General features: G+C 44.4%; 1 protein-coding gene across 1 annotated transcript; it reads left to right on the plus strand.

The window, feature by feature from the left end:
* Positions 1–2780: 2780 nt before the first annotated feature.
* On the plus strand, positions 2781–120226 carry Hmga2 (high mobility group AT-hook 2). Its single transcript, XM_057758122.1, has 5 exons — positions 2781–3215; positions 5735–5821; positions 17695–17745; positions 107597–107629; positions 120084–120226. Exons 1-5 carry the CDS (start codon positions 3105–3107, stop codon positions 120129–120131), a joined length of 330 nt encoding a protein of 109 aa, XP_057614105.1. The 5' UTR covers positions 2781–3104; the 3' UTR covers positions 120132–120226.
* The last annotated feature ends 23953 nt before the right edge of the window (positions 120227–144179 follow it).

A 144179-nucleotide genomic window follows, 5' to 3' on the forward strand; every position in this document is an offset into this window, starting at 1 on the left:
TAATTAAAAGACCAGATAAAGACAATATTTCAATAATAAAAGTATAGATAATTTTAAAAACAAAATTTCATGTTCTGCCTGCAAATAAACAAAAACAAACCAAAAAACAACCCAGCGACTTGAAAGGATTATAGACACCAAAGGATGACAATGTGTAAGGGTAACTTAGATAAAACCTAAGACAAAACTTCTTTCTATCCTTGTCTCTATGAATGCAAAAGGGTTCAAGTCTGAGAACAAAATGGAAGGAAAACAATTGGCTGGATTTCTCAGTGTTTATGGGTTTCTCTTAGATTCTAGGGTAAAGAAAAAAAAGTTCCACACACCTACAACACCCCCCCCCACAAGTTGAAATTTCTCCTATGCATTAAACAAACAAACACACAAAAATATAGGGACATAATGGGATTCCCAGTATAAAATTAGTTGACTGAAATCATGGGTGACTTCTGCCTAAATCTATCCCCAGAACTTTATCTGTCTGTCCTTCTGGCAAAACACAACCAAACAAGAACAAAACCAGAAGCCCATTTTATTCACGAATGTAAAATGCACGCACCAAAGTGTAAGAATGCCACCACACACACACACACACACACACACACACACACACACAAAACTTGGCAGTTAGGAAATGTCAGTGCACTTGTTAGAAGGTGAAATTTCAGTCCCTTTGATGAAGATACCTAATCTTTCAGCCAAGCCCTAACAAAACCTTTGGTGCCTGTTAGACCCCCTCCCTCGCTTTTCAGTGACTGGGCTCCATCTGGAGGGAGGGGGCTTTTCCTCTCCTCCAGAGCTAAGCGTTCCCAGACCCACCAGCAACCCTGGGTTTCTGCAGAGCACTCAACGTACAGAGAAGTGTTCCAACTCTGAAAAGGGCAGCTAGAAATGGATTTAAAACGGCAACCCCGACCAATCAGCTCTGTCGCACCCGGGCAGACATTTACACGGGGGCCTCAAGTACAGCGGAACGTGGCAGAGTCTAGCTCCTCGCTTAAGGCTGCAGAATAGGCGTTTTTATTCCACGGTGGTCTGTATCTTTGCAAGAAAAACAATTCTTCACTGGGTGATCATTTTTATTTTGGAGTCGATCCAAGACAATTTTGGGCGTGATGTGTGAAAATCTGAACCTAAGATTTTTTTTTCCTTTCAGTTTTGTGTTATTCAAGGATGAAAAAGAGATACATTTGAGAACATTCTCCACCTTTTAAAAACTGACTGTGGTCATGATGGTGTTCACATAACCCAGAAACAGCCCAGGCTATAAAATTAGGAATTCTGAAGGAGAAGGTTAAATGAAGGTAAACTGAAGGAAGAGTTAGGCGATTGGTACAGTTGTGGGGGAAAGAATCACCAAGGACCCTATACACTGTGGACGTCCGAAGACGGGTGTACAGCGCCAGTCCCAGCAGTCATTCCTGGAGGAATGAAAAGCCCGATGAAGAAGTTGGCGCGCTCCGTGTTCCTGTGTGCAGTGTGCAAGTGTATTTGTTGCAAATGTGCTTGCTGGGCCGGCCCTCCGTGTGCCTGGAAGTGTGCGTAAGCACGCGTTTGTTAGCGTGAGAGTTTACCAGTGGAATGTGTATGTGTGCACGTGCATCTGTGTGCAAATGTGCATGCGATCATACGCGTGGGTGCATGTATCTTTGTGCATGCTGTGTTTGTGCACCGGCCCGCATGCTCTGGGGTGAGGGCACCTTTCAACCGAGCGAGGGTCTGGGGAGGCGCGTTCCGACTCCTTGGCTACCCTTTCTCGGGGCTAAAATAGAAGGCAGCGGCGGTTGGCCCTGAATGCTTCCGGCCACCTTCCGGCTCCACTTAGTGCAAGCGCAGGTAGTGGTCATGTGTTCTGAGATGGCTTTGAGACCGTCTTTTTCTCTCAACTTCCTAGGACACAGGGGTGACCTAGGACGGCAAGAAGGACTAGACCGGCGGCGAGCCGGGCTGGAGAGCCTAGGCCCTGCCTCTTTAACCCCACCGCCGGCGGGAGCACGTGAGCCGGGGCTCCGAGTGGCACTCGGGCGCCACCGCCGCCAAGGCAGTTGTGTTTCGAACGCTGCCTCTGGCGGGCGGCCAGGCGCCTCGGCTCGGCGGTCCGCCAGGCCTCCCCCCCCACCCTCTTCTTGCTTTTCCTGCATCCCCCCTCCCCTTTATCCGCCCACGATCAGAGGTGGGCAGTCCCCCCCCCCAGCACCCCCTCCGCAAGCACAAGCGCGCGCGCGCACACACACACACACACACACTACATACATACACTCATGCACTCACACGCATCCCCCTTGAATCCCGTTCAGTAACTCAGCAAACTTTCAGCTCCAGCCGCGGCCAGCAGCTTGTTTCTCCACGACACTGCAGTGCTGCTGCCTGCCCCGCCACCCGAGGAGGCGCGGTGCCACCCACTGCTCTGTTTCTTGCTAGAGTTGAGCTGTGCACCCTACCCGTCCCGGCAGAACCTTCCCATTCTCTCCCTGCTTTCCGACGGCACAAGAGTCAGTCTGTCTCTCTGTCTCTGTCTCTCTGCTTTCTGTCTCCCCCAGTCTCTTTCTCTCTCTCTCTCTCTCTCTCTCTCTCTCTCTCTCTCTCTCTCTCTCTCTCCCCCCCCCTCTCTCTCTGGAGAGAGGAGGAGGAATTCTTTCCCCGCCTAACATTGCAAGAGACACAATTCACTACAAGTCTCCCTTTCCAAGTTGCTGCAAGCGTCCTCAGTGCCCGTAACTCCCGATCCTTAGAGGAGAGAGGAGCCCTCTCCACCTTCAACTCTCCCTCTCCCTCGTTTCCCGCCTCCTCTCACTACCTCCACCTCCACCTCCGCCACCCACCGCCCGCAGCGCCTCCTCCTCCTCTCCTCCTCCTCCTCCCCTCTCTCTCTTTTTTGGCAGCTGCTGGACGTCCGGTGTTGATGGTGGCAGCAGCGGCAGCCTAAGCAGCAGCCCTCGGCGCGCGCCAGCTCTGCCAGCTCCGCCAGCTCTCGTCGCCCCTACCTTCTCCAGCCCTCTCCATCCCGTCTCCCGAAAGGTGCTGGGCGGATCCGGGGCGGCGGAGGGCGAGCGGCTGCAGAGGCGGTAGCGGCGGAGGCAGCGGTAGCGGCGGCGGGAGGCAGGATGAGCGCACGCGGTGAAGGCGCCGGGCAGCCGTCCACTTCAGCCCAGGGACAACCTGCCGCCCCGGCGCCACAGAAGCGAGGACGCGGCCGACCCAGGAAGCAGCAGCAAGTCAGTACGCCGGCGCGGAGGGAACACTCAGCCCACCCGCGACGCCTCTGCCCCGGGGCCCCGCGACAAGCCGGGTGATCAGAGCGCGGGAGCGCAGCGACCAGGGCGGTGCAAGGTTGCCCACCAGCCCCGGGGTGTAGGTGGGCGGGAGACCGATTTCCCCACCGGCGAGTGCGCAGTGCATGCTCTCGGGTGCCCGCGCCCCATGGCTGCAGGAGGCGGGGGTCCTCTGGCCTCCGTAGTCACCCGGCGGGAGGTGGGGTCGCGCGAGGCGCGTACCGGGACTTTCGCTATTGTGCGCAGTCCTGGAGCGGCGCGGCGGGGCTAGGGGACAGTGAGTTTCTGGGGTCCTACAAACTAAAAAGCATTGCTTTGTCAGCCGCTTTTGCAACCGTTCAGCGAGAGGGCTTGCCGGGAACTGGGGCGTTCAGGAGGGTCAGGACTCGGTGGGTCGGAGGATCCGCGGCTTTCTGCAGATTCTCGGGGCGGCTCGACCGCAGGAGGCTGGCGCGCTGCGGCCGCCCCCTCCGTGCCCTCCCCACACTTCGTGGCCCAAGGCTCGCGCCCTCCCGACAAAGAACGTGAGCCGACTGCCTACTTGGGGTCTTTAAATGCTTGCCGAGCTGCAGCCGCGGGAGCAGGCCGGGAAGGGTGCCCGGGAATCTCAGATCCTCGCGCCACCGAGAAACGCGCTTCTCCCAAGGAGCTTTGGAAGGAGAGTCCTAGAGAGTGCACGGTAGCTACGGTTGCTTCCCCGCCTAGAGCCAAGTCCTGGCTCCTGGCTCCGGCGCTTCAGAGCAGCTGAAGTTTAGTGTTCTCCTGGGTGAATGGCTGGGGGCTGGGAGGGGACGGTTGAGGGGCACCCAGGACCCCGCGGAGTGGAGGGTTTTGTCTGCGGATGCAACCAATTAAGCGTGCAGCCGGCTATTGCAGAGCTGTGCGCAGCGCGCAGTTAAACTCCGCTTCCTGGCCTTTTAAACTTCTCTTTTCTTCTTTTACCTTAAATCTCTTCTCTCAGGCAAAAAGAAGGGTTAGAAAATAATCCTAAAGTCCCAAATTGCCCCCGGGCGCTAGGTAGGAAATCGAAGAATGATTGCCAGGGTGTTTTAGAAAAAACGAGGGGTGTACCTTTTTGAAATCATCAAAGGAAATAAGCCAATCTAGAGGCCTCCGAGTTTTCCCGCTCTGCCCTTAGCGACACTTTAGTGTGCTTTTGGAGCCTGTTTACACCTCCAAGGAAGTCTCCGCTCTACCCTCCTGCTTCCCACCAGTCACCCAGCTTTAACGAATTCTGCTAATCGCACCCCCCCCCCAATTAAAAAAAAAGTCTAAAAGAAAACGCAAGGGGATCCGGAGGTGACTGGGAGCTTTTACCTTAAGTAAAGGCCGAGCTCACAAAGAAAAATGTGTTTCCGATGTGATTGCTCTAAGTGCCCACTGGCGCGAGTATCTAATGGACGTTTCCAAGAAACTTTCCCCCACGCGAACTTCCATTGGGAGCTTACAGGAGTTGTAATTAGTTTCGTTTAGGCACCCAATCTGAATGAAATGAGAGGAGATGATTCACCCCGGAGAGACGTTCTGCGTCCCCGGAGTATCAATCATCACGTTTTCCTAACTGCTTGAGTATTGGCTACTTATCCTGGCACCCAATAAAGGAAAGCGTTGATATACCTGGTGACCTGGCTGGTTCAGTTGCTCCTTCCCAGACACTTACATTCCTCTCTCGTCTCCCCCCACTTTTCTTTCCAGCCCACCCCACAAAGACTTTCTTTTTAAAAAATTTGGGAAACAACATGTTTATTTTTGTAAAAAGATATTTAAATTTCGACGGGAGACTATGCCTGTCTCTCCAAAAGGAAGTGGAGAATTGAAGCAATTATCTAGATAATTCAAGCAAAACCTCCCACCTCAGATTTGCCATAATTATTTGGAAATTTTTAGGAGGTATGGAATTATTCTGATCTGAACAGTTTGGATAATCGCTCCAATATTGCACTCAGAATGTGTGGGTTCAGTCCTAAACCACAAGAAACACAGGTCTATAGAAGTGACCTCTCCGTCTGTCCATCTATCTTTCCAGCTAGCTGTGATGCTGGGTTCTATTTCTGTTGTTTGAAATCCCGGTAGAATGGGTAGTGGTAGTCCTATAAAATGTTTATTATTTCTGTGAGTTGCCAAGTGCATGGCCGTGTAAACTTTGTACCTTAAAAACACGTGACTTTCCAGAACATACAACTTTTTCGGGCTTTGCTATCATTTTGATTTTGAAATATTGTCCAGTTTTTTTCACATGTAAAGCAGTTTCCTCTTTGAACATTGGGTTTCGAACTATGGTTATACCGCCACCGCCCCTCACCCCCCTTTGCAATGGCTATGCCACCATCATCCAACTATGCATGAACTGAATGACTTCCAGCAGGCTGGTTAAGCCACACATGCAGAAAGCAGAGTCAGAGCCAGGGTCAGTCTCTTTCAGCCGGTCTTAGCCACAACTTTTCTTTCCTCCCTACCCTTAGGAGCCGACCTGTGAGCCCTCTCCTAAGAGACCCAGGGGAAGACCCAAAGGCAGCAAAAACAAGAGTCCTTCTAAAGCAGCGCAGAAGGTGAGAAATTCGAGCTGAAGCTTTTCCAGTGTTGCCGATGACCTCCCTGTAATTTTCCCAATCTAAATCCACACACCAGGATTGGTTCTGGCTGAACAACCCACGACGTCATTTCTAGATTTGCTAGATTGGGTCTTAACCCCTTTTCTTTTCTTTCTTTCTTTCTTTCTTTCTTTCTTTCTTTCTTTCTTTCTTTCTTTCTTTCTTTCTTTTTTCCCCGTGTTGGTGCTTATTTTAAAAGTTTCCTGGAGATACAATGATTTTAGGCAAACAAAAAGAGCCATCAAATCATACATCTCAAGGGCTGGGAAGCACAGGATGGTAGGGGTGGAGTGGGGGAAGGGGCTGGGTAGGTTGGGGTGGAAATGATACCCTTAATATTTACACCAATGGCAACCGAGTTCATAATAAATCAAAGCTAGAATTTTGACTGGTGATGATGTTCCCGTAATTTCCTAAGGAAAAAAACAGAACTGAGATTAATTTATTCAGGGCTTATTTACATGATAACTGGAAACCAAGTCTCCCTATTAAAGCTAAGTACTTTGCCAAATAGATGTTAATTAAAGAGAAAATCCAATTATGGGTTACTGGAAAAAAAGTTTCATGAATTTTACAGCTTTAAATGTGATCAAGTATACTGTTTGGGACAAACATGCAAGATAATATTGTCAAGAAAGTTTCTCCCAAAGTGTTATTCTCTCAAACCACAAGAGGTTTAAAAACCAATATTTGCCTTATTTAATATTTTAGGGTGTGTGATAGAACACAATTAAAGTTGACATTTGTTTTTGTCTTTTTTAAACAGATTTTAAGTTGAACCTTTAAAATAATTTCATGTTGGTTGTGTGTGCTACCAAAGAGGAAGTGCCCACAGTAAGGCCTGTGTGGGGGAGTGATGGAGACTGTCTGTCACTCTTGGTCTTGAACTGGAAAGAGTTTGCATCTTATTTGTGAGTGTGTGCTGTAGGTGAAACTAATGATGCAAAAATCAGAAATAAATCCCCACATATTCTTTCAATAGATGCAAATATACAGCATTTGTTTAAGGTGACTCTGCTCGTCTTTGGGGAATTAATATTCTGTGTGTGAGTGCAGCCACTAACCACGTTGTATGTGATGATTCTCAGTGAGGAAGAAATTATGACTTCTGGTTGTTTAACACTTTTGAAGAGAGTTGAAAGAGCAGGTTTCTCCAATACTTGAATTAACTGTGTTTTAAAGTTCAGATTTGTAGTCAGTATTTAACCAATTAACCCTCAGGTATCTCTAAATAACCTTGCTATTTAAGTAATGATTCACACTCAGGTGGAAAGGTGCCTTCTCTGCCTTCTATTCATAAATGAAGTAAAACAGGCTTCAAAACAAACAAAACCAAGTGATTCTGTGTTGTGTTTCTGTGGTGCTTCTGCTTTCAGGGGCAGCCCAGGAGTGTCTTGGTAGGCATCAGCAGATACTTAAAATACGATGTAATCACTCCTAAGATGCCTCATCATAATGTCATTCAAGAAGTCTTTGAAGTTCACCATAAATCAATGCTCTGCCGATATTATAAAAAGGAAGGTGGGCTATCATCTTCATGTGACACTGTGTAACACTTTCACTTGAGTGACAAGGTGGAAATGGTCCCATCATGCTCTCCTACTCTGCAAAGTTCATTGTACAAAGTTTATTTTGGACTAAGAGTATCTGTATGGACAAACGGAAAGTTAAGACTTGTGCCTGATTTAATGTGTAAAACAAAACAACAACAGAAAGCTTATCCATTTCCAAGCATGTTTGGTTATTCAATGGCTTTAGTCATAACATCTGCAGATGGTTCACTAGGCTGTCCTCTTTCCGTAATTCTCCTTGTGTGACACATACTTGTATAATCACTAAAATACAAACAGCCCCCCCCCCAGAAGACATTTTCTGAGCTCTTTTATTCTTCAAGGTATAATTATTTCCTATAATTCTATTACAAATGTTCCTCTTTTAATAAAAGTGAATAAATGCATTAGCTTAGAACACGACTATTTCTTCAATTTTATAAATTATACTTTATTTGAGTGAGGGCATTGATAAGTCATTCCTGGAATGGATAAAAGTGAAAGGGTTTCACTTTTAAATCAGTTTTTATGGAGGGTGTTCCTATGCCTCTACACACATGGTTAGCTTATTAACTGTATTTTATTGTATTCTAACAAGACTTATGCTCATTATGATTTTAAACTGAAAACCTTTTTAGAAAGAGTTATGCAGTTCAAAACATGCTAGATGAAAATACCCTGTTAGACTGAGTTGAGCACATGTGAAAGCCTTCAATATCATTAATTAAGTGAATATTTTTTCTGCACTCTGGGAATCAATCTCTCTCTCTCTCTCTCTCTCTCTCTCTCTCTCTCTCACACACACACACACACACACACACACACACACCCGGCAGATACTTGAGGAGATGTGATGCACACTAGAGTCCTCACAATGCTGTTTAAATTTTTCTTGCTGCTTTGAACTTTTTCTTTTCTTTTAAGTTTATGCTTAGGCTGAGCAACTGGCCTTGGGGCACTTGAAAACAAAACTTCTCATTAGGAAATTAGCAGTGAGAAACTTGACAATACATGCAGAATGCTGCAAGAGCAGGTGGATGAGCGACTGTTAATATGACTATCCTTTAAATTTCAATAGAAAGTTGATTTGTGTAATATGTACAAGAAACAAATCTATAAAGAAGCAATTTGTCATGTTTAGAATTTATGGAAGAGAAGATAATTATTCTTCCATCAGAACTAATTTCATGGATAACCCTTGTGTGTCCATAATAGTCTTTCCTGGGAACTCTTCCAGTCTGAGTGCAGCCTTAATAAAAAGAAATCAGAAGTTGCCACCTTCTAGAGTAAGTGGTTTATCTGAGTATGCAAGTGTGTGCCTTTACCTTCACATTCTTGTTTTTAGGTCGAGGTACACCTCTGATTGGCTACCTTCTGATCTTTGTGCTGTGCTTTGGTTTCCTCTACTGGCTGGGCTTACTCTAGATACTCTGTATTTTCCCATTTTGCTTGCTTGGGGACAGGAAGGCATCATCTCCCTTATATTTAGGGTTTTGTTGATTCTTTCTAATCAGGAGAGAAAACTGGAGGGGCTGACACTAAAGTCCTCTGCTTCAGGTCACAAGCAGATAGATCTTCAAGTTTCAAAGTGGGTCTTGTTCAGGTGCTTGTAGGGGTGAGTGTGTTTCTGAGGTTGGGTTAAATTTTAATAGGAAGATTTCAAGCAGGAGGTACCCCCATTTCATAACGTTAGAATTTTGCTTAGCCCCTGCCTTTCGCTGGAGGTATAATGGCCAGACTAGGGGACAGAGCATAGAATGACAGTTGTAGCTGGGTAAAGTATGAACGCTTTGACTAATGCATTCAGAATAAACATGCCTTTTCGTCTTCATATACACTGTAAATAAACCCTGAAGTTACCTGGGTACTCTGTAGACCAGGTCATTTTCCACATCATTGGCATTTCTGGAACTGATTAGGATTTTTTCCTCATAAAATTTTACTAATATTAATCACAGACATTTTAGGAATAAAGAAAAGAGGTGGGTCTTAATTACCATTTCATATTAACTGCAGAGTCTGGTTGCTGTGTGAGGAAAGGATTTTCTTTTGAGCCTGGAAGGCCCAAAGGCACCCTTCTTTGACTCTGTCAAAGATGACATTGGGGGTGATCATAAAGTTCCAGCCTGTAGTTTCTACAGTGCTAATATGATTTAATTAGCACCCCTCTGTGTGTTAATGAGCGGGAAGCTCTTGTGTGAGATTCAGGGCTCTAGAGAGTACCCCTAAGACTGTGTCATGGAGGAAGGGTGCGGGGCTCTAGAGAGTACCCCTAAGACTGTGTCGTGGAGGAAGGGTGCGGGGCTCTAGAGAGTACCCCTAAGACTGTCAGGAGGAAGGGTGCGGGGCTCTAGAGAGTACCCCTAAGACTGTCATGGAGGAAGGGTGTGGGGCTCTAGAGAGTACCCCTAAGACTGGTGCCATGAAGGAAAAGTACAGGGCTCTAGAGAGTACCCCTAAGACTGTGTCATGGTCATGGAGGAAGGGTTCAGGGCTCTAGAGAGTACCCTAAGACTGTGTCATAGAGGAAGGTGCAACTGCTGCCTCCACTGTCTTGGTATTAGAAGTTGGTATTTTGTTTTGAAGTTGGTATTTTTTGAACTTCACTTTGCCTGGGATGGAAAAGCCTGAATGCAGCTGTTAATACCATATGACAGTGTCATCAAGTCAACCGAGATCATGATGCAAAGAGGGGAGATTCAGATCCATCAGGATTGGTTTTTTTGTTTTTTTTTTTTTGTTTTTTTTTTCAAGTCAGGGTTTCTCTGTAGTTTTGGAGCCTGTCCTGGAACTAGCTCTTGTAGACCATGCTGGCCACGAACTCAAAGAGATCCGCCTGCCTCTGCCTCCCGAGTGCTGAGATGAAAGACATGTGCCCACCAGCCCTCTGAACTCTTGACTCTTTCCTCCTGAGTTTCCCTTACTTTAGTTGACCTATATCCTTGGCTCATTCCTATCTCAGGGTCTTAACAGGTCTGAATGTTCCTGACTGGGATCCTATTGCATTTCAGTTCATTGTGGAGAGGAGGTGGTTGAGGAAGAGCGTGTGCTGGTTAAGTCATTCCAACCTGTCTTGTCTTGTGAGTCGACTTTTATTTATTTATTTCTTTTACAGTTTCTAGAGTTCCCCTGAGAACCACACAGCTTACACGAGGGTGGAAACTGAAATTCAGAACCCCTAACAGGGCAGGAGAGATGGCTCAGAGGTTAAGAGCATTGCCTGCTCTTCCAAAGGTGCTGAGTTCAATTCCCAGCAACCACATGGTGGCTCACAACCATCTGTAATGGGGTCTGGTGCCCTCTTCTGGCCTGCAGGCATACACACAGACAGACTATTGTATACATAATAAATAAATAAATAAATACGGGCAGTGGTGGCGCACACCTTTGATCCCAGCACTCTGGAGGCAGAGGCAGGCGGATCTCTGTGAGTTCGAGACCAGCCTGGTCTATAAGAGTTAGTTCCAGGACAGGCTCCAAAACCACAGAGAAACCCTGTCTCGAAAAACCAAAATAAATAAATAAATAAATAAATATTTAAAAAAAAAAAAAAAGAACCCCTAACACTAAGTCTCTCAGCTGAGCATCTGCTCAGTTAGAGAAAGGGGAACAGAGAGGCAGTGATATATATACATATATATATATATATATATATATATATTTTTTTTTTTTTTTTTTTTTTCCGAGACAAGGTTTCTCCGTAGTTTTTGGTTCCTGTCCTGGAACTAGCTCTTGTAGACCAGGCTGGCCTCGAACTCCCAGAGATCCGCCTGCCTCTGCCTCCCGAACGCTGGGATTAAAGGCGTGCACCACCACTGCCCGGCAGGCAGCCATATTTTTAAACTGGTTTATATTTATTTTTATGGCTCTAACACACAGAACAACTTTGAATGGCATATTCTATTATTTCTTTGTTTGTCTTTAGTCCTGGAAATGAAGTCCAGGACCCTGCACATCCTAGGACAGTGTCTTCCTACTGAGTCACACTCCCAGCCTTTGCTGTGGACCCTCTATACTACATCACTGCTATTTTATTTGATTGCAGAAGAGGTAGGGAAACAATTTAGAGTAGGAACGTCTCCAACCCTGAACACAAGAACTCTTCCAAAATGTTGTGCTTGGTTTTAACTTACTGCATATGTATGTAGAAGCAGACATACGCAAAAATATTGACAGGAGAACTCACGTAAGGGTTTCTTTGGATAACTGAGTGTGAGCTGCAACCGATGAGGACATGTTCTTCTAATTCTCAAGACTAAAAATGATCGCGCATAACCTTGGGAAATCCAGAACTGGATTATCAAAATGGTGAAATGAGAATTTACTTGATGTTTATTCCAAATGATTGGTCCAGTTGAATTCAGTTCCAATGACTATTGGCTTACACTGCTTATGGTTTTTGTTTTTGATTTTTTGTGTTTGTTTGTTTTTTGTTTTGAGAGAAGCTGGGTGAAATTACTTATGTTTGTAGATTTTGATTGGATGTCCTTAGGTTTCATATATTCTTGTATTTCTGCAAACTATAGGATTCAAACAGGGGTCAGTCTTTTAAACAATTCAAAATACAGATATATGAAACCAACCCATGCGGTTGGTTTTTTGGAAAATCCCTAGTTCTTGTTCTGTGTTCACATACCTCCTGGTTTGAAGTTGGGATATCTGGCTTGTAGGTAACACCCACTACAACACAAAAATAAGATGAGAGCATTTATAATTGTAAAAATTGAATACCTATCTAACTGTCTAAGCTTGACCTGAAGTTAGCCTTGAATTAGTTTCTTAGGTCCCAGCCAGTGCTCCCGTTCATGTCTTAATAGGAATACTAAAAATATTTTGCTCTTACTCAGTATCCTAAGGAGCCTTCTTCTTTTCAAAACTTTATTTTCTTTTTTTTTGTTTTTTTGTTTTTTTTTTTTTTTTGGTTTTTCGAGACAGGGTTTCTCTGTGGTTTTGGAGCCTATCCTGGAACTAGCTCTTGTAGACCAGGGTGGTCTCGAACTCACAGAGATCCGCCTGCCTCTGCCTCCCGAGTGCTGGGATTAAAGGCGTGCGCCACCACCGCCCGGCAAAACTTTATTTTCTTGGTCTTAAAAAAAAAAAATTCTTTCTTCTTCTCACACCTTGCCTATGGCCTTTCTGTTTTATATCTGAGACTATTCCAGCAAAGAAAATGTCTTTTTTTGTTGTTGTTTTGTTTTTGTTTTTCGAGACAGGGTTTCTCTGTGGTTTTGGAGCCTATCCTGGAACTAGCTCTTGTAGACCAGGCTGGTCTCGAACTCACAGAGATCCGCCTGCCTCTGCCTCCCGAGTGCTGGGATTAAAGGCGTGCGCCACCACCGCCCGGCAAAACTTTATTTTCTTGGTCTTAAAAAAAAAAAATTCTTTCTTCTTCTCACACCTTGCCTATGGCCTTTCTGTTTTATATCTGAGACTATCCCAGCAAAGAAAATGTCTTTTTTTGTTGTTGTTTTGTTTTTGTTTTTCGAGACAGGGTTTCTCTGTGGTTTTGGAGCCTATCCTGGAACTAGCTCTTGTAGACCAGGCTGGTCTCGAACTCCCAGAGATCTGCCTGCCTCTGCCTCCCAAGTGCTGGGATTAAAGGCGCGCGCCACCATCGCCCGGCTAAGAAAATGTCTTGACATTAGGCTGAGTCTAGGGTCTGCTCCCTGGGAAGGTGGGCACAGAATCTCCCACAAAGTGGAAAGGAGAAGTTGCCACCGTGAGAGCTGCAGACAGGCGGGGACTCTTGGTGAGGGCGGTGTTCGGCATAGTGGAGTGGTAGTACATCTGTCTGTGCCACACTGCAGTCTTGCCCGGTCCTTTGCGAATAGATTCCTTCTTTAATTCTCGCTGTGGTCTGCACAAGTGATAACACTGATTCACAATTGCAGACCGACACATGCCCAGTGTTGAACTCTTCCAACCCTCATCCTTCTCACTCTGGGGGCTGACCAGGGTGTCCTATACTACCAACCACAAAGTTGGTTTCTGTCATCTTCCTCAATGACTTGAGATACAGACTGGGTTAAAAGTAGGGGTAACTTGAAGTGCAGCTCTCTCTAAGACAGGAGAGCAGAAAAATGTGTGTCTTCTGCCAGGAATACGCAGAGACTTTGGGCCCCCCAGTAATCCACCAAGTTTGGGGACTGTAATAATCCAAATATATTCTTATTTGTCAAATGAAAGGGCTACTAGAGATGGTTTTGAAGTTCTACCAAACTTCTGATGGTAACGGAGAAACAAAACACCAGTGCTTTTCAGATCCCAGGCTCCTCACTTCCCACAGTCTCTCTTCTTCCTCTCCCCTTCCTCCCTTCTCTTATCCCTTTTTTTCTTCCTTTCACAAACTGGTAGTGAATACCACCTCTAATATATCTGTGCTAACCATAATTCCCCTTTCCAAATTCAAGGGAGATGGTTACAGGCTAAATTTCTTTTTTAAGTGTTTTAAAATATGGAATATACTCACGAGCTTCGACTACCCAGCACTTTTTTTTTAATTTTTAAAAAAGATTTTATTGTTTATTTATTTATTTATTAAAGATTTCTGCCTCCTCCCCACCACCACCTCCCATTTCCCTCCCCCAATCAAGTCCCCCTCCCTCGTCAGCCCTAACAATGGCAATGGGTTTTTGATCCTACTGCACGTACTGGCTTTGTGGGAGCCTAGGCAGTTTGGATGCTCACCTTACTAGACCGGGATGGAGGTGGATGGTCTTTGGACTTCCCACAGGGCAGGGTACCCAGCACTTTTTAAAGGAAGAAGTGTATCTTTTCTGTAGCATCCCCCTCCCCCATTTTCATGAAGCTGCTTCTAAACATCTGAAGTCTAGGGCACAATTCTGAATGAGGCGCCTTACAAAGGCAGGCAGAATCTAATGGGGAGCGCAGAGGATGAAAGCTGGAGTCAGCTGTGGCGTGAGGGGTGTGGACACGTGTCATGGTGCTGGCAAAGGTCTGAAATTTCAGTTTTCACAAAGGCAGAAAACCTACTGGTTCTCCCTGCAGCCCTCTATAAAAGCCAAAAACACTTAGAACTAGGTAGGTCTCAATTATACATGTATGGAATACAGAACCAAAGCTCATCCCAGCAAAGACAAGGCAAACATTTGCTTTTACCGTTTTGTGTATGTTGATGTCTTAAAAAATACTCTCCATGATTTGTTTTCCTTCTCTGAAAGACAGTGCTCCAAAGAGCATTGAACACACACACACACACACACAGAGAGAGAGAGAGAGACTGTTAAAACTACAGTTTTCCAGTATCTGAACATCCTGAAGCAAACCTCGTTTACACACAAAAACCCCAGCTTGTTTTGCAGACTTTGTGAAGTTTGATCAGAGCAGTTCAGTAATGTGGGTTTTAGAGAACAATCAAGCCTCCCAGATAGGGACCACACAGTGCAGCCAGCTTGTTGCTTCTAGATGTCATCTCAGAAGAGGGTTTCAGTTTACATGGGACACCAGCCTCCATGACCAAAGAGCAAGTTTACTTTTGACAAGTTGAAGTGATAATCGCGGTCTTGTGCCCTTTTGTTAATGGTATGAATTTTATTTCTCAATGGGCTTTTTGTAAACGGGATAGTCATTTAAAAGTTATCGGTTTGCAAGGCTTCCTCTCCCCTCTCTCTTTGAGAGATCTGTTTTCTCTGTCTTGAAAATGCAGAGAAGCCCTTTTTAGAGAACTCCTTGTCTTCGGGAGATTTCAGATACACTCAGGTCATATCATAGCTCCCAGGATGTGAGAATTATACAGAAATCCCTGGTAGAGCACTGTTACCTTCAAGGTTAATAGCAGCCTCCCTGCCAGCCCAAGGACCACCCAGTTCCCATTAGAAAGGACTTCTGTTTCATGTTCCTGTAATTCATTACTGGGTAAACTCAGTACAATTATCTTATAGTTACTTCCAAAGATCCACTCCAGAGCGCTGGGCCTGTGAGCCCTCCTAACTCACTGTATACCAGCCAGACACTCCTTCAGAGCTGCCTTCTAAAGGAGACGCTTGAGCATACTTGTCTGTGGGATTGGAATAACCTGAAGGGAAACTACCTTTTAAGCCTTCTATCTTGTTAGGTATGAAAAGACGTTCTGGAGGATCTTGTTTAGGATGGGCAGTCCCAAAGGCCTTGATGTCCCCTCAAAGCTCGTCTCCACTTTGCAGAGGAAATAAAAATCAAGGCTTCCAGGGACCTATCCCCAGTCATAGAGCTAGACTATCTGAGAAAGGTCTTCCGACCTAAGCTTTCCAAAGCATGACACCTTCATGTCCCTCCAGGGGACAATTGAGAAAGATTGTGTGTTTTTCTGGTCATCCCCAGCTTGCACATACCTTAAAATCCATGCTCTCGTGACTAAAGGTGAGGCAGGGCACTAACTTTGACCATAAAGAAATCCCTGGTTGACCTCCAACAAAGCTGGGAACATCGACAGCCAATCCTGACAGTGAAAGATGCTATGAGCTACTGAATTTCTTTTCATTCTCAAAAACAAGCCAAGTCAATGGCTCTGTTACCAGGGCCTTCTCCAGTACTGGGAAGAGGTTTAAAAGTCAGACAGAGCTGGGTTCAAATCTCATTCCCATCACTTACAGGCATGATGTATGACCTAACACATCTAGGATTTAGTCACTCATCTGCAAAGTAAATGAAATCATCATGCTCCTATTACAAGCCTGCTATAAGGAATAAAGTGACATATGTACCCAACTTAGACCAGAGTGTTTTTAATGCTTAATAAATTTGAGGTAACATTATAATCATATAGAGCTTCTGACAATTGTGATAGCAATGCAGGTATCATCAGATTGCCTGTCAATTATCTATCAAACTGCCATCTATCTATCTATCTATCTATCTATCTATCTATCTATCTATCTATCTATCTATATCTATCTATCCATTCATTCAACCATCCATCTTTTTATCTGTCTGTCTGTCTGTCTGTCTGTCTATTCGGCCATCCAGCTATTTCTCTATCAATCATCTATTTATCTTGTCATTTATGTTTATCTGCTTTTATTAGATAAGTTGAAGAAAGGAAGGTTGTGTTTGTCAACGTAGGCTTTAAATGTCTCATTTTAGCATCACTGCGCCAAGACCCACTGGCTGTAGGCTCAGGTAAAACCACATTGCCAAACAAGTTGTCCTGATTCAGTCTGCCTAGATTCTTGCATGAGAGGTCTTGAATATAATTTTTGTGTATAATTCTTATGCACAAACAATAAGTACTCAGATTCCCTTATTCAGAAAAGTATAAACGTGCGCTTTTTTATAAAAGAGAGATGTCTGTGTGTGCATTGACACACTTAGGGAATGGAGTAAGGGGTGACTAAGACTAATTGCTTTACGAATGTGAAATTGGAACTAGAATAGAAATAAATAGCTGGTATCAGAAAATTCTATGCAATATAGCAATGAAACAATCTCTAAAAATAACAGCAAGTAGAGTCAGGTCAGACTCATGTTGAGTGAAGAGTTATTGTTAATAATGCCCACTTTGATAACCTTTGTGTCGCTATGGTTTAGATCTCTGGGACAACTATTGTTGATTTTTGCTGTTTTTAAAAATTCTTTATTTATCATCTATCTACCTACCTACCTACCTACCTACCTATCATCTATCCATCTTTCTATCATCTATCTACCTACCTACCTACCTACCTACCTATCTATAGATCAGGCAACTGATAAGCAGGTGATCGTTTTGGACAGAGAACAGGAAATTAGCCATGCAGAAGTTGGTAGATGTTCACTGTTTCTTATTAAAGTGTTTATGTGGTATTTCTTATGTACAGACTTGCTTTCCATACCAGTCTAGAGAGAACTGCTTTATTATTTAAAATCAATGTGTGTATATTAACTTTTGTAGCTAGTTGTAATTGGAGAGTCTTGACCATTGAAAGAATGTTTGTGCTGTAAAATATTAATTTGCATAAATTATGGGATGCGGGAATATTTCTTTTGTCTGATCAGAAACAAAGGCGAGGGGGATTTCCCAAGAGCGAAGTCAGGCATCTCAGAGGAGGTCACTCCATGGGAGTCCTTTGTGGTGAGGGGGTTTCATAGATACCTCTTTATCATTCAGCCAACAGTGAGCAAGAAGCAGCCACTGAATCACACCGAAGAGGAAGTGTACAAGAGGAAGAGGTTGTTCAGACAGTCTTGATACTTCATCTGCAGTCCAGAACATTCTACCTGGAAGCAGAGCTGTTGGCCCAGCACTTGTAAATAATGTCAGGCAGGAGACTACATGACTTCCTTTTCGATTTTTTTTTTTTTCAGAAAGCAGAGGCCATTGGAGAGAAGCGGCCAAGAGGCAGACCTAGAAAATGGGTGAGTACTGAGATACACTTTTCCCTTTTCTTAAAAGGAAAAGAATGTTTTGTTTTGTTTTTTTAAAAAAAATAATAATAAAATGAAAAAGAAAGTTGTGTTTCATGAATGACGCGAATTGGTAACTTCTGGCATGCTAGAATCTTTGGAAGATCTTTGAGGCACAGGACCTATGATGTTTCTTACTGTTTGGTTCCAGAGCTCCCTGCCTCTGCTCCCTGGAGGTGACTCCTTCCTCTCTCTTCCCACTTCAAAGGAGTCTCCACTCTTCCTGCCAGGGGCCACAGGGATGATTTGTTTACAGGTTGAGTAACTGGAGTTAAACTCACTAGGAGTCCTCAGAAGCTGATTACGATGGTGATAAAATTCAGATGAAACATGAATGAGATAAAGTGTTTTTATCTTTGCGGTTTCCTCTCTGGCTTTTGCTTTGGCCTCGTCTCATTTTCTGATGCTTTGCATGCCCTTTATCACATTGGTTTCTTCAGGAAAGAGGTGTGATCTCCAGCAGCCCCAGCCTTAATTGTCATTCTACATAGGGACTACAGAGGCCTCGGTGCCAGGCACGTGACCCACGTTCCCTGGAAAGTCTTTTCACGGACAGGGTAAAGGAAGCTGTTTCTCAAGAAGGTGGCAGGTGTTGCCTGGCCCCAGCCTATCTACTTCTTTGCCTCTCCTCCCCCAAAGCGCTGCTCCGGTTGGCTCCGCCTCCCTCCACCTTTTACCGTTTCTTTCCTGCCCTGCTGGGTTGCATTTCCCGCCTTAGTTTGCTGCTTTCTGCTTCATTTTCTATTTATACCTCGGTGTTGCCTTTCATTTAATTTATTCATCTTGTGTTTTTTTTTCCTCCTCCGCGCCGCATGTGTTGGGATTAGATTTCTTAGCACAAGGAGCCAGAGATGATCTTTAGATTAAAAACATCTTACGCATTGCAGTGGAACCTTAAAAGTAAAGGCATTTTATGGAGTCTGTTTTCCAGTGAGGGAATTCTCCCCCAGGCTTATCTCCCAGGCCATCCTCCACTCTATGCCCCATTGCCTTAAACAAAGGAATCACACTGCCCCCAGGCCACCTCTTCCTCACACAAATGCTCAGGACTTAAGAACCACCCCCTGTCTCTCCGGAAATACGTACCCCCGCCCCCACTTCATTCACAGTAAGCCTCCAAATGTTTGTGGACAATTAACTGTCTCCAATCCTTCCACCCCCACCTCATCCTGCTGCGCAGAGAAACATTCTTGTTACTTGTTTCCGAGTACATTTGTTTTGTTTGTTTGCTTGCTTTTTAATATTGTGAAATGTGTTCCCCTGAGCTATGGATCACATTGCAGGTGTGGGTTCTATAAACAGTGGGGTGTGTTACCTGTGTTGTACATATCGTTATCTGTTGCTGCTACATCTGTGTTCTGGGAGCACAGTAGTATGAATCATCAACTGTTTCATTGTGCTCACTGTTCTTCAGGCCATGAGTATGGACAGGGCAGAGCAGAGCGTGTCTGCTAAGAGGACCTCAGCATTTAGCCACACCTCTAAAATTCACGGCCTAGAATTGGAAGGCTTCTTAACTTCAGGTCCTTTCATTGGTTGGAAGTCTGGTCCTGTCTGAGTGTCCTCGGACAGCTCACACTGTAACCGGATGGTGTCGGTCTTCTTAGCTGTACTCATGGGTCAGTAACCTGGAAAGAACCACAAACTTACCACGGTTCCACTCTAGAGAGCACAGTGCGAGCTAGGCTGCTAGTGCACATAGGCTTGCTATTTCCTAAGCATCTGAGCTCCGAAAGGGCACCCCATCCTCTGGATGAATCAACAAGAGAGACCTGCATACTTTTGCTAGTAGGCAACAGAATAGTCAATAGATGAGACCTTTGAAGTCTTAGGATTAGCAGGACTACAAGGAAATAAGTTGTACGCTGTTTAAGAGAAAGTCAACCAGTTGTTGTAAGGCTCTGCTTTCCATTCCTAATGCCTTTGGGGTACCCTCTGATGCGGTGATTCTCAGCTTTCGAACGCTGTGACCCTTCAGTACCATCCCTCATGTGGGGACCGCAACCATACAATTATTTCGTTGCTACTTCATAACTGTAATTTTGCTGCTGTTATGAATCGTAATGCAGATCTGATATGTGACCCTCTCAGGGGTCCTGATCAGCCACTCCTCTAATATCCTCGGAGTTTAACCTTCGTGGACCTTAGTCACGTCTGTTCTCCTCAGAAACTTTCCACAGCCCTGGCACCGGTCGGTGAGTGGGTTGCAGCCCACTGCTGTGCTCCAGAGCCCTCCAGTTTATACCCACTTCCTTGGTGGCACACACAGCTGTTCCTCTTTTTTTTTTTTTTTTTTTTTCTTTTGGTTTTTCGAGACAGGGTTTCTCTGTGGCTTTGGAGCCTGTCCCAGAACTAGCTCTGTAGACCAGGCTGGTCTCGAACTCACAGAGATCCGCCTGCCTTTGCCTCCCGAGTGCTGGGATTAAAGGCGTGCGCCACCATCGCCCAGCACAGCTGTTCCTCTTAAATCCAGAGCATGTCAAGGGTGTGTGCAGTGCTTTTCTAAAGGGGTTCTTTTTTCTTGGAGGGTACCTGGATTCTAGACATATGATCTTCATGCCGGGTGATAGTGTCTGGGAAGTATCAACCATGGAGATCCTGGCTTCCTGGGAACAGCTGTGGGACCCTTTCTGACTCGCCTGGCTTCTAACTTTTATTGGCTGTGCGACTGGAAGGTTTTTGTGCGGCGCATTGCAGCAAGCCCCCAGTTTCTTCTCAGAAGAAGAATCGCTCTGCTTCGGAGGGGAATTAAAAGGAAATAGTCTATTTTTTCTAGACAACGTGTTTCCTCTTTGCTTGCACAGCTCCTGAAGGTGACTGTGCAGTCAGCCCCAGCAAGGCATCATTTGCTGGGAACGTTTGTATGGAGGAATAAGTCACTGTGTTTCCCACAGGAAGTGGCCTTGGGCTTTATGCTAAGTATGAATCTTTCCAACAGTTGCATCCACTGTTTCCTTGAGTTGTAGATATCTTTTTTTTTTTGTTTGTTTGTTTTTTTGTTTTGTTTTGTTTTGTTTTGTTTTTCGAGACAGGGTTTCTCTGTGGTTTTTGGAGCCTGTCCTGGAACTAGCTCTTGTAGACCAGGCTGGTCTCGAACTCACAGAGATCCGCCTGCCTCTGCCTCCCAAGTGCTGGGATTAAAGGCGTGCGCCACCACCGCCCGGCTCCTGTAGATATCTTTTTGAACTGACTGGAATGACTTGGTATTTGGTTTAGAGGCCAAATTGTTCCCTTTATTGTTGTAGATTTTGCTTTAAAGTTCTTTTGCTAATATATATATATATATTATATATATATAATATATTTATATATCATATAAATCTTTTTAAAAATAAGTTTATTTAAACAAGAAGATACTTGACTTAAAGGGATTCAAGGATTCATTCTTGTCCAGTATAATTTACCCCTACTTAAGACAGGTTGCCCTACATGTAACAGCTACTTACAAAAAAGTTACAAATTTGTCTTTGATTCCATGACGATAATTGAAAAACATTGAAAGTCTCCAAGTGAGCAGAGTATGCAGGCAGTGTATGTCATTGAGCTTTTTAATTCAATCACTGAGAGCAAAATCCCTTACTTGATTTTTAAGAGGAGAGCAGAACAAGCATGCCACTAACGGAGGAAGAGGCATGTTCACAGAGCTGGTGCCTTCTCCCACACCAGCTCCATCTGATGTTGAACAAAATAGAGCACTGGTTATTTAGTTCGAAAAAGGAAGGAAGGAAGGAAGGAAGGAAGGAAGGAAGGAAGGAAGGAAGGAAGGAAGGAAGGAAGGATACACAATATGCTTGTGTCTAATAAAAGAGGGTGAAGGAGAAATGAAAAAAAAGAGAAACCTGAGCTGTTTAGGAGCAAACGGAGGCTCTCTAGTTGAGAATGTACTCAACACAGTCCTGGAGTAAAGCAGCAGATTCTCTTGGTTTTTCGAGACAGGGTTTCTCTGTGGCTTTGGAGCCTGTCCTGGAACTAGCTCTTGTAGACCAGGCTGGTCTCGAACTCACAGAGATTCACCTGCCTCTGCCTCCCAAGTGCTGGGATTAAAGGCGTGCGCCACCACCGCCCGGCAGCAGATTCTCTTTTTAGCAGACACTCCTGTCTGCTGCTGGACACAACCATCGTCTTCATCTGCGTTCCCAGCTGTGCAGGTGTGGCTGTGTCATCGATGTTGCTCCTAGACTAGAATCTCACCCACCTCCTTAACAAATAGCTAACATTCACATAGGCTTTCCTTAGTTTACTAGTGGTGTTTGATTCTTCATCCTAACTTGTCCCACAGAGCCACCATGCCCACCACCTTGAAATTCATGTTATTGTTCCCAGTCTTGACTCCTTCCTTGGGTTTCTCATCAGCTATGGCAAGCGTAGGCATCTCCTCAGCTGCCACTTCACAGAAGGAGGCACCAGGCACACACCCTGATATATTAATCTTATAGACTCACGTCGCTGGCCTGGAAAAGAGTGTTTATTGTAACTGCAGTCAGTAGTTGGGTTGGTTCACCAAAAATACGTAGATCTGAGGAGAACCTGGCATCAGTCCTGACCCTTGGAAAGGGTGGGGAACCAGTGGGCCCAGTGACTCCATGAGCATGCTCATTAGAGATGGTTAGGAACACGTCTACTGTCCACTGCCTCCTTTGGTCTATTCTCCCCTCTGGTTTGATTAGATTTCAGATCTATTATAAGATGTGGGTTTCTGGATTTTCATTCTCTGTCTGAACATGTCAGAGGTGAGCGGCAAAGAAAGGAGAATGAATGAGGCCTCCATTTCCTTCACAGTTCGAGTCAAGGATCAGGGTTTAGGTGGTTTGGGTTCAAGTTTTGACCCATCCCCAACCCAATGTGTCATCTTGAACAAATGCCGTGATTGGCCCAAGGCTGCATATCTCCTCTGGAAAGGGAAGAAGAATTCTTGCATGTATTAAATGAGAAAATGTGTGCAAAGGCTCAAAAAAAACAAAAAAAAAAACAAAAACAATACCCTCAAGGCAAGGTGCTTGGTAGTTGTCAGCGATTACACCTCACAACAGAGCGAAGCACATGCTTACCCCAATGTCAACCATAGCTGCCCGTTATCTATCCACCACAGCCACCAGGAGTTATGCGGAGTAAGACTCCCACACCGCACCAACCACATTCTATTAGGGGTACCACATCTTCAGTGTGTGTCTTAGTTAGGGTTTCTATTGCTGTAAAGAGACACCATGGCCACCGCCACCCTTATAAAGGAAAAGCATTAAATTGGGGTGACTGGTTTACAGTTCAGAGGCTCAGTCCTTTATCGTCATGGCACGGAGGCAGACATGGTGCTGGAGAAGGAGCTGAGAGTCCTATATCTTGCAGGCAACAGGAAGCCGGCTGAAGCACTGAGTTAGGCATCCGTCCAGTGCCTAGGAAATCTTAAAGCCCACCCCCACCGCGACACACTTCCTCCAACAAAGCGGTAACCACTCCAACAAAGCTACACCTCTTAGAGTGCCACTCCTGAGATTGTGGGCTCCAATTGCATTCTAACCACCACAATGTGTCTCTGTTTGATATTATCAAGTTTAAGGATTGTTTCTTAGTGATATTAAAGTGAGTTTTATGTCTGTTCACATGAGGGGAAAATTTGACATTGTTTTTCCTTATAGTAGAAGTCTGATGTTGTGTCTTGTTGAATTTGAAAAGTATTTTTTATGCTGTTTACCTTAATAGGTTCTTATAGAAACTTAATTATTCTCAGAACCGCTATATCAGTCCTACCCCTGTGTTCAGGTAATACCTGCATTTCTCCCTTTTGCCCCAAAGAGCAGCTTATCACATAACTGGTATAGGGACAGAAAATGTTTGTCAAACATCTGAAGAGTGTGGCGTTCAGGTTCTACTACCACAATGAGATAGTAGAGACGTTCACTTCACTCATGAAACATGTCATCCAGATGTTTCTTAGGAGGACCACGAGGGCTGCTAGGGGAAAAGAAGCGAGGGCCAGAACAAGGAAGATGCGGGTAAGGACGAGAGGCCCCCACGGGTTTTGTTTCCAGACCATTTCGGCAAAGGAAAATACACCTTACTACAAATGAATGCTTTTTGTCTTTTTTTTTTTCAAAAGGAAATAATTACTCTGCAGATCCTGAAATTGACCCAGAAACTGACCCAAGGACCAGACGCTGAGTTCAGATGGTCATTAGAAAGCTGCTAACAGTCCCAGCTGTTTCCTTGGCTGTGGAAACTCTTTATTTGGCAATGGGGTGTGTACAGGATGTTAAGTTAAAAATACACGTTTCCATTTAACCTCCTTCCAGGGGCACTTGCTTCTGTTAAAGAGCCTGTACACAGGAAAGGGATGTAATTTCATTGATTGGTCGCCTAGATAGGCAAGGCCTTTCCTGGTTTGCAGCAACCTAGAAACGTAAGAGAAGATTTGATGACCGAGCAGGGGACACTAACTCTGAATAAATCTGGCTCTCACTGGACTGATTGGGACCGCTTTCTCCTAAGGCTTTCAAGCGTCCATGTGCTGGAGAACCTGGAAATCTACCTGAAAGTAAAGCACTGGCTTTCCATTTCCGTTCTCTCCTCTCCAGATGTTTGTCCCCTTTTGAAAAACTTGTACCCATTGTAACCTAACACTTGCCTTCTTCAATGAGAAGAGCTAGCCAATAATGCAGAGTACAGATAATTTTAAGTTTGTACTTGGGGTCAGAGAGGAAGAGATGACCTTGGTATCACATCAAAAATGCCAGCTAAATGCCGGGCGATGGTGGCGCACGCCTTTAATCCCAGCACTAGGGAGGCAGAGGCAGTCGGATCTCTGTGAGTTCGAGACCAGCCTGGTCTACAGAGCTAGTTCCGGGACAGGAACCAAAAGCCACAGAGAAACCCTGTCTCGAAAACCCCCATAAAAAAGCCGGGCGGTGGTGGCGCACGCCTTTAATCCCAGCACTCGGGAGGCAGAGGCAGGCGGATCTCTGTGAGTTCGAGACCAGCCTGGTCTACAAGAGCTAGTTCCAGGACAGGCTCCAAAGCCACAGAGAAACCCTGTCTCGAAAAACAAAAAACAAAAACAAACAAAAAAAAAATACCAGCTAAATGAAATTTGTAAAAAACAAGACCATTTTTTCCTTAAGAACTTGCAGCATTAATATGCTTTAAAAACCAGCAGAATGTCCATACCGCCCAGCTACTGCACGAGGACATTCCATATCACCACAGAGATATTTACACGTCCACATTTATTGTCTCTCTATTTGTGATAGCAAGGGGATGAGACGAGCCTAGATGACTGTCATCTGATGAGTGGATAATGAAAATGTGCTCCATACTCACAATGCAGTAAGAAAAATGAAATCGTAGTATTTTCGGGAATATGGATGGGTTTGTAAAGCGTTAAGTGTTAGGTGAGGTGACCCAAAGTCAGAAAGAAAGTCACGTTCTCCTTCATGCGATCCTAGCCTGTAATGTATTTATGTCTATGTAAGCAGGTGTGAGTGTGTGTGTAGTGCGGTCTACAGTTTAGAAAGGGAGGCCAGCGAGGGATTCCATTAGTGGCTGAAGAGGGGCAGAATGCAGGCTGAAGAGCACATGAGTTGTGAAAAGAGAATCGAAAGTGAATATTTTATTTATATTTATTTATTTATTTATTTATTTATTTATTTATTTATTTATTTGATTTTTCGAAACAGGGTTTCTCTGAAGTTTTTGGAGCCTGTCCTGGAACAAGCTCTTGTAGACCAGGCTGACCTCGAACTCACAGAGATCCGCCTGCCTCTGCCTCCCTAGTGCTGGGATTAAAGGCGTGCGCCACCACCGCCCGGCGAAAGTGAATATTTTAGTATAGTTTCAGTGTCAGATACCTGGGTAAATGCTGAAAGAGCAGAAAGGTAAAGGAGCCAGCCACCCGGGAGACTTCTTACCTCTACCGAATACTCAGGCGGAAGGGGCAAGCTCCTGTGCCTAGGAATCTGCAGGCTGAATGGGACCTGGATCCTGTCTCCACCTCCCTAGTGCCAGGATCCAAGGTGTGAGATCCCAAGTGCTGAGATCAAAGGTGTGTGCCACTGTCTGGCCTCTGTGCTTAACTAGTGGCTAACTCCTCCTTCTGAAGAGGCAAGCTTTATTTGTTAGAGCCCAAACAAAATTTCATGCATCATCTTTTCTTTTGTGGTAGAGAAATGAATACAAATACAATTGGTAAATAGGTGCAAAACCACGATGATGTTCTGTGGCTTCGGAATGGCTGTTCTAAAGATGGATGCTCCCTGAGATGGACAGTGTTTGGGAGGGGGCGAGGGTTTGAGGGCCACTTAATCTAGCTGATTCATATTTTATGTCTGAGTTCACTACAGTAAAGAGCCATCACGGTAGCAAATAGCTTTCTCTTTATTCTTAGTAATTAAAATGCCAATTTCCTGATGCACATAGTGCATTAAAAATCAATATGCAGTATTGACTTTAGAAAAACACCTCTTTGTTATGTTTTCTGATAAAGTTAGAGAACCGTCCAAACCCTAACTTGGTGAAGGGAAAGTTTTCCTTTAGTGTATATAAGCTTTATGTTATAAAGCAAGCTCTTTGAATAATTGTTTCCCAGTTGGGAATGTAGATTGAAATTTCATTCTTTAACTTTTCATTTTATTTTCAAACCGATACTTTGTGCTTTTAAAGAAATTATACTAGGTTTAAGCACATAACCTGTAATCATTAAAACATGGCCTCCAAATAATTTCTTTTTTTTTTTAAATATTTATTTATTTATTATGTATACATACAATATTCTGTCTGTGTGTATGCCTGCAGGCCAGAAGAGGGCACCAGACCCCATTACGGATGGTTGTCAGCCACCATGTGGTTGCTGGGAATTGAACTCAGGACCTTTGGAAGAGCAGGCATTGCTCTTAACCTCTGAGCCATCTCTCCAGCCCCCTCCAAATAATTTCAAATGCTCATTCGTGCCTTGCCACTTAACAAGTCGGTAGTACCTCTCTTTCACAGGCCTCCGTAGGATTTCGGCCGCTTTGTCTCCTCTTACTGCCTCCATCTCTTCACTTCTGAGAATGGTGCTCTGACTTCTGAAATAGATTTCAGCACAGTCCCTTGAAAGGACTTTTTGACCCAATTTTGGGTCATCCCCCAAATAGAAAAGCTCCGTGTTGGTTAAACCTCACAGAAAGGTTTCTATGGTAGTTCCTTGTCTTGTTGGCAGGAACTGATCGAGTGCCCTGTTTGGGTTCCATTCCCTTGCCCTTACAGTTTACAGCCAGCATGAGAGTAAAGGGGGAAATCAGTTAATTCTGCCCTTTTGTTTGCCTTTCATGAGTGTCTTGCAGTATTTACAATGACATAGGGAGACAGTGGGCGTACTACTAGTGGGTAGGCAGTCGAATCTAGAGAGCATTTTTTACTTCCTAATACCCTCCCAGTGCTAGCGTGTCTCTCTCTCTCTGTCTCTGTCTCTGTCTCTCTCTCTCTCTCTCTCACTCTGTCTGTCTCTCTGTCTCTCTCTCTGTGTATGTGTGTGTGTACTTGAAAACATGATAGGCATTATATGTTGCAATCTGTGTAGATAATGGGTGAACTGCACAAAACCATTTAAAATTCCAAGTTTCATAAATAACAAAATGGTAACTTTGTCTACTAATGTGCTTAATTGTTGAAAGGTTAATTTGGATAGAGATCAGCTGGGACCATTCTTAAAAAGCTAACAGCTCCGGGAATAATAGGTAATTATGGCTAGCATCCTTTTGTACTGTAGGAAGTCCTTAGGGGTCTTTGGTGTTTAGAGAATTAATTCATGCTCTGCTCATTTGTCTCGCACCATCTTCTGGTACCAATGCGAAAGCTCGTTTGTGCATTGCTGGGTAATAGTAGGCTCAAGGGTCACAGGTTGTACAGGCTGAAGGGCCATGCATCCATAGTCACAGTGTGAAGAATTCTTTTGTGACTACCTTAGTTATGGTTTCTATTGCTGTGATAAAAACATCATGACCAAAATCAACTTGGGAAGGAGAGGGTTTTCTTTCATCATACAGATGGTATCTGTCTCTCAGAAGTCAGGCCAGGGACCTGGAGGCAGGGATGGAAGCAGAGACGTTTGAGAGTACTGCTTACTGGCTTGCTCCTCATGACTTGCTCAGCCTGTTCTCTTATACTGTCCAGGACCACCTGCCCAGGTGGCACCATTCACGGTGGTTAAGGCTCTCCCACATCAGTCACTAAGAAGACACTGCACAGACTTCTACACTGGCTAATCTAGTAGGAGCATTTTCTTGGTAGAGGTTCCGTCTGAGATAACCCTAGCTTCTGTCAAGTTGACGATGGAAGGAAGGAAGGAAGGAAGGAAGGAAGGAAGGAAGGAAGGAAGGAAGGAAGGAAGGAAGGAAGGAAGGAAGGAAGGAAGGAAAGGAAGGAAGGAAGGAAGGAAGGAAGGAAGGAAGGAAGGAAGGAAAGCTAGATCAGGATAGCAGCTAAAACTGACTTTTAAACCAGGACTGATTATGTCATATGTTCAAAACGATAATTCACTATCTCAGCAAGTAAATATATTATAGTAAACATTGAGACCCTCTTTTGAGACGCTGACATTTAAAAATATCCACGAAGCAAAAACCAATTTTCAACATTTAGGAAATTTTAGAAGTTTTGTGGCTTTAAAAAAATAATTGAATCAGCTATCTGATTCAAGCTTAAGAAAACGTTTATATTCCTTTTAGCTGCAAAATTATCATAGAAACAGCCATCTATGCCTGAAAAATGCATAAGACATAAGATTTCGTGAATGTCCCAACACAAGGTGTACAGGTCTATCTTTCCATAAAGCTAATCTAAATTCTCCTTATGTGCGTTTTAGCCCATCTCCGTCAGTTTCATTTGTAATGTTCTTTTTTCAGAATAAATCATCCTGTTGAGAGTAGGGCAAAGTGTATATGCTTGGGGTGTGTGTGTACATGTGTGTGCATGCGTGTGAGTGCAAGCATTTGTGCCATGGCACATGTGATCGGCAGATAACTTTGTGGAGTCGGTCACATCATTATGTAGGTTCCAGGGATCACACTCAGGTTACCAGGCATGCGCGTCAAGCATCACCATCCATTGAGTCATATTGCTGACCCCCAACACAATGTACATTCCCTTTATAAATCTTAACCAATCTGCAGTGGAGTCTGGGCTCTTTCATTTGCTAACCTTGGGCTACGGTCACATTTCCGAACCTAAGATCCTTTTGGGACATGAAATTGTTGATATTTTTGTAATTTTCGCTAACCTGCCTACTCCCTGAGGAATGTTCTAAACGGTTCTGCGTGTACCAATATTATTAAAATCAAGTCAGTTTCCCCTTTTCCATAACAGTCCAGACATTTCTATGTCTTGTTTGTCTAATTTACTGATACAGCCCTCAAGTAAGCTAGATGGAACACTATTTGAAATGAAGATGTTATCTGTCTGGCTTCTGACTTAATGACTTTCTAGCTTTATGATTTGGATAGGTTACTTAACATTACCTGTTCACATCTTACCTTCTGTGCCATTCTGTGTGGGCTGTAAACGAGAAAAGGTAAGAAGAAGATTTATAATTCACAGAGTACATATTATCATAAAGAAACAGCAGTAAGTCTCAACAATGAAAGCAATATTTCACATGAGCGTGAACTTGGTCTTGTCACAACATATATAAGTTGTAAAATTTTGCTTAGCATTTTCAGCCTCACCTTTGTCTTCCACAGAAAATATCTGTCTTATGTATATAGGTTTGTTTCCTCTATGTATGTTTGTACAGCATTTGTGAGCCTGGTACCCACTGAGGCCAGAAAAGGGCATCCCTTGGAACCGGAATTGTGAGCCACTATGTGGGTGCTAGGGCTCAAACCCAGGTCCTCTGCAAGAGCAGCCAGTGCTCTGCTCTGCTGAGCCATCTCTCCAGCCCCTTCCATTGAAGCTATGAGACATCTTTCCATTCCAGTCTTCTTTTGTTGTTGCAAGGTTAAAGTTCCAACACTGAATGTGTTATCTGCGGGGCTGGGTAATGTTTAGAAAGAACCAATGATGCGAAAGGCACAGAGATGAGAGGCGGGCATGCAAAGGAAGATGTGTAGAACTTTACCTCCCAAGACAGTAACTGTTAAGTCAACAGAACATGTGGTCAAAGCATAGCCAAAGGAAGAGGGAACTTTGCTTGGTCCACTAAAGAAGTTTTAGGGTAAAAATTGTAGGGACCCCAGACAGGAGAGGGTATGGGCTACATCTACAGAGAGAGACTTTAAGTGGGAAGGGTGGGATGGAAGGCGGATCAGTGATAAAGATGAAGCCTTCAATTGAACCATATGGATTAAAATTGGGGAGAAAAGAAATTTGAGTAAATACTCCAATGCTGAAGGAAAATTTATATGTGCTGTTGCTTTCATATTTTAAATCTATTAAATAAACATACATACATATTGGTTTTGTTGTTCAACTCAGTTTTGTTTCACATTTACTATGAGCCTGAGCATATAGACATTTGGGTGGTTTCTACATAGAATTTGCCTCCTGGTCCCTGCAAACCACTTTCCAGCTCCAGGATTCTAGCAGAACCAGCTATTGTGGGCCAAGCTGTCCTGAAGAGAATCACAGAGGGTGCTTTCCCAAGGCCTTTTCCTCCAAGGTTGCCCATGACCTTAGCCATTGAATCATTTAATTGTTTCTGGCCTCCCAAGCCAGTGATTGGGAACAGGCAGGGTGGTAGGGTGATGTTATGTCTGGGGCTCGAGCCTGTAGCCTCACCACACATGAGGCCCACCCTTCCTGGTCTGAGAGGCTCAATGCACAGTGCTTGGCACATAGTGAACACTCAATAAATTGAGTTGTTTTTCTGTCTCTTTGAGGATCTAAAGTAGAGACATTCAAACCCGAGAATGCCCCCAGAGCCGTAGGTTCCCTGACTGAAACTCATGGAGAGCCCTGGGGCAGACGTGTGTGGATGCAGCTCCAGCCAGTCAGCCAGGGAGAGGTCATTGTTCTGACTTCATAGCAGGTCTAGCCGAGCTTCCTGGGCTTGTGGATCCTAATAAGATTTTTGTCAATGAGTTTTAACTTAATGCCGCATTTCTAAACTGTGTGTAATGTCATGACAGTTGGAGACACTTAAAAACAGCCGATAGATATCAATTCTGAGACTCCTGTGCTTTGCCTGTGTTGTTTGTGTTTTACCCATCTCTACCCCCCAAAGGAGTATTCCTCCAGGTTCCTTGATGAGGAAAACATTGAGTTAGAAGAAAAACTTTTGACAGCCTTACCTGTTCATATTTGTTAAAATAAAATTGCCTTCTTGCCCTTCCTTCTTCCTTTTCCCTTTACTCCCAATCTAGCTGAGCTATCCATCTTCCTGAGCTACTGGGGGGTTCACATGCAGCTGTAAGAAATGCCTTGTAAACTTTGCCCAGTTTCCCCAACACTGGTGGCTTTTTTTCTCTCGCCTATGTTTCTCTGCAGCTCTGGGGATCAGCCCAAAGTCTCAACTGCTGAGCATGCTTTGGCCCATATAAACTGTCGTTAAACTATCTTGACTAGGGTGTTGCTGTTAACCAAACTCGCAATCATATTCTGGGTTCCCTGTTTTTGGTGTAACTATGTGTGTGTGTGTATTATGTGTGTGTAGATTATGTTATAACCAATTTTATCACGTATATAGGTTCAGAAATCTGCCATCAGATGTATTGTCTTTTAAGATAGTTGCTTGAGAATTTAAGCTTATCCCATGATGACAGACATGGGGAGATACGTCATGTCTTCTACACATTCTAGAACGCTGCCTGGCTGTGGAAGCATGGACAGATTCTGGCCCATGTTTCCTACCTGTGGCTGTTTGGGTGATCCTTCAGATTCCCTTGTTATGAATGGCTGGCTAGCCCAAGCAGAGCATAGGCGGGCTTGGCATCCAGCTCCTGACTCACCTGGGGTAACCTGTACTTTACTGCCTTGAGTTCTGCCAATTGGAGAGGCCAAGAAGGGGAGCTGGCCTAAGAGTGCATCACGCCTGCTTTTCCTGAGGCCACACACACCGTGCCTAGTTGAGTACCTGTCTGTCTTTTGGGATATGCTCAAATAGGTCTCCAGAGTTCCGAGGTTGTGGATAAATACCTTTACTCCCCTTGAGAAAAGCAGGCTGTGGGATAGCTTCGTGGTTAAGCATGTATGTAGCGGGCACAAAGCTTTGGGTTTGATTGCCAACACTGAAAGCCAAACAAATAAATAAACTGATACATATAGATACATAAGCAAAAATTGAGCCAGAAGTCATTTGTTTCACATACATTTTATATGTCCACAAAAGCAGATTTCACTGGGCAAACAGTCCTGTTAATTGTACTTTGGTCATTTATCCCAGACTCTAGTATGGACCGCAGTCAAACCTTGTCACTTTGACACCATCAAGAATGCCCACCCTAGAGAATGCTGCCACAGCGGTACGTCCTTCCACTAAAATAAACACAGAAATAGTGAAGAAAGAAAAATGGCAGACATCTTTTTAAAACATAAACACATGTATGCTTGCATCTTTCTGTGTGCACATGCACACACACACACACACACACACACACACAGCAAAGCCATAACCACACCTAGTAAAAATCTGTGTTTGGCTAAGTATCTCCCCTCTGAGAAGGATTAGCAGATAGCTCAAAGTCCTAACATTACCATTTTAGAATGGCAAAGGCCTGCTGCAATCTACTGGTCACATGTGGGATCTGAGCAGTTAGACAGCTAGGTGAACATAATGACCAGGGGACCAACTCCAAATGCAGTTACTATGGGAGCCTTTTAGAGAATATATTGTGTTTGTATCCAGTGCCCTACTGGTGCCCGATCCCCACTCTATGGCGCCCTACAAGACTGATTTCCTCTTTTAGCTAATGCTTTTCCATAGTGGCACTTTAAAAGAACATATTTCTTCATTTCTTATTTACAAGTAATACTCTATATTTTTTTTTGAGTGTGGTTTTCATCTTACTTAAATAAAAGATTGCTTTTAAATTAACCAGAGACATTTTCAGAGAATCTTGGAAGTGTTGGCACGGGGGGGGGGGGCATTTTAAAGAACAAAACTTAATGAGAGTTCCAGAACAGAATGCTATTATTTCCGGGGCGGGCTTTTCTGTCCTTACCTAACCCATATCCATGCGTGCAGGCTGCTGGTATGGGCATGGCAAGCGGCAGATGAAGATGCAGCTGCATCCCTGCGTTCTGCTGCCTGTCACCGAGGCCCACAGGGTGCCGAAACTTGAACTGCTCCTGCATTAAGTGCTGTTCTGATCAGTGTTCAGCCTCCCCAGATAGAAGTCTGGCTTTGCTCTGCGGCTTACGGAGTCCCAGGCTTTCATGTTCCGCAGGTGACAACGTCAAAGCGGAGAGCAATTAAGTGTCCAGCTCCAGGTCATGAGCCTCATTATCCTGACAGGAACCAGGTTTCCTGACTTCCAACCCCTTGCTTTCCCCTTAAAGGAATGGCTTCATCTTGCTGGCTTGACTCTCCCTGTTTTCCATTTGTAATGTTGGCCCTGGCTCTTCCTTCCCTTGGGTCCTGCGTTAGGTTTTCTGAGGGTTGATGAAACAAAGTATCACATGCCTGGTGCCTTCGCACAATAGAAACTACTCTCTCACGTTTCTGGGAAGTGGGAAATTGTACATCTGGGTGTCTGCAGGGCTGTGCCCCTTTCCCAGAAGCCAGGCTGGCATGATCTCTCCCATCTCTGTGCCTCCCTCTGTCTTTTTTCTCTCTGTCTGTCTGTCTCTCCTTTTCAGGACAGGATCTCACCTGGTCACTCAAGCTGGCCTTGAGTTGGCAATGGTTCCTCCTCCCCCCGCCCACCCCCCACCTAGTCCTGGGATTCCAGGTATGAGCCAGCACACTCTGAGAATCATTTTAGTGCCTTTCCCCTAGCTTTCAGTCTCATTCATAATCATTCATGTTTCTTGGCTTCTAGACACACCCCTCTGTGATCATGTGATCTTCAGACATCTTCTCTTTTGAGGACATCAGGCTGTATTTGAGTAGCCCCCCCAAGTAACCCCCATTTTAGTTTGATTATGTATGCAAAAACCCTACTTCCAAATAATACTCCACTCCTGTAGATGCAAGGTGGGTTAGAACTTCATCCATCTTTTTAGGGGTGCAGTTTAACCCATAACAGGCCTCCTTAATGTCAACCTTGTTTTAGAACAAGGCAGGTATTTCTAACTTGCGAGGGGAACATAAATGGGGTTTCATTAAACCTGAAGCATCATAGCCAACATTTGTAGTTTATTATAAGAACACATTGGAAAGATTTGTAGGCTATTTGGGATGTGATTTTTGGATTAATTCCTTCCTTAAACCATTTGTTGGGCATAGTGTTTTAAAAGTAGGGAATGACTAGATTCGAAAGCATTTCATTTTCATGTTCAGTGTAGCTCGTAGGCTTGTGCGTTTTTAAGAGGATATCTAAATAGGATAGTGTGGAACGCCAGGAGTGTAAGTATTCGCTGGTTTTCAGCTTTCTTCACCCGTTTGCACATGTTAAGCCTCTAGTTAGACAGCTTCAGGTTGTCCTTGTTGTGGGGCTTTTGGTTTGCTTGCTTCTGTAGCCAGAAAGTCTAGAACAAAATGTTCGCATGAAATATTTAATGGGGTGAATGCCTACAAATTTTAATAAACATTGAAAGTAAGGAACCCCTACTTACCCACTCTGTTTATCCCCTCGGATGTCATAGGTTCGTACAGTTCTTTGTATTCAGACTCTTTAGTAGTATTTAGTCAATTTAGGAAGAAATGTATATATAACCTTAGTTTGTTATCTTTTAAAAATATTCTAAAACTTGTGGAGAAAGTGGGGGGAGCAGGAGGAGGGGATGGAGAGGGAACTGGGCTGGGTATGTAAACTGAGAAAAGATTGTTTTAAAAATAAATTAAAAAATAAAAATAATAGAAAAATATTCTAAAACTATGTAATAGGAGTAAATTGCCTTGTCTTTTCTCCCACTAATTTCATATATGAGTTTCCAATCCCCCTTTAAATTAATGTGGTTGAGCTTCCACCATAGCCTTCCTGTAAGGCCATTCCCCACTTTCTATAATCTTATAGGCCTAGGAGAACACTCGCTCCCCTTCTGTCGTTTGGATAATTACGTGTGTTGTGCTCAGTGGTGGCCCTATTAACTCACATGAGTACCGTGGACTCGCAAAACGGCCTCAGATTTCCATATACTGGAACTGTGAGAATTTTCTGTAATGGTGCTTTAGCAATAATGATGGAGGTGCAGGCATTTCCTGGGGATTAATGACCAGCTGGGAAGAGCCAGTGGTCCTGGGCTCTGCCTCCCAGCCAGCCATTAATTCCAAGAAAATGTCTTTTGCCGAGGTTGTTATTGCTATTATAAGCTTAAAATGGAAAAACATAACAGACATGTGAGTTATTTTTATGGTTCGGTGCTGTTTCCAATAGTATGTACCAATTCAAGAAGCCGAATGTGTACACGCACAAGTGCAGGTCAGGTTGTTTGACTCATCCCCTAGTAATCTATGTTTTATGAATGATTTCACGGTTCTCAGCCATTCTTTCCCACAGAGAAAGAAAGAGAGGGTGGGAAAGGGGAGAGTGAGTGAGAGAGAGAGAGAGAGAGAGAGAGAGAGAGGGAGGGAGGGAGGGAGGGAGGGAGGGAGGGAGGGAGGGAGGGAGGGAGTTTGGGAATTCCTACCTTGATCTGAGTTATCCAAGTATCGCACTCAGTGAGATGTTTATGCTCAGGCTTCATGGATTGTCTGAGGGGACTGAGGCATTATTTTCTTTTTTTGCTTGTTTTAGTTTTTTGTGGCAGTTATTCTTCAAGACTGAAAAGGGAAACACAACACCCAGCCCTATAATCATCTTGCTGGGCCTCTTCAATCTTTCTCTGCTATTTAACAAGCAACCTTACGCTTAGGCCTTGAGATATCGACTATGTGAGAGAGAGGGATACACAGCCCCGTGAGTCAACACTTCGGGCTCTGTAAAGTATATGAAGTGGTGCAGTTAGAGGAAGCTTCTAATGCCAAGCCGCCTGAACTCCAGACCAGAGTTGGAATGTCGTTCCCCTGTGTTCTTTTCCGAAGCTTGCCCTGTGTTTCTACCTTAATTAGCCGTGTTATTTTAATCTAGATTATTAAAAGCCTCTCTAGAAATATTTCACTGAGTTCCTAAGACGGAAGGTCTTGACAGTCCCAGAATGGTGGCACCTCTGATCTTAGGAAGAGATGCTAATGGCATTACCTAGGTGTCACGCCGGGGACATTTTAAACCGCTCATCAGTCAGCGGCTCCACCGTTATCAAGCAGCAGGTACAGGCCAGACTTCTTGGAACACTTTTTAAAAAAATGACAGGACACAGGTTGCACTAAGAGAAATACAAGGGAGTGAAGACATTGTCCTGCCCAGTCGTGAAGCTCCTCCCCCTCCAGGCACCTGTCAATAGCCCCAGTTCACTGTAAAACTTCTTCCAGTGTGAGTGGGTAAGTGGTGTGCTCGGCGTGTCTACACACACACACACACACGCGCGGTTCTGATTTCCCTGGTGTGAGGCGGGCAGTCCCTCAGGAGGACCATGGATGCACGGGAATGCCTTGCACTGTTTTCTCCTGTAATGATACTTTTGCAACAGGTTTGTTATTGATGCCCTTTACCATAAACTCCCTGGAAAGTGGCTGTTTTTGCCTTTGTTATGGTGTGTGTGTGTGTGTGTGTAATATCAAAAGTGTTAGTAAATGGTGGTTCCTTCATATACATGAATAGAGAGGGAAAAAGTGTGTGCTGGGTTCCTCAGAGCTCACAAAATGACTTCTTACTCAAAGGTTCAAAAACATATCCACAGCGTTAATGTCATTAAATGCTGTGCCCAGAGGACGAGCTGCTCTTGCTGATCTCTTGGCTGTGACACTTAGGGACATAAAGATCAGCAACATTAGTGCCACCCATGTCTTCAGTGAGATTTCAAAACAGGAAGCAGTAGACGCTGGGGAAAAATCTTTAAAGGGAGAGACAGACAGACAGACAGACAGAAGTTTCCTCATTTGGACTTTGCTCAACTACACAGCTTAAGATGAAGTTGTGGGGTACAGGGCACGGTAACATGGCGGCGCAGGGTAACATGGCAGCAGGCGCTTCAGCAGAACTGGAAGGAGATGTGTTACTTTGACAACTCATTAGTCAGTTGTTGAGAAGGGGAAAGGAACATCTAAAGGAAAGTAATTGATGATCATGGTGGACAAAGCAGTCCTCCCATCTGGCGAATCTTCTATGTGAATATATTTCTTATATTTTGTTTACTGCTCTATGTATGCTGTCCGCTATGAAAATACATTTCTTTCTTTTTCAAAACACTGTATTTGGTATCTATTTACCTATGTATCATCCATGTATATTTCTACCTACATTACTTAAGCAGCTTGTGTATCTGTGGTAATTTTTAATGTTATGTGTTTGGGTACTTTATCTGTGTACCATGTGTGTGCCTGCCAGAAAAGTGTATCAAAGGCCCCAGAACTGGAGTTACATGTGGCTGTGAGCCAGACTGTAGGTGCTGGGAATTGAGCATGGGTCCTCAGAAAGAACAGCAAGTACTCTTAACCTTAGACTGATAAAATCTTAAAGAATAAATTCAGTGAAGAAATATGTGACTTTTTATGAATGCACTATACTTTTAAAACTAACATGCCAATATATCTATATCTATCTATATATATATCAGTTTATTCACAGACAATTTCCTAATTCCGTAACTTGACTTCTAAATTGAAAAGATATTAACAAAAGCAACAAAAACACATTGGGTATATTTATTTGTTCTTTGGATCTTTCAGCTTGCAAACTATGTTGTAAAACGAAAAAGTAAACATTTATGAAATTGCATTAAAATACTATTTTAAAATGTGTATGGCATAAATTGGCATGGTGTGTATACAAAGGAAGCCAGCTGTTAGAAATTACTTCTATCTGAGAAGGTTTAAAAATTAAGGAAAGCATCTGTTCTAAAAATACAGTGCAGATATTAACACCTAGTAAGTGCCCATGCCCTCAACTAAGGAAAAAAAAAATTCTATAGAAAAGGAATGGAAGTAGAGTGTTGGGTACAGAGGCAACACTTGTACACCCAGCTACATATACATAGAGTTTGGGGGAGGAAGCAGAGCTGAAGAGCTAAAGACTGGGAGCCACCGAAGGAAGAGCCAGAGCTTTCTATGTGGGTAGAGATATCTCCCAAGAAAGGGACAAAGACAGAAGGGAGTGTAGACAGTGAGGGGGAAAGAGACCATGAACCTCTGCGTGCCGAGGAGATGGTGAAGCCCGCCAGCTGCTACGAGAGACCATCTTTTCAAGCCACCTCACTGTCTCCCCTCTCTCCACCTTTGCCCAGCTCATGAGGGTTGGCTTAGGTTGCACTTTCATTAGCCCTGGAGACCAGGCTCCCTATTGAGGTACATCTGATGACTCGTCATCCCCCGTGGAGCAGGCAAATGAAGCTGGAGAGAGTCCTGTGGGAGCCAGACCATTAAGTCATACTTAGTGACATCCCATTTGCCATCTGGAAAAGATAAAGTTTTGTTGTGCAATTATCTTTATGGGACGGCGTGTTTCTGTTGGCTTACTAAAGTCATTAAGCCAAAACAGGGTACAAGTGCAAGCCTGGTCTCCCAAGTCACCTGCACCTTCCTCCTCACACTATGAAGAGTATATCTGTGAAGAGGAGTAAAGTGCTTAGTGTGTTTAAACTAATGGCTGTGACTTCAAGAATCATTAGGTTTCAAAGATATATGTACATATATATATATATATATATATATACATACACATACACACACACACATATATATGTATGTATATGGATGCTTTTGTCTGCATGTACCTCTGCACACCAGGAGGGAGCACTGGGATTCATGAAACTACAGTTATACACGTATAAACACTTGTAAGTCACCATGTGGGTGCTGGGAATTGAACTCAGAATCTCTGGAAGAACAGCCAATGAATGCGCTTTGCCACTGAGCCATCTCCAGCCCAAACTGTAGTATTTCTAGCTGAGTTGGTTTGCCATGGGCAATGTACTTGTGCCTAATTTACCTAAGCAGTTTTAGCAGTCTACCAAAAATGCTCGATTCTGCAAAGTGAATTGCAGAAAGGAAACCTTTCTCTAGATGGGAAACAGGCAATGCATAAGCACCAAAACTCGGGAATAGTTTCCCACACCACGGCTCTGCCATTTCAGAGCACTTGTAGAATACTATACATGTGCAGTAAACATTTATGGCCATATTTAGGTCCAAGCAGCATGAGGGATTTTGTGCTGGCTCTGGTTGATGAGTACCCCAAACAGGAATCCTTTATGTCTGAGGTATCCATAGTAACTAAGTAGGGCCCGTTTCCATTGTACTTATTAGCTTCCAACCTGCTAACCAGGCTTAGGCGCTGTGGGCGCCAGCACTCCTAATTCATATAACACCCCAGAGAGTAGGTAAGTGCCTTTCAAAAAAAGCAGACTTAAATAAGGGGTTTTAAGAGATTTGCGGAATGCCACGTAGCAGCCAAGACAGTAATTTTTGATACAACTGTCAATTTAATTGAGTAGTGTTATACAGACAAAAATCACATAGCAAGAAACAGAATTACGATTATTAAGAAAGTAATAGTGGGCTTTTTGTTTGTTTGTTTGCCTTTGGTGCCTCTTTGAGATAGTCTATTATTGACACCATTGTTTTCTCTTTTATAAAATAGTGCACATTCACTGATTGCCTTTGGCAGGCAACGTCAGCTTTGCTATTCAGGTTCTTGCTTTTTCCGTCTGTTTTGGTTTTTTAGAGACAGGGTTTTTCTGCATAACAGCCCTAGATATCCTGGAACTCACAATGTTTACCAGGCTAGCCTCGAACACACAGAGATCCTCCTGCCTCTGATTCCCGACTGCTGGGATTAAAAGCGTGCACCACCACTGCCTGGCATCTTGCTTTTTCTTAACACGGGGAAAAATTTAACATGGTAGAAAAATGGCGTGAGTTCACGACGAGCATCAACAGTGCAGCGTGACTGTAATCTTCCTTCTCCAAGAACGTGCTGCAGGGGACGTTTGTGCTTTCATTTAGCATTTGTGTGAGGTTTGCCCTTGGCTTCCATTGCAGTCATGATAAATTGCAGCAGGAGAGCAATCTTATCTACTAGACTAGAAAGACCTTGACACATTTCATTCAGATTGGCTCATTTGCACATTAACATATTTTTGATAATATGAGAACGAACTTTTTACACTCTATGTAAAGAACTTCAGTTAAGCATATATACACTAAAATCACCTGAGGATATGGTGTGGGGATTGTCAGAGTTGGAAAAAAAAGATCTGGTCCATTATATCCATCCGTTCTTTCTGGGACATTCGTAGCTACTTGAAATTTAAGAATGAAATAATTGTAATCTTTCCTCACTTCTTCCACCTAATACTCTTCATCACAAATGTTAGACAGATTTCAAAGCCCTCACTAAGGCCAGCAGCCATGCTTCTTTTTAGTAGAGATAACTTGGGAACGAGCGCTCACGCTGAGCTGAGATGCAGCCAGCGCATTTCAGTGCTAGTCGGCATTGTGTGTTCTCATTCAACTGGACACAAATTGTTTCTTGGGAGAGCCGGAAAGGTGAGCAAGAAGATGGGAGAAATGAGTTCAGTTGGGTCTCTGGATTCTGAGTGCTGCAGAACATAGAGAAAACAGTTTGCATGGAGAAGCACAAAGAAGCACAAAGAAAACCCAGCACTCCTTAGCTGAGTTAACCCATGCAATGATGGCTTTATGCTACTGCTACCGGCTCAGGGCCTGCCCTTCTCGATCACTGATATTTATGAATGCGACAATGATGTGGACCTGACCTGTTTCTGCGATGGGCAGAAGTTAAATCCACTGTGGTGGTGAGTTCTTTTCTCACGGTTGGCTTAGTTGAACTCAACTTTTGGATAGACACAGGGGCAGCATGAAATCCACATGCCCTGGTCGGGAAGGAGAACTTCAATTTGCAAGAGAGAGAGTCAGGAGCTTGGAGGCATCTGAGCCAGGGGTTGTCAGAATTGGCCAACAAGACTTCCCTTAGCAAGTGTTTATAGTGTTTGAACTACAGAAGTAATGACTGTACAAAGACACGAAGGACCGAGAACACGGGAATGCCATCCTCATGATACTGACAAACCAGTTGGATACAGCACACACAAATCAACTGAGGCATATTGCTGCCAAGCTCAAATAGTGTAAGAGTGGAGGATATAAGTCTTGTGGGGACACAGAATTGAGGCAAGAGCTATTGAGAACCAGAAGTTTGGGTAGGGTTCGGGAGAAAATGAAAAGAAGATGTGAATCAGTACACTTAAAGTTCACGTGTAAGATGAAGAGCCCCTCAAGAGCTGGCACATGCTCTCCCTGTCACATGTCCCTGCAGTCCCACCTTGGCTTGTTAGGTTGTCCACAGCCGACTTCAGTAAGAGCGTAAATGGCTAGACTTGGGTACCATGTCGCTATGAAGACCAAACTTTGGTTCCCAATCTGCCACTGACCATGACACAAAATGAGAACAGGTATCAGAAACAACATGTAGACCTGTCCCCTTTGTTCCCCAATGTCCTCCCCTTTGGAGCCCTTTCATCTTCCTACATTGCTCACAAAAGAGTCTCTGAATATCTGAGAAGGGATAGATACCCAGTCACCTCCTATAGCTGGCCCCACAAAAAGGGGGGAGAATCTGCTGAATGCTTCTGGAAGTGGAGACTCTCTGGTGACAGTGAAGTCCCAGGGGAGTAAATAGTGGGTATATCGCTGCATTCTTTGAACCTGGAGCCTCCTTTTTCACTGGGAGAGCAGATAAGTGACCAGTCTTGAAGTATTGTGTTTCCAACTTCTTTGTTCTGCCTTCAGATTTAAAAATGCCAAATTCATTTGTCTTTCGAGTTCAGAACATGTCAAAGAGCGTCTCTGAGCTGTAGGTGGCTTTGTAGAGCCCAAGGAGAAAGCAAGCCCTCATCCTGGCTACTGTCCAGTGAAGATCCAGAGGGGTCGGGTTACTTCCCAGCGGGGTCTGAACTTGAAACAGGAAAGAGGAAACTGGGGTGATGAGTTACACCCTTTGGGCTCAAGTACCACTTACCTCAGAGATGGAGAAAAGGGGAAATGAGAGCGTACTTCTAGATACTGTACCAAGAGATCATAACTGTCTTCTCCATAGCCCTACATCTCAAAGAATAGTTAAGTAATCAACTACAAGATGTCAGAATAACTCAGAACATATGTATTTCTACCAACCCCTTTCTCTGAAATCCCTACTAGATTCAATGAAAATGCTCATGTCAGCTTTAGTTACGTTTCGGCTCAGCGATGTCTGACCTGGTTGTTAATCCTTTATTGGTTATTAATTCTGTATTTGGTTTTCATTTTCAAGTAAAGAATAAATATCACCATTTTACCTAGGCTGGCCTTGAACTTGTAATCATTCAGACTTTGACTTCCAGTGCTGAGGTTATAGGTGTGGCCACCACACATCATGGCTGTTTTATATACATATATATATTATATGTTCTTGATAGAATAATAGGACCATGGCATTTTGAGATGGAAACTAAATTAAGAATTGTGACCAAATGTAGACATTGTCATGAATGCCATGGCACTTTAAGTTGCCAGCACACAGCATTCAAGTGGGACTAATGGGGTACCAATATTTTTTGTACTATATGTACTGTAAGAGATTGGCATTCCTAACCTGCTACTTGATCACTGAGGCAAAAAATATTTATTAAATAATCAGCTTAGTGAGATTGTAGCTACAAGCAGTTTTCTAAGGATTCAACTCAATACCAAGTAGACCATGGTTGAGTTTTGTGAACGACAACCTGTGGCACACTAGTTCAAATGTACATTATTCAGTGAACCATCACCCTCTCTACCACCCTGTACCTTTACAAGTCTGGATGAGAGTGGAGAGGGAAGGTGGCAGCTCATCCATGAACTCATGGAAGAACCCTTATGGTTGTATGTAGCGCCCCACATGCTAGCTGGATGGGTTCTCAGCTGACCTCACATCATAGCTTATGTTCACGCTTACTGTTTGCTAAGGCTAAATGCCACAGAGAGAGTTGTCCATTGGATCAACCCCGATACTGTAGAACATCTTCAATTTCCTGGATTCTCCCCCAAGAAAGACAAAGAGATTGTTGCTCTCTTTCTCCATTTATAAAACAATGGTTGGGAGACACAGTTCTCATTTCATTCAGGAGTGTACTATTTAGAGCATCGTTCCACAGTGTTGGCCATGTATATGGGTCCTATTTAATATTCTCAATTCACGTGTAGCCTACCAAATAGAAAGCTGTACTAGAGTAGTCTAACATGTTCCTTCAAGACATTTTATTGACAGTTTTATCAAAGAATAAACAGAATGTAAGAAAATTTAAGCAGCTTACACAGATACACAAGAAACACAGTAATCAGACTGACTCCTGGTCCTGGGTGTGTAAGCCACCATGGTCCATGAATTTTTTTTTTTTGTACCATACAGCCAACTCAAATAGAAAAATCAAAGAAATCTTGCGTTTTAGCCCTTCTCACACTTAGCTTTAGGATTTAAACCATTGATTGTGCTTCACAAAAAAGACATAGTACTTAATATTCATCTTATATTTAATAAATATTTACTAAGCACATAGCATACATGCAGGTCACTGTAAGTTTTGTATAAGTAAATCCAACATGGCTTTAGCTGCTTTATAGTTTGGGGGTAAGTCAATTTCAGGTATCACTGTGGGCTTTATTAACATTGTCTCACTGTCTTATATAATCTAGGGAGTCCTATCGGGTGATTATTTATGTGTCAAGATGTAAATCATAAACTGTGGTATTATTTCAGCCATGTAAAAGAAGAAAGTCTTTATGCAAAGGAGGTGGTTGATGCCTCAACCGAACACTAAGAAATGAAAGGGACTTTAATGGCTAACTCATAGAGGAATTTCACGACAGAGGCCTCCCGTGTCATGCCAGGATAGCCCTGGGTCAGTGGAGGGGAGCAAGTGTACGGTGGGTTCAAGAGCCTCAAGTTGGGTTTGGGTAGTGTGAGCCACGTTCATAGCATAGGGGTGGATGTGAACAGTGAGTCTCCAAAGTAGGTGGGAACAAGTCAGGAGGTAAATGTGACAGGCATATGATGACTGGGCATTGTGAATGAGAAACTACTGAAGAGTCTAAGCAAGGGAATGGCCAATTCGATCTGAACTGGCATAGAAAGACTGTGGGCACAGTGGCCTCTCATCAGCCACAGCCTAGTGATGCAAGCAGCACAACTACCTGCTATACCAACTTTGTGCTTTAGAATTCAGTTTTTGAAACATGTGCTTCTGGGTTTGGAGGCGCATACCAGCAGTCCCAACTATTTCATAAGGTCATGAATAGGTGTATGGAGCCCATCAGGGCAATACAGAAAGAAACCTGTGTTCCCTACCTTCCAAAATATATGTTTACAATGCATATTTTTATATTTGCAAATGACTGAAAAAGTAAAACAAAAACTAGTGCTTTTTGCTGCATGAAAATGTTATGGATTCCTGTATTGACAAAAAAAAATTTCAGGGCACAGTCCCCTGTTTGTGCATGTATTGCTGGTGGCAGCTCTTTCTGTATCAATAGAGATCAACCTGTCACAGAGATCAAATGATCAACAAAGCCTAGAATATTTATTATCTCACAACAGAATGTGTTCACCAACACCGGCCTTAGTGTCTCTTCCAGGCCCTCTTAATCCATATAAATGGATTTCTTCCTCTAGTGTGTGAATGGAAAACGACTTGAAGTTCATTAACAGAAGCAAGTTACCTCTGGCTTTGCCACCAGCTATTATTTTTTCCCCTTCTCTGGAGATTTCTGAATGTTCCATGTCTAAATTCCCAAAACTAAAAGTTAATGAGGTAGAATGTGTTTTCTCCATCACCATCTCCTTCTCCTATGGGGATCCTGAAAAGCATGGATTTCCCTTTAGTTGCGAGGGCACATTCTTTTGTTAGGCACTTTTAGTTTGTACTCTGATGGTCAGCTCCACGGAGCTATGTCAAGTGGGCTGTTGGGGTCCGTGAAAATAACCATGTGTGTTGTGTCCATGCCCCATCCTCTGGAGGGTTCAAGAACAGAGAAGCCACCTTTGCTTTTAATGACAGACTTAACTTTCCCGTTTGAGCTTCTCATGCCTCACTGACCTCCCAATGGCTTTATGGGTATTACAGACTTGTAATGCAGTGCCAGAACATCCCTGAGTTTACAGGATTTGGGCACAGTAAAAGGAGTCAGGACAGCCTGCTCTTTGTAGATTGAAGGCATTGTGTCATGGCTGGGAACGCTCTGCCTTTGTGTGTCTTTCTTTCACTCCTGTGGGCTTCCACTCTTGGCCCTTCCTAGAGTACCCCGATGGAACACATCTGAAGTGAGCTTCAAATCACTCCACCCTGAAAAGGCCAAAGTGCCCTCCAGACCTCTGTTAGTGTCTTAAACACCCAACACATGTATTGAGCTTCCCAGTTACACATTTTTCTACCTTGGATCCCAGAACAAAAGCTTAACCTTCTCTGTCCTTTCTTGCCTCAAAGTCTGACATGTTCTGACCCTGCTGCCCTGTGTCTGTTGCTCATCTCTCTAGTTTTCCTTCCATGTCTGCACCCTGAGTTAGCTCTACCACATCCTATCTTCCAGCTATTTCTTGCATTTCAGTGCCCGGCCTCTTGGCTTACTGGAGAGCATCCTGTCCATCTGATTACCCTTGACTCATCGTCTGTTTCCAGCACTCACAGCGTCTTGTCATTCAGTACTCTCAAATATGCCCTGAACTGTAAGTGGAGACTGCTCTTGTGTTTCCTGGCTGCCCAGACCTGAATAATCCACAGAAACTATATTAATTACAACAGCGCTTGGCCAACAGCTCAGGCGTATTTCTACCTACTCCTATATCTTAAATTAACCCATTTCTATTAATCTGTGTCTTGCCACAAGGCTGTGTCTTACTGGTAAAGGTTCTGGGCGTCTTTCTCCTTCAGCAGCTACATGCATCTTATTGACTCCGCCTACTCCTCTATATCTCTTCTAGCCTGGCTATATTCTGCCCTGCCATAGGCCAAAGCAGCTTTATTCATTAACCAATAAGAGCAACACATAAACACATATACAGAAAGGACATCTCACATCATTGAACCATGTTTCCAGCTTCCTTTTCCTCCATCCACACCACGTCCTTCTTCTTATGAGCTCTGATCACTCGTCTCCTAACTGTCTGAACTCTTAGTCTTTTCTGCCCACCCCACCGCCAGTATCACTCAAGTGTTATTACCAAAGCACAAACCTATCAAAACCTCTCAACGACTGCCACTCTACCAAGGGATAAAGTCCAAACATTTTATGTGGATACAGCACCAGGACTGACTTCTAATCTGGGTTCCTACCACCCGCTAGCTGAAGTTTTATCCATAAAGAACAGATTTGTTATTGTTGTTGTTGTTGTTGTTGCCAGCTTGCATGGGTTCTTTCATACGTGTGGTCAGATTTTATTTTCTTTACCTCTTTTCTTTTTCCATCAGAAAAAATGTCAACATGTCTCCTCAAAGCCAGTGCCGATACAGTAGTCCCTTCTCAAATCTCCTTGCTATTTCCTATGCGCCACAGGCAGTGGACACAAAGCAGAGCACATGTCCCGACGTGCTGTGATTGTTCACTAATGTACTTTTCCTGCATGAAACTGTGTGTCACTGATGTTAGAGCTTGGAGTGCACAACGCAGCATCTGTCCTAAGAAGCATCCGAGGGATGAATGTGTCCATGTAGTGGATCTGTGGCTGCATGGCCAACCCTTTGGATTCTGGCGCACTGTGGGAATATTACAACATAGTAACAACAGAAAAAAGCTCATTTCCTCTCAGTATCTTTTCTTTTTGGCATCGAGTCAAGTTAATTATACAAGGTTGATTCTGGATGGCAGTAGTTAGTACTCACGGCTGCAGGTGTGCTCTTCGTCTTGGAGGACTGCGACAGTTACAGGACAGAAGAAAGACTTTGGTATCTCTGCGGTGGCTCACGTATTGATAAGTTTAGCTTCCTATAGAAGAACTTGGCAGAAAGCGCCTTATTGGACATTTAAATTATACATATATGTGTAATATGCATTTCCATGTTGATGGAGGAAGGTCATTGGTTAAGTAATAAAGAAACTGCTTGGCCTCATAGGTTAAAACATAGGTGGGAAGAGTAAACAGAACAGAATGCTGGGAGGAAGAGGAAGTGAGCTCAGAAGCCATGCTCCCCTCTCCCGGGCAGACGCGATGAAGCAAGCCGCCAGGTCAGACATGCTGAATCTTTCCCGGTAAGACTAGTGCTACACAGATTACTAAAAATGGGTTAGGCAAAATATGAGAATTAGCCCGTAAGAGGCTAGAGCTAGTGGGCCAAGCAGTGTTTAAATGAATACAGTTTGTGTGTTGTTATTTCGGGGCATAAGCTAGCCAGGCAACCAGGAGCTGGGGCAGCAGGAACGCAGCCCGCAGCTCCCACAACACCATATGTCTGATATACATATATGATGAAGGTTAATATCTTCTCAAGGGATTCTTAAAATTATGGACAACATTTTAAACGGGTGGCCCCAGTATCTGCTTTTCCTCTTTCTAGTCTGTAACCAACCTCATCTCAGGAAAATCGGGTCACATTTTACAAGAGGGCTTTCTACAGGTTTTTCTGCTGCAGAAATATTAGACTCTCAAAGATCTGCATGTACTCGGAGGGTCTCACCTCCCTTCATCCATCTGAGATTTTTGCCCTGGATTAATATTGTTTTAGACCTACTGTGTAATTGGATACTGGAGCCATAGTAGGTTTGGTTTGTTACAAATCTGTAAATGTAAAAAGAATTCCATATGCCAAGTAGCATTTAGTAGTTAATATAATAATTTCTCCAGTGTATCCCCAGATTGAATTTTCACTCCTCCATTCCTACTATAGACTTTTTTGGTTATGTTAATGACACTCAGAGCTGTTATCATTCATAAATGCTGGGTGACTCAAGGCCACTCCCATGGTGGTCACCTGATGCCTCAGCGGGTCCCCTGGTGGGTGACCTGAGGCTGCTTGGGAGACAGACAGAAAGAGCTTGGGTATAGAGTTTATTTAGTGGGTTATGGAGAGGGGAGATAGGAGGAAAGGGGAGGAGCGGAAGAGGGAGAAGAGAGAGGCAAAAGCTGCCTCTCCAGAAGAGTGAGGAGAGAGTGGGGGGGAGTGCACAAAAGCAGGCTGGAAAGGAAGGGGAGATCTGCTTGCCTCAGATGAAGGGATTGAGAAGAGATTGGGAGTGGGCGGGGCTTGTTTCTTAAAGGGACAGGGTACAGGCCAGGCCAGCAGTTTGCAACAATAGCCAGGTTATTTCACTATTTAATTGAATAGTTGTGATTATGAAGGAGTAAATGATATTATATTCAGGTGATATACTTACATGCATTAGAAATTGCAATTTATAATAGCCATGGATTCCTTAGTTCAAAGACCGGTATGCATGACAAATAACCCTTAGTAGGAACTTTTACGTATTCAGCTTGTTTTTTGTAGTATGGCTGGTATCGCTGCTAGTCTGAAGTACTAATTCTGTAGATGCGTGTGTTTCTATTTCTCTTTCCTTTTAGAATTCTTCTAATTATTTTCATAGTAATGGGAGAAAAAGTAGGATTAGTAAGTAGCATAGAGCTCTGCTTTCCCAGTGTGTTTTAGAATATTTTATTCAAAATAAAAAGTCCTTGGAGAGAAGCAATAGAGCTGCATGCTCTCTGGCTCGTTCTGGTCTCTCTGTGGAAAATCAGGGAAAGACTTTATCTCTTGTTATTGTCTTCGGTTTTTGACAAGACTGTTTCTTTGGGAAGCCTTTGTCTTTCAACCATGTCTACAGGAGTGGAGGTGCTACAGGAGTCGGCTTCTCAAATACAGAAGTCCTATCATTTACCGTCTGCTTACAGACGGCTTACCTAGCTGCTGTGGTCCACCTCGCTGTACACACATGGTATTTTAAAGAAATGTTAGGAATTCTGGACTATGGTGTCCACAGAATGAATTCTAAAAGTTGCTATGAAATTGGTCAGTCATTTGCATTTAAATATTTCCGTAGGTTTTTTTTTTTTTTTTTTTTTTTTTTTTGGTTTTTCGAGACAGGGTTTCTCTGTGGTTTTGGAGCCTGTCCTGGAACTAGCTCTTGTAGACCAGGCTGGTCTCGAACTCACAGAGATCCGCCTGCCTCTGCCTCCCGAGTGCTGGGATTAAAGGCGTGCGCCACCACCGCCCGGCTTATTTCCGTAGTTTTTGAACTCAAAATGTATATGGTACACTCCTTCCCAAATCATAGCTCAGAACTCAATATTTTTTTTGGGGGGGGCCGGATTTTTCGAGACAGGGTTTCTCCCATAGCTTTTGGTTCCTTTCCTGGAACTACCTCTTGTAGACCAGGCTGGCCTCGAACTCACAGAGATCCACCTGCCTCTGCCTCCCGAGTGCTGGGATTAAAGGCGTGCGCCACCACCGCCCGGCTAGAACTCAATATATTAAAACGTGGTATAAAACGTCTTTGATAGCCGGGCGGTGGTGGCGCACGCCTTTAATCCTAGCAGACGGATCTTTGTGAGTTCGAGGCCACCCTGGTCTACAAGAGCTAGTTCAGGACAGGCTCCAAAGCTACAGAGAAACTCTGTCTCAAAAAACCAAAAAAAAAAAAAAAAGTCTTTGATGTTTAATATTTGCCCACAGGTTACTTTGCATAAGACAAAGGACACCATTTCATTCCTCATTTTAGCACATACTAGCAACATACTGAATTTCTCTTTCAAGTAATCAATGTTCTATGAGCCTAGAATGGGATTCTAGATCAGTAATTTTCAATTTCTCCGAATGGTTTTAGTTGTTTGAGACATGTAGCCCAGGGTTAGCCTGGAAAGTCATGCTTCTCCTGGCTTTGGATTATGATTTTTGAAATCTTAAAATCATTTTCACCACTCAAGTCTGAAGTTTAAGTTCACATTGTTACCTAAGAGCAAGTGCTCTTGCCATTTGTAAGCTTTCACAGTTTCAAATGGAATCTTCCAAACAGCCTTTAGGAGAGCCATGTAAACACACGTCCCTAAAGCACATTAAATTCTATAGTGTTCTACACCGGGGAAAGAGCCAGTCTTAACCCTGGAGCAGCAGGGATGGGAACGGTGTGTATTGGTGGGGGGTACAGGTGAGCCTCTTCAAGGACACTGTAGCTGAAACAAGGTGGGCTGTGAGGGCCTCAGGCTCTGGCCTATAGGTGACTGGCTTTTCTTTGTAGCCCTGGCTGGGAAGTGATTTATGGGAGCTGCCTGGGCCCATACATCACGTTCCTGGCTGCCTTTCTTGACACCTTGTCACATTCTTGTGGGCCTGAGGAATTCATTGTTCTCCTTTGAACTGATAAGGGATAAAAAAAAAAAAGTGTGGGGGTGGGGAAAAAGAGTTAGAGTTAGTTAAAGACAGGCTTTCTGAGCTGCGGAAAAGCTGAAAATGGGAGGCCTACCTGGGACACCAGAGTGCTTTGTCACCTGCCGCCCTGCCTTTGAGTCTGTCCCCTCAGCAGGAAGCTGGGGTATACTGGCTCAAGTTTTGCTAGCCCTCTGGAACTATTTTTTTTTTCTTTTTTCTGGGAGGTTTTCCACAGAGGATGTTGGAAAAGGGTAGAGAGGGAGTGACTCTCTTCCAGACCAGCAGATAGACTGGCTGAGAAGAGCTTGCCAAGCAAGGGCAAATGACACCGATCAGTGGGAGAAAACTAAGACGGATCCGTAACTTCTGATGTGAGTCGGTCTCTTCGAAGTCCACTCTGCTATTCGGCGTGCTTTCTGGGCACGGTGCCACATGGCCCTCTCCTCTTTGAAGTGTCCTGCCCGGTACTTCACTTTGTATTTTGGCAGCCCACATGCAGAGGCTGGCATTTGAGCCCAGCGCTTTGAAGACAAGGAGGGAAAAGTTTTGGCGTGGGTAAGCATCCATCTACTGGCCAAATAATGCTTGTGTACTGTTTGCTTACAGTATTATCTCCACTCCAGTAGAGCAAATGCACGATCCGCCTGGATTATTAGATCCCTTCTCTGATATCTTCTCTTTAAAAAAAAATAAAATAAAGATTGCACTCCTTTGCACCCAAGAAAAGTAAAAGATCAAATCCCATGTGCCGTCTGGTGGAACTGCAAAGCCTCACATTTCCTTTGGTGAAAATGGATGTTTTTCTTAAGAGCAATGAAGCGCAACTGGTTCACTCACTAATACTAATCATGGGGCTATTGTCGAAAAAGAACCTATTTACCCTAGGTGAATTCACCCCAACCTCACCCCACCTAGCAGTGAGGTGTTTGGGTCGCAGGCGTCCTTTCGTGTTACACTGTTAACACGTTCCTGTTTAATGCCATCAATCACTTCACCTGGAAGCACCCTTTGCACCCCCACTGCGAACCTCATTTTGAACTCTAGTTTTTGCAAACCGTTTGCAGGCTTCCCCAGATGGCTCTTTGCAACAGTGTTTGTCTCCAACCCTGTGTGGTGGACAAACTGGTTTTCCACTGCCCAAGCCTTCATTGTGCTGCCAGCAAAGGAGGCGCGAAGATCTGCCAAGGTGGGTGGCAGGATTCCAGAGCAGACCCGAAGGCAATCCTGAGTGCCAAGGGGCAGCCTTGCTGGAGTAGTGGAACTAAGAGAGGAAGCCACTTGTGGAAGACATTCCTTCTCCTTTGAACTGTCTTCTCTTATTTCCAAGTGACATTAACATTTAATGCAGTGGTGCACATAATTCCAGTGTGTCCAGCTTTTAGTGACTATCCGTCTTTTAAATCTACAAATGCAGTTTCTTTGTGAGTCTGCGGGGCCTGCCAATTCTGCTTTGGCGGTCCCCTGGCTTGGTTTCCAGAAGTAGGTTTATTGACAGTGTTTCACTGCTCTCTGCTGGAGAAGCCCAAAGCCAGCCCAGGCATTTAGGGTGCATCGGTTTCAAGGAATGCAGGTGTGGTGGCCTGCATGCTAAACTCTGTTTTCCTACCATTCAGAGACTACAAGCTCTGGTCATGGTGTGCATGCTGGCTGGGGCACGCAGGTGAACAACCATCCAATGTTGTTCTTCCTTCAAATGTTGTCCTTCACGAAGATAGCCCGTGTAATAGTGCACAGTGGATGGGCTTTTTTCTCACGTTACTTCTTACCCTTTCATTCTTGACTCAGGAGTATAATTTATTTGCTTTATAGGTAATATAAATAACCTCTATCAATAATTCCACAACCCCCAAAAGAAAGTCAAGCTATATCAAGTTTGATATATATATATATATATATATATATATATATATATCCCTTTTCTATACACTTTTAGTATGTGCATGGAAGAGAAAACAGATCAAGAATATTAACTAAAGTAAGCATAAAATGTGTTAGGACATGTTTTCCCTCAGACTTTTCCAAACAGGAATAAATATTAGTCTAAAACTGAATTTGCATGAATAAAAATTACCATAATTTGGAAGCTACACTTCTCAAGCTTAAAACAAAAATCCAAGTACAAAGCCAGCAAATGGTTTAGAGGAGTATTGTTTCAGATATAGGTTAGATGTGCAAATAACTGTTTATCCGCATGTGCATGTGTGTATGTAAACACACACGCATGCGCATACACATACATGTATTTTGATGGGAACGCGGGGTGAAGATGTAAATTTAACACATCTCCGGAATGTTTTATGTTCTCTGTCTGGCATCTCTTCAGGTAAAAACAACTGGATAAATAGAAATCAGAAAATGCCAGCCTGGCTGCAGTCTTGAGCGCGACTCTATCCCCCAGCACTCTGGGTGAATTATTGCCGTGCTGTCAAAGACAACAAAAACATTTGGGAGGACTGTTTATTTTACAGTGGTTGACCAGAAGTATGCAAGTGGTTACCAAAAAAAAAAAAAAAAAAAAAAAAAAGTGGCTGGCTAAAGCTGAGGTGCCCCTCCCACATCCCGAATCCATTCGGGCTTCAGCGGTCCTGGTGATCCCAGCTGAATAACATCAGGGGCAAAGGTTTCTCCAAAGCTTTCAGTTCAGAACAGAGAACTGAAACCTCCGCCCACTCTCCCGAGTCACTGCCCTGCCCCCGCCGCTTACCCCCCAAACTTCCTGGTGTGGTATCCCCTTTGTTTGCTTGCTTGCCTTTTTCTAGAAGGGCTAGGTGGACTTGGTGGAAAATATCTTGTTAGTATTTTGGTGCAGTGAGTGGCATGCGCTGTCCTTGGCATTTAAAGGTTCAAATAAAAGCTGCCACCAACAATGTTATTAGATTCCTATGTTCAAATATTTCATCTTAGAACTAGACAGGGAAATAGAAGGACCTTAATATGGTCCCTAAACATTAAGGATAATAAAATGTATGCTTACATAGGACCCGTGACTTGAATAGGGTGTGAGGCATGGCTGTATGGAAGGATTAGCCAGAAATAGGAGAGAGAGAGGCACACATACACACACACGAAGGAAGGAATATGAAGGCGTATGTAGCACGTTTGCCTGAGAACTGGACAGCCTCCAGTCCAGATCTCACTGGTATTTCCAGGAGAATGTTAAACGATTTCTCCTTGCTGAGCAGTCCTTGTTCCTAGCTTCGCATCTTGGGGCTAAGGATTCTTTCACAAAGCCAAACAACAACAGAACACCTGCCACCTCAGCTTCCGATCCATTTAACTTTCTCCTGGCTCGTCAGCTGCATTTTTAAGAAGTGATATTAATCATAACTGGCTCCATGCAGTTTTTCTATGAAGTGAAAGGCAGATGCTGGTGTTTGATATGATCCTGTGACATTTAAAAAAAAAATCATATAGTAGCCAGGTGGTGGTGGCGCACGCCTTTAATCCCAGCGCTTGGGAAGCAGAGGCAGGAGGATCTCTGTGACTTCGAGGTCAGCCTGGTTTAAGAGCTAGTTCCAGGACAGATTCCAACACTACAGAGAAACCCTGTCTTGAAAAACAAAACAAAACAAAAAAATCACCTAGTAAATATTGACAGCATTCATTTACAGACATACTTATGCGTTTGGTAATTTCCAGACAGTCCGTACAAACATAACTTGTTTTCTGGTTGGTCTGGGAGTTTGGGAAGGGCAGCAAGTCTTAGCCTTAGAATTAATAGGACAGTGAATAGCTGCTGCTGTGTTGAAGATGCTGTGAGCATTGGTCTATCCTGAGGGAAAAGGGGGTCAGGAAAGCGATGCTGGCCTCTTCAAAACCTACCTCCACAGCTTCTCCTCGTCCCAGCGCGTCTCCAGTTTGAGAGTGCTGCGTCCCGCTGGCGCGAGAGACAATCGTCCTGTTTCTCACTACAGACGTTGTTTGTGCCAGCATTCCAAACGCCTTCTCCCTGCAGAGTCCTGGGTTAGTCACGTGCTCGCTGACCAGGATTTGTAAAAAAGACTTGGCTAAAAACATTTAAAGGATTATGAAGCGGTCTTGCTTCGTAGTAGCGAAACAAAACAAACACCACTCCAATAAATCCTCCGCTGTGCTACTAAGTAGTAGAAAGATCCAGTTGTGGTTGGAATTGTCCAGGCCTCAGCATTGTCCTAGGCCAGGGGAGAGACTGGGAGGGAGGGGAGAGAAAGGGAATATTTTTTTCCTGGAGAAAAGCCCTTCTGATTCTAGAACCTAGTCTTGCAGGTTTTGAAGGAAGCGTGTACACACACACACACACACACACACACACACACACCACACACACACACGCACGCACGCACACTGCAACTGCATGCACCCTTTCCCTTGGCAGGGCTGGTTCTGCAGCCTACTCGGAGGTCCAGGCTGTGAGGTTGGGACTTGGCTTTTGCAGATCCATGTTTCCATCTCCTGTCCCTGGGCGGTCAGCTGCTGGCATGGGACCACACAGAGCATTCATTACCTCCCGGTAATCAGTCTCTCACCAAATCCGTCTGCCCTGCCTGGAGGGGGGCTAGCACCAGACACCGCTGGTGACTCCGTGCCCAAAGCAACCTTCGCAGTGAGTTAGGCGGAAGGTGTGCCCGCCCTTCTGCGGCTCCCGGGTGGGAGAATCCTGCTGCTCGGGGTGCACTTCTGCCAGTTGGCCCCTGCACACCCTTTCGGTTCATACTGAAGCCGCCAGCCGTGCGGGGGAAGGAGGAAAACCTCTGCTGGGCTCCGCTGAGCTGCTGCCAGGACTGCGTCTGTACTGGGTCCAGCAGCAGAAACAAAACAGGGCAGAGCCCGGGAGGCCCAGCCAGAGCAGCTGAGCGCTCAAAACAAAGACGGAGGAACTCTGAGTGTGGCCGAATCTTCCCAAGGGTGGGAATCTGAGGCCTAGAGAAGAGAAGATCCTGCAGCGGACCAACTAGAAGCGGAAAGGACCTCTCCTAAAGGCCCTCTTCACTTCTGTTGGGTTTTAACAGATTCGGTTGCTAAGGATCCCCTAACCTTGACCGTGTACTTCGATCTATTCGGCCTTCATCATTCCGTCTGTAAAATGGGGATGGCAGTAAAATCTTGAAGAGTTGAAAGAACTGAATGAGAAAGTGTAAGCAAAGCCTGTGGCTCAGCGCCCATCATCGTAAGCCTTCAGGCGATGGTGCTTGATTTTAAGTACCTGATCTAGATCAAAGTAGCAGGCAAAACGGCTTAGCACCTAAAGGTGCTTGCCTCCCAGCCAAATGACCAGAGTTCAACCCAGGGAGCCTACATAATAGAGGGGCAGATTGTCCCCTGACCTCCCCACATGTGAGCTGTGTGCCTGGTGCATACATGTTTCCTGAAGTAGGAAGACGAGGGTAAAGAGTAGTCTCTGTGTTCAGAGTTTTCATGCCTACTGACGGTGCCTGCATGTTAAAGAGTTCAAAGTGATGAGCTAAAACACTTCCTTAAGGGTGGAAAGAGTGCCCTAGGAATAGAAGAGGAAGAGAGAGGTGGCCATGAACAGTGGTGCCCTAGAAGAAAATGCTAGCGATAACATGCATTCTGTCAGCCTTTTCCTAAGGAGGACCTAGGTCACCTTTAAGTAAAGGGCTGGACGTGTTGTTGTGTTGTTGTTGGGGCTGCCTTGGCAGTGGGGAATATCTCCAGACAAGGTACAGTGAACAGCGAACAATCTTGCTTCCGAGTCCTCTGTCGGACTCCCTGGCTTTGCTGCCTGGGCTGCAGAATGGAATTGATCATGCTATTGATAATGGCTGTCGAGGCTATTCAATTCGTTCCTATGTAAAGCAGTTCACACTGCACCTGGAGTGTGCTGAGTATCATATAAATGTGGACTTAAAGCATTAACCACTTAGGACGTCCAAATGGGAATTTTCTTGCGGTGGGATCAAATGCACTCTGAGCAGGGACGAGCCTTCCCATGGCTGAGTTTTCAGATGGTGTCCAGTCGCACAGTCCGTCCCCTTCTTTCCCTCAGTAAGCATGAATCATATTTGTAGTGAGAGACTTTTATGAAGTGTGCATATTCCTCTACTTTCCCCTCTTTTTGGTCCTATGGCAAATTAGTTTTGTTTTAATTTAATTAGAGTTCCTTCAGATATTTCTCTGGAAAGCTTTTGCTTTGGGGCTGTCATATAATGGATCAAATTGCATTTGTTGGATTTATTGCCTCTGAATTACAAATCTTGTCCCGGGTAATCTGTCCTCGGGTGTTCTTTTCTGGTGCCTAAGTTGCAGGGAGATGTGTTTCCAGGCAGCAGGGCTCATGATAAATAACGGGGTTTTAAATGACATCACGAGATGGAGACACAGGCGTTTGTTGTTCTGCTCTTTTGGCTGGAGAACACAGTTCTTCCTGGGAACTGCAGCCACAATTCTGGGCTTCAGTTTTATTAATATCCTTGTAGATTGAAAACAAACTGTTTTCCTCCAAGTTTTTGTTCTCTTCCATTTGGCAAACGCTGTGATTTGTCACATGAGCTAATGTGTGTGTCTCGTTTGCTTATTTGCTCGCGCACCCGCTGCCCTGGTGGCAGCCTCTGGAAGGGGCACGCTCCTTGGTAATCAATAACACCTTGGATCACTCACACACCTTATGGCACACACACTCCGTACTGCAAATTGGTTTCTTTTTGCCAAGGTATTTGCAAGACTAGCTGCCCCTCCCTTATTTCCTGTCTCAAGTCAGAATAACAAAAAAAAAAAAATGCTAAGCGTAATGGCAGCCAATGGCTAAGATGAAATTTCAAAACTATGGGATCTGATCATGACAACTAGCATGCCGTGGAATTACCCTTTTTAAAGGTGAGTCAGTGAATTAAGTCAATCAAGAGAAAGATCAGATTCTTAAGCTTGAATTTCATGCGTATCTTTGTGGCTGTCTTTTTTCTGCTTGCAAAAGAGTGGCCATTAAGTAACTGGCATACAGGGTTGCAGATGGAGATGCTGAAGAAGTTGGGATGCTGAGCCGTTTTCAAGGGCTCTTCACAGACAGTTTTCACTCTGACATTGCAGTTGAGATGAAGGTTCTCAAGCTCCCCGAGTCCTTCCTGCCCCCTCCTCTTACAGGGCCTTACAGGGAAGGAGACTGGCTACAAGATCTCATAGAGGTACTCAGAGGAGGGGTGCGATTTCAAACCCAGCTCTGGCATGATACTGAATTCCAGGAGTTACGTGTGTAAGCAGGAAGAGATGTGGGGATCAGTTCGGTCCTCTTCCTCATGGGCCCTGGGGATTGAACTCGGGTTGTCAGAATCAGGAGCAAGATCCTTTACCCACTGAGCGGTCTCATTGGCCCTGTATATTAAAACATATCAAGTTGTCTAGGCTGGCCCTGAGCTCTAGCCTAGGCTAGCCTTGAATTTGTGATCTTCTGCTTTAGCTTCCTGAGAAGGTAAGATGATTACAGGCCTGGGCCACTTGGCCCTGGAACTCCATAATCACCTTTGCCACAGAACTTTGAATATCCTGATGGCAGTTAAGATTTTCTTTCATTCTTAAAACCTTATTTATTTATTTTATCTGTTCGGGTATATTGCCTGTATGTATGTCTGTGCGCTACATGCATGCTTGGTGCCCACAGATGCCAGAAGAAGGGAAGGTGTCGTCCACAGAGACTAGAGTTACAGATGGTTCTGAGCTACCATGTAGGTGCCGGGACTAGAACCCTGGTCCTTTGGAAGATCAGCCAGTGCTGTTAACCACTGAGCCATCTTTCTAGGCTCCTCTCATTTGGATTTTGCTAAAACTGGTGTAATGAATACAGGACCATTTCATTTTTTCCCTCTCAAACCCCCTCCCCACCAAAAAAGTTTTTTTTTTTTTTTAAATTTGTTTTGTTTTCTCTTGGAACTCAAACACACCTGGTACACCTGAGGTACCACAAGCTGCCATTGCGGCTCAGCATTTGTTCCTCACCTCCTGACAAAGTGACCTTGAGGCTGGTCAGAGGGGCTGTAGAAGTCTGCAGACGGCTCCTGGGAGTACCCTCCTAGTGTTATAGTAAACACGTGTCCAGTATTTAAGTGTGCAAAGATGCATGCCTGATGACAGAAGTGGGAGGGCGCTTTAGAGAGGTTCTGCTGAGAGAGCGCTGTGCACTCAGTGTGGGGGGGCCTACGCCCTAGGTAGGTGGCTGTTGACAAACCGTAGTTGGGACGTGAATTAGGTCATGGGAAAGCACACACCCTGGGTATTGTGAGGATTGTGTTTCCTTTGAGAGAGAGACCCCATGAGATAAGCATTCCCATCATCCTCTTTCTACTGATGGAAAGAGCAAGGCCCGGAGATAAAGTTGCCACAGGCCAACCATGGCAGAGCAGTCGGACTTCTTGGCTTCAGAGTCCTCAGAATTTTACCACCTCTTTTCTTTAACTGATGTGTGTGCAGGACACGTGTGCAGATCTGAGGCCAGCTTGCTCCGGTTGGTTCCACCACGGGAGTTCCCAGGACTGAACTCCGACCACCAGGTTTGGTGGGTTATGCCGTTTGTTACCCGCTTAGCCCTGTCATGGCCTCCCCCATTCCTTTCTGATTCTGTTTGTTTGAATTTTGCCACTGTGGAGTGGTGAACAAGTAGCTCCGCTAGAACAGAAACCGTGTTCTTATTTCTTTGCAAACCTCACCTTTACTTAGCACAGCCTGTAGAATTTACGTCTGTCGAGTGAAGTGGACTGAATACATTAGCAGGCATGGGTTTGAGACCTTTCATAATCCTTCTTATTCTTTTAGGAATATATGCCTAGGATTTGATCAATGAAAAAGAGAGCAAATCTGACCCCTGTTGTGTTACTCCGGATACTATGTGTCTAACATTCTGTGTAAAATGTAAGACCCTTGAGCAGCAGGGAGAGCTGTATCAAACAACACGCTCAAACTAGGCACATAGGCCAGCATCCCTCCCTCCCACTTCCACACAGACTTTGCCCTCAGGCCAAACAGAAATCCCTGAAATGCTGAGGACACCCACCCCCAAATGCTGAGGTTCCCACCCCCTCCGTTAGGCTGGACAACGAGGGCCACACAACTGCTTCTTCTGTTTCTTCAGCGCCTCCATCCATCCCTGGGCACAGATGTCTTTTGATGTAAACGCTGCTTTGATGACAAACCCTAGTACCTAAGGGGCCATTTAAAAAGCCTAGGATAAATAGGCATTGTCACTCCAGGGAGTGCCAGGTTCACCATTCGTGACTGCCTCTGAGGATCCAGATAATGCTAGGCTTACTGCGGAAGACTCCCAGAAGACTGGCAAGCGCTCTGTAGTTATCCACGGCAGTAAATGAACAGGAAGGAACTTGGTGGTTAAGTGGGGGAATGAACCCTGAGCGGTTCTATCAGTGATTCACAATGTTGAAAAACGACAATATTTTCCCTTGTACACTCTCCTGGTTTCCATAGTGACCCCAGAGTGGCATTTGGAATGACAGTAAGGCTTAAGGATGGTTCCGTGGCAAGGACTGTGGAAGAATGACCCTGGGACTGTTATTCCGGGTGTCAGATACTTATTACCTACATGTGGCACGCCCTGTTGAAAGTGGTACCATAAACATGAAGGGGGCCCAAGAGGGTCAAAGAAGGGCTTCTTGGCAGCTCCATGTTTGAGCTGACGAACCAGGGAGCATGGTGGAGATAGTAAGGAAGCTGCGCCAGCTAGAGTCCCAGGCCCCTCCACCTCCGTGGACCATGTGTCTGTGGCGTGACGCTTGTCACAGGAGGCCTCAGTTTCCTCACCCAAGCTATGGGTGGGTGACCCTCCTATCAGGAGAATGAAAAGACAGTGGGTTTCGGAAAGCCAATCCCATGCCCGTCGGACAGAGATGACCTTCCTGGATCAGTAGACCCCTTTCTGTATGTCATTCTTTCCACTACTGTTTGTGCCCTGTCTCTCAACCCCCACCCCTGTCAGATCAGCATTGTACTGTTTACAATAACGCGCCTCCTTGTCTCCTGGCTGGCGCGTCCAGAGCAGAGGGCTCTGCTTCTCCACCAGCACTCACGGCGATGGTCTTGGCTAGCCGACAGGAGCCGCTGCTGGCAGAGACCTAAGAGGGAGCACACTGTGGTAGCAGCATGAAAGAATTTGGCAAGAAGGGGCTCATCACATGACCGTGATTCATACTGTACTCTTGAAATGCAGTAGGAGGGCTAAGGGAGGCTTTGAATGCCAGCCCAGAGCAGAGACACTCGGTTTTCAAACATCACGTTCTTTTTATAGCACGGGCATGCCTCACAGGGAAAATATTGCACTTGGCCTACCAGCACCGCAAGAACCGCCCCGAGTGTGATTTTAATGTTTGAGTCACTCTCTGAGTCAAATACTCGCTGCACGGAGGAAGTCTTCTATTAGCGATACTTTGAAACTGTGTTTTTAATTAATTAGCACTAACTTGGGGCTGGGTTTTCATTTACTCTTAGCAGACTCGCTTCCCTTTTCTCCCTTGCCTAGAAGTTTGGAGACACTTCCCTCAGGATCCTGTCTGGGTCATTGTTTTTTTTTTTTTTTTTTTTTTTTTTTTGGTTATCTCTGTGAGACAGTGTGGGATGAGGGGGATGAGAAAAGCCAGGGAGCTCTTCAAAGTGGGGTGGGTCATCTTGGAGTGAACCTGATACCTGGGAGCGGGGTGGCTAGGGAGAGGGTCTCTCAAAGTCTGGCATGATGCTTCTTGATCCCTTCCACCATGTCGATCCATTCATCCTGTTGTTAAAACTTGAAACCAGGACTGGCCAGCTGTTGGGGAAAGACCTCAGTTTTTATTTCAACCAAATGGTGCTGCCTCCTGGGGCTAGAAGGGACTGACTTCAGGCACAGTTATAGATGTGTAGTTCTTTGGAATGGGCGGAAACCTACAAAATGGCCTTGATTCACAGGGCCCCCTTGGCTCCAAGGCTCTCTGCTTCCCGTGTGCCATAAATCAGAATCTGCATCAGAAAGTGTAAAGACTGCAGTGCACCGAGGGTGCCCGTGACAGATTTATACTGAAGGCCAGGCTGCACCCCACTCACAGGCTCCTATAAGAGTCACACCCCACTGACTCAGGCCCCATTTCCTGCCGAAGGTGAGGCAGGGTCCTGCACGAAGGAGGTTGAAATTACATCCCAGCTCTTTAATTGCTGTTCATACAGGACCACAGCAAGACCCGCTTTCTTCACGGTGGCATCTGCTGTCTTCTCACAAGGTGTGGTCCCAGCTACAATTCCGGGCATTTAGTTTCATGGCAAGATCCGCCACGGCAGGGCACCCCGCGACTCAGCCCCTTACGAAGAGAGGTCTAAGGGGTGCTTTGGAGAAGGACACACACCTCTCTTGTTGGAAGATTCATTTCTTCCACGTGGTTTTGTTTTTCTTTCTTCCTTGAGAGTACAGTACTAACACTTTGAAAAATCTTTTAATCTTTTTTAAAAAGTTATTAAAATTGGGGCTCAGTGGTTAAGAGCCCTTGTTGTTCTTTGCAGAGGACCTGTGTTCAATTCCCGTCCCCTACATGTCGGCTCATAGCCATCCATAACGCTGGTTCCAAGGGATTCTATACCCACTTCTGACCCCCCTCCTGCACAGGGCTTGTGTGTGGCGGACACACATGTGTCTGAGCCAAACACTCATGCACAGAAAATAAAATAAATCCAAAAAAATATAATCCTCATGGATGTTTGTAAAATAGGACTTGCCTTCAAAATGCCTTTCTTGTCTGAGGCTTTTGTTCTTGCAAATGGGGCTGTGTCAAAACCAGTGAGTCCTGGTGCCCTTGCCTTTGACTTCCGCCATCATAGTTAGAGCCAATGAGACACCAGTCACAGAGCAGGGATTCCGACAGGCAGTAGCAAACCCAGGCCCTTCCAGCGATGAAGGCATAAAAGCCATTGTTTGGGAATGAGGATCAAGATGGAGAACTAGTAGGACGGATGGACAGAATCCTCACAGAGGAAAGACAGAGGACCTTCTGACCTAGAGCGCCTTCTTCACAGGGCAGCTGTGCATGTCCTTGTGTGAGGTTTTACTCAGAGTTTGCCAACAAGAAGACAAAGCAAAACAAAGACAAACTTCTCCCTAGTTGAAGTCAGTTGTCTATGACACCATTTTTCCTTGAGTTTAAAAGACTGTAGTACTATTAAAAATGAGCTCAAAACATAAAAACTTACATAAATAATGATTGCTATTTTTTTTTTAAATTTTCAATCCTTACTCTGTTTCCTGACGTAATGTGAGCGTGGTTGTGTTCCTGGTGTTGGTGCGCTGTGCACGGCATTGGCTTGAGCATCTTAAGGACTCTGGCTTACACAGGACATCAGATTGCTATTTGAAAGCTTAGTCTTAAAACTCCTACCATCTGCTAGGTTTGTGGACGAGGGAAATCTAGTGAATGAGAATTTTGTGTATGTGTGTGGCTTGTTTTATTGGCACGGCGTCTTTCTTTGATGGTCCATTTTCCAAGCTCATTCTTATCTTTTAGAAGATATGTTCAGGATTTATGTCCTTGGCAGGATTTCAGAGGCCTCTAGAGTGGTGGAGAGGTACTCTCTGTTTACAAGGTATCAGACTTGGGATCCTTCTGAACATTTACTTCTTGGTCTACTTAAATCTAGTTCTTTTCTGGACATGTCTTCCAAATGGATTATTTTTTTTTACGTCAGAAAAGCTGAGGGTTTTATTCGCGAACATTCTAGTAATAAAGCTATTTCAGTCCAGACCTAGAAGGAAGTTTGCTAAACACACTAGGAGAGTGTGTCAGATGTTTGTAAACCGCCACGTATGCTGCAAGAGGATTGCATTCATTAGTGTTTGCAAAACTTTATGTGTTTAATGATGCAAAGGCAAAATTGAACTCTCTTTTGGTGTGCAGTGGCATAAACATTATAAGAGCACACCCCCAGGTAGAGACTTATTGGGGTAACTGTTAGAAAGGGCAAGGGTGGCCATAAACCAGGGTGTAATAACCCCACAGTTCTGTATGCTCAGTTATTTGCAAGGGAAGTCTGGGAAAGGGGTTTTATATGGTTATATGGCAAACTGAAAAGCACAACCCAAGGTTTGCATCTGTTGTGTGCACCCCAAATAACATCCCTTCTTCAGGTCTGTGATGTAAATCCACCAGTTCCAGTAAAATAGCATTTAAAACAAACAGTAAAATGAACAACATTGGCGGAGCAATAAAGACACACCAGCTTTGTGAGCCCTTTCCTATGGATTTTAAAAATGTTAGTGAATGGCTCTCCAAAGATGCAAATAAATAATATTTTATTAGATTTCAGCCCAGGAGAAAGGGGAGGAAAAACCTTCAACTAGAATTACATGATTATTACTTTGCTTCCCCTCAGCCCAGCAGACATTAAAATGGAACATAAAATAAGTCTATAACAAGAGTTATGAGGAAAGGGATTGCACTTAGGGGCACACTGTGCAGAAAAGTCATTAAAATTGTTTGGGCCTTAGGAGGTGGGGTATGGGGGAGTCTTTATCAGAAAAGTGAGAAACTCAGATGTACAAAATGACTTGTCAAGGGCTACCTAGATCTTTAGTGTTAGGAAAAGGAATTGTGCTGTCCCTACTGCACTAGTTACTCCCCCCCTCCCCCACCTGAAAGAGTTTGTTTCCCTGGGAAAGCATATTGAATGAGGTGTGGTAGTGTTCTCGCAGACTGGGCCATTGTATAGGTAAAACCTTGTCGACATGGCGTGCCGGCTGGCGTTGTGGGTTCTGACTTACAAGTATCACTCTTGTGTTCAGAAGTAATCTCAAGTGCAGCTGACGGATGCCCAGCATCTTTGCTTCTTATCTGCCCTTCTTTACCCTGTCTAGCCTAACTGTGGATTCTCTTTCTGGATGCTTATATATGTTTGGATGGTAGTGGTAGTTCAGCCAAGTCTTTTTGCTCCATTTCAGTCTAAAAATGGCTATTACGTCAAGTTTGGTATTCATGCCCCCAACCTCAAGTTTGGTATTCATGCCTCCAACCCATTTCCAAAAACTCAAATATGTCAGGAAAGCTCTCTCTCTGTCTCTGTTTCTCTCTCTCTCCCTCTCCCTCCCTCCCTCCCTCCCTCCCTCCCTCCCTCCCTCCCTCCCTCCCTCCCTCCCTCCCTCTCTCTCTCTCTCTCTCTCTCTCTCTCTCTCTCTCTCTCACTGTGTGTGTGTGTGTTCCTATCTGTAAAGCTTTAACTCTGGTTTACTGTTTAACCAGAACACTCAGCAGGACAAGGGAGATCTCACTAAAGCTATCTTCCAAATAAGGATTGCCAAGGTTATGCTATGCTATAAATATGTGCTTTTGTTAGACGTTCTGTCATTCATCTTTATCAGGGTTTTTTTTGTTTTGTTTCGTTTTGTTTTTCTCCCTTCCTGGGAGGGGGTTAAAAGGAACGTTTCAAGGGGGTCTTTGAAAACCATTTTCTTCAAATGTTCATTGCATCTAAGATCCCATTTTTGTTCTTTATTTGCTCCAGAATACCACCAGGCTGCCAACAAAGAGGGGCCTGTGTGCCCAGGAATTTTTTGCATTCCTCTCCAGAGTAGGCATTTTTCTCGGCTACAAAGGCTCTTTGGCAAATTCCATCTAATCATTGGATTTACCCGGGGCTCTGATAGGTGCCATTCATGGACGGGCTCTGCTGTTTGATGGGGCTGAGGCATTAATGGGGTCTTTTCATGATAAACAAAAACTGGGTCATATTACCAGAGGGATCACAAGGCTGCTGTTGTTGGAAGGTGTGTTGTACACTCATGTGCTCGTTCGCTCTCTCCTCTCTCTCTCTCTTTCTTTGACCTTTCTTTTTATGGCTACGTTTTGTGTGTACTCTGTATGACCATTTCTAGAAGCCGGTCTCCTGACCTCCGCTGCTGTTCGGAGGCCAATAACTTTAATCGCATGCCTCTGTCGGAAATAGGATGACTTTAAAACCTGACATCTAATAGTTCCACAGCCTGCAGGGAGACCTGTGTTTTCCTAATGGATTAAACATCAGAGGAATGCTCTGTGAAGAATCGGGCTTAGACAGCCTTCGTACACTCCAGCACTTGGTTGCTGAAAATATTTAGTAGTTGAGGTGAACTTCATGTGGGGGACTTTCCTGCCAGGCTCATCTTTGGCTGTATGGCCAACGTCAGACTTCATGGTGCGTCTTCAGCCATTGTCCTTGCTGTCCTGCTTGTTTCTAAGAATAGAGACGTATTTAGTTGGAAACTGGATTCTGCTATAACTAAAAAGGGGATGTGTGCAAAAAATATTCTTCCTCTTCAAAATGATTTTCGATACCATACATCAGTCTTTGTAGTGGGGGCAATACTGTGAACTAGAACATACATGGTTGGATTTATGTTTCTAAGAAAGTATTTTTTTCATTAATGTTTCTGGGAATAAACAGTTTCTGGCAAAGCTACTGGTTATTTTACTTATTCTTAACATTTTTTTTCTTCTGTTTATTCTTTGCTACTAGAGCCCAGACAAAAGGACTTTTAAAAAATAGTATAGAAAAACACAAAGGCAGTACGCATTGAGGGGCAGGGTTGAAAGATTCAAAAAGGGCATTAGGCCCACCCAACTGATTTATCCTGGGGTGTAGACATCAGGCCACAATATGCTGTGTTTCCAGCGCTGCTGAGACTGACCTTCTCATTCTGCTGGGACCTGTTTACACACGACCATCTTGGCCTCTCTGAGGAACAAACACCACAGCAAACCACTTCCAAGCTGAAGTGTGGTCATGTTTTACGGGCCCCAAGTTTTTGTCTCAATAAGTTGCTAACTGTACAGATGGGTGAGGAAAACCAGTCAACCACAGGGTGGAAAATTGCTTTCTTCAGTAAAGCATTTATTTATTATCTTTCAGGGTTTGTGGTTTGATTAATACCCTTGCTGTAATTTGTGTGGTGTAGGCCATTGTAAACCATGAACTTAGCACTCATGTCTGCTGTCAGGGAAAATGAGCACCTGCCTACCTCTGTAGAGCCCTGAAGTAGTACAGATCCCTGCAGAACGAGGTTACCCCAAGTCCTGGAGAGGTGCAGGGAGGCACTGTTCCTGACCATGGGGAGAAAAATCACGCCTTTGAAAATCTCTGTCATCTAATACTCAAGTCCTTCACACTCTGGGCTAAGGGAAGGCATCAGAGCCTTCAAAGACTTGCCTTTTCTTTATATGCACAGTGATCCCATTGGGGCAATCTTCACATATGTTACACGTCCAAGCCTGATTCTCATCATCTAGAAGACTGCAAACAGCTTTCCGGTTTGTCCTGCTTTAACAGCGAGGAAACTCGGGCACAGGAAGGTACCTGTTGGAAGAACTTTGGAGCTCTATGACAATCCTGCTTGGCGAATGATTTTGGTTATCAGTCAGGCTCCAATTGATGTTCATGAGGACGTAAGGGTCTCATCCCATCCAGTATCCAACTATTTCCAACTGTCTCTGCACTTTGTAGTTGGTAGTTTGCAGTCTTACTGGAGGTCAAGTCCTTCCCAATTTCTATATTCTCTATTGTGTCTACATCAGAAGGATTTTCCCCATGGTGACTTTTTGTTGTTGTTGTTGTTGTTATGAGGGATGGGTGTGTGTGTGTGGAGGGGAGGTGCATGCCCATACGTGTGCATGTGGAGGCCTGAGGAAAACATTATGTATTTGTTTCTATTGATCTTCACCTTATTTTTGAAGCAGGGTCTCTCACTGAGTGTGGAGCTTGCTGTTGTTGGCTGGCCGGTGTGTGACATGTGTCCACCTGTCTCTGAACCACTTCCCCTCCTAGCACGCATGGCCGTGTCTGGCTTCTTACAGGAAATTTTACAAATAATGACATGGGAAGAGGGGAAAGCATTTTGTCTTGGTCATACGAGTATTTTGTGTTCTGTAGACACCTCCAATGGGCCAAATGCTTCATCATTTCAGGTTTTTTTGTAGTATACAACTTAGAACATTTTTTCAGGTTGTCATTAGCTTAGGTAACATTTAGTCTGTTGACAGTGAAAGTGGTTTGGGTGATTTCAGTCACTGCTCTGCCTTTCCGAGTTGGGCCTTACTCTGCTCTAAATTATCATGTCCTGTGTTTCCTTTCAAAATGCTGTTCCCTCCAAGACTAACTGGCTGAGTAGTGCTGTCTGGAGGGCTCGGTTTTACTGTCCCACCAAAGGTATTAAATCAGGGTTCTCTAGAGGAGAATGGTTATCTATTGCAAAGGAGACTTCATCGATCAGCTTCCAGGTACAGGCTGGGTGGTCCAGCCATGGCTGTCTGTACAATGGGCTGCTCAGTCCAGGAGGCTGGGTACCTCAGCCACCAATCTTGTACTGAAGGTCTTGAAGGTTCCTAGAGAACCATTGGTCTTCAATCCATGTTGGGAAGCAGGAGAAGCTTAATCACGTGACCAGTGAAGGAGGGGGCAGCAGAAGCGGATGCAACAGGCTGGATACACTCACTCACCAAGGTGGACAGGTAAAAGCCAGAGTTTCTCCCAGACCTTTTTATCTTTGGTCCACTGAGAAGTGTTGAGCACCCTGAGGCAAAGCTCTTGCCCCTTCTGGTAATCTTTCCATGAAATACTCTCACCGACCTGCCCAGAGGTGTTTCTCGTAGCCAATCCCAGCTCCAACTGAACAGGCTACCAAGATTAACCATCCCAGGTCTGGCTTGATTCATCTCCAGACTCTTCCAGGGCGTGTTCAAGCAAGGTAAGATCTGTTTCCCCGATCAGAGCTTACATGCCTTGAGGCCTGAGCATAGTTCCGGTAGGAGTCCGAGCAATGAGTAGCCTGCACCTCGCAGTAGGCGCTGGACGAAGTGTGCCAAAAGAGATTGAGCAACACTGGGGGCTGCAACCGCTTCAAAGAGCACAGTAAGAAGACAGCTGTTGGAACCGCACTTTGCCTTGGTCCGGAAAAGATGAGCCAACGGCAAAGTGGTTTGACTTTTATAGTAGAAGCACTAGTTCTTTTCAAGAGACTCACCAAATCCACTTATATATAAAGAAAGCCAGTGTCACCCAAACTGCTCAGAGATTTTAAGGTTTTTTTTTTTTTTGTCTGTTTGTTTGTTTGTTGGGTTTTGTTTTTGTGTGTGGGAGCTAGTTCAGAACCAATTCTTATTCTCTGAAAGTTTGTGAGCTAGTACACCCATTATTTACAAATTACTATATAAATTTATAATTAAACGAACCAGGTTAAGTATAGAAGGAACAGGCAAAGCTCCCCACTCCTGGAGTATGTTTCTGCTCTCCTACCAGTCCTGGTCTGCGGTGGTTCCTGACATCTTCCTGGAGAAGTCACTGGATACTAGCGTACCACGGTTCGTTTCATCCCAACCCTGACCCATGGGAAGGACAGAAACCACCACCGTGAGAGCATTCACACCCTGGAAGCTGTCAGTTGCAGCAGAGAGGCAGTGCACAGTAAATGTCACAGGGCTTGTCTGCACCAGAAGGTGACCCAAACCAGTTAGGCATGGGTGTTACGCTCAAATGTCGTACACTGTGGTCAGACACTCTGCTGTAGTTCATTCAGCAAAGACATTGCACTGTTGACGAGGGACTGATCTGACCTGATGGTTTTTCCATTGTCCTTCTGTGCTAAATGCAAAATTATCAGCTATAGTCTATGTTGGAATTGTACTCATTTGTTAATGATATAAACTGCTTTTTTTGTTGATTTGAATAGTGTTTTGTTTGTGGTATAATTTATTTATTTATTTTTTTGAGACAGGATTTCTTTGTGTATCCCTGGCTGTTCTGGAACTCACTCTGTAGACCAGGCTGGCCTCGAACTCAGAGAGATCCACCTGCCTCCCGAGTGCACCACCATCACCCAACAATTTATGGTATTATTATTGTTAGTGGGATCATGAAAAATAAGTGGTGCATTTCATGAAAGTAGCAAATGATTTTACAGGCACACAGATTTATAGAGTTTTATGGTTTATGAAATATTTGTGCTCCTTTATAAAACTCACAAAATATTTGTCCAAAGGAACATTTGCACACACATTTATTTTTTTCCTGCTACAGAGCCAGGTGTTAAACACTTACTAGATAAAAGAAGACAATGGAAGCCTTGTGACCTGAATCCATAAATCCTTCAGGGCTTTTGTTGACTCTTGTTTTTAGGTTCTTTTGTTCCAAGGACACCAGCATAACCTTTGAAACAGAATGAAAAACATTCACACGAATATGAAAATGTACATGGTGCACACCTAGAGACGAGCATACATACACACGAGTGTGTGAAATATACACTAGTTTCACACAGCTGTATGGGAGAGAGAGAGAGAGAGAGAGAGAGAGAGAGAGAGAGAGAGAGAGAGAGAGAGAGAGCAGCTCCATTTTATTTTAGGGAAAGCTATCTGAACTGGCATACCAGAACCATACAGGGTAGGAAACCAAGGATCTCAGAGGGGTCCTACAAAGTTGTATTTCAACTACAGCTCAAATGGATGTAATTAGGGTACTTTTCATAAAGTAGAAAACTGTTCTTACTCTTTCTTACAAAGAGGTTCACTGTGTAGTAGGACTAACCTCAAATCCCATGATCCTCCTGCCTCAGCCTCTGGAGTGCCACCATGCCCAGCATTTGTTTTTATTTTCAAGAGCCAGTGTCCGCTTCATCACTGTCTCTATACAATCAAGACACAATTAGCACTTCCAGGTTGAACTCCAATGCTCCTTCATGACAAGGACCCGCCCACTTTACAGATGATTGATTTGTTCTTTAGTTTTGTTTTCCTCATTCCGAGTCTGGTCTCAAGTTGCTGAGGAAAGTAAGAAGCCATGAAGGCTGGTGAGAACCTTCAATTATATTCCACAGAACAGGGTGACAAGGATAAGCGAGTGTTACACGCTCCATTCTACGCAAGCCCCATTCTTCACAACCAATCTTCAAAGATCTTTGTGTACTAGATCCTAATATCTTCATTTTTACATCAAAAACAGCACCGATATAATTTCATGCTGGTAATAAATGATGGAGGTGAGAACCAAGTTCCCATCATTCTGACTTAAGCAATGATCTTTCTTGCAAAGAATTTTACCCCAAAAGCCTCTTTAAAAGAAAACAACAGAAGTTATATTCCTTTGTATGTTATCACTGAATGCACTCTGAGCGCAGGGAAACGCTTTTCAACAAGTGTGAGAGCAAACCCAAATGACAGCTGGGTGGCCAGATCTTTTTCCACAGTAGATAGCGAAGCATGAGAAAACAGCTGCCCCAAATGAGGAAACAGACAGCTGTATGCGGCGGTGTCGTTTTGCTTTTGGAAGGAGAGAGCCATGTTTGCGCCTCCTTGGTCATCTCTCCTACAGCCACGTCTTTTGATGTGCACGTAGATGCTATGATGTTTATTTCTTAAAGCACAGTATACCCTAGGAGAAGTCCAACTTCTCCCCCACCATCCCTATGCAAACTGGCAGAGTGCTATTTCCTGGTCATCGTTCAAAACTAGACACCTGAATTTTTTGGCGAGAAATAGTTATATAAGCCAGGTAGTGTGCTTAGAAGGAGGGCACAGGCGTGGTTCAAGCAGAGTCACCCGCGCAGACCTCAGTGTTTGTTATTGTTGTTAAGAAAGGCACCAGGACATGAGCTGTCACGGTGAATGCCGTTGATTTGCTTTAAATTGCATTAGTGGTGGACATGCCTTTAATCCCAGCACTCTGGAGGCAGAGACAGGCGGATCTCTGAGTTTGAGGACAGCCTGATCTACAGCTAGGACAGGCTCCGAAAGAAGCTGCAAAGAAACCCTGTCTCCAAAACAAAAAAAACAAAAAAAAAAACAAACAAAAAAGTACTGTATTATAAGTGAATAAAGAAAGGTACAGAGAGAATATGTCCAGCTTCTGGGCCAGGAGATTGTGAATGGAGCTATCTGTTAAAAATATCAACAGTCATTTGGATGCTCAGCAGATTAGCTTACCTGATAGTCTAATGGAATTGATGGCTTATGTTAAAACATAAGCATTTTGAATACATATAACTCTGTACCCAAGTCAGCCTTTTGTGGGGGGATGAATCATGAAGTAAAATAGCATTAGTTTTTTTTTTTTTTATTACCTATACAGATGGTGATGTAGTCAGTGGTAGAGTACCTACCTACCTAACTAGCATGGCCTTAGGTTCATAATCCAGCCCCTCCCACCCCAACTGCAGATAAATCATCTTGTAGATAAATCATCTTGCATTGCAGACTCAGAAATGTATGTTCCATTGTTTCTTATAGAATTGTCTTTCTGGGGCTGGAGAGATGGCTCAGTGGTTAAGAGCATTGCCTGCTCTTCCAAAGGTCATGAGTTCAAATCCCAGCAACCACATGGTGGCTCACAACCATCTGTAACGAGGTCTGCTGCCCTCTTCTGGTCTGCAAACACACACAGACAGAATATTGTCTACATAATAAATAAATAAATAAATATTTAGAATTGTCTTTCTGATAACTTGGAATAAGACGATAAGCTGACTAGAACGTATGTGTCTGTATATTGGGAATTACCATAAACATTAAATAGACACACACATATATACATACATATATGTATATATATACACACACATCAATACTACCAATATTGATGTATTTAATTAGACCAAACAAAATTGCTATTTCTGTTAGTTAAAAGTGCTTGGATGTTGTCTATATCTTGGACTTCAGTCTTTGGACTTTTATTTACCTTTTTTAACCAAGCTGTCTGGCACCACACTATATTTTAAACCAATTATTTTTAGAAACAAAGCCAGGAAATAAAATATTATTGCCGGTATAAAGAATTGCTTACACATTAGTATAGCTTTCCAAATTGAAAAATAGAGAAAAATAAGTAAAAGGTGAATAATTAAAAAAGCTCATTTCAAAGCCGCTACCTACGTCTCATGGGCATACTAGTTCTTGCCTATGTTTCTTCCTAGAATATCTACACAACGTTCAATAATGTATGACCAAATTTTTTCTTGTCCTTATTCACACCTAGGACTAATAGTACTCTTATATTTATCTCTAGAGTACTTTTCATTAAAAATCCATTTTCTTGGATGATTCATAAGAAGCATGAGGATTAAAACTCAATTTTCTTTTCATCCTCCTGCTCAAAGGAAATTAGAGTATACATTTTTTCAGCTATGACATAAAGAACTTTGTTTCACTCTGAATTTGACCTTGCCTATAACTTGGCATTTGATCTTGTACATTTCACATGCTGTTGCGTGCATTTCCCACATCATTTGCTGTTCTTTTAAGGAACTCTACCAGCCCCGCAATACCTCACTTAAGAAGTGGACAAGCTGTTGTCAACCTCAACCAGAACCTTAGCAACTACTGATATCCTGCATACAGTCATAGCCTAGCCGCACTCCATATGGTAATCTAATTTGACAGAGTGAGAAGCTTTGAAGGCCTAATTCTCCTTTGCATCCTATAAACCAGTTTTTATAGTGACTGAACTTTTAGACGTCAGCCCAAGGCTAAACTCACGTCAGGAAGTTGCTGTGAGGTCACGTGGAACAATGGCTAGAGGGGGTGGATCCTTTGGAAGTCTTGTGAGAGAGGCAGGCAGACTGTCAGGGGTTGCTCAGGGGAAAGGGGTCAGTGCCTCTGCAGATAGCATCTTGCAGGAATACGGAGTGTTTCTCTGTTTTACATGAGCCCTCAGAAGACCTTTCCTACCCAAATGGGCGTACTGACTGTTTATATACGTCTCTGTGGGCTCCGCGGCTGTGCAGGGAAAGCCGGAGGCGAAACTCTCTTGGCAAGATGAGATTTGCCTTATTTTATTTCAATGGGAAGGCAACTCCAGTGTCCAGCATCAACATTCGATTCTGGGTTGTGAGGCAGTTCAATGAACAAATCTGGCTCCGTGAGGGTATTTTCATTTGTGTTGATTACTTTGGGTACGGACTAAAGGGAGAATGGGGTGGGGGTGTGAGGTGGGGGGGGGGCAGGGCATTCATGAAGGCCAAAAGTGACAAATTATGTCAGGCATCCAGTTCTGTAGAGTAAGGACTTCATATTTTCTTTTATTCTCTGTTTAGACTGTACGTTCTTTGAAGGCAGAAAATCCTATCTATAAGGCATTATCGGCTTAGGATCAGATGCCATTGTCTAAAAGCCAGTGCAGTTGGCCAACATCAGATGAGGGCATTGTGATGGCTGGGAGCATTAAAGATCAGGGGCTTGTCAACTTGAGTTTCTCTCACAATCACTGATGAACTAAAGCGTGCAGGCAATGTTAGCTAGCATTTGGCCCCAGGGCTACCAGGGCAAAAGCAGAGAATGAAAGGAAGCCCTGGGTCTCTGTCTTCAAAAGCGGAAGTAGTCATAGCACAGAGTTCTGAGCCTCAGAGGCTGTGTTCAACTTGGGGGTACCACTCAGCACTCAATAGCCATGTGCGCAAGGTGCTATAGAAACTTAAAGAGGAGCCTGCGCCCCTCTTTGGAAGCTCCTGGAACCTTTACTTGGGTGAATTCTTTGCGAAAGGCAGTGGTTCGGGAAGGAAGAACAGAAAAACGGAGTGGCACCCTAAGAGACACCCAAGGGAAATTGGTTATTAACAGGAAATTATTGGACACGTATTTATCCCCCCCCCCCCCCCCCGGTAAGGACGTTACTAGGTAACAACAGTCACGCTGTGGCTGAGTGCTTCTGGGAAATGGTAGGCATAGGATTAAACAGCTGCCATGGGTAGTGAGTTGTAATCGAGTTTCCAACATGATTTCCAGTCTTCCTCCTGCTTCTGGGCGGTATCAAATGCTATGTGGCCTGAGAGCCCTTTCAGCAGTTCAGCTAGCGTCTGCCGTCAGTCTTTACAAAGGAAGCCCGCTGTGCCTCTAGTTGCGTCCCTCTGTTCACTGCCACATTCTTCTGGCTTTAGGCAGAGCTGACGCTGTCTCTACAGTCGGCCGACTGTATGGAGTGGGGCCAGGTGAAACAGCCTAAAATTTGGTTTAGTTTTGGAAGAACTTGCCTTATTTTTATAGTGAAATACAGTGTAATATGAAGGCGCTGTTGGGGTTACCAGAACCTAGTCTCCACACAGCCATTTTGTACAGTGGCAGCCTGTGTCCTGCCTGGATTTAACCTGCTCCCAGGCGAGCAGACACCACCATCACCGGGAGCTGTGGCTTGGGCCGTCTCCTCCCAGACACTGTTTTCTGTCTCAGACCCTCTGTTCTCTTGTTCTTTGAAGGCTTTGGTCATGCATTCCGGCTTCTCCGGTCTTTAGACCTTGTTCATGTGTCTTCTCCATGTGGTACTTGTCCACCTTTACTCTCCATTTCTCTGTCTTTCACCTCACCGTTCCTCCCAGGCGGGAAGGCTAACACTGAGGAGTGACCTGGAAGGACTTCTCTACTTCCTCAGAACATCTGGGGGGACCGCTAGCAGCTTCTCTGGGGCTTACTGGAGAGTCAGTACGCTCTTGTTATGGCTCAGCCACCATAGTTTCAATAAGCAAGTTCATTTGTTTTGCAGATAGTCAGTTCACAGAAATGTACTTCTGCAACCCAACGCCTTCCATAGATTGAGTACTTCCTGCAATGCGATCAAACGCCCATCAAAGGCTTTTTGTTACAAAGCGAATCTTGATGCACTGTGGCCCCACCTGAATTCCACTGTAATTGCCTTTACAGCATGTATCCTGCCATCATCTCTGAAAGGTTTCATTCTAGACACATCCGCTGCTGGAACATTCTCTCTGCTTTCTTTCCTGGGGAGCTATAGTTTAAGAAGCGATTAGGCTGCCTGAGTTAAGGGTTTTCTTACTTTTTTTTAACTGTTGATGTAATTTTTTAAAGCGACTCGATAGATTAGCTTTAATTTGGTGGTGTGTTACCCTTAATAATCATGTTAGTAACTAAATCATTTTAACTCCAAATTGTACATCCGAGCCTTGTGTTTGTCTGCACATTAACCCCGTACCTGGGAACCTCAATACTCTCAAAACTGCACATCAAAGTAACTGTTTTGCCTGGCGCCAGTACAAGTTTCTGCTGGGACCCGCCCCATTTAATATAAATTATATTACCTGTGGCCTTCAAGAGGGTGAAAGGTGTAGTGCGCCCTGCAGGCAGGAAATTTAAACTATGGGCTTGCTTTTTTTTTTTCCAATCTCGGATTTGTTCCTGTAATGTTGAATATTTAGTGTTCCTAGTTTTCTGCTTAATCTTTTTACAGGAATACTTCTAATCTTGTCTTCCTAGGAAAGACAAGTTCAAATTTTCTCACATTCTAAAGTTTCTCAAACGATAGACTTTAGAAAAGGCGGGGGAGGGGGTGGGAAGAGAAGGCAATGAAGAAAAGCAGGGACCTCTGATTAAATTAAGTAAACTGGTGGCCCTCCGCATGACATCCTGCCTTAGCTCTGTCTACACGGACATGGTGTCGAAGCAGATTAGCCATAAGCAGAAGCTTGGAGACATAATTGTATGCAAATCCATTTAGCTCGACTGTGTTCCCTACTTATAGGTCCAAGACATTAGCCTTACATGGGACAGAACACGTGGTCAGTCGGTCTGGGGGGCGGATCTGCAGCCCTCCATATGTGCTCCCACTCCCCAAACTCAGGGCTCTGACCAGTCTGTGGCCCACGTGGCCCTTTGGTTCGAGACAATACACATTGCATTTTGGGTATTGAATGTGAAGACTGCCCACTTTTAGTAAAGCAAACGAAAAGGTAAATAAAGTTAACAGCAGAGTGGAGGGTATGTGAAAACCGATAGAGAGGAAGGAGAGAGAAAGAGTATTGGACACCAGAGGGGTTAATCCAAAAAGCAACAAGGGAAAGGATCCCAATCTACCCTCCTTGGTGTTCCAGATGGTTCTTGGACTCCATAGTGCTCTGTCACAGCCTTAGAAAAGGTACTATTAGACATAAGAAAACAATCCAGACTTGGTGGTGCAAGAGTCTGGCTTGGTGGCGCATGCATTTAATCCCAGCACTCAGGAGGCAGAGACAGGCAGATCTCTGTGAGTTCAAAGCCAACCTGCTCTACAGAGTGAGTTCCAAGACAGGCATGGCCACACAGATGAAACTTGCCTCAAAAAAACAAGAAGAGGAGTGTTTGTGTGTGTGTGTGTGTGTGGTGTGTAGGGGGTGGGAAGAGCAATGGCTCCTGCTCACTCTTAGTTCAGCTACATCACATTCCCACACATCCCCACTACCAGACACAGAAGGTTCTTCCACATCCTTATACCATCAACAGCTCCCAGTGACCAAGGTTTTGTTGGACTTGAACTGTCTGCTACCTTCACGTGTAGAAAGTACATACTGGTTTCTCCCCATTTTATAGGACGGCCCCATTTTCCACATCTTTCCCTTTGCCTTGAAGAAACAGCTGAGCACCCATTGTTCGGTGGGTTCACTGAATTTAGAAGCCCAAATCCAATGGCCAAGTTTCTGAAACACAGACTAGGGCAGCATTGACTGGTCGCGGAATGTCAGTGGCAGGGGGAGGCTGTTTGTTAGTTTTCTCTGGACCCCTGTTCTCTTCCTCAGCTCAGGCCTGATACTGCACTAGAGTCTGATGACGCATCACTAATAGGCACTTCACTCTTTTTAGTGCTGTATATTACAGATCTTGCTATAACTTTTCTTATATGTATGTGAAGCATTTTGATTGTATTTGTCCCCTCCCCCATGAACCCTTCATTTCAGAACAGCACTGTGCATCCAACTCACCTGGGATATGTGATAATTACAGCATTGAAGGCTAATTAAATTTTTGTTGACGATGCCTCTGGGCACCACGGTTGGATCCAGGGAAGATGCAGGTCTTGTCATAGAAGTAGACATTCAAAAGCTAGGGGAACAAATGTACTGCTACCTCTTTCATTTGGCATGTAAGTAAGTTTTTAGATTAGAGGATAGCTTAATAATGGGTCTGGTTGTTCAGGGAATCGGGCTTCCAGCCTTCCCCGGAAGCAGGTGACAGAGTTGTTAGCTTCCACATCCTCTGCTCATCGGAGCAGCTTCTCTGCTGGCACATGGCTTGGCAGAGCTCCAAGGAAAGCTATGCAGTGACAGCAAGATTAGAATGCAGGAAGCGGGGCTGGGCCGCAGCCGCTCGGCCTGCTGTCTGTTTCTGCTATTATCTTAGCATGGCCGGTTCCACTAACACCGCCCATCCCTAATGTCGAGGTTCCAGATGACCACTTGTTCACTTGAATTTCCATCGATAACAAACTGGACTTCATTTAAGACTGCGCACAGTCTCCCTTGTCACATTTGAGGTGCCGGGGTGGGGGGGGCGATGTCTCTAATTATAAAGAACTCCCAAGCCTCCCGCCCTTTCCCCCAGACCCAAGGCCTCTTTGGGAAAATAGTGACATTCCATTGTAAAGGTTCTATGTTACTGAATATCCAAGATTTGAGATTCACTACATTTAGCTGTATGCTTATTAACAATTTCATGCTTGAAATTATTTTACAAGCATGACCAAACAGGAATGAGGAGACTGTAGCGCCATCTCCTTACTAAACACTATGTTCTGTGAATCTTGGCACAAGCATACACATACATATATACACAGACAGCCACATATACACACATGCATACATACACATAATCACATACTGCACACACACACGTGTGTATATCCATACATACACAGCGCACATGTATACATGCATAGACACATATATACACGTCGTGTATATACACACATATATGTGCATGCACGTACATACGCATTTACATGTATGCATATAACATTTTGGAAACTCATGTGCAGGCTTGAAATGGGATTTCTGCTTTTTTTTTTTAGAAAAAAAAATCCTCAAATTGCATTCCTTACCATACTCCCCAGAATGGTTATAGACCCAAGCGATAGATATTTAAATTATTTTTATTTGCTTTAGTAAGCTAGCTAGCTTTAAAAGCAGCGTATTCAGGAATTACTTTCCATGAAGCACACGCCTTTAAAACTTCTCAGCGTAGCAAAAGTAGACCCAACACTGTGACCTCATCTGTGTTAAATCTGAATAAATTAACGAATCAACAAATGAGGGGAAGCAGAGCACTTTTCAGGAAATAAAGAACAAAGCTTTTAGACATTGTTTCTCAATATCCAAAACCAGTCCCATCAATGTGTTTGCGGGGTGGCATTGGTCTGGATTCAGGCTCCTCTTTGTTGTTCCGTCTCGCAAGATGATTTGCCACGTTTATCAGTTCCTCAGCCACTCAGGGAAGCTCTCTCTGGAATTTACGGTGATTCGCACTGAAGTTAAAAGAACAAGGCTATGCCTTGCAGGCTGCCAGATCTCACAACGGACTTGGCAGAATAGGCTAAAATCACAGGAAAAAATATCTTGGGATTTGAAATCAACTCAAGGATTTCAAGTCAAGTCTGGGCCCTGTTATTAGCTAGATGGTTCCCTGGCTTTGTTGGCCACAGTTTTCACAAGACTAAAATGCAGCTCGTCATAGGATAATGTCTGGTATACAGAGGGACATAATAGGGGCAATATCGTGTTTGAAATGTGAGCATTATTAAGCCCTTATAAATGTAAAGTTTTTTTTTTTTAATTTAACCATTTGGAAAGTTTAAAAAAGCCCCTAAAGTGCTTGCTCATTTAGCCTTTAATGCTTTAATGCATTCCTGCATGGAAGTAGGACTTTTCTTAAATTATTGCATTCAGATGAAAATCTATATGGTGTGAAAATGTCTTTGGAGAAACAGGTGCTGTGGGCGTAATAATACCAGACTTTCTTTCGTGGTGGTGGTGTGTACGTGTGTGCGTGCGTGCGTGTGTGTGTGTGTGTGTGTGTGTGTGTACATTCAGAGGTTAACCTCAGGTATCACTCTTGAGGCACTGTTCACCTGGTTTTTGAGACAGAGTCTCTCAGTTAGACCTGGAGCTTGCTGCTTAGGCTGTGATGGTAGTCACTGAGATTCAGAAATCCCCCTGTCTCTGCGTCCCCAGTACTGAGACACGCACCTCTATGCCCAGCTTTATGTGGTGCCGGAGATCAAACTTAGCTCCTCGTGATTTCATGACAAGAACTTTACCGACTGAGCCCAGCCCTCCACTAGACAGACAGACAGCATGAATTTTTGGAGGGATATTTTTGTTAGTGTTTATTATCCTGATTCCCATTTTCTGCGTTGCCCCATCCAATCTTCCTCCAGTTGCTCAGTTCCCTCGGCCAGCTGTGCCGTTCTGGTGATGTGGTATTCCGAGGCAGATTTCCCCCTTCCTTTTCTCTTGTCAACTCCTTTATTGTAGCCTCCATGTAAGCAGAACTCCAGGGTCAGCCATCTTGACTTGCACAGGAAGGAGACTCCACCGTGCTTGTGCCTCAGCTACTAACTCCCAAACGAGCCAGCCTTCTGGGAAGGAGGCTTCCCTTCATGTGACAGCTAAAGCCCGTTTCCTATTCCTCTTTCTTCAGAACAGCTTTCAAAACAGCTGGTTACCATCCTTCAGGTTAATTCTTCCTAGACAGTACTTCAAAAACATTATATCATTTTCCAGTCCTTTTTGTCCAGCATGAGTTATAGAATTTCCTTTAGCTTTTTCTCCTAAGGCGTACCATTCAGGCCTTTAATAAGCAGCGTGGTGTAATTCAAAGAAGATGGACTTCAGAGTCAGACCTGAGTCGGAATTGGAGTCACGTTACTCACTGGCTGCTTGACCCCAGTCAGGGCTAACTTCTGGACCTCGCTTTCCTTGTCTGTGAGGTCAGGGGGTTAATGAGAGCTGTCTTACGGGGTCCTTGCCAGAAATTATGATGCATGTAACGTTCCTGGCTTCTTCTCAATGTTGTGATAAATGTTGGTTCCCTTTCTTCCTCCTTCTTTGTGCCCCTCCTCCACACGGGGTCAACGTTTCCTACTTCACATGAGTTAGATCTGAATACAGTGTTGAGAGTTCGAAATAATTCTCTTCCTCTACAGCCTCTGAAACAGTCCCTTATTTATTTTATGTTTTTCTTTTTCTGTGTGTTCATTAGTTGATATCTTTATACTGTTTCCACGCAAGCATGCCCGCACATGCGCACTCTCACTCACTCACACTCTTCCCAGCGACCTTCAGATCATTTCGGGATACTCGCTCTGTATTGCACTGTCGCCTTAGAGGCACTGTTGTGCCAATTTGACAAAGTCACCTAACTCTAGGCAGACATAGAGCTGTGCCTGGGAGGGGGATCACAGGTTATAGCACAGAAAGCGGGTTAAATTTCACATGCTGTTGTACCTGCAGTAAGCACAGTATTGGCTCTGGTGTGGTTTAACTTCATAAAGAAGTGACGCGTGGCACCAGCCCCTCCTTCTTCTGCTCCCCCCCTCCCCCCCTGGTTTGTCATCTGCCTTGCGACTTACAAACAGCAGAATTCCACCCCCTACTCAAGGGGCTCCGATTCTGGTGGCCTTGGTCGTTTCTCTGTGTGCCTTTTGTTTTTGTTTTTGTTTTTTTCGAGACAGGGTTTCTCTATGGTTTTGGTTCCTGTCCTGGAACTAGCTCTGTAGACCAGGCTGGTCTTGAACTCACAGAGATCCGCCTGTCTCTGCCTCCCGAGTGCTGGGATTAAAGGCTTGCGCCACCATCGCCCGGCTCTGTGTGCCTTTTAAAGCCTGCCTCGGTGGGCACATTTCTCTACGTGGAGACTGCATAAGGCAGACTTTACTAAACATCCCCACATTCCGTTAACAGTGTCTGAACATGTGGGAAACTGGCAGGAACGTGTGTCGGTGCTGTTTGTAATAGTCCTCCTCTGCCACAGGAATGAGGGTCTCAGCAGCCAGGGTGAGGCAATGGGACGGGAAGGCAGCACTTGGATAATGAACACATGGGTAATTTTTACAGGAAGTGAGAGGTCTGTGTTTTCAGGGCCAGAGGGGCTCTCTTCCAAAGCATGTGCCTCCTACGGAACCCCTCGGAGGACTGTGAGAGGACACAGGGTAAGATACGTTCTTCGGGAGTTGGCCCAATCAGCTGTGGTTACCGTCAGTGTACAAAACTTAGCTAGCTTTGGCTCATTCCCCACAACCCACAGCAATTCCTAAACTGATCTCTGCTTTGATACAAACAAACGAAAACTATAGAAAAAGATGAAAATTAAGAGTTGGAAGATACGAAGTTAAGACAAGGTGAAATTTGCTGGCATCTTAATGCCCTACAGATGGGCCTTTTGATTGATAAGTCTGGAATGCCATTAAATTTATGTTGTCTGGATTTTTCCAGCACCTCAACACACTTGCACAGGGTGCCTGGGAACACGATAATAAAGCAAATATTGAGTTAAGTAAATAGTAAAAGTGATAAATAGTCAAAGAATTCCATCTTAAAGCGTTTCTTTTTTGTTGTTGTTGTTTTTTGTTTTTGTTTTTTTTTTTGGTTTTTTCGAGACAGGGTTTCTCTATGGTTTTGGAGCCTGTCCTGGAACTAACTCTTGTAGACCAGGCTGGTCTCGAACTCACAGAGATCCGCCTGCCTCTGCCTCCCAAGTGCTGGGATTAAAGGCGTGTGCCACCACCGCCCGGCCTTAAAGCGTTTCTTTATGCTTATAAATCAGCAGACAGCAGAAGACAGCAAGTGTCCCTGACCCCTCTTGGAATACAGAGAACCCTTGAAAGAGTTCTTATTCACAATTTCTCTGAGTGTGTTAGTAGAGGTAGTTTTGGCTTTGAGGCAGTTATTATCAAGAATAATTCTAGAAGGGCCAGTTGTTGTGGCACACAGCTTTAGTCCTAGCACTCAGAAGGCAGGGGCAGATGGATCTCTGTAAGTTCCAGGCCAGCCTTGGACTGTGTAGAAAGACCCTGTTTCAAACCCACCCCTACACGTACACACAAGTTGAATATAGGAAAAGAGCTAGCAAGTTTTTATTGAGGACTTGAGGGAAGGGTACAGGCGAGAAGGAAGGGGGAGGCTGCTGAAACACACCTCAGAAGTTGGATGCTTAGGGCTTGTGCCGCGGTGAGGAGAGGACCCATTGCAGCTCTTCTGCGAGGAGAGATATAAAATCTGGTCCTGGTGTGTCTGATGTAGATGGCAATGAAATATCTTCTCTATATATTTTCTAGACGTTAAGAAATATGGGCCTGAAGAGAGGATGAAAGGTCAGGGCTAGCGATAGGAATCTGGGGCTCATCTGTGATGGGGGCTAATTGAATCCATGTGGGTGCACCAAGGGAATCTGGAGAAGGAAAGAAGAAAAGGAGCCCCTGGCTGAGCCCTGGAGCACTAAGTGGTCTTGCAGAAGTGAGGCAGGAGAAGCGAGAAGACAAAAGCACAAGAAAGTATCTGAGAAGCTCAGAGATCCTCAGGTCCCCACCGCCGAGGGCCGAAGAATGTTGCCTGTCCATCACTGTGGATGGTTAGGATGTGTTTGATGGCCCTCGTAAAAGCAAAGGCAAAAGCCAAGACCTTTGGTGTTTTGTTTTCCAGGCAGGCAGGACCGGGGCAGAATCTGGGAGACTGATCCCTCATGTGACCCACCACCGTGAGACAGCACATGTTTGAGGAATGGCTTAGTGAGGGGTTGAGTCATGTACCAAGCAAATGAATGATACATAATCACGTTTTTTTCTCTTTTCATGAATGAGAAAAGAAATGCCAGCCTAGAAACATCACTAGGCGATCCCAAAGGGGAAAGAGGGTTAAGAAAAGAAGACACCGCAGGAGAAGGGAAGAGAAGATATCAGCAGAGCCGGAAGGAGGCCAAGGTTTTCCTGGCCTGTGCAGTCACTGGATACATCTTAATAATATGGGTTTGGCCTTTAGTTCATTTAGGTATCTAATTGTTTTGGGTGCATTCTTCTTCCTCTAATGGGACTTTAAGCTTCTTAGGGAAGAGAAGGTTTATTTCTGAGCCCCCTGTGGACTCTAGTGAGGCCCCTCAAGCTCTTACCCTATACTTAATGACATATTGACCGTCTGATTTTCACTAATTACTGTGAGTACCTACCAAGAAAAGTTCATCAGAGAGAACGTCCCATTCTGAAAAGTAAATGGAAGCACTTTTCTTCACAGAGAAGGTTTTTGAATTGGGATTTTTCCAGACAAATGATTTCTAGAGGCATTAGGTGCGTAGCTGTGGCATGTCCTCCCGAGTCAGAACCACAATAACTGACAAAGAAAGATGAAAAACACTTCGCTCCTCCTCCATTTCTGTGCCGTTTTCCTAAGAACACCAGTCTGTAAATGATCTAACAGCAGACTCAGTCGAGGAGGAAATCACGTGTTCATTTAACTTTATGATAGGAAGATCTATAGAGGAGAGCCACGCTTGGCTTTAAGGTAAGAGGCACCTTATGAAGGAGGGTCTTTGGAGACCAGTGGTACCCAGCTATTAATTTTGAACCTAGGAAATATTTTGATAATTTGTCTACAAGATCTCTTTTATTCTGGATACATGGAAAACGTCAACAACAGAATGTTGTTTTTTGCAATAGTGGCAAAAAAGTGGCCTCCAAAATGTCATTTCTACCTTCTTAGACTTCAAAAGAAACCGAACGCATTTTTCTCAAACTTTGAAAAAACAAACAAACAAACAAACAAAAACCGCCCACGGTGAAGATCAAGGTGACAGGTTTCAGGAGGTGGAAGACTCTGAAAACGGTCTTGTGGGAGACGCCTGACTGCAATTGCATAGTACGGAGAGTGTTTCAGAGGGGCAAGGCGTGTGACTTACCAAACATATGAAGGCTGTTAGTGTCTGTGCCTCTTGATAGCTGCTTTTAGGAATGAAGGCAGTGACAGGATAGAAGAGTCCCATCAGTGGGTTGAAAAAATACATATATATGTATGTTATTTATATATTAATATTGTCATTAATATACATTTAACTTCTATGGGAGAAGAAGAGTACCACTGTGGTAAATCTCTTATCAGGCCAGAATTGGGACAGTTTGAGCCAGTCTTGATTCGTCAGATAGAATTTTCCTATGGAAACAGATTGCTATCAGATAAGAGTTAGTTCTCAGACCTCATAAAATTCGCAGCCGCATCCTTTTGGAAACTTTACACCACAGAGATTTGCGCGCTAAGTCCCCCAAATGGCAGACAGAAAACACTATAAAAATATAGACGGTTTCCTGAGCAGGACAATAGTCTGCTTTTGTCATTCACCATGACAAACACATTAGGCAATATGGCAGGCTTGTTAAACAAGATGTAAGACTGTATTATAGTGGAGACACAGCGGCAACGCAGAAGCTTTGATTTAACACAGAGACTGAAGCTGGAAAGGTAGATAATAAAATATGATCATGATTTTAAAGAAAAACCAAGTATATACTGACCCACTCCCATATTTATGCTCTTATATGACTTTAGTTAAAGAATGAGGAATGTGTTGGCCATAGTGGTGCACGCCTTCAATCCCAGCACTCAGGAGGCAGAGGCAGGTGAGTCTCTGAGTTCAAGGCCAGCCTGGTCCACGGAGTGAATTCCAGGACAGCCAGGGCTACATAGAGAAATCTTGTCTCAAAAAGCAAGCAAAACTGAGGAATGCAGAGAAGCCTCCGACAAGATCAGAGAACTTCACAGACGCAGGAGTGTGTTTTCTGGCTACCTTGGAGGAACACGAGGAGTAAGATCAGGTGATTCACGAGCGGAGTTTCGCACGTGAAATGAAACAGAAGGAATGTAAGGTGTTTTAAAAATGTTATTTCAAAGGCAAGCCAGTCATTCTCAGCCATTTGTGTGAGTCTGGTCGTTTTACACAAACTTTCCTCTTGAAGCTAAGCACATCATTCCACCGGTGAGGATTAAGATGCCTCTGCCCCCGGTGTGGTAGTATATTCTTGTAATCCCAGTACTCAGGAAGCGAAGCCAGGAAGGTCAGAGGCTCAGAATCTCATTCTTCTGCTACAAAGAGAATTCAAGGCCAGTCTGAGTTAGAGACTGTCTTAGAAAAGAAAAGAAAAAAAAAAAAAAAAAAACAAAGAAAGCAGTATTTTACTGATAAAACTAGAGCAGGTGCCATAGATTGATGTTAATGGTAAAACATCCACATAAATAAATGAAAAAACATAGTGCCTGCTCGTTAGAGGACTTTCAGATTTTTCTTTTTTCTTGTTTTCTTTTCTTTCTTTCTCTTTTTTGAAACAGGGTTGCTCTGTAGCTTTGGAGCCTGTCCTGGAACTAGCTCTTGTAGAACAGGCTGGCCTTGAACTCCGAAGATCCTCCAGTCTCTGCCTCCCAAGTGCTGAGATTAAAGGTGTGCGCCACCACAGCCTGGCTGGGCTTGCAGCTTTATCTGTAGTTTATGTGTGGCTGAGTTAACACTGTCACATGACTCCACTGTCCACAAAGAATTCAAAACGTTTTACAAAGAACACCACGGACTTTGGGCAACCAGTATTATTCAGTGTTTAAAGATGGGGCCTGATTTCCCCAGCCTTTTAGTCATCTATTGGCTTTCACAGGCAGGAAGTTAAAGTTCCTGAATGCTGGTGCTTGGGATGAAAAAAAGATCATTTCATTTGTGACTCAACACGTTTCCTGTAGTCTCATCCCAATAGAACTTAGGTTGTTACTAATTTGAGTTTGAGAAGAAAGTTGGGTTTTCAAACTTTCTTTACGGAAGTAGCTATGAAGCGAGAGACAAGCCCTGGCCGGTGCGGGGAGGGAGCTGACTTGTGGAGGTGATACGCACAGGAAACCTGCACTCCTGGGTAGCGATCTGATTTCAGAAGAAACCTCTATAATTGAGCAAAATATTTCCTAAATTTAGAGGCTGTGAATTGGGGAATATGCCAAGTCTTCAAAACTATCAAGGGCTGAAAAATAATACTAACTAGACTCGAGAAGAGAGGGGGGCGGGTGGGAGAGGTCGGAAAGACGGCACTTGCAACATGTATTTTAGAGCCAGCTCTTCTCAGCAAGGCTGTGGGAAACAGTGAGCCCTCCTCAGTCCTCCTCTCCTGGATGCTGAGGGGAAATGCACATCCTCACTGACTGTCAGACTCCAAAGCAAGGTATAGCTTGTTCCTCCAGCTGACATAATTGGCAGACTTAGGCCCAGGCAAGGAACAGAGAAGAAAACAAAACAAAAACCCTAAGGCCATTCATAAAGAGCGATTCTCAGACTTCCCATGGCATCTTTCCCCCAGCACCTTCTCCTGGTCACCTCTATTTAGACTCCTTCTTCCCCCAGACCCCCCCCCACTCCCTAGATAGATAGATAGATAGATAGATAGATAGATAGATAGATAGATAGATAGATAGATAGATAGAGAGATAGATAGAGAGATAGAGAGAGAGATAGAGAGATAGATAGATAGATGATTGATAGATAGATAGATGATTGATAGATGATAGATAGATAGATGATAGATGATAGATAGATAGATAGATAGATAGATAGATAGATAGATAGATAGATAGATGATAAATGGGATACTTTCTAAGTTTAGCTCTTTTAACACAATAATTTTAACTTTTTTTTATTTTCTTACATGATTCCATTCTTTTAAATATTTATGTATGTATGTATGTATGTATGTATGTATACAATATTCTGTCTGTGTGCGTGTCTGCAGGCCAGAAGAGGCAGAAGAGGGCACCAGATCTCATTACAGATGTTTGTGAGCCACCATGTGGTTGCTGGGAATTGAACTCAGGACCTATGGAAAAGCAGGCAATGCTCTTAACCACTGAGTCATCTCTCCAGTCCCCCATTATTCCATTCTTTACAGCTGAATCAAATTCCAGGTTGAAAGAGATCCATTCATCCGTGGATGGTCATCTCGGCTATTTACGTGTCTTGTCCACTCTTCATCCTGCTCTCGCAGACATGGCTGTATCCACGTGTGTGCTGATCAGGTCTCCTTTGGGTGTTTCCCCAGCAGTGGATGTTGGAGCCCACATCGTTTTAGTTTTAGTTTTATGGGCAGCCACCATCCTTATTTCCACTGTGGCCGAGTTGCACATTCAGAAGTGAGTTTTTAAATGATCCAGCTTCAAATTCAGGTATAAAACGAGTTTTCCACTTCTTAATCTGTCTTTACCCAACCCCAGTGTTCTTCCTTCTGTGTTCAGAGAGTCTCAGACTTCTTCGGTGTAGTTGTCTGTATGACTGGATCTAAGATGGGCACTCAAATTTTGTAGGACTATAATTGCCGGTTAGTTGTGTTATTGTTGCCTCACCTATCACAATAACACACCGCGAGGGTGCATGTACACACGTGCACACACACACAGTGTGTGTTCTGAGGCCATTCAGAAGGTAATTTGAAGTTTGGCAGAGGGTGTTTGCTTTGAATTAGAAGGGATCGCTCATGGCTCGGAGGTGATTGTCGCCCTCTGCCTTCCCGTCCTCCCAAACTTTATTCTTTCACAAATTTTCACCCCTCCAAGTTTCTCGTCCTTTTTCCCTTTCCTCCTTGCTGACTTTCTCCAAGTCCGTGGGCACACATCTCTCCTCCACTCCGTGCCTCTTCTACCATCTTGCCATATTTCTAGAGTGGTCCTCGCAATAAATGTATCAGAGGAGAGAGAAACCATATGTTTTGAGGTAAAAACTTAACAGAATAAAGAAAGAATGCCATTTATCTTTGGCTCCTGAGAGCGCCCAGGAGCTGCCATCCAGACCCTCCTTAAAGGCTTCCACCGCTGTCTTTTATTAAACCCTGGTCCTCCTCAACTGTCAAATTCCAAGGTGTATTTTAAAAATACATTGTAGAAATTTTCATCTCTCTAAATTAGTTATGCTTCTGCTCAGAGGTATAGTTTGCAGCGGTGTCAGATATAAACGTGTAGCATTTAAGTGATAAGCCTTTGCCACTTTGCCTGACAGTCTAACTACCGCCAGGTTACGCCTCCTGCTCCCTTGTGGTAAAAATGCATCCCAAAGTTGAAAAAAAAAATCCATGCCCAAGTCACCATCGTGACCGCATCTGTTCTGATCAGGGTGAGGTCAGCCCCAAGAAGGAGGAAATCCACACTGGTTTATGAAATATAATGAGGAAAACACACACACCGACCCCCAGGACATTTCATTTCCACGTACTTGAATGAGTAGCCTGGCCCACATCTCACCTGCATGGCTGAGATGGCAAAGAGCCATCTGGATACCAGAGTTCTCACTCTGGGTCCACTTCCATGTTCATTCCTCTTCTTGATGCCTGACTTGAGGTCATCCCCCTCTGTGAGAGCTGTCCTTATCTGTTTCTTGTGTCTGAACCGACACCAGGCCTCAGGCACCGCAGGCACTTAAGTAATTGCTCCCTGAACTGAGGTTAACCCTGTGCCTCACAGTTCTTCCCTCTTCATTACGGAGGGAAAGTGGAAATGAGACGCAAACCATCATAAAGGGCTCAGGCGAAAATCCTAACATACGGTCCTTAAGGTTGCCAGGATCGTACAGACCTTTGCAGGGCTGCAGACCTCGGGCATTTCCAGATCTATGCCCCAACCACCACATAGGTCCTTACATGGCAGAAGGAAGGAAGTCGTGAAAGAGGAGAAAATAGAGCTATTGACTGAAGGCCCATAAAGCTGTTTTTAGAAAGACTGCTTCTGTTGTATTGGGGAATGCTTCCTCAGAGAAGAGGTGGGGGGCGGGTATGGTGCATCCTCTTTCCATTAAGTCTATTTCGGGAAGACATTACAGAGGATAATATATTACCAGCTCCCAGGGATGTCTGAGCAACACAGCCTCTATTCTCATTACACACTTGCTCAGCTCAAAATAATCACGCTGTTCTCAGGGATCCAACCCAGGACAGTCAACATCTCCCCCGAATCACAGTGTTTATTAAGGCGGCACTGCTTTTTTTTTTTTTTAAGTGTTAATTTTTCCCCTAAAAGCCATAAATGAGAGGGAACTACAGCGCTGTCTGCAGCTCCAACATTCAATCAGTCTCGCGGGGGCAAAGTCTAGCAATTGTTTTCAGAGCAGCATGGGGTTCCTAGTCGGGGCTGAAGATTTATCGGCCTTTGGCAACTCCTCCAGTTACTGTGGACAAGAAGTTTACTTCTCAATAGCTTTACAAATTATGTGTTTAACTTTGTAGAATCAATTCCCGGGAGGTAGGGAGAGGAGTGGAGAGCTAGGTCCTAGAGCCAAGGTCACTCTTGAGATTTAAAGTCATAGCATGCATTTCTCTCCTATGCGCCACCACTGTGAAAAGTTGTGTTGTTCTGTTCCCTTCGCCACCTGCATACAGTTTGCATGTTTCTATATGGGCATTGACTTAACCATTAAAAGATAGCCACTGAGATGTTTAGTAATAAAATGTTGTTTAATCATTAAACCGCCACCATTTTCTCCCGCCCGTTAAACCCGCCTTCAATCAGATTGGATGCTGGTTTACAGTCTTATTAACCACAGAGATCACAAAGGAAGGGTTGGCAGGGGTCACCAGCCACAGCAGGAAGCTCTGAAACAACCCTATTGTCACAGGAAGCTTCCAGCCAGACTCCCTTCTGCCAGTCCCCTAACACGGGCTTGGAGGGAGTAGGAGAAAAAAGCATCCTGTAGTTCCGGGAGCATTCTCTGTTCATTCGAGAAAGACAATAAAGGTCCTCTTGTATCTGGCCCTTGGCAGGGTCAAGCTGGCGTTGTTAACCGTGGTAATCTCATTGCGCTGGAGTGTTTCTTGGTAGTGCCTAGTGTATCATGGTGGGTCCAGCCGGAGTCTTTTAGGAAAGCCAGAAGGGTATGCGTGACTTTCTTCCAGCACTTTTGAGTTTTACCACTAATTTTCAAAGTTTGATCGCTAGTTTAAAAAGCATAACGCAGGCTTTGAACCAGCCTTTGGTCCAGACCTAGACTGACTTTTACCAATGGCTTCTTTTCCCCCTCCTTTCAAAATGGTCACCAGGTACCATACTTAGAAGAAATGAATTTTTGATTCCCTTCGTGGTGGTGTTGGAGAGACAGTTTTCCAAAATGTAGTCCTGTGATCTGTCTTGGGAGGCCAAGCCAGGCCCGTGAAAAAAATTGCCATCATATATTCGGGGTGGGGGGGTCCTTTGCCTCTGCCTGGGTTCAGTTCCACCCATTGCCCAATGCATAAAGCACACTGGAAACAATCCAGTCCCTTGAAGGGGCCAGGTTAGAGATAAAATTGATAATTACCAATTATCAAAAAGCTGTACTTTGCAGAATTTGAACGAGATCTCCATTTTCACGGAAGTGAAACCGGAAGAATTTAAGAGATTTGCTTAGTGTCTCCCAGCCACTCAGAAACAGAAAACGAATGAGAAGCTGGAGCCCCTTGTAATTTCCAAATGTCCTAACTAGACTCGTGCAGGTGGCTGCTGATTTGACCATTCACGGGTGCCGCTCATTTGTTCATACCCCCGTCCCCCCCTCTTCGTCCCCCGTCCCCTCCCCCGTCCCGTCCCGTCCCTCCCTCTTAGACAGGTCGTCACAGACATTCTGACTTTCCAACTACACAATCCAACTCCTCGTCTACTTCAAAGTTTCTCCTTTTCTAAAGTTTTAAAGTCTTAACTTGGTCGGTGTGTGGCAAACTTGCAGTCAAAACAGTCCAGGGAACTGGCCACGTTATTTTTGTAGTCTTCGATACGGAGGGGACAAGAGCTCAGCTTTTCTGCTCTGGGAGCCATTTTCTTCGTGCACACTAGGAAGAGGGGACTGGGAGCCACTTCTGACGGGAATGCCTCTACCTCGCATTTCATCTTTCAAAAAAAAATGGATATTTAAGTAGCAATCCACATAGGGAAATAAAATATATCTTCAAGGTATTTCAAGTAATGTCCATCAAGCACTTTGGGGAATACTCGTTTCTGGGCAGTTTTAGACTAAATTTAGCTGAAAGGAGACTTCCGGGATCTAGTCGCTGAACAATCAGTTAAGCTGGCTGTTTGCCCTTGCCCAAATAAATCATTGATCCATTAATGAACTTTCGTAAAGTATCGAGACGTAGCATGCACGTAAGTGGAAGGTGTTTGGCAGGAACTGGCAGGTTGTTCTAGGATGATAAGGACGGACCACTGGCGGAAGGAAAGCCTGAAAGATAGATAGGGTGACAACACTTCAGAGAGCCTGAGCTGGCAGAGACTATTTTCGGAGTACAATGTTTTATGAGCCCTACCATAGTTGAATGTTTCTAAGAAAAGATGCCTCCGAGAGCTCCTTTGTTCTTTAATGTATATCCTATGTCTACACAGAATGTTCCTTTCCTGTGGCTGGACGGTAGGAAGTTATCTATCATCCACTTTGTTTGGTTTGTAAATAAAACCGTGGAAAGGGGTCTACTGAGCTTTAGACAGGCCTTCTCCCTCCTTGTGTTCCTCCTCACTCTCGGAGTTAAGACAAAGGGCATGGCCAAGACCACCACCTCCATTCTTCTGGGAGTGTTTACAACAGACGGAAAAAATGTGCCCATACCTGCCCTTCGGCAGGGCTGGGTCACTTCCAGCACAAATGGGAGCAGTGGGCAGAGCTTGGGAGAGCAGGCACTTTTCATATATGCTCCCTGCCTTCGCCCACTGAAATTACAGTTTCTGTGGCGTTCAGCTAGAAAGGGGACCCTTGGCTGCCTCTCCTTTTGCCTGCACCTTTGCAGCTATTGGGACTCTGCCTGGAGCTAGCGGAGTGGACTGTCATTTCCTCCCTTCGAATAATGAAAAGTGGAAATGCAAATTTCCTGTGTAGTCCTAAGTATCAGGTGGTATTTCCTTAATATATTGTTTTTTGACCTTTGGGAAAGTCCATATTATAAACTAACTTTGGCAAATGAAAATGCTATCAAAGTTCTATATTTTAAGTAATCAGGGTCTCAATTTTAAAAAAATTAAACTGTGGTCCTATACCAGGAAATGACATAAATCTTCTTATGTATCCCCTTTAAACTTTTAACGTGGGAAGGACAAGAAAGATGATACCAAACAAGGGAACTCTCGAATTATTTAAGACTGAAAAAGAAGGAAAAGGCCTGCTTTTACAGTTTACTAGGGCTTTGCTAATAACTGGATGTTTTGACACCTATCTCGTGCAGAGAGTTAAGCCCTAAGCTCTTCATGAGCAGATATGAGCTGCTCCGAAGGTGAAGACATGTAGTTTTCGCTCACTTGCTCAGCAGCACAAAAGTTTAAGCTTGCTTTTTTGCTCAGCATCAAAGAAAGGTCATTTTATAGTTACTGGATTTTCTTTTTTAAACCCATGTGTTTCATGAAAGGGGCTCGAGTCACTGGTTTTTTCTAGTTAATTCTTTGTAAAGTTATGTTTCTGCCCATGGTCCTTCTGCATGCCATTGTACTAGATAGGAACACATGAGTTTGTTCTTTTTCTCTTCCTTTGAAGAAAAAAAAATTTAAGAGGTTTAAATGCCATTCACATTTTGGAATTTCCTTCTTTATTTCCTTCCTAAACCAGCATCTCACAACTATATAAAACAATCCAATGTTGAAAGAGTTTCACTCCCATAAAGATCTTTTATATGATTATAACTCCCCTGTTTATCAAGGGCTACAAGAATGGAAGCCAGGAGCTAACTGAGTTTATAGCTGTTTGTATATGAATGTGCATGTATGTGGGCGGAGAGATATACATATATACCTGTAGTGGGAGGCTGCTTGTGTGTTCCCAGCTACTCAAACTCAGAAATAAGCATACAGAAACTGTATTATTTGAATCACTGCTTGGCCAATTAGCTCTAGCTTCTTAATTGGCTTACTCTTACATCTTAATTTAACCCATTTCTATTAATCTGTTTAATGCCACAGGGCTGTGGCTTACTGGTAAAGTTCCACCCAACATCTGTCTCTAGCGGGGCTACATGGCTTCTCTTTTCCACCTTCTTTCTCCCAGCATTCAGTTTAGTTTTCCCCGCCTACCTATATCTACCCTGCACCAGCTTTAAGACAGTTTCTTTATTAATCAGTGGTATCCACAGCATACAGAGGGGAATCCCACACCATGAACCCAAGTGTGTACAAATGCTCGTAGGATTTTTAGCGTCCAAATTGCCAATTAAACATCTACATGTTTCTTTCCCGCTAAAATTCTGAATGTGGGACCTGTATTAGAAATGGAAAGATTGAGAGTCATGGAGAACTCTGTATTTACCTAATCCAAGACACTGAGGTTTATCTGACTATATGACCCTTGGATTCAACTTATTAAATTTGCATGGTTTATTTAGGCTCCGTTCTGTAATTGTTTTGTGGCATTTATGCATTTGGTTTTGGTGTCCAGGTTCTCCAGCAAAAGGAACTGCTAAGGCCTAGGAGGCAGAACAGTCCTATCTGCGGCCAGAAATGGAGAGATGGTGCTCAGCAATTCTTTCTCTCTCTCTCTCTCTCTCTCTCTCTCTCTCTCTCTCTCTCTCTCTCTCTCTCTCTCTCTCTCTCTCTCTCTCTCTCTCCCCCTCCCCCCTTCCTCATTCAGTCAAGGACCCTAGTCCATCAGATGGTACAACCACCTTCAGGGTGCATCTTCCCTCCTTAATGTCTCTGGAAACACCATCATAGGCACACCTAGAAGAATGTTTCCATGGTGATTCCAAACGCAGTCCAGCCGACACTGCAGGTCAACCATCCCATTGCCATGTCTTCCCTTCTTTTCTAACATCCCCTTTTCATCAGCACTGTCCTTCCCGAATGGCAGAGAAGGGAGTTTTTACATCTCTTTAAAAAGAGGCACCTAAGGAGAATGTGGTATGCACTCTTCACGACTTAGGTGGGGTACGCATGGCTTCACGACTTAGGCGGGGTCCACGCGCTTCACAACTTAGGTGGGGTACAGGCAGCTTCACGACTTAGGTGGGGTACAGGCAGCTTCACGACTTAGGCGGGGTCCACGCGCTTCACAACTTAGGTGGGGTACAGGCAGCTTCACGACTTAGGTGGGATCCACGCGGCTTCAGGACTTAGGTGGGGTCCACGCGGCTTCACGACTTAGGTGGGGTCCACGCGGCTTCACCACTTAGGTGGGGTGAGTACATTGGGAGATCTGCTCCACACAGCTGAGTAAGGGGGACTACACAGCTTCTCAAAGGTGGTGACTGTCCAAGCACTCATAAATTACAGGGAAGATAAAACCAGCCTGGTGCACAAGTCCAGTAACAATTTCCTGTGCCCGTTTCCTCTGTGTCACAGTCATGACCAGATCTTTGAATACTGTTAGCATCTTTTGATACTTTGATGTTTTTGCTTCTCATTAAAGCACTACTAGAACTCGTGCCACTGAATGGTTCCTTTTATTCACCAGTCCTCTGGCATGTTTGCATTCCTGCGTTTTACTATCTACTACTACGTTGTGACTGTGACTGGGGAATGCAGGAATCGCCCTCTTAGTAAGGACCCTGGCCCCTGTGTTTTTCCCGTCATGTTTCGTTGTGCCCCCGTTGCCCCCCTTCCCCCCTCCCCCGCCCCCCGCCACTGCAGCATGCAGTCGCTGGCTCAGCAGTGAGCATAACCGGGGAGCTTTTTTCTGCCGTGTAACCTTCTTCATATGGCAGGAGGTTTAGAAGTTGACAGTGATCTGCGTGTGAAGAGACGGACAAGGAATGTATAAATTCCTACTTACGGCCTGGAAATTGTCACATCGAGTACCCCACACTCTCTTACCCCACACTCTCTTTGTGGATCTTTAACCAGGCTGAGCTGTTCCACAGGCTCCAAAAGACAGACTCAGCCACTCCGTGACAACTAAGTGGCCATTGCCTGAAGGACTTAGAGGATTGTGGACCCAAAGGAGGAAGGAGATGTTCCCCTTACGGGACTCCCAATAGAAAGTGACCCAGCCAGGTCAGAAGAGGGTGTTGGGTGCCCTGGGACTGGAATTACAGGAATTGTGAGCTGCCCAGTGTGGGTACTGGGAACCAAAGCCAGGCCTTCTGCAGGGAGCATTGAGAGCTCTTAATGACCAAGTCATCTCTCCAACTACAAATTTTAGTAAAAGTTTCTTTCTAGGGCTGGAGAAATGGCTCAGAGGTTAGGAGCACTGACTGCTCTTCCAGAGGTCCTGAGTTCAATTCCCAGCAACCACATGGTGGCTCACAACCATCTGTAATGAGATCTTATGCTCTCTTCTGGCCTGCCTGCAGGGACACATGCAGGCAGAACACTATATACATAATAAATAAATAAATCTCTTTTTCAAGTTAATTCTAAAGAAACTATCTACCAGGGTACATTTTAAAGAACCGCCTCTCTTTCCCAGAACTGCCCTCCCCCTTCAGTTTTTCAGGTAGGAGAACAGGGAGGGCTTGAATAAAGCTAAGCCTTGCAGAAGGCAGTGTCATATGATGACAATGCTAAGAAAACTTAGCGGAATTCTCATACATGCTTCATATAATATCACTTTAATGTCCATGTTGCTTGATCCCTTTATAAACAGGACCTGTGGGTCAAAGGTCATTTGTAAGCCAATGTTAGCTGTTTTACTGTAATGGATTGATTCCTTGATACTGTTATGAATGTGAGAACTCTCTCTCTCTCTATCTCTTTATCTCTCTCTCTCTCTCTCTCTCGTGTGTGTGTGTGTGTGTGTGTGTGTGTGTGTGTGGTTTGCTCCATTCCTCCCCTCCCCCCGCATAAGATTGTTGGGGAAGGTTAGTTAGGTGCTTTAAATGGCCAGGCTACAGTTTAGATAGCATCTCTGAGAACTGTGAGCCTATAAACTCTGCTTCACACAATACAAGGGAAACCACTGTTGTCCTGTGTGGAATAACAAAGCACATGATACACTGACAAAAACAGTGACCATGCCCTAAAGGCCACAAAAATGACAAGGCTCACGTGACAAATTGGTAAATGGAAGGACTACGTGGATTTTAACTGTGCAATGTGGAGTCCTGTGATCGCCCCCAAGGGTGCTACCGAAGCCTTTGATATTGAACAATGAAATCATAAACACAACGGTGCCTCCATTGCTGCTGCTACAACTGCCGCCACTGGTCACCCATCTCCGTGCTATTAAGTGGTGTTTATTACATTCTTGCCACCAGCAGTCAGAGCCGTGCACCTTGGTGACTTCCGAGGGAGCCACCCCCAGCCACCCGGTGAGACATTCACACAGAGATGAGGAAAAGTGACTTTTAAATTGCTAAAGAGTTGCACTGCTTGTGCAAAGTGAGTCCCAGCTCTGATGTCTGCTCTTTCTAACTCCCAAACTGTTTTCTAGCCCTGTCTTGCAGCTCCTTTCTCGGCAGAACTCCTTGGGCACCGAGAAGTTATCTCTAAACTGAGTTCTTTTGGAGGGACTCCCCACCCCACCCCAAGGCCAAAAACCTGCCTCAGACAAACCAGCTTCCATATCCTGAAAAGATAATACACCCAGTGCCTTCTAAACATCCTTCCTTTATTTAAGAAATTAAAACTTAAAAAAAAAAAGCCACCGGTAGTAACATTCCCTCCAAGATCAGAGGGACGTGCACATTTCTGGCAGCAAGTCCAGACATACCAAAGCGTGTATTATCTAGAGCCAAGGACTCGGATACCATTGCATCTGCAAAGAGAGGCAAGCATGTCACTTCAATAGACAGCTTGTTCATAGGCTTGGGATCCTCCCTGATGAACTGACAGGCAGTCGGAAGAGCTGGGTAAAACAAAGAGAGTAGTTATTGCCGGCTCAGGGGGGCCCTGCGCACCCCGGGGTTCTGCTCCTCTGTGTAACTGAGCAGAACTCCATTGACACTCCTGAGTGTGGGGCCCAAGCTCATGTTATTCATTTACTGCCCATCATCCCCGGAATTCCTTTTGGACATGACCAGTGAGTTACAGCCCGGTTTCAGGCAGCAGGGCACATTTACGTACGGGCTGTCCTGTCGGGAAGGGCTCTTCAGCCGATGACGAAGGAACTCAGGGCAGAGTTTCCAGATGAATGGTCGAGACCGGCCAGGAAAGGCCTCTCATGATACCTGTAAACTGAGACTGTACATTGTGTATAGAAAGTTGTTCTGCCTCGTCGGATGCAGCCCACAAAGGCAGGACAAAGCAGCAAATAATAAAAAAAAAAAAAGCCTGTGGTCTGATCTCAGAGCTGGGAAGGGGCTCCTATCGGCCACCAAACTGATTTTTGCTGTCTCTGTTTCTTATTGTCCTTTGACACAAGGTGACCTTTCTCGGAGTTCAGAGGTGGCTTGACTCACCAGAACCCACCCCATTATCTTACAGGGGAACTTGCTCAGCAAGAAGGAGGAGCTTTTCCTTCCTTTGGCTCTGTGGTTCTCAACCTGAGGGTTGCCACCCCTCAGGGGGTCCAAAGACCCTTTCAGGGATCACCTAAAATCATTTGAACACATTATGTACAATACGAAAGTAGCAAAATTACAGTTCTGAAGTAGCAACGAAAATACTCTTACACCGCAACCCGAGAACTGTGTGAAAGGGTCGCAGCCTTAGGAAGGGGGAGGACCACTCTTTGGCTGGACAGTTCCTCACTGAGCATCACTTCCTAAGTCATGTGATTCTGAGGGAGAGAGACTAAGAAAAAAAATGTAAGATGACAGGGTGAAGAGACAGGCTCTGGATGACGACTGACCCCCGAATTCACCTCTGGGGAAGGTGTATCTTCGCTAAGCTTGTTACGTTTGAGAAATTAGATCCTTCCTAGTCAGTTGGAGTTGAGGGGTCCTCAGTCCTTTTGGTTTGAGACTCTTCCTCGACCATTAACTAGGATCTTGTATGTTGGTGTAACTCTTGCTAGCCCTCTTCACAAGTACTGGTTTCTAGACAACATGGGCAGATAACATCATATGGAATAAAGCTAAGTGCCATTTATCACATGCTTTTAACATTTCAGGCCACGGGTTTGGCCCTTTTGCTTTGGAAAAGAGGAGGATTTCTTCTGGGCATCGAGAGGATTTAGACATTACTTGGAAAGCTATTTTGAAAATGTATACCACATAGAAGATAAAAAGTATGTCAGGGGCTGGGCCAACTGGGTGGACAGACTCTGAGAAGAATCTCACTGAAAATCTGCACTGACAGCATTGGTTGTTCCTGGCTGTGAGCTCAACATTCGCTGAGCGTGGGCACAAAATGGTCAGTGTTGGGATCTTTGACTCGTAACTGCACCTTCATACAAATATCCGTACGCATTATATGTGTAAGCAAACTTGAAATAGGGTGTTTTTAAATAACTCCCTCTGTGTAGCAATGCAATGTACCATGGGTAAAAATTAAGTGTCACTGGCGGTCACATTCCAAAAGAACGTGCACTTCAGCCAGTGAGTACACAGACCACGCAGGACAAAAGATTAAAGGCAAGAAATTCATATTTCCTGAATAGGAAGCCATGGAGCCGAAAGGAGAAAAGTCTGATGCTGTAGATGGATGAGCTTGTCCGGGGGCCTGCGTGGCATCCGTGCAGAAGGCAGGCATCCGGCCTCACATTTTGGTCTCAAACAACAATGCACAGCATGAGAATAGAAGCTCTGCGGCTGTGGAAGCTTTGCCTTGTGTTTCCTATGCTGTAGACGCCGTAGGATGTATAGCTCACATCTGTGCTCTAATCAGATCAGAGAGCAAGTGATAAAAACAAAGCAAGGAAATAGTTCACTAGTGTTCAGCACAGGTACTTTCACATCCACAGCCTCACCTTAGTTTTTTAGAGGTTGAAGGGAGTCAAAGATAAATAAAAGGGGTAAGGCAGGTGTATAGAGAGCAATAGGGTCATATTCGATGAGGCGGGATGTCTGCTTTCAATAGAAATCTAACAAGAAACAAGATGCTATTTAGTTTGTGAAACATTGAACCTTTGTTTTGTTTTCTTTTAGTATTGAGATCAGGGACTGGCTATGTAGCCCATGCAGACCAGCCTCAAGCCCATGATCTTCCTGCTTCGGCCTCCTTAATTTCGAGATCGCAAGTGTGTACTGCAAGGCCTGGCTCAATAACTTGAATTTACAACAACAACAAAACTTTTCTTTTCTGAGACAAGCTGTTACTATAAAAATAGTTTTCTAATGCTGATTTTTCCTTAAAATATATTGGAGACATTCTTTCTAACTCTGATCTTTAAAAAGAGTTATTTTAAAATATAATTTTCTCATTTGGTCATTTTCCTTCATGAAATTATCGTCTTAAAAATATTTTACTTATATATTCTTTAGTTTCTAACAATAGTTGCCAAAACACTGATTTTTCATTTTAAAATAATTAAAAGCATGGGGGTAAGCCGGGCGGTGGTGGTGCACGCCTGTAATCCCAGCACTCGGGAGGCAGAGGCAGGCAGATCTCTGTGAGTTCGAGGCCAGCCTGGTCTACAAGAGCTAGTTCCGGGACAGGCACCAAAGCTACAGAGAAACCCTGTCTAGAAAAACCAAAAAAAAAAAAAGCATGGGGGTAAGCTGAAAGATTACCCCAAAGACCTACCTCTCTGGGACCATGTGATATGGGGATCAAAAGATGAGAACCAGGTACCCTGGGCTCGAGTTGGGATTCCTGATGACTGACCTTGTGAGTGTCTGAAGGTCATCCCACCTTCACGTGTGAGTCTGAATGGCACTACTTCAGATGGCCACTGCAAGAAGCGTGTTGGACAATCTGCAATAATAATCACTTTATTATATATTTTGTGCTCTTCCTGTCTGGACAGTGGAAATGTGAAATTAAGTCACATCCTCTTCTATTAAACTTGGTTTTGCTTGGTGATGTGCTCATGAATCAGTGTTCAGAGCTACGTTCTTGAAAATGCCAACAATCCTAAATAAAGCTTCATGGTTGTTAGATGACAAAATGCCTATCTGGGAAGCCAAGCTAAAGTAGACAGTTGTGGGGTTGATGTCAAGTTCCTCTTGATTTAGAACTGAGTAAGTTGAAAAGCCACTCAAATAACTTTTCTTAAAAAAAAAAAAAAAGAAATAGAGACATTGTAATTCACAGATTTTTAAGGAAAGAGTCATGAGACACAGAGAAACTTCTGAGGGAAGATCCAAGAGGAAGACGTCCTTGGGAAAAGCTGGGATGCTGGGGCCTCTCTGGAGCTGTGAGAATGTGGAAGAGGGAGAGCTCACTTCCACAACTGGTGCAAATGTCTCAGGATATAAGCTAGCTCGTTCGGGAATAGCTAACATTTCTTAGATTGAATATTAAGCTTCCTCCAAGGAAAACTGCTCTGCAGCTGAAGCTAGCCGCACATCAGTGCCAAGAAAACAGTGCTAAATTTGGGCTCGAGAAGAGATGTGGGTCAGTTAAGTATCACAGGGCTCCCAGCCCATAAACCATCCCTTTGTAGTTCTTGAGAACATAGGAAATTACCAGTAAACTTATCCTTTAGGAAAGGATATGCCTAAAATCATGATTCAGCTTTTAAAATTTAAAATTCAGTTTCTGTGACTAAATGTTATAGTTTCTAGGAAATACTTAGGGAGCCAAGTGAAACTCTAAAGCCATTTCAGAGCTGGGTGTGGTGGCGTGGTACACACCCGTTATGACAGTACTTAAAGTGAAGTCAGAGGATCAAGAATTCAAAACCAGCCTCAGCTAACACAACAAATTCAAGGCCAGTCTGGGCTATATATGACCATGTCCCCAAAACCTAAATAAATAAGTAAATAATTTAAAACTTCACATTTCAATGTAAAACCTGAAATAATGCTTTTAGATTCAATGAAAGTCAAATGTAGTAAAAATAACATTGTTATTTCCTCTCTAGAAAATGGGAATGGTGTGTGTGTGTGTGTGTGTGCGTGTGCGCGCGCGTGTGTGTAATAATATACGTATAATGCAAATTCCAATCCATCTTAACGTAACTGCTTTATGGATAATAACAATAGGCATCTTAAGTTGACTTTCAAGTATGTCACCAACAAGTTGGAATAGTGACAACAGATTTGTACATTAATTATTCCTCTCTTCAGATAGTATTTGATTTCACTTCCACTACCTTGTAGATGTCTTCTTTCATCGTGGGATACACATGAGTCTTTCCACCTGGTGAACTTGGATTGCTCAAGTTTCGACTTTGACTATAGCATCTGTTTCGACTGTGTTGAGGGCATACTGCTTCCGACATTTATACTCTGTCCTCTCGTAGTCCTAAGAATGAGCATAGCCACTCAAGAAGAACCTGTGGTCATGGAACCTGTAGGCACCTAGTTCTTCTTTCTGTTGTTCTGTGTAGCTGGGAAGCATGTTCTGCCATATGTAAGAATGTCTTATAGGAAAGAAATGAATTGAAAATACTTTGCACAGTCGTTAAAGCAAAAATACAATGTGAACTTTAAGAATAGAAAAGCTAGCCTGTTGTAATATGAGCGACGGGGCTGCGTCCCCTGCATCCGGCCGCCCGCATGGCTTATGCCCCAAAATAATTACACGGAAACTGTATTCTTTTGAACACTGCCTAGCCCATTAGTTCCAGCCTCTTATTGGCTAGCTCTTACATATTGATCCAACCCATTTCTAATATTCTGTGTAGCACCATGAGCTGGCTTACCAGGAAAGATCTTAACCTGCGTCTGTCTGGAGTGGGAGAATCATGGCGACTCACTGACTCGGCTTCTTTTTCCCAGCATTCTGTTCTGTTTACTTCACCTATTTGAAGGGTTGGCCTATCAAATGGGCCTAGGCAGTTTCTTTATTAATTAACCAATGAAAGCAACAAATTAATACAAGACCCACCTCCATCACTAGCCAGGTAGGGTGGTGGATAGAGCAGGCAGATCTCTGAGTTCAAGACCAGCCTTGTCTACATAGCAACTTCCAGACAGTGGGACCCTGTGTCCAATAAACAAACAAGCAAACAATTTTGCCACATTGCTGCTCAGATCTCAGGATCCCCAAAATATGCCCTTTCCTTTTTCATACACATTCATAGGATTCTGACATGAATGTCAGCAGCTGTTTATTTGCTGGAGTGCACGGCTTTGTGTTGAGGTTGGGTTAGCCCTGCATAAGCCAGCCTGGAGAGCAGCGCACTGAGGTCTGTGGTTAGAGAGGCCCCTCGAGGATACCTCCCATCAGTAGAACCTTCGGGATCTCAGTTTTACTTTACTGTTATGTTAATACAAACATTCCTTCCAAGTCTCTTGATGTTACTGGTCATGGTGATGTTTTGTTCTGAGAGGCGGTTTCCTGAATTGAATTTTAGGAGTGTAAAAAGAATCTAGGGTGCTGGCCCAGTGACTAAAGCGGTGGACGGATGAATGAGCCTGAGGTCCTGACTTTGGATCTGTGGCATTGGCAGAAAAAACCAGATGTGTCAGCTCGCAGCTCTAAATCCAGCGCTGGAAGGCAGAGGCAGGTGGATCCCTGGAACTGGCTGGCCAGCCAGCTTCCGTAAATAAGTGAGCTCCAGGTTTACTGAAAGCCTGATCTCAGAGAGTTAGGTGGAGGACTGGCAAGACAGCTTTGTGGGTAAGGGCTACTTGGTACCAAGATGGACAGTCTGAGTTCCGTGGAACCCGCACGGCAGAAGGCAGCTGATTCCCACAAGTTGTCCTCTGACCCCACATACATGTGGTGGCACCTGTACATGTGTGCATGAACAGAGACATGAGAAAAATAATGAAGGCAGAGGACAACTGAGGAAGACACTAGACATTGGCATCTAGACCCCACGTATTCCCACCTGCGCATGTGCACACATGGGTGAACATAAACATCACAGGTACGCATACAAGGCGTTCAGAGAAGGCGTTCACACACGCTTGGTGAAAGGTGGCACAGTCTCTCGTGGTGAATTCTAGTTCTCCATGCGTGGGAAAGCTGCACACCAGGCCTCCACTCTATAAGCCCACTGTGTGCACACACTTCGCCAGCCACGGAAGCGTTGGGATTGTCTTAAGTGAAGGACTTGGAAGAGGCTGCTGTGTCTCTTCAAGGGAACAATCGTTATGGAATCCACACCTTTAAAACGTTTCACAGAGATCTCCCACTGTATTAGAAAGAGAAGACCAAGCGAGTTGAGGCACCCCGGCCTCAGAGGCCCCTATGGACTATTGTCATCTGTATAAGAAGAGCTGACTGACATAGAAGGGCTTGATCTAGTAGTGACCGCCCTGGGTGAGTGAGGAGACACTCCTGAGAGACAAACAGAGCAAAGTGAACCTCTTTTTCCACCTCGTCCCGGACTGCTTCTAGACTGAATTGCTCCGTTTCGTGGAAGTGAAAGGACTCCTCATGAGTTAAAAGAACTGATAGACTCAGGAATAAACTAGAGAGACTCACGTCCCTATGCCTCAGTATCCTGGTGAGAAAATGAAAACAATAAGGCACACGCCTTCCCAGGCACGAGGGGGCAAGCGTGCAAAGTATAAAAGGTTTTCATCTTTCTGTAGGATACACATGTGTAAAAGAGTACGCATTTTTTAAAGATTTATGAAAACATGTTAGCCATGCTGGAGATTAATAAGCAGAGTGATCAGCAGTCTTTATGAAGACGCAGGCAGTGGCCAAATGTATTTGCTGCCAAGAACCGTAAGAACCCTGCTTCCCTGTCTCAACACTTAGTTCTGAGCTGAGAGATGCCGCGAGCAAGATAAGAGGCCTGCAGTTTGTTGTCCCGAAAGCTTTCCAGCTGGCAGCCTACTTCCTTTCTGTTTTTATGAATGGCGGTAGTATTGTGATTTGGTCTGCGCTTTTTTTTTTTTAAAGACCAAAGCCATTCATAAAAATAAAAACAACAAAACAACAACAACAGCAAAAACTTTCTGGGCACAGTCTGGAGCCATCGGGTGCCAGAGGCTGGGAAAACATCCCAGCAGCCTTAACCGCAACCAGCACTGAAAGCGTTCAAGGGTCTGTTTGTTTGGTGGCCTGAGAAGTATGGAGGGCTGTGTCTAAGTGTGGCTGGGAGAAGTTCTGTGACATGAACTAGGCCGGCAGCCAAGGCTGGCAGAGGTTCAGACATTGTCTTTCCCCTCGCTGGAGTGTCAGGACCTAATTCATGGAAAATTGGGTGAGCTGGCAGCTCTTTCGGAGAGTTTCATTGAGACGCAGTGTGCAGCACTCGCGTGAATGGAGCTCCTCAGCCAAGAAAAGAGGGGGCTGGCGAGGAGCAGGAGCCAGGCGGCCTGCGAGAATGTGTGTGGGTTTAAACGGTTTGGGAGTTAAAGTGCACAGGTGTAAGCGGCAGGAGACATGAGGAAAAAGAAAGGTGATTTCTCCTTAGAAGTGACCTTTTGGAAATGAATACTCCCTCAGTGCACACTTTCGGATGCTAAGAGGCATGAAGTCCTGTGCTTCCTGGGCTCAAGTCTGCCTGGCGAAAAGAAAAAAAAAAACAACCAAACAAAGCCGTCATCTCAAAATCTACGCTTGGGTGATGTCATCTCTCCTTCCGTTCAAAGTCATGGGTTCGACCTTTCCTTTTTTTGTTCCTCAGTAAGTAACAAGATCTTTTTCCTCCCTTTTTAAGTCTTTAAATTTTTTTAAAATCATCCATCTTTTAAAAAATGCTGTGTAACTAAAAGATAAAAAGAAAAAAGACAAAAAGATACTGTGCAAACTTTATATAATATTTTCAAAATACGAGGAAACATCAGTCCTTTACAGACATGTTGACTGAGGTTTCTGTCCCGTCCTGTCTATTCTGTTAGACACAAGCTTGGTACCTTTTTCGGCGAGGCAGTCACATCTTGCTTGCTCTGTGTCTGGCTTCCTCTGTGTGTTTCTTTGGGGCTAAAGGGCTGCAGATTGAAACTTTTCTTTTCCCAGAATTCTTGTTGCCCCGCCTATATTTCCTGCCTGGCGACTGGCCAATCAGCGTTTATTTAAAATACAAGTGATAGGGTAAAAGACCATTGTCCCACAACACAGACATTCTGTACTCTGGATATAGGGAGTTGAATTCAATTCTTATGTTTCTGAAGGCGTGGAGCAATTTCATTTCTTTCACTTGCGTCTTTGAATCAGGGTGGCTCAGTTATATTTGCAAACTTCAGGAATTGTGTAAATGGAATTAATAGGGTTTATAATAAGACATAAATATATTCTCAGGAAAGTGATCTATCAAAGGACTGGGGCTTCAAATATACCTTTTGCACCACTGAAGAAACTTTGATGGAAGATTAATTTGGGCTGCAGGAATATCTCACTCCGAAGTTTCACTCAGAGAAGAGAGGAGTACTGGTCTACCAGGACAATGAAATGCATAGGTGTGGGTATGAAAATGAATCTCCATAAGACACCATCCCAAAAGTGAATAGATTGAGCTGGGCTGCTGGCATGTGACTTTTAATCATAGTACTCGGGAGGCAGAGGCAGGCAGATTTCTGAGTTTTATGATAGCCTGGTCTACAAAGCGAGTTCCAGGAAAGCCAAGGCAACACCAAGAAACCCTGTCTGGAACAAATGAACAATCCATGAAACAGAAAAAAAAAATGTTCACAGAGTGTAGATCTGATAAGGATTCTATCCAGAGCACCAAAGAACCCTTGGGTCTTATCTTAGTTGGGTTTCTATGGCTGTGATGAGACACCATGGCCAAAAGCAAATTGGGAAGGAAACGGTTTATTTGGCTTACCACTTCCACATCCATAGTCCATCACTGAAGGATGTCAGGACAGGAACTCAAACAAGGCAAGAACCTGTATTCAGGAGCTTTCTTACAGAATCAAAAGCCACAAGCCGGGGGCTGGAGAGATGGCTCAGCGGTTAAGAGCACTGTCTGCTCTTCCAGAAGTCCTGAGTTCAATTCCCAGCAACCACATGGTGGCTCACAGCCATCTATAATAAGATCTGGTGCCCTCTTCTGGCCTGCAGGCACACATGGAAGGAATGTTGTATACATAATAAATAAATAAATCTTTTAAAAAAAAAAAAAGCCACAAGCCCAGGGATGGCCCCACCCACAATGGGCTGGGCTTCCCCTCGTCAATCACTAATTAAGAAAATGCCTTACAGGCCTGTTCTTAGGGAGGCCTTTTTTTTAAAGTTAGGTTTCTTTCCTCTCAGATGACTGTATCCTGTGTCAAGTTGACATGCTGACATAAAACTAGCCAGCACAGGTCTCAATGCTGAAAGAAAAATGAATAACAGGTTTTTTTTTATGAGCAGAGCATTTAAAGACACATTTCTTTACAAAAGCTAAATGGATGGCTAGTAGGCTCATAAAAATTGTTTCGTGTAATTAGTGAATAGAGAATTTAAATGAGAGCAATGGTATTTAACTTTCCACCCAGTTGGAAGTCTAGAATAAAAGTGACAGACAGTAACCAGTACTAGCGCGTATGTGGAGAAATCGGTACTCTCCTCCATCACTGGTGGGCCTGACATACTTTACATTTAATGTTTACACCATTGTGGAACCGCTTTGGAAACCCATCTAGAAGCTGCTCAACTGGGGGAGGGGCAACAATACCACTTCCCACGTTGTCCATAATAAATAAAACATACCCACACTGGAGTGTGTTTATGAGTGCTCATAGGAGCTGCTCATAATAGCCAAGAGGTGGAAATAGCCCAGATAGACACCAACTAATGCACATCCGAGAGGTAAAATGTGGTATACATTTGCCAAACAAAGCGATTAACTGTTGATACTATAGTAGTCATTTTCTCAGTTCTGTTACAAAGAGGCCTGACAAAGGTGATTTAAGACAGAAGGGCAGAGTTGGGCTTACAGTTCAAAGTCACACAGTTCACAGTGGTGGGAAGCAACGGTGGCAGGATCCTGAGGCAACCGATCACATTCCTTTCTCTCTTCGGAAGCACAGAGAGATGAGTGCATTTGCTTAACTTCCTTCCTCATTTTTACTCCCTCTGGGACCTAGACCCACTCTGAAAGGGATGGGGCTGTCCCTTTCAGAGTGAGTCCTCTCTCTTCAGTTAAACCTTCTTGGAAACTTTTTCACAGACACACCTGGGGTGTATTTCCATGGTTATTGTCAATGCAATTAAGATTAGTCATCTCAGATATTACCGTATGCATTACCGTCCTCACCAACAAGAAAGGGCAGACGTACAAGGGATGTTGCGTGATTCTTCCACTATGAAATGTCTGGAACAAACCAATTCATATAACAGCGGGTGGATTGATAGCAAATTCAGCTTAGAAGGTTGACTAGCGAAGTGGACAGTAACAAGCAGTTGCCACAATTAGATACAAAGTTTCTTTTATGGAAAATGAAAATGTTCTGAAGTTAGGCTGTGGTGTTGACCTGTTGAGTATAGTAAAGATTCCTCCGAGCTGACCTCTTGAAATGGGCAATTGTGTGGTTTATACATTTTGTCTTGGAAAAGATTTTTTTTAAATGTTAGGCTACTGGGGCTTTCCACTCTTCAAGTTTTATGACATGCAGACTGAAACTGAGTTACTCTTACAGCGAATCTATTCCAGTGTGGGTACTAGAGAGCCTGTGGCATCTTCCTTCACAGTGGAGATTGGGAATAAACACTCTTTAACTTAGATCAACCTTTCAGATGTTGAATTCTCTCCTTTGCTTTGCAGATCCAAACCCACATTTAAGGCGTGAATACTCAACTTTTTCCCCCTGTACATTTCCTTTTAAAATATAACATTTCTCTTGTTTGTTTCTTCCTTAGCCACAGCAAGTGGTCCAGAAGAAGCCTGCTCAGGTAAGACATGATCTTTTATGATTTTTCTCCCAAAAGAACACAAGTAAAATACATACCCAAAAAAGTCTTCCAACCCTTAAGTGAGCATTTTCTTGTTTTGCTTGTGCATAGAAATACTCTTGACCATTTGCTTTATCCTTCCAAGTCAGGAATGTATATATAGTCTGAAAACCACAAACAGGGCCGGTGAGATGATTCAGCTGGGGCAGGCACTGCTGCCAAACCTGACAGTCCAAGTTTGCGCCCCAGAGTCCACAGGGTGGAGGACAAAGCCAGTGCTTGCAATTTGTACTCTTACCTCCACTCACATGTCATGGTCCCATCTGTGTGTGTTCGTGTGTGTGTGTGTGTGTGTGTGTGTGTGTGTGAGTGAAAACGGAAGCAACAAACCATCAAGACCTTCGGTGTGAAAAAAGGCACAGTACCATACAAAATAAAACTATGTTGGGGCTGTAAATAAGAATTTAATCTTGTTATTATTTGTTTTTGTTTGTTGATTTGTTTTTGATTTTTGTTTGTTTGTTTGGAGACAAGTTCTTTACATAATCCTGGTTGGCCTGGAACTCACTATGTTGACCAGGCTGGCCTCAAACTCACCAGTCTTTTCCTCCCAGGTATTAGGATTAAAGGTGTGCACCTCTATGCCTGGCTTGTTTTACCAATTCTTTTTTTTTAAAGATTTATTTGTTTATTAGGTATGCTGAGATTTATTATATATAATGAGATCTTGCCAGAAGAGGACGCCAGATCTCATTATGGAAGGTTGTGAGCCACCATGTGGTTGCTGGGAATTGAACTCAGGACCTTTGAAGGAGCACTGGTTAGTGATCTTAACCTCTGAATCACCTGCTCAGCCCATTTTCCCAATTCTTACATTTTGTCTCTTCATCCAGACTGTCCACAGTCTTTTGACTTGACATAGGACTTACAAGTTGTAGATTACTCTTAATGTATGGCTAAAAACAGTTGATCATTGAACTGTTCTGTATTATTTGATATCCTAAAACACCTCCAGTGAGGCTGATCAACTGGAAATCATGCTAATGTTTCATGTTAATGAACTCTCAGGCCTTGCTTAGGAATCATAACTCAGCAATATTAAATTAAAGTTACTGCCTTTAGCCGGGCGGTGGTGGCGCACGCCTTTAATCCCAGCACTCGGGAGGCAGAGGCAGGCGGATGTCTGTGAGTTCGAGGCCAGCCTGGTCTACAAGAGCTAGTTACAGGGCAGGAACCAAAAACTACGGAGAAACCCTGTCTCGAAAAATTAAAAAAAAAAAAAAAAAAAAAAAGTTACTGCCTTTAGTCATAGCCTGGAATTCTTATCCAAGCTACCATGTATGCAGAGAAACATGAAATTTGTACTTGTTGAAGAAATACATCTTGAAGAAAATATAACTGACAAATTAATCACAATTTCCAAGGCTGTAAACTAAGCAAGTATAATATCCTCGGGAGGGACATAACTCAGGCAGAGGGTGGAGGCTTGGCTGGCATTCGTGGGGACCTATGTTCAATTCTCAGCACCAAAAACAAAGCAAAAGAGGTCCTGCTGTTCTCTTCCCGTTTGGACTTGAACAGATACTCGGGACATGCAGGTAGGACCTAGTCAAGTCAGTCAGCAAGTCGTGAAGCTCTTCAGAAACCTCTTTCACAGAATTGAAAATACCCACAAAAAAGATGGCTTTCGGGCTGGAGAGATGGCTCAGTGGTTAAGCATTGCCTGCTCTTCCAAAGATCCTGAGTTCAATTCCCGGCAACTACATGGTGGCTCACAACCATCTGTAATGAGGGCTGGTGCCCTCTTCTGGCCTGCAGACATACACACAGACAGAATATTGTATACATAATAAATAAATAAATAAATATTTAAAAAAAAAAAAAGGTGGCTTTCCTAGAGAGCTTTCTCTTACAAAGATGTTGCTTTGCTTAGGAAAACACCATGCAGGCAATGTCCGCATGTGTCTGCTTCTCTAAAAAACACCGCTTGGGATAAAACTAAGGTTTTTGCCGGGCAGTGGTGACGAATGCCTTTGATTCCAGCATTCAGGAAGCAGAGGCATGCAGACCCAGGCCAGCCTGGTCTACAGAATGAGTTCCAGAAGAGCCAGGACTACATAGAAAAACAAACAAACAAAAATTCTAAAGTTTTCAGATGCATATAAGGATATGGGGGAAGTGAATTAAAATGATTGTATGTATTACAAGTCTGGTAAATGCAAAACCATGCTAGAACACAATACATTCACTTTGTTGTTCCTTAACCTGAAAGCCCAGCATGGCACAGGCAAGTGCTAAAAATAGTCAGTGTCCTTAAGCAATATTTACCTAAACAAAATGTAAATAACACTCAATGTGCTCTGCTAACCCCTTGTCCTTCATCAGGAAGGAAATCAAGAGAAAGAGAACGAACAGGTGCTGTGTGTCTGAGTCAGAGGAAGCCCCAGGGCTCGACATTGCGTCATGGTCTGCAGATCAATAACCTCACACGTTTGACAGCATTGACGCCTGCTCTGCTCTTGGTGCCGCAGGGAAGGCACACGGAACCAAAAGCGATGCAGTAGGAAAGTGCATGATGCAGAGTTTCCTATTGCAGCTGTGCTTAGAGAAGATTCATACAGGTGTGCAAAGCACCTGTACTCGGAGCCAGATGTGAGCGTCTCTTTCAAATCCTGCGCTCACCTCATGTCCGCTGTGTGAGTCTTTACACCATGGGAATCAATACAAGAGTCCTATTCTGACTTTTGTTTCCCTAGAGAGCCAGTTGCTAAACACCCACCTACAACCACCAGCCCCTGCTCGCCTGATTTGAAGACTTTTGCCTAAGTACTTTTTTTTCCTTTTCTTTCCTTTTCTTTTCCGAGACAGGGTTTCTCTGTGTAACAACCCTAGCTGTTCTGGAACTTGCTCTTTAGACCAGGCTGGCCTTGAACTCACAGAGATCCACCTGCCTCTGCCTCCCGAGTGCTGGGGATAAAGGCGTGCGCCACCACCGCCCAGCTGCCTAAGTACTTTCTATGAATTCTCTGTATGAGCCTAATGGGCAGCCAAGAATGAACATACTCAGTGAAAAAGGAGGAAACAAAAAACGGCAAGATGTTTGAACATTTGTTTAATGCGCAAATGGCCACAAAAATGTCAGTGTTTATGTGATCTGTAGGAGACACAGATGAATGAGGAGGAAGCCAGGGGTTAGTAAGGAAATGGTTCCCTAAGAGCTGAACTTCATGGCTTCCTACGATTTTGCTAGTAACACTCTAGTTACAGAGGGGAAGGTGGAGATAACAGGAGCTGTCGTAGGTGACATACATGTACAATAGTAACAAGGCACAAACACATGCATCACAGGTAGAAATCATTAATGTGACTGCAGTTGATTGTAAATTGAGCTTTAAAACACTAAGGATAATAAAGTGAAATCACACAGACCACACACACACACACACACACACACACGGAGTCAGGAATCTGAAAGAAGCCACAAGAGAAGCCATGGCCATCACCGATCTGTCTGGCTGTTTTACAGACCTTGTTCCAAATTTTCCCTTTAAAGGAAAGGAGCTGAGACAGAATTAGGAGGGAAGGGAGCACAGCTCACGGGACCGCCTAATTTATATTGTCTCGCGGCACAGTGATGAATTATGTAAACACGGGCACTGCATGGAAGTTCTCGGAGGATAATGTAAATTTTACAGAGCAGCTGAAGACTCCCTTCCATCTGGTTCTTCCCAGATACCCTCCCAGAGAGAGGCCTTGTCCCCACGGAAGTCTCTGTTGACTCAGGCTCGGCCTCTCCTCATCACTGAGAGGGGTGGCATTTAGGTCCTGCCTTGCGGCACTGACAGCAAAATTAAGTGTCCTGCATATGACTAGAATGCTTCCTTCTGGCCATCCCTGAACTCCATCCCTAAACTGGGTCCTGTGTATCCATCAGGGAAAAGCAGCCCAAGAAGAGGTTCCCTACTTCTCAGAAAAGTATGAGAAGATCATAGTATTGGGGGAGAATATGTTCTAGTTTAGTTTTGGCTGGTAGGTGTTCCATATCTCAAGATTTACGTTTTCAAAATCTTTAAGTTTTTATTCATTCAAAATGGTCCCCCTTTCACCTAACGTTTCAACTGCATGTTTTTAAAGTGATTTTTAAATTGACGGAGAATGTATAGCAATTGCTAAGTCCTATCCTAAGATGAAAGTTGTCAGAATCACCTTCATTATATGTCCGTCACGTGGATACAGAGTCACGAGAGGCCTTGTGGTAAAGAATGCTTACAACTTCCCGGGATAAAAAGCAACAAAAGGTCACTCTGAGGGGGCAAATTCCGCATGATGCTGTCTCAGAATATATGTGTGTGTTTATAAGCATGTGTGTTTATAAAAGTTTGAGGCAAGCTCTGCTGTGGAGGGGCTGAGTTGGGAAAATGCACCAGGTGCCATGAATTGCAAACCAAAAGTCTGTTGCGCAGTTCTTTGGGCAGGAACTCATCCCCTCGACTCTGCAGCGCTCACACCAACTCTCCTTAAGTTCCCAGACTACTAAATTACTAGAAATTTTACTTTGTATTTTAAAGTAATAAAGTAAACAATAGATAGAGAGAAACTAACTAATTAGAAATGGCTAGAAATTAGCGAATTTGTCAGCAAAAAAATTCCTCAACCATATACATTCGAAAGTTAGTTCCAGAACGAAGGGGCTCTTCAGAGTTAGTACTATTTCATGAGGGAACTTTTCCCCTCCAGTTTTTGTCTTTAACCCTACCTTCTGGGAGTTTCCACTGGCTCCTCTGTCTTATTGTTCCCATTTTAACACGCTGAATGGAGATTAGAAGTGGCCCCTTCTATGTAATTCAGACATTTTGCTCATCGAAGGGAAAACAAGCTTTTTGTTGAGGTTCATTTCTCACAGCATTCAGGAGACAGTGTTCGTTTGTAAGCTCTCCATGAGTTAGCAAAACGGGAAAAAGCCTTCTCTTTTCAATTTCCTATCAGGAGACTTGGGAAAGAATGGGAACAAAGCCTTCCACTCCACCATAGATTTCTTACCTGTAAGCACCTTCTATGTGAGGTATGCAGCTGAGAGCTCCAAAAATGGAGTCTCCAAAAACCTCCATTTTCACGTGGTCCCCTCCCCCTTCCAAAATGTTGAATGTTTTTACAGAAACTTCAAGGGCAGTTTTAAGGATGTTTATATTGCAGACAACCTAAACATTGTTTGGAGCAAAATGAGAGATTTCATTTGGGGGGACAAGCAAGTTGATGGATTACAGCCAGCACATTCTTCTCAAAGAAGGCATTTTTACTGGGCGCTTCTAGTCGAGACACACAAAGAAGGAAGGAGGACGGAGGGAGAGAAGAGAGCCTTCTCACTCCGACGCTCACCTTTTACGCGGTACCTTAGCCAAAACGCAGTAAAAGGTTCCTCATAAATCAGACTTACCGCCACCAGTCGGCTCACTCGGGAGCCTGTGATTTACCCACCTAAGCCATAAAGGGGACTGATTGATTTGTTTCCCTGCTTACATTCCTTCAAGCTGGTAAAACATTTTGTGAGCCAATAAATGCTTGGTACCAAGTGGCAAACACGAAGGTTTCCATCAAAGACTTCCTTGAGTGCCGATGTTTTGTTGTAGAGGAAATACTTTCTGACTTCACCTCTGACCCCTGGCATGGCAGAGGTCAAGGGAAAAAGAGAGAGCCAAGTTGAAGTGTGGTGTTTAGTCAGCTCAAGGGCACAGCAGCCCCGGGAGGCAGAGGGCAGAGGAGGCTCAGAGAAGCCATCCTGATCATTAACCCTAAACAGAGGCAGTAATGAGCTTAGCTGACTGCCCCAGTACAGCGGCATAGGCAGGTTAAGGTCAGCTGCTTCTCGTCTGGGATTGGCTACAGCCGTGAGGTAGCCTCTGACAGATGCCAAAGGACGCCACTCAATGGGGACAATTTCTAAAGCTCCACAAAGACAAATTCAGTGTTTCTGGACTGGACACATTTGCTGGAATTCTGTTGCTGTTATTGTTGTGGGCTTATTTTTTTCTAAGCTCGACTCCTTAGCCATGTGACTCAGCCTACCCAGGGAAGAGCAATGCTGTCCGCTCCTCCGTTCGCATCACAGATGGCCATTCCTTTGCACTTTGATGTAAGCTGGATCAAATCCAAATATTTATCACGTATCTAAATTATCTTCCACACTTGCCAGCACACACTAAATATAGAATAAATAGAAGTGAGCCTTCCAGCCTGGTCTTTCTGAGCAAGTCGTCCGTGGCAGACTAGACTGGGCTATAGGCAGGACAGGGCTGCTGAATCCTCAAAAGTTTGCTGAATGAGAATTACCTGTTAATCTATTATGATTATTGATATTTTTAGTATTATTCAAAAGCCAAAGCTCAGAGGAGGACCAAAGACAGAGGTCAGTGGTTAAATTGCTTGCCATACAAATGTCAGGACCAGACCTCAGATCCCTAGAACTCATGCAAATACCCAGTGGGCATTGCAGTATGCTGGAAATCCCAGCCTCAGAGAGGAGCTGAAGAGCAGCTGAGCGGACAGCCGCCTTGACAAGACAACACCCTCGAGCCTCAAATGCATGTGCATACTTGTGCACTCTAGTGTGCACGCACACACAGATGCGTGCAAACATGCATGCATGAACACACAAAGTAATCTGAACATGTGCCCAAACAGGGGAGAGGGGCTGGAGAGATGGCACAGGCCTTAAAAGCACTGGCTGCTCTTCCAGAGGTCCTGAGTTCAATTCCCAGCAACCACATGGTGGCTCACAACCATCTGCAATAGGATCTGATGCCTTCTTTGCGCAGGAAGGTAGACATGCAGAGCACACAGGCATAAAATATAATTAGATTTTTAAAAAAATCTAAAAAAATGGAAAGAGAAAAAGCTCAGGATAATGAAAAATATTGGTGCAATTGTCAATATTCTGTTGCTTAGCAATAAATACAGCGCCAATCAAAGTTTTATGCAAAGAAATGGAAGGAAAGGGAAAGGGTTTCTTCTGGCTTGTGCCACCAATAAACAAGTCTGTACTCAACCATCAAGCGGACTTCACCCAAACAGTATTTTAAAATTACTTTGTATCAAAATGAGAACCTGGGCAATGTGGGAGGTTTTTCCTGGATGCTTTCCTTCAGACGTGAACCCTTTTGCCAGGTCTTCGGTTATTTTCATACACAAGGCGCCTGTCCTAACAATGGGAAAACTCACAGAGTCCGTGGTCCTCAGAAACTATGGCTTCTGAAATCTGCGAGTAGTTTGTATATGAAATGATTTCTCTGTGTGAAAAACGTGAGTTCCCGTCTCAGGATTTTTTCTTTTGAACTAGTCCTTGATCCCAGGGCAGAGAAACTCTTGGCATCGCAGGGACCAGTGCTACCTCTGTTGCAAGACTTTTCCATGCAGAACAAGACAAATGGTGCATTTTACGTATCATAGAGCAGGCCTGTAATTCCATGAGAATGAAGTGGGCCTGCCTGGGCTACCGACCCAGTCTGGACAACTTAGCAAGGCCTTGTCTCAAAACAAGAAATAAAAGGGGAACCAGGAAGGCAGGGATGCACCCTAGATTGTGTGCCTGGCCACAAAGACGTGCTTTGTGAGAACCTATGATGCCTTCTCTTTTCTCAATGGAGAATTATTTAACAGCAGTCTTTTTTTTTTCTTTCCCCACAAAACTCTGTTATTCAATCACAGGTTGGAAGCAAACAGAGACTAGGTGACTAGGTTAATAATCAACATTCTGCACGCCCATCCAATAGGATGTTTACTCACGTGCCTGGCACCCTTTTGTCACAGAACCATACAGTGCAATGGGATAGGTATTGGCCTCTCTGGTCTCCCACAATGAAAATGAGATGTTGATTACCCAACCACCTAGTGCCGTGATTGGTGTCTGTGGTCAGGGACCGCTAAGATTAGCCTTCTTTATATGAAACATCCTAGTAAGACTCAAAAACAGCTTCATTGGGTGGAAGGTGGCATGCAACGAGGTGGACCTAATAGTTATGTATTATTAAATACATGTAGCACTAAGAAAGATTGGTGTCTTGCTCTAAATAGCCCAGTTTTGTAAATCTTGTTTTGAAAGACATATTCTCCTCCCAGCATGCCCAGCATTTCACTTAACAGGTTACATAGTTGATATGTGTTCCACTTCCCCCGGCTTTTCAAAATCCTTGACTTTATAGTCTTGTGGGTCCTTCAGATAAAACTGGCAAGACTGCTGCCTGCTCTTTGAGGCCAAGGAGGAGAATCCTCTACTTCTCTCCTGAGAAGCCTGGCCTCGAATATTTATGTGTCTGCAAATGTCATTTCACTGTGGTGGCCCTTCAGCCCTTTGTGGGCTGGCTGGGGGCAGGGCATAAATGGTCTGCAGCACCGTGCGCAGAAACACAGGCAGAATTCTTTGCAATCAAGAAAAAGCATACAGAGGTTTATTAGCACCAGTGTGAACTTGTGTGATTTTTGCCCTCCTTACCACAAATATCATAAAAGCAACATGACGTCATCTGCCACCAAGTTTGCAAGAAGGTCTCCTCCACTACAGACCTGCTACTTACTGCTCCCTCAGAACTTAAGTTTTGTTTTTGTTTTTCGAGACAGGGTTTCCCTGTGGCTTTGGAGCCTGTCCTGGAACTAGCTCTCGTAAACCAGGCTGGCCTCAAACTCACAGAGATCTGCCTGCCTCTGCCTCCAGAGTGCTGGGATTAAAGGTGTGCACCACCACCACGTGGCCCAAGCTCTATTTTTAACTAAGCTCCTTGTAGTTCGCATCCTTGCCTATACCAAGCCATCCTCGCACTAACCACCAATAATTAACTTTGGGTGCCATGCTGTCCCCCCTCCTTTTTTTAAAATCCCTTAACGTATGCCCAAGGGTATGAACGTGTTGTGGAACCAACTTCTAAGGACCATATGCAAACTGTATCATAGGGATTGCATTTGCAAGCTTTCAGAGCAATGACAGAGTTCCACAAGAATGAAAGAAAAATCAAGGCAAAAATGGGTGCAATTTTTTGATATGTATAACAAAAGATAGTTATGTATATTATATATATAAACTCCACCCCCCCTCCCATCAGTTTCTGATATGTATAGCAAAAGATAGTTATGTATATTATATATATAAACTCCACCCCCCCTCCCATCAGTTTCTGATATGTATAGCAAAAGATAGTTATGTATATTATATATATAAACTCCACCCACTCCCTCCCATCAGTTTTCTGCTGGAAACACTCACATATTTAAGCCAGCTTGGTGTATCCTTGGTTGTCTTCCTCAAGTAGCTGTGTGAAAAACAGAATGTGTTCAGGATTCAAGGGCTTTAATGAGAACTGCCCATAAACACGTCACTGTGCAACTCTACATCCCCGAGGACCATCCTAAACAGGGATCCTTCTTTGACCAGAGTGCCACTGTTTGACTGTCTCACCCCACCAACCAGCCCCTAATAGGATGTGTGCTATTCTTAGACACAGCATTTTAATCTGTTTAGTACTTCAAGGCTGCCATGGGGAGTTACAGTACTTAAAATCCCTTGGGCCATATGTTGCGAGTGTGAAGCCATCCTTAAGGTACACATCTTGGGATACAAGCTGTGGTCCACAGCCCACGGCCACATCTCCTAAGCCTGAGGATTGATGGGAATTTCTCTGTGGTGGTGATAGTCTTCCTTTTGGGGACATCAGAGACGGCTGCTTATCTCAGAATGTCCCTTGTTCTGATCTTTGCAAGGCACAGGACCCGTGGGTGAAGCTTAGCAAGAGCAGGACGAAGGTCGCTTTTCCAAGCGTATCTCTCAGCAGGAGGGAAGCCACACACAGACCAGCAGAGAGAGGAGAACAGAAGCCGGTGGAGTTGGGAAGGGCCACCCTCTGCCAGTGTCACCCCCTTGATGCCTTGGCCTTGTTTTGGAGGGAGGCCAGCAGAGGCTGTGCCAAGAAAGAAGCTCTCTGCCGAGCCTTTGAGAAGCCCACCGTGCTGAACACATGACAGCCACATTGCCACCCCACAGTTAACGGGGTGAGACTTCCCACCCTGACCTCCTCGTTAAATTCCCAGTCTTAATTGATAGTTACCAGTAAAAGAATTTCAAGGTCAGAGGAAAGATATATAAACAAAACTGCTCCCAGTGTTACGTTAAGAAGGGTTAAGGAAAAGAAACAAGGGCCGTCGTTGTGTCTAAGGGATTTCACTATCAGGATTTTCAGGCGCTCATATCAAACAAGGCTCCTGGGAATGTTCGATGTTCATGTAGTGCAAGGTCTCGATGAGTTCGTGGCCTGAGAAATGCTGTTTTCATCCCAGTCATCAAGCTTATAGAAATAGAATAACCGTAGCTCAACACAGGGTGGGGGGTTTGCTCACTATGAAAGGGTGGAGTAAAAATGCTGTGGCCTCTTCCAAGGAAACAACCTAACGTGAGCCCACACCTCATGTTCTGAGAAGTGAGTCCTCTGGAGGGGACAAAGAGGGTGTCTGCCAAACAGTTTAGTGACTTTCTGGAATTTAAATATTAAGTGAAAAACCAGGGTCACGGGGCAGCTGATCCCCGGCTCGCCTCTCTCCCATCGGCCCGTGACTTTGATCATGCTACATCCTCCTTTCTAACCAGGACTCCGCAGACAATCTCGGGGTCGTGGCCTGTTGCCTTGTCAAGATGTGAAGCCCTCAGTTTGGCGGCCTGGGAGGAGAAGGGAGGTAGCTTCATGCGTTCCACATTTCCCACAAAACCAAAAGCAGACTAAACAAAGCCGGTGTGAACTCCCGTGACTCGATGCTGCCGTGATTCTAGTCTTTACGCTGCAGTCCTTTCGTTTGCATGCGTGTTACTCCCTGGATTTACAGATCTCTCAGCCTTTGGGGGCAAAGAGAAGGTTTGAACCTTTTCTTGACTTATAAGAAGTAGTGGGCTGTGGGGAAGAACAAAAAACAGGGTGGAAGCTCCATGGCCGTGTGTGTGTGTGTGTGTGTGTGTGTGTGTGTGTGTGTGCGCGCGCGCACGCGCATTCAAGGAAGGGCATGAGCAGACAGCCCAGCCGACTTCTCCCTACCCTTTGCTACTTGTGCGAAGAAGCCGCATCACACATGGTAACATTTAGGAAGCCCTTCACAGCTGAAGTGTTTCAGACACTAATGAATGGAAGTTTGGTGCTGTAGCAAAGACAGACTCTCAGGCATGTTTTACTGAGTGGTATTCTGTAGCGACCTGGTAGAGGAAGAGAAGTATAAATTGTGTCAGTTAGCCACCCAGACAAAATGAAGCCATGTGGAAAACCAAATCTATTAAAGTATGAAGGCTGGATAAGCTGTTGTAAGCTGGCCATTCTTACAGGGGCTCCATTGGCTGCCGGAATAGATGTTTACCTCTCTCCCAGATCTTTTTCACATGCTGCCTTTGGAGACAACTAGCGGCGTTTGATAAAAATCAACCCCCCTCTAATGACACTTTTTATCGGAACTGTTTATTGTCTCCGCTTTACCACCCATGTCCTGAAAGGTATTGCAGGTTTGTTAAGTAAGCAAAAGTTAAAAGGACTTTGTAGCTCACACCAGCTTGCAGAACCCCAACAAATTCCAGAGCCACATGGAATGAAAAAAAAAAAGAGAGAGGGGAGGGGGGGAGGAATTGAATTTATATGGAGGAGAGGCTCTGAAAAAAAACATACATATTAGGTTTTCCCTGCTTGGCTGGCCCACCATTAAATGTTTGCCTGATGTTGACGGATTTAGTATCGAGATTGAGCAGTAATGTCAAACTTTGCTCGTTGTCTCTAAATGGGCTTTAATAAATGTAAGAATTAGGAAATAGCTCTCAGAGGCAGTGCACTCGGAGTGCCTCTGCTCTTGCTCTCCCACCGATTCGGCAAGGCCCTACACCAACCAGCACAACTGTAGTTTTGACCCAAACCTGTCCCTACTTGCTTGCCTTGGAACCTGGGTATGTCACTTTTCTACACCCTGGGCTTTCCGGTCTGTGAAAGTGAATCTCGAAAACACCAAAACAGAACCAGCTCCTACTGCAGGTATCTGGTGGGTGGGCTCACTTCCCTCAACATTGTTCTTAAGACTAATTGTGCCAATTTTTAAAAACCAAAAACTGGCAAGCTGTTGGGGAAAAAAATAAATAAATCTCTTCTTTCTTGGTGAGTAAGGCTTCTAGGGGATCACACATTCTCCAGGGTGCAAACAATTGAATTTGCTGACCAGCAACCATGATGCCTTAAGTCAACAGTGACTAAAGGCAGTCCTGGGAAAAAAACAACCCCTTGATTCATCAAAGGCAAAGGCTTGCAGGTCAGGAGGGAGTGTCACAGCCGTCTCTAGCTGAGCAAACTCAGCCTTTGCCTGGCGTAGGCAGTCGGCTCTATGGTGGTGAAGGATGGCTCACAGGGTGAGTGTGGTCTGGAACAAGGCCTAACCCACCTGCCCTCTTGTGTTGCAGGAGGAAACTGAAGAGACATCCTCGCAAGAGTCTGCCGAGGAGGATTAGGGGACGCCTACAGTCGATTTCTACCTCAGCATCAGTTGGATCTTGCGAAGGGAGAAGACACTGCAGTGACCACTTACTCTCTACTGCCGCGGTCTTTCCACTTTCTGCGGGGCGGGGCGGGGCGGGGTGGGTGAGGGGTGGGGGTAGGGCGGGAAAAATCACATAACCTTGAGAAGGACTATATTAATCACTTTCTTTGTAACCCCTTCACAGTCCCAGGTTTAGTGAAAAACTGCTGTAAACACGGGGGACACAGTTTTAACAATGCAACTTGTAATGACTGTTTTCTCTTTCCTTAACCTACTAATAGTTTGTGGATCTGATAAGCAAGGGTGGGTGGCGGAGAAAAACTCTGTGTTGGGCTTAATCAGTCACTACATCCAAACCCTAACAGGTCACCCTAGTGACCAGAAGCATTCGTATAAGAAAAGCATTGTATGTGACTCTGTGCAGTCCCCCAAGATACCACCCTACCCCAACCCAATCATAGTGAATCTTCGCTTAGGACACCAAAGATAAGAACTAGATACTACCCTCTTTGTGTATAATCTTGTAGACACTTACTTGATGATTTTTTTTTTTTTTTACTTTTTAATTCTAAATAAGATAAAATGCTGGTGTATCTTTTCATTCAGCTAGCGAACCAGAGTAGGTTATGCTCATCTTTCAAAAAGGGAAGTAAACAAATAATAACTGTTGGCCCCTGTGGTTACAGGCTCACACACATCAACGGGAGTGACGCACCCACAAGCATTCTTTCCCTCTTAGGGAGACTACACAGCCAAAAGCCACTTAGCAGTAAGCGACACTTGTCAGTAAAGGACATGTGTCAGCCTCGAAGCCGCCTAGACAAGTTAAAGTTATCCTTTTTTGGAATTTAATGAGAAAGTACCATGCCTGATGAACTCACCCAAGTGATGCGGTGAGAGGAGCAAAAAGAAATTTCTTTTGCTATAGTTAAAGGACAATATTTTTTGAAAAGCAAAAAAAGCTCTCGCTCGCTCTCCACCTTTCCCTCCCTTGCCTCTCTGTCCTCTCTCTTTTCTCTCGTTCTTCCTTGTGTACAGTTTCCGTGAAAGACCGCAGTGCCATTACCTCAGACGAAGCCTGTGTGTTACTTCAAGTAATCCATTTGTGACACAGACGGCCGGCCGAGGCGCATTACCTCGGTTCGCTCTGTCGTCTCTGCATTCAAGCTGCACTTTTAGCCAGAGATGCAATGATCCCCAGTACTCACTACTACCTCTGAATGCTACAGTGAACGTGCAGTCCTGCACTTGTTACCCGCTGCTAGGCACGAGCCCTGCAAGACAGAAAAGCACTGACGGGGACAGGCAGTTCCATCACCCACGGTTCCCCGTCATTCTTGTCAAAGACACGCTCTTACTCTGTCTCAGCGTGGCTATGCATGTTTCTGTGATTTTTTTTTTAATTAAAATTTTGCAGATGCTTGTTGCAGCTTCCCTGCTAGATTGCTACATTAATTTGAAACACTTTTTACCCAAGTTGCTCCTAGTTCTTAAGAATAATTTTCCTCAGTGACACCTCATCGAATCACACACACACACACACGCACGCATGCACGTGCATGCACAGACAAGTACACACGCGATTTTTCTGTAGTGTTCAAATATCACTCTACCAGTCTGTACCTCAAACGAAATGTTAAAAGAAATGGATGAATTGATTTGCAAGGACCTACCTCCAGACTTCAAAGGAACGAACCTGTAGCCTACAGCATTCTTTCTCTTCCTCCGATGTTTGAAATAGTTCAAACTTCACCTAGCCCTCGTCAAAACTATTTTTTGTAACATAGACACTTGATAGAAAAGAACATTTTTTACATACTTTTGCAAAAAAAAAAATGAGTGGATAAATCAAGCCAACATCAAAGAAACTTGAAACTTTGTAGGTGATCTACAAACAGGTCTGCTTGTGCCTAATGCAATCAGAAGATAAAATAGGTTTTTAAGATTAGTTGCCTATAAGAATAATGCTTGATGGATATTTTCATGTATGTTACACAATGTGAGTTTTGTGAAATGTCTCAAGCAGGTTTATTTTGAACTCTTCTTGTGTCGAATCGTTGTGCCTTTCTTTCCTCCTAAGTGCGCTGACTTTTCTCATGGTGTTATCCACTGGGCCAGGAAGTAGTTTCCCATGAAGGCTTGTGTCAGTGTGACTCAAACGAAACAAACACACAAAACCGTGTCTCTCTTGTAGCCATTTCAGGGAGGTCATTTCAGAGCCACACACCTTGCTGAGACCGGCAGGTCGCTCACTGTGGTGCCTCACGGAAGGAGCTATGGAGAGACTTAAAACGGAACATGACCGTTCACTGCGTATTAAATAAGCAATTCCAAGAGTGACTCATAAAATCCCATCCCCATGTTGTATCTTCAGATGGGTCTCTTAGAAACCTCGTTGGCCAGCTCCTAAAAAACGCAGCAGCTCCTCATGTTGGCCAGGCTCGGCATACCGAGCGATCTCCATCTCTAATGAAGTTACTCTTTATTTCCTGTATGTTGTACAATCAAAACACGCTACTACCTCTAAAGTCCCAGTATACCTCATTTTTCATACTGAAAAAAAAAAAAGAAAAAAAGGCTTGTGTCCAATGGAACAGTGAGAACATCATAAAATTTTTATATATATAGTTTATTTTTGTGGGAGATAAATTTTATAAGACTGTTTTTTACTGTTGTTGGTCACAGCTAAGTAAGACTGGACATCTGAGTTCTCTGCCATTTCTGCAACTTAGGCACGTTCGCAGGAGAAACGCATCAAGACAGTTAACCGCAGCCGACTCTCCCTGTTCCTGTGCGCGTCTTCTCGCTTCATGCTCTGTCCTCATGTAGAATCGCTGTCTGTGACTGTACTTTGATGCTTGCTTGTGGGAATGCTTCTCTAGTGGATTATCACTGACTTTCTGCACAATAAACATAACAGCCTCTGTGGTCCCCATGCGTTTGGATTCCTGTTCTTTGTCGCAGTTCCGTTATGTGAATAAGAAAGTTTAATAAACCTGGGCATGATGGGAGATATCTGCAGCCCGTCCGGTTTACCCTGGAGTGTATGCCATGGAGTGTGATTTAAAATACAATTTTCTTACACCACCGTATGCCCAAACTTACCTGAACTGGCCTGACCTTGAATTCCACAGGAATCCAGCTGAGAAAGAATGGGTCGGAATAGGCTGTACTTTAAAACCACACAGTCTCAGGACTGGTGCCTACAAGGTTTGGTTTGAGAAACAGTGGGGGGCGGGAGCCGGGGACGTGGCTCAGTCAATAAAATGTCTGCCTCTCAAGTATGAGGACCTAAGTTTGCATCCCCTGAACCCACGTAAAAAGCTGGACCCTTGGGCTGGAAGGATGGCTCAGCAGTTCAAAGCACTCGCTGTTCTCTCAGAGGGCCTGGATTCAGCTTCCAGAACCCACGTGGTAGCTCACCACCATTTGTTAACTTCAACTCTAGGGGATCTAATATTGTTTTCTGGCCTCCTCTGGCTCCAGGCATGCACATGGTATACATACATACATGCAGGAAAACATATACACATAACATTTTAAAAATTAACTTTGAAAAGGCTGAGCACAGTGGTGCACACGGGAAAAGCCAGCCTGGGGGTAGAAAGTGGAGGCACAGAGGCAGGCCATTCCATGGAGCTCACCGACCAGCCCACCTATCCAAGCAATGAGTTTCAGAACCCTATCTCAAGAAAATAATGCTGAGGGTTTGGGGAGACGTTTCAGCAGTTAGCAGATTCAGCTGGTTGCTCTTTCAGAGGAGTGGGATTCAATCTCCAACCCCCCACACGGCTGCTTATAATTATCTGTAACTCCAGCTCCAACAGATTGGGCGCCATTTTCTGGCCTCTTTGGGCACCAGGTGTGCAAGTGGCACACAGATACACATGGAGATCAAACATAAAATCGCTCTTAATGTTGAAATAGAGCGAGTAACTAAATAACATGGTGACTAGTGATAGACCCCTGGTGTGCACCTTGGGCCTCTACCTGCATGCACGAGTGCACACACGTTTTCACACTTAAACACATTTACAACCCCATATACACACCCCGCGACCGAATAGTAATAAAAGAGAAAAGGAAGTAGAAAATCAACTATCTTTGAAGTGCCATTTAGAGAAACATACAGAGGTTTAGGGACATGGCTAGGAAACAAAAGCAGCTGGAGTCTCCCATGATCGTTCCGTGATTCTATTAAAACCATTAGCAGGTTAACAGACCCAGAATGGCCCCACGATGGTCAAGGTCATCTCTACATTTCATTCTGGGTTTTTTTTTTTTTTTTTTTTTTTTGGTTTTTCCAGACAGGGTTTCTCTGTGGTTTTGGAGCCTGTCCTGGAACTAGCTTGTAGACCAGGCTGGTCTCGAACTCACAGAGATTCGCCTGCCTTTGCCTCTGCCTCCCGAGTGCTGCGATTAAAGGCGTGCGCCACCACCGCCCGGCCTGGTTTTGTTTTTTGTTGTTTTGTTTTTTGAAAGCTAAAGCCTCCAGTTTATGCTACAACTGTGCTACTATGTTCTTTCTTCATTTAGCGCCTTCACAAGGAAGTCTGTTTCTAAGAAGAGGTCCTAAGATAGCTCCTTTTGGGGATTTTAAATCAGACTTATCTCTTCATTCACGGATTCATTCTTATAGCTAACATTTATGGGGGTACCCAGTTGTGATAGATCCTAGACCAAGATGATGTTTCCAGATGTCCATCATTGGGAGCACTGTGTGGATATAGAAATAGTTTCAGTACAGACCACATGAAGAGAGGGTCAGGCCAACTGGGCAGGGAAGAAGTTGTAGAAGTCCAGAGGAGAAAAGCCATTCTTCCTAGAGTGAATGGTCACCTCTATCCTTAGATCAGCCCCAAAAAAGAAAGACTAACCATGTACATTTATCATAATCCATGTTTAATCTCATTTTTATTAGAAAAACAATATAACAAGGAACTAGTATTTTTAACAAAGAGAATCACTGGCTGGAAACTAGAGAATATCAAAGAATACATGATATCCAGATTAGGATAAATAAGTTATTGAAATAAATGTTTTAACTGGACGGTGCTGGTACATGCCTTTAATCCTACACTCGGAAAGCAGAGGCAGGTGGATCTCTGAGTTTGAAGCCAGCCTCGTCTATAGAGAAAGTTCCGGGACAGCTAGGGCTGTTTCACTGAGAAAGTTGTCTCAAAAAACAAACAACAACAACAAAATAAAATAAAATGTTTCCATTCCAGAGGTGAGACTCACTAAATGATCTCTGAAATAGGTATCTTTTAATTAAAGCATTACCTTCAGACAATGAAAACACATTCATGGCAGTTTTATTGAAGAAGCTTAAGTTTATATATCAATTCAAGAATCGTGTCCTAAAGAAATGAGCCAGTGCAGTTGAGTTACGGTGGAGGTTCTTATGTGCACTTGATGTTTGGGGCGATAAAGGTAAGTGGACTCTACCCTTGTCCACAGTGTCAAGACTATTGATCAAGGGACAGATTCCAAGGAGACTGACTGATGGTGCTCTGAAAACTGGGCGCATCCAGTACTAAGAACAAACTGTCTTTAGCCCGGTCGGAAGAACGTAAGGTTCCCACCACAGAGGGCTCCTGGAGCAGCACAGACAATGACTTACAGGCCATGTGCCATTCACCTACAAGTGTAGCTATATGGAGGAGGTGCATTTTTAATAGCGCCAAGGGCACTCAACTATTCGATGAATTCAGACATGGTAGGTGGTTTAGAAGCACAAGAAAAATAGAAACAGAATAACAACAAGAGCAGAAACTGAGTGGCGCTCCAACCATGGTGAGCCTAGGATGCAAGCCAGTCCATGATAAAGCTTCATGGAGCTGGGAGAACAAGAAGAAGCCCATGTGGAAAGACCAAGGCAAGCCATGAACTGCTTCTCAGGGCTCACGACATGGTTACTCACTAAGACTAGGTAAGGTTATCCTTGAGCAATTACTCTTGATTTCGGAAGTTCGGCCTCAAAGTGGGGAAGAAGCCCTTTAGCCAAGATCATTCTGAAATGTGATGCTCAAGGGGACGATGACCAATGGCAGAGGTTACACTTCCTGTCTAAGCTAGGAGGGGCGTGACTGTATCCGTGTGCCCCTGCCTCCATCCATCCTAAGCAGGCCACGCCTTTGTTGCTGTGCTCTTACCCCACAGCCAGTTATGGCCTAGGAGAAAATGCCTCAAATGGGTGTTGCAATCTTGTCTTACCCGTACCTCTGAGCCTGACTCAACACAGTGATGAACTGCTTCCACCTACCCCCTTAGTACACCTGAGGCTTTGCCTTCTTTAATCAGCTCTCCCAGGGCCCCAGTTCATTCCCAAGCCTGTGGCTGAGCCCACTTTACCTATTCATCCATCCTCCTTCCTCCTCTTCCTAATCACCCATCTCCTCACTCAGATTTGGTCTCTCCTATGGCTTCACTTGTCTTAGACTAAACATATATTCTTGGAAACATAAAATAGCAATCCTCAAGAATGGTGAACTGCCAGAGCCCAGATCATGGAGGAAGAAAACTGCCATGGGAGACGGGTAACTAGAGACCCAGTGTGACTACTGACCTGAGAACCCAGAAAGGTGGGAGGGAACAGGAGCCTCTAGACCAGTTGCGATTTCAGCTCCTGTCCAGCCTGGCAGCATTCCTGATTGGGGACGGCTGCCTGTCGAGCTGCGTCAGTCAGGACTGAAGTTGAGGAGCCGTCATTAAGTGTCATTGTGCCAGTTCATGCTCTGAGGAAGGCAGGCAGTTCAGTTCCTTTCCAGAAAGGTGGTGGCAGAAGTCCAAGGCCATTGGTCAAATCACCCCTTTACACCATATGATGACAAATGTTTGTTTGGAAAATTAACAAAGTCCATGCCAGTAAAATGCTCCTAAGAACAGTATTAGCTAGGATTTGTTACCCTCCTGGTGCCTGTGTAAGCTTAAAGCTTGCCTTTGTCCCTAGCTGTCAGTCATCCCTGACCTTGCATGCAGGGAAACCCAAGATCATGATCAGGACATGCAAGGTTTCCAAGCACTATTCAGCTTGCACACTGCAAGGATGGAAACCATGATATGTGATCCTCTTTTCCCCCTATGTGGTTGGTACTTCTGATCTCCTTGGTACTGGATACCACAAGGAGCCACTCCCGAGAAAATCAGCAGCACACCAACTGCCTGCCCTGCTATGACGTCTCTCAGGGTCCCTGAGGAGGAGAAGGCTCGCTCTCTACTCCCCAGTATAATCCTCCCTTGGCTCTGACTGCTCCAGCCTCCTGACTGAGGCTTTGCTTGGGTTCCATTGTCACATTTCAGTGCTGGGATTCTTGATGGTCCCCTCCTCCCGTCAGCCCTTAAGATTCCAGCTTCCAGCTGTAGCCCAGCCACAAATGCAGCTTAGTTGGCTGCCCTTCTGCAGCCAGGCTTTGACCTTTATGGACTTGCTTTAGGCCACTAATTGTCATGTCCTGTCCGTCCTCCCTCACCAAAATTAGCCTGCCTTGGGTAACCAATGGGATGCTAAGGCTCCTGGGCCCACTTTGTAAGAAATAATTGAATTTTTAGTGCAAACAGGGAAGAAAAGGGGAATGTGAAAAAGAAGGCAAGTCTCTCTTTTTCTATGTTTCCCAACTTATCAAATTTGGGATGGAATTGGGGGCTACCTTCTTATCCTCATGGACTCTACCTCACACCTCTATATGTATGGGATCCTGGGCAAACTCTGCAATCCGAACCTTTTCTTGGCTGCACATCTCTAGTATAACCCTATCCCAAGAGTAAAATTCGAGTTTGCAAAGTTGGCTTCTTGGGGAACCAGTGAAAGAATACCCCCTCTTGTGTGCATGCACCTGCATGTATATATGTATATGTGTGCGTGTGTGTGTGTGTGTGTGAGAGAGAGAGAGAGAGAGAGAGAGAGAGAGAGAGAGAGACTACCCCCTAGCAATTTCAACTGGAATTCTTCAGTTGCGATAAGGAATACTATAACCTGGCCCACCAGCCCATTGAGAAACCCACCCTACACACAAGAAGAATAAGGGCTCTGACATACTCAATGGTTGTTTTGCACTGCAACAAGCCTGCTGGCTGCAGGATTCCCAACGTTCTCCAGAGTTCAGGATCCTGCACCTTCATCTCCAGTTGAGTCCCCAAATCCATAGGCTCGATAGTTACTCATGACCTTGTCTCTCAAATCAGGTACTAGGCAGGCTGGTTTATGGCTATTATCTATTACAATGAGATGAATTTAGTCATAAAGCCATTATGTTTAGCTGACTCCCTGGCCAATTTAATACTGTCATGAAAAACAAAACCTGCAGTTCAACGTGCTAGTAAAAATGTGCTGCCTATCCCAGTTCCCAGCCTATCCAAAACCCATCTGTTTGCTCACTCAGCCAATGCTTGTTGGGCACCTGCTATATACCGGGCACTGAGCCACATTCCAGCAGTCACAGAGCCGGGTCTAAAAGAACTGCCATCCACGTGTCATTCGACACAATGAGAAACACTAAGGGGAAGAGGAGAGCCGCCACTGTACGGTGTCCAGGCCACTTAGGACACATGGAGTTGTGCCTCTGACCACAAAGAACAGTCTCCGTGCGGGCTACTTTTATGCCAGCCCAACACAAGCTGGAGTCACTTTGGATGAGGGAATTCAGTTAAGAAAATGCCCCCATTTGGTCTGTAGGCAAGCCTATGGCGCATTTTCTTGATTGATTGATGATTGGTAGTGAAAGACCCAGCTCACTGTAGGTGGTGCCATTCCTGGGCTGGTGGCCCTGTGTACTATAAGAAAGCAGGCTGAAGGGGCTGGAGAGATGGCTCAGTGGTTAAGAGCACTGACTGCTCTTCCAGAAGTCCTGAGTTCAATTCCCAGCAACCACATGGTGGCCCACAGCCATCTATAATGAGATCTGGCGCCCCCTTCTGGCATGCGAGCACACATGGAAGGAATGCTGTACACATAATAAATATATAAATTAAAAAAAAAAAGAAAGAAAGAAAGCAGGCTGAGCAAGCCATGATGAGCAGGCAGTAAGCAGCTCCCCTCCATGGCCTCGCATCTGTTCTGGCCTCCAGGTTCCGGCCCTGGTTGAGCTCCTGCGCCGTCGTCTTTTGATGAGGGACTGGTTTGAGGAGGTGAAAATGTAATAAACCTTTCCTTCCAAAGCTGCTTGTGGTCATGGCGTTCTAATCTCAGCCATGGACACTCTAAGACAGTCTCAAAGAAGGGTGTGGCCGGGCGGTGGTGGCGCACGCCTTTAATCCCAGCACTTGGGATGCAGAGGCAGGCGGATCTCTGTGAGTTCGAGACCAGCCTGGTCTACAGAGCTAGTTCCAGGACAGGCTCCAAAGCCACAGAGAAACCCTGTCTCGAAAAACAAAAAAAAAAAACAAAAAAAAAAACAAAAAAAAAAGAAGGGTGTGTTTCCAAACAAATGGGTATTGACCCAGAAGGACTGCCCTGTTACCAAAGCTGGAAGGGTCTACAATGCCTCTCAGCATGCTGTTGACAGTGGTGTAAACAAGCAGGTGAGAAGTCATGCCAGGAAGAGTAACACGCAAGCTGAGTGTATGAAACACTCTAAGAGCTGAGATAATGTCCTGATTGGGTAAAGGAAAATCAGGAGAGGGAGACAGAGAGAAAGACACCTGGGTTCAGCTGAAACCCAGCTCTCAGAGGAGTATGTGTTGTGTGGGAAGAAGTTGGGACTGCTGGAGACGTTCCCTAGGAATTCATAGATAACAGATGTAGAAATGAGAGACTTCTGGACCATTTCAAAAAGAAAGTCCAGCCTCTGGGTCCACAGAAGCTGAAACAGTGGCTGTCAGTACATGAGATGACATGCCGTCATAGTACGCCAGGAGCTGAGGAGAGTGCACATTATCCGTATAGAAGTATGGTTTTCAAGAAGGCACATCTCAGTGAAGGAACGAGCATCTAAGTGGTGGAACAGAGGTTACATGAGCAAAGAGAAACAAGGACCCCGCAGGTCTGTACTATAAACAAAAAGAATTGTGCCCAAAGAATTCTTTTTTTGTTTTTTGTTTTTTTTTTTTTTTTTTTTTGGTTTTTCGAGACAGGGTTTCTCTGTGGCTTTGGAGCCTGTCCTGGAACTAGCTCTGTAGACCAGGCTGGTCTCGAACTCACAGAGATCCGCCTGCCTCTGCCTCCCGAGTGCTGGGATTAAAGGCGTGCGCCACCACGCCCGGCAGGAATTCTTTTAAAGGAGTAGCATTATTTAAATCGCACTATCAGAGTGGCTGAAGAATGACGCACCATGGCATGGACTCCCCTGTACCTGAACAACGGGGGATGGCGCTGTTGCGGTAACACATCCAGGCTCAGATCAGAGCTGAGGTTCTAAGATGACAGCCTCAGAAGCCACATCACGCACGACAATCTCACTGATTTCCTGAAAGGCAGGTCAGTACGTCCAGCTAAGTGACAGAGAGAGAAACACAGGGAGGAAGACGGAGGAAGGCAGACAGATGGCACTGACAGATGTTTGTCAAAGCAGTAGTGCACAGTTCTTCACTCTGTCTACGTCCTCCTTCAGCAAACCCCGCTGATAGGGTGTTTGCAGTCCCACAGAATCCTACTCAATACTCCTTCTCCTTCCATTTTAGGGATGTGGGCAAGCATAACAAACTCATATCTGTTATGAGGATTGATAAGCAGAAGGGTTATGTTACTGGATATTTATATCTGGAGCTTGAGGTTTTTCTCCTACATAGGTTAAGCCCAGATGTTTTCAATCCATACAAACTGACAGCAGATATGTCATATGTTCTCCAATAATCCATATACAGCTTAGCACAATGCCTAGCATGTAATAAGTGCTCAATAAATATTAGCTCTTATTGTTGTTGATATGACATATTTACAATAAATACATACAAAATGTTTGCAGAGTCGTGTACATGCTTTAAATCAACAGCACACACATCTGGTGAAAAAGCAAATCATTGACAAAAATCTTCTAATGAAAACCAACAGTGGCTTGCCTCTTCCCACCCCCAAACGCCCATGCTAGCCTTCAGATGCAACTATGCATATTAATTCCTTAGCAGTTCCTTCACTGACTGTTGCTTAGGACATCTGGGCATTACTGAATGACATCTTTCTCAGCTGGCAACGACAGAATTCTCGTGCATCATTCATCCCACTATGACTTTTGAAAACGCGCTGTGCCAGGCACACGCAATGCTCTAGGACAGTATATCTCAACCTTCCTGCAGCTGTGACAGTCCCTCACAGCTTTAATGTTAGCTAGCTGGGTTAGCTTTACTACAGTTCCTCACGTGTGCTGACCCCACCCATAAAATTATTGTCGTTGCTACTTCATAACAAGCATTTTGCTACTGTTATAAAGCATAAGGTAAATATCTGTGTTTTCCAATGGCCCTAGGCAACCCCCGTGAAAGGGTTGTTCAGTCCCCAAAGGGTCGACCCACAGGTTGAAAACTACTGGTTTAGACGCTGGTTCTGTGTGGCATGTCAATCCTCAATAGTAAAGGGTTGTCTTTTGGGTGGGGAAGCAAGCACTACAGACCCTAAAGAAATATGCTAAGTAGAAGAATGAAACTGAGACATTGGGGAAAGAAACATAAAGCCAGGCCTGAGAACCATTGTTCTAGGGCAACACAGAGAGGAAAGTGGTGACAGCTGCAAGTTCACCTTCCGGGGGGCAGCGTGGGGTGGGAGTGAAGCTCCAGACATACAGCACACATTCCATGGAAAACTGGGGGCGGTGGCAAAGAGCATTCTAGATGACTTGGGAGGGAAGCGGGTGCTTGAGCAGTAGCTAACCTTTAAATTTTTCTTGTATTGTTTCTTGATAATTTTTTCACCTTTGCTGTCTCAGTTCTGTCTTTCTGGAATCCTTGTAGGTAAGACTGTGATAGTTTAATTCTCTTGGGTGCTTGGAGTTTCTTAAGTGTGTGTATGTTTGTTATCTGGTTGTTGTGGTTGTTTTGTTGTTTTGATTTTTCTGTTTTCATTTGTTGTTCAAGACAGGGTTTCTCTATGTAGCCCTGACTGTCCTAAAACTTACTCAGTAGACCAGGCTGGCCTCGACATCAAGAGATCCCTGGCCTCTGCTTTCTGAGAGCTGGGTCTAAAGGTTGCACCATGACTGCTGGCTCCCAGGCCATTCTCTGGGAGGATCGCTTGGTTTGCAATTGCTGTATAACTCTCAAGCCTCCTGAAATCTTTCTCCTCAGAGGCTTCAGGACTCTTTATTCCCAGATGTCGATGCAATAAATCTGAACAATGGTTGTCAGTCCGTTGAGCCACCTGGTCCCCCAACCCCCTGAATTTAGACCTGAGCCTATGTCTCCTTACAACTTGGCCTAGAATTCTGCCTCCTGGGATTCTTCTAACCACACTTGATTCTTTTTGCCTTCCTCCCCATGCATATGCAGGCAAAGAGGCTTTTATTCCAGTCTTTTTGTCTCCATGAATCTATACATCTTTTTTTGTTTGTTTGTTTGTTTGTTTGTTTTGGTTTTTTGAGACAGGGTTTCTCTGTGGTTTTGGAGCCTGTCCTGGAACTAGCTCTTGTAAACCAGGCTGGCCTCGAACTCACAGAGATCCGCCTGCCTCTGCCTCCCGAGTGCTGGGATTAAAGGCGTGCGCCACCACCGCCCGGCTGAATCTATACATCTTATGGTCTAATCTTGATCCTAATGGAGTCTAGGAAAGAAGAAATCAAAGCATTGGCTAATTTGCTCTCAGCAAACACTAATATACAATTTTAAGACGTGTTAGTTGATGATTATGATTTCCATCACTATTTTTTTCTCCTGTGTAGTACTCCATTGTGTAAATGCACCACGTTTTCCTTGTCCATTCTTCAATCAAGGGGCATTTAGGTTGTTTCCAAGTCCTGGCTATGACAAACAAAGCTGCTATGAACATAACTAAGCACATGTCCTTGTGGCATGATTGAGCATCCTTTGGATGTATACCTAAAAGTGGTATTGCTGGGTCTTGAGGTAGATTGTTTCCTAATTTTCTGAGAAATCACCATACTGATTTCTAAAGTGGCTGGACCAGTTTTCACTCCCACTAGCAAATGAGGGGTGTTTACCCCTTTATCCACATCCTCTCCAGCATAAGCTGTCATCAGTGTATTTGATCTTGGCCATTCTGACAGTTGTAAGATGGAATCTCAGAGTTGCTTTGATTTGAGTTGTTTCTCTGATGGCTAAGGATGATGACATCTTGAAATTTTCAGGCAAATGGATGGATCTAGAAAACATCATATTAAGTGAGGTAACCCAGAGCCAGAAAAGCAAATATGATATATACTCACTCATAAGTGGCCTTTAGACATAAAGCAAAGAATCAGCTTACAATTCACAATCCCAGAGAACCTAGACAACAAAGAGGACCCTAAAAGAAACATACATGGACCTAATCTACATGGGAAGTAGAAAAAGACAAGATATCCTAAGTAAATTGGTAGTCTGGGGCTTATAGGAGAGGGTAGAAAGAGCAAGGGGAGAAAAGGAGGGGAAGTGGAAAAAAATATAGCTCTATAAAAATAATAAAAAATAATTTCTGTCATATTTCTCCAAAATGTTTTATGTACAACTAGAAATCTGTGTTTACATATGTATCCATAACAGTGTATGTGTGTGTTAGAGTTTATATGAAGTATTTTCCCACCATAGAGGCTCACATATTAAAGGCCCAGTACCCTATGCAATGTTCAGAGGTGGGACATTGGGGAAGTCATGGGATCATAACTAACTGATTAACAAAGTCATCATTCATTACTAGGCATTACTGGGAGGTGGTAGAAATGAGTAGACAAGGCCTGGTTGGAAGAAGTGAGTCATTGGGGGAATCAAAAGACATGTCTTATGATCAGGCCCCATTTCTCTGCTCCTGCTCCGTGACCATCATGAAGTGAACTATATCACACCTGCCCTCTTGATGCTTTGCCCTCAATACAGACCCAGCAACCATGATGGCATCTGTGGGAACTGTACATTTGAAATCCTGAGCTAAAAGAAAGCATCCCTCTTTAGGTTGTTTTCCTTGGTCATTTGGTCATAGCAGCAAGAAATTAAGCACATATGGATTCTCTCTCTCTCTCTCTCTCTCTCTCTCTCTCTCTCTCTCTCTCTCCTGTGTGTGTGTGTGTAAATATTTAATCTCTTTTCTATTACTTCATTGTTTTCAAAAGCTGGTTATGGTAGCTCACATTTGTAATCCTGGCACTAAGGAGACTGAGGCAGGAGGATTGCTGTCAGTTTGAGGCCAGCCTGGATTACACAGTAAGCTCCACATCAGCTTGACTTATAGAATGAGACCCTGTGTCAAAACAATAAGCCAGAGATAGAGAGATAGCTCAGAGATAAGAACACTGACTGCTCTTCCAGAGGACCTGGGTTCAATTCTCAGCACCCACATGGCAGCTCACAACTGTCTGTAACTCCAGTTCCAGGGGGATCTGAGACCCTCTCACAGACATGCATGCAGGTAAACAGCAATGTACATAAAAATAAATAAATCTTTAAAAAAAATTAACCAACTAAAACATGAAGATAAAATTTATTTGTTAGCATTGTGCATGATGTATACGCATGGACACACCGACCACAACATACATGTGGAGGTCAGAAGGCAAATGTATGGAGTTAGTTCCCTCCTTCTGTTTTTACATGGGCTCTAGGGATCAAAATCAGGTCACCAGGTTTGTATGGCAAGTACTTTTATCTGCCAAAACATCTTACTGTCCCCTCCATTCAAAAAGTAAATAAATAGTATTCCTGTAATCTTACACACTGTACTTTAAGGTACAAGTCACAGAGCCTTGCTGGGAATTGCAAGAAGGCTAGAGATGAAAATGATTACCAATGGGGCCTAAGAGAATTTTGGGCACAAAGCTGGAACATGAAGGACCAGATGAGCACTGTTGTAAAGCTTGAACTGTCTTCTCTACCTTAAAACACTATGATTCACTCCGATGTACATTTTAGAAAGGTCAGTGACTCTGAGAGAAAGGATTTAGCAGTAGTCGAAGAGACAGGAAGTCACCGGGAGACTGCCGCGGTCAGGTGATGGGTGTGAAGAGATGTGAAGTCACCAGGAGACTGCTGTGGTCAGGCGATGGGTGTGAAGAGACATGGAATCACCAGGAGACTGCCGCGGTCAGGTGATGGGTGTGAAGAGACATGAAATCACTGGCTTTTTGCCGCGGTCAGGTAATGGGTGTGCCCTGACTTGAGGAAAGGAAATGCAAAGAGGCCAAGGAACCAACTTTAGAGCCACCAGGAAAGAGATGACAAGTAGGGAGAGTAATGAGATCCTGGACCCAGATTGGCTCTGGGTGCTGGTCCATTCACTAAGGAGCAACAGGCCAAAATCTGAAGTTGGGGGAGCAGGGATCAGAAGCCAGAGGCCAATGACGTCGCTGTGAGCCACAGCCACCCACGGACCTCAGCACAGGCAGAAGCAGCCTCACTTGAGTGAACAGTTACACACTGATGCAGAGTCCCCAGAAGAGCTGGAAGAGAAGAGGTGATTTGGGACCACAGTGAAAATAGGACCCAGATTTTAATATTCTCAGAGAAGATACTGTGTTTCTATAACTTGAACCAGGGAGCAGAGATATTTTCTCCCACTGAGTAGGGTTATGATTGCTGTTTGGTTGCTGACCAAGCATCATGGATTAAAGTCTCCAGTTACAGCTATGAAAAACTCTTTATTCTCCAAATTGAAAAATACACATTCTACTCCAGCACACATAAAATAGTCGTTAAGACGGACCATATACCATGTTACAAAGGAAAGTGCAAAATCTCTCCATACTCCGATATCACATAGATTACATTTTAAAAGCCACATCACCCTCCAGTTTGACACCAACAATAACAATCCTGAGAGGGAGAGCCAGTTTGAGTTAACTGCACCTACAAACAATTCGTGGGTAGAAGAGGAAATGACATTGAAAAATCAGAACATATTTCAATCCAAACAGACGCTAACACAGAGTAGAAATTACAGAGCCTATCTAAAGTGGTCCAAAGGTGTGTTTAAAGCTTCACCTACTTCTTCTAAAGGATACTGTAAACAAATAGCATTTGCCTCAAGTATGAGCATTCAGTCCCTGGAAGGAATCTTGATACCACAGTGAGATGCCGTCCTTAGTTTACACACATGGTTAGGTAAATAAGCAAATCCCCTCAATCAGGTAATAAAAATGCTGATTACGTTTCCTCTACTCTTTTCCTTCTCTTTTATATCTGCATTGATCAGAACTTTTGATGATTTTGTAGGTCTTTGGCTTTCTCGTATGTCTCAGGTCTATAGAATAAGTGCAGCTGTGAGCTGTGTAATTCTCTGCCTGTAGATATAATAGCCCAAGTTGGACACAATGACTCCAAATTGAAAACATTTCTGAGTGAAGCAAAAATAGAGTGAAGAACGCGTCCAGGGGCCTCACAGTCAGCTGGGTAACATGGGCACACCTACAGGGCATCTGAAGCATCCACTTCCATCTCTCCATGAGGGCTGCTGTAGTAGGAAGGCCCTTGAGACAGGGAGACAATTCCAAGTCAGCAAACATACCGTCTTTGCTTTGCTACAAAAGTCGGAGATTACTCGGTATCAGAAAGTTCTTAAGATTAAGAAAGGAACCATACAAAAAATAAAAGAAAAAAGGAACCATACTTTATGGCAAAAGGAAACAGCTTTGACAAGCACATCAGTGAATCCTTTCCATTGGGTTTTTGTAATCATAACTCACTGCGATGTAGAATGGGTCATTTATTCTCATTTTCTAGTAGGGCAGTGAGGTCCCAAAGGACTTAGGTGATTTTGTCAAATCACATAACTTGTCAGTGCCTGTCACTGTCTGCTATTGAATCTGAATTTCCTGGCCTTCCTACTTCCTATCCCTTCCAAGTCTGGATTTCTTCTCCTGGTGGTGCGTTACAAATCCATGTGCTTTGTCACATTCCTGCTTCATTCCTCAGCAGCATCCCTTCCTACAAGGCTCCATCACTGACTTACCTTTTAGTCAGGTACCTGATGTTTCAGGACGGGGTGACTATGAAGCTTAGCCTTGGTTTGCACATCTCCGCAAATCAGTGTATTAATTTCCCTGTGCTATCTTTATTTCTCTGTAGAAGAAATATCTAGACACATGCCTATTGCTGTCTACTAAAGGCATCCAGGAAATGGAACTGACCTAGACGTCCAGCACAGATGAGCGCATAATGAAAACGTACTGCACACACACACGGAATATAATTTAGTTATAAAGAAAAATGAAATAACGGAATTTGCAGGAATAGGGATGGCTAGGTAAAGCATCACATCAAGTGAGGTGACCCAAACTCAGAAGGAAAAAAGGCATGTTCTCGCTCATCTGTGGACCCTTGTCTATAATGTACACATGTGGGCATAGTCTAGGGCTTACGAAGACCAGAGAGGCGCTGCGATGGGAGGGTGAAGATGCACCAGTTCTTCCAAGAGGACACAAAGCTTCTGTTTCTAGTTTCAGCTCTGTCGTAGGGGGTTTGCTTGCTTTGGTTTGGTTTTCATGGCGAATAAGCAAATTCAACTTTCTGAGTGATGAGGTAGCAAGAGCCATAAAAATGAATGAAGTGATTAATTTTAAAAATGTAATTAGTAGTGAAAACATTAAATTCCTAAGCAGAACTCCATTGATTCAGAAGGGCTCTTCTGTGTTGGAGTCTGCTGGTATATGTAGACTTGGGGACTAGGCAAGTGTTTGAGTGGCTCTCTTAAGTCAGCTGTGTGATGGTTCTGCTTATGAGTTAATTTGAGTAAGTTGACTTTATTAAGAAAGAAAAGAAGGAAGGAAGGAAGGAAGGAAGGAAGGAAGGAAGGAAGGAAGGAGGAAGGAAGAGGGGGGAAGGGAGGAAGGAAGGAAGGAAAGAAGGGAGGGAGGAAGGGAGGGAGGGAGGAAGGAAGGAAGGAAGGAAGGAAGGAAGGAAGGGAGGGAGGGAGGAAGGAAGGAAGGAAGAGAGAGAGGGAGGGAGGAAGGAAGTGAGAAAGAAAGGAAGGAAAAGAGGGAGAAAGGGAAAGAGGGAGGGAGGAAAAGAGGGAGGGAGGGAGGGAGGGAGGGAAGGAGGGAGGGAGGGAAGGAGGGAGAGAGGGAAGGAGAGAGAGAGGGAAGGAGGGAGGGAGGGACGGAGGGAGGGAGGGACGGAGGGAGGGAGGGAGGGAGGGAGGGAGGGAGGGAGGGAGGAAAGCCTTTCTGGTGCCCATGCAGGGATATTCATATTCTTCAACCTAAAATCCTATGCATCATTCTTCTCCTGCTGTCGTCCTCCTCCTTAACATGGAGCAGCCATCTTTGTCTTCTGGAATATTCCACTCCTCAGCACCTGCCTTAGTCAGTGTTCTATTGCTGGGAAGAGACACCACGACCATGGCAACTTTTATAAAGAAAAACCTTTAATTGGGGCTAGCTTACGGTTCCAGAGGTCTAGCCCATTCTTGTCATGGTGAGAAGCATGGCAGTGTGCAGGAAGACATGGTCCTGGACAAGGAGCTGAGAGTTCTCCATCTTATCCAAACTCATATTTTCCATTGTATTTATTTGTTCATTCCTATAGCTCCTGGGTTAAACATGCATTTCTTATTTTCAGTTCTTTATTGGCATTCCCAGCTTCATTACCCAACACATAGTAGGTGCCTAATGGCATCGGATGAAAAAACTAATAAATGAGTGACAAATTCTGAGACAGTTTAGCAAATTCCTTTAGAGCATCTGTCCTGTCACCTTCTGGAGTTTATTTCCACCCCCAGTCTCACCTAACTGCTATTACTGCCTTCCCTAGCCTGTGCCACATGCCTTTAGCCCTGTCCATGGCACCCAAATGAAGTTGTCCCATGTCCCATTTCCATAAGGACTCTGTCCTCTTCTGGCCTATAAAGACCAATTCTATTTTATTGAATATTTATTATCTCATTAATGTTTCTTCACAGAACATATTGCCATTGTAATTGGCACTGTATGAAAAAGCAAGGAATTAACCCAGGGGACTCTCAAACTCTGTGTGTTTAGTAACACCTCTAAGTCAGACTTATTACAAACTCAGGAAGGGGTTCATGCATCTTCACCAGTTACTGAACACCTATTTATCTATGGCTGAAACTCAAAGAGTCCCAAATGTAAGAAAAAAGAAAGCACTTTTAAATAAAATGGCAAGCTTACCCCAAATTCCTAAAGAACTCCCCTTCCCCTCGCCACACCCTAGAGTCCTGGGGATGGGAGCCTGGGCTACAAGCGTCAGTATTGCTAAGACCTTTTCAGATTTCCGTCATGCTTGAGACAGTATAATTTTTTTTTTTTGTTTTTTTGAGACAGGGTTTCTCTGTAGCTTTAGAGCCTGTCCTGGAACTCCCTTTGTAGACCAGGCTGGCCTTGAACTCACAGAGATCCTCCTGCCTCTGCCTCCCGAGTGTTGGGATTAAAGGCGTGCGCCACCACCGCCCGGCCGACAGTATAATTTTTGATAGAGGTTGGATGGACAATCATGGAAAAGGGCTAATGGCACACTGTGTAGCTCCAGAGGGATGTGTAGAAGATACTGCTTTCTTACATGCTCAGAGGACTCTGTCCATGAGAGACCTTGGTGTGTCTCTGTGTGGTCTGGTCATTCATTGCCAGAAGTCAACACTTCCTGGACAGAGCTCCGCCATTCCCCCCAGGGAGAACACCGCAAAGGATTCTGGATCTGGAATTGCTGTATGTACCTTGGGCCCAGGGCCAAGCAGTCCTATGATGCGCTTTCCCCTCACCCTCCCTCACCTTGGGCTACTCTGAAGCTCCCAGAATGCCCAGGGCCAAGTGGTCCTATGATGCTCTTTCCCCTCACCCTCCCTCATTTCTCTCATTCCTGCACATCACTGCAGACTGAACAACCCAGGCAAACACAGCAGTGAGGAAGAAGGGAGAGCCCAGGAGTAAGAACAAACGGTGGTTCAAGAACAGGGCTTCCTAAAAGGTGGGCGGAGCGTCTCCCAGGGGACTCTAAACGGGAAAGGCCTTGCTTTAGAGGGGTACAAGGCTGAGGACTGGGAGGAGGTTACACGTGACCTGGAGGAGCATGCGTGTGAATTAGCCAACTCCGTGGGCTATTTTCTCTGCGGTATTTCCTATACAGTTTTAGATTTATTATCAATCCATTATTATATTACTGTAGAGTTATACTATATGACCTACATGATATTAACATATTGTTACCAACCTCTTGGAGCAATTCTGCTTAGCTGTAGCATCCTCTGGTGAAATTTGATGTGTGCATCTTTGTAAAAGGACGCTGTGATGTAGTGTAGGAGTGTCAGGGGCTGCAGACTCTTAGGACTGTGGACCACACTGATCAGGGAAAAGAGAATCAGATCTCCTGACTGAAGACCCCAGTGCTCCACGATGGATTCGGGGTTTTCTTTCCTTCTGTTACTGTTTTCTCTTTGTGGTCTTACTTTCTCATAGGCTGTTGTGCGGTTAATCCCTGTGATGTGGCCTCTCCGACAAATCCAAAGCTTCAGTTTCTAGTCCCTGTGGGGATGGTTTAGAAATGAGGACTCGTTTGCTTCTTTTGTCCTCTTTCTTATCCCTGCAGTCAGGGATGCCAGGCCTGGACCTTAAGAGAGGGATGTGACTGCCCGCTGATAAATATTTAAAACAAATATATCGCGAATACAGAAACAGAAGAGGAAGGAGTTATGTTTTAGGAAGGGTCAAGAGGGAGTGAGAGCAGGAAGCAAAGTAAGAGTAGGATTGTCCTTTGAAGAACGGAGAGGGGCAGGTGCTGAGTGCGGAAGTGGTTATGCCAGGACAGCAAAGGGCACGCATGTGAAACACAGTAAGCCAAGAGCAATTAACGGACAGGAAGTGATAGGAGAAAGGGAGACGTAAGGCACGTAAAGGACACCCCATCGGCCACTGCAAGGAGCAGGTGCCATCCTTCCCCACCCCCATGGCACTTTGGAGCCTGTCCTGGAACTCGCTCTTGTAGACCAGGCTGGCCTCAAACTCATAGAGATCCGCCTGCCTCTGCCTCCTGGGTGCTGGAATTAAAGGCATGTACCACTACCTCCCGGCAGCAGAGCCAACTTAGCCAACATAGCCAACTTAGCTGGCTCTGTCCAGTGACAGACCCTATGTCCAAACAGACTGTAGAGAAGGGACAGAGAAAGACAGCTGGAGTCAGCCTCCCACCTCCATACACACGTGCTCACTCACCTGAGAGCCTCAAAGATCTTTCCAAATCCTTGGTGCAGGCATGCTTCTCTGCGGGTAGATACATTTGCAATGCTTTTAAGTCATAAACTGGGAAGTGAGGACAGACATGTTCAACAGAACCTTCAACTTCTGAGCAAGGCATGCTCATTCGCTTCCTCACTCTGTTTCAGAGCGCTGGCGTCAGACCCAGCAGCAACAAGTGACAGCTCTTGTCAAATCTGCCTTTGCGTTCCAGCGCGTGCTCACACACCTGGGATTCGTGGTTCTGGTTCCTTCTGTGATGGGTTTGGCTTTTAAACACCTCGATGGGCAAATGTTGACGGTCTGATCCCTTACTCGTGGTCCTATTGGAAGGTGGTGGAAATGTCATTGGTGGGTGGGCTTCTGTGAAGGAACAAAGACATTAGGGGGCGACTCCTTGATAGATATGCTGGGACCCTGACTCCTTTCTCTGACCCTCTCTTTGTTTCCCGACGACCTTGAAGTGAACAATATTGTACTACAAATACGCCTCACTGTGGTGCCTGTAGAGCAGAGGTTCTCAACCTGTGGGTCACAACCCCCTTCACAGGAGTCACATTATCCTGCAATCATCTAATGTCACAAAGGAAAAAATGATGTCACTATGTATCCAATAAGTAGGCCCAGAATTTTTTAGTAACAGCAGTTAAGTTGGTAATAGTATAAAGATAGATTATGCAGTTACTACATTATTTTCCCCCTTCTCCAGAATGCACAATGACTTTCTATGTTACCTACAGTTTTTACATTACACCTCATAACAATTGCAAAATTACGAAGTGGCAATAACAATAGTTTTATGGTTGGGGTCACCACATTAGGAAGATTGAGAGCCGCTTCTGTGGAGTGTGCTGATCATTCATGCCCAGAAACCTGTAAAACCATGATGCAAACTCAATCTTCCTCCTTTTCATTTTCTCGAAGTCTTGGAATGGTGGCTTGCACAGCTACCTCACTCCCATCTGAACCTGAGGTGCCACAACTACAGGGTTTGCCCCTCCCACTAAGGTAAAGTGTTTGATGGCCCGATTAATTGAAAATTAACTGGAAAAGAGGAGACAAACGCAAAAAGAAGGTCAATTTCTGCTTAGGAGACCTGCTCTCTGAGAGCCACATCTTTCTGGGTTTCAAACTCTTTCCACCTGAAGGCAGAGGCACAGGTGCTAGACAGTATGGGTGGATGTGAACGGTTCGTTGATGATAAAGGGCAGGCAATGAGCATCCTTTTTTTTTTTTTTTTTGGTTTTTTGAGACAGGGTTTCTCTGTAGCTTTGGAGCCTGTCCTGGAACTCCCTTTGTAGACCAGGCTGGCCTCGAACTCACAGAGATCCGCCTGCCTCTGCCTCCCGAGTGCTGGGACTAAAGGCGTGCGCCACCACCGCCCGGCAATGAGCATCCTTTGAGAGCTGTGCTGAGCTGGCCGGCATGATCCACATGGGTTCTACACTCCACCCAGTCAGAAGGCTTAGCCTGTTCTTCTCTTTCCCTTCCTTTTTATCGTCCTTCCTTCTTTCTTTTCCTCCCTCCCCTCACTTTTTCAATCTGTTCCCACTGTTCTCTGAGCTGGAAAATATTCTAGCACTCTGAAAAATAGGGAGCTGTGGTCCTTGGCCATGGCTTGTTTTTCATTGAGATGTTTCCTGAAGGCTTAGGTCCAAGACCCTGTCCAGAAATGAAGGGTGAAACAGAGACAAATGCACACTCTGTGTGCCTTCAAGGGGACACAGTCTAGAGACAGTGCTCAGATGTGTGTTCAGTCCTTCAACACATATTTATTAAGTGCTTAGTGCACACCACTAACTGCATAGCAAACACACTCTAAGTGCAGGAAAACTGTAGGTAACATAGAAAGTCATTGTGCATTCTGGAGAAGGGGGAAAATAATGTAGTAACTGCATAATCTATCTTTATACTATTACCAACTTAACTGCTGTTACTAAAAAATTCTGGGCCTACTTATTGGATACATAGTGACATCATTTTTTCCTTTGTGACATTAGATGTGATTTTTTTTTATGACCAATGACGTAGGTGATGAATTTTATATGTCCTTTACAAGCAGAAGCTCTAAGGGACAGTGTGCAAAGTACCATTACCTCTGCTGCTGTCTGCTGTGATTGTGAAAACCTGTATTAGAAGATGCTTCTCCTTCTGTGACACAAACAGTCACCATATGCCGAGGCCCCTACAGCTTGCCCTGGGCATATAGGGTTTGTTTGCTTGATCACAAATGGTTGAGGGCTATCAGGCACAAGGGGCTTTTATTGATACTACAGCGCAGCTAAGAAGTCTGTAGAAAAAAAAACATTTGAGAAAAGGAAGCTAGATAGTTCAGTGGGTAACTGTAACATGAGGGCCGGCTTGTTGGGGTTTCTGTCCCACCTGGTACCCCACAGCTGGCAAGTCCCAAAGAAAATCACACAGAGATCTCCATAAGTTATAAAACTGATTGGCCTATTAGCTCAGTCTTCTTATTAGCTCTTGTAATTTATATTAACCCATTGTTCTTTTCTATGTTAGCCACATGGCTCAGTACCTTTCTCAGAGGGGCAGCTCACATCCTGCTTCTTTGGTGGTCTGGACAGGACTGGGGAGAATGGGCTTCCTCCTTCTCAGAATTCTGTTCATATCGCCCCACTTCTACTTCCTGTCTTGTTGACCCACCTATACTTCCTGCCTGGCCAATCAGCGTTTATTCAAAACATGATTGACAGAATACAGACAATTCTCCCGCACCAGGTAACAGTGCACAAGCTAGATGATAAGAGTTT

Source organism: Chionomys nivalis, chromosome 25, assembly GCF_950005125.1.
Source record: "Chionomys nivalis chromosome 25, mChiNiv1.1, whole genome shotgun sequence".
NCBI classification, from domain to species: Eukaryota; Metazoa; Chordata; class Mammalia; order Rodentia; family Cricetidae; genus Chionomys; species Chionomys nivalis.

What these genes read in the sequence shown, in the direction of transcription:
- Hmga2 (XM_057758122.1), top strand. Translation starts at nt 3,105, where the DNA reads ATGAGCGCACGCGGTGAAGGCGCCGGGCAGCCGTCCACTTCAGCCCAG. An exon ending in CTTCTAAAGCAGCGCAGAAG is followed by an intron (nt 5,822 to 17,694) that starts GTGAGAAATTCG and finishes TTTTTTTTTCAG; the next exon opens with AAAGCAGAGGCCATTGGAGA. An exon ending in GAGGCAGACCTAGAAAATGG is followed by an intron (nt 17,746 to 107,596) that starts GTGAGTACTGAG and finishes TTTCTTCCTTAG; the next exon opens with CCACAGCAAGTGGTCCAGAA.